The sequence below is a fragment of the Cololabis saira genome, chromosome 19 (genome assembly GCF_033807715.1).
Source record: "Cololabis saira isolate AMF1-May2022 chromosome 19, fColSai1.1, whole genome shotgun sequence".
Classification (NCBI taxonomy): domain Eukaryota; kingdom Metazoa; phylum Chordata; class Actinopteri; order Beloniformes; family Belonidae; genus Cololabis; species Cololabis saira.
Window position 1 is genome coordinate 8,322,893 of NC_084605.1, and position 144,179 is coordinate 8,467,071.

General features: G+C 42.8%; 5 protein-coding genes and 1 long non-coding RNA gene across 8 annotated transcripts in view; 2 read left to right on the forward strand and 4 right to left on the reverse strand.

The window, feature by feature from the left end:
- Positions 1 to 1,069: 1,069 nt before the first annotated feature.
- jakmip3 (Janus kinase and microtubule interacting protein 3) lies at positions 1,070 to 37,234 on the forward strand. 2 transcript variants are annotated; one of them, XM_061707589.1, is made up of 23 exons: positions 1,070 to 1,401; positions 1,640 to 1,827; positions 3,080 to 3,322; positions 3,982 to 4,221; positions 10,343 to 10,456; positions 11,238 to 11,393; positions 14,268 to 14,405; positions 14,525 to 14,560; positions 14,691 to 14,762; positions 15,950 to 16,054; positions 16,263 to 16,391; positions 16,472 to 16,555; positions 18,299 to 18,361; positions 18,574 to 18,672; positions 22,111 to 22,209; positions 22,312 to 22,371; positions 24,284 to 24,349; positions 24,740 to 24,808; positions 26,585 to 26,662; positions 31,393 to 31,626; positions 33,996 to 34,061; positions 34,164 to 34,223; positions 35,784 to 37,234. In XM_061707589.1, the coding sequence occupies exons 2-22, from the start codon at positions 1,690 to 1,692 to the stop codon at positions 34,212 to 34,214; spliced, it is 2,340 nt and encodes a 779-aa protein (XP_061563573.1). In that variant the 5' UTR covers positions 1,070 to 1,401; positions 1,640 to 1,689; the 3' UTR covers positions 34,215 to 34,223; positions 35,784 to 37,234. The 2 variants fall into 2 exon arrangements, with proteins under 2 accessions (XP_061563573.1, XP_061563575.1); XM_061707591.1 differs by having other exon boundaries at positions 22,312 to 22,365.
- Positions 37,235 to 49,199: 11,965 nt separating this feature from the next.
- Positions 49,200 to 74,977, forward strand: dpysl4 (dihydropyrimidinase like 4). 2 transcript variants are annotated; one of them, XM_061707596.1, is made up of 15 exons: positions 49,200 to 49,499; positions 57,516 to 57,604; positions 57,712 to 57,896; positions 57,982 to 58,146; positions 60,052 to 60,113; positions 61,331 to 61,411; positions 61,566 to 61,634; positions 63,070 to 63,190; positions 65,036 to 65,192; positions 65,966 to 66,107; positions 67,986 to 68,070; positions 68,150 to 68,235; positions 68,310 to 68,489; positions 71,185 to 71,350; positions 72,167 to 74,977. In XM_061707596.1, exons 1-15 carry the CDS (start codon positions 49,221 to 49,223, stop codon positions 72,256 to 72,258), a joined length of 1,959 nt encoding a protein of 652 aa, XP_061563580.1. In that variant the 5' UTR covers positions 49,200 to 49,220; the 3' UTR covers positions 72,259 to 74,977. The 2 variants fall into 2 exon arrangements, with proteins under 2 accessions (XP_061563580.1, XP_061563581.1); XM_061707597.1 differs by lacking the exon at positions 49,200 to 49,499 and adding an exon at positions 56,000 to 56,133 and having other exon boundaries at positions 72,167 to 74,976.
- A 1,777-nt stretch (positions 74,978 to 76,754) lies between these two features.
- Positions 76,755 to 93,137, reverse strand: si:ch1073-416j23.1 (rac GTPase-activating protein 1). Its single transcript, XM_061709211.1, has 17 exons — positions 93,047 to 93,137; positions 92,750 to 92,952; positions 92,217 to 92,356; positions 92,015 to 92,087; positions 91,873 to 91,926; positions 90,617 to 90,715; positions 90,279 to 90,450; positions 89,066 to 89,206; positions 86,389 to 86,549; positions 85,830 to 85,994; positions 84,982 to 85,077; positions 84,687 to 84,885; positions 80,110 to 80,215; positions 79,901 to 80,033; positions 78,533 to 78,650; positions 77,453 to 77,564; positions 76,755 to 76,878 (listed from the first exon to the last, which is right to left on the reverse strand). Exons 1-17 carry the CDS (start codon positions 93,135 to 93,137, stop codon positions 76,833 to 76,835), a joined length of 2,109 nt encoding a protein of 702 aa, XP_061565195.1. The 3' UTR covers positions 76,755 to 76,832.
- A 6,400-nt stretch (positions 93,138 to 99,537) lies between these two features.
- On the reverse strand, positions 99,538 to 108,998 carry LOC133419478 (protein phosphatase 1 regulatory subunit 3C-B-like). The gene is made up of 3 exons (XM_061708672.1): positions 108,823 to 108,998; positions 104,617 to 105,041; positions 99,538 to 102,306 (listed from the first exon to the last, which is right to left on the reverse strand). The coding sequence occupies exons 2-3, from the start codon at positions 104,987 to 104,989 to the stop codon at positions 101,741 to 101,743; spliced, it is 939 nt and encodes a 312-aa protein (XP_061564656.1). The 5' UTR covers positions 104,990 to 105,041; positions 108,823 to 108,998; the 3' UTR covers positions 99,538 to 101,740.
- A 13,642-nt stretch (positions 108,999 to 122,640) lies between these two features.
- Positions 122,641 to 135,122, reverse strand: tcerg1l (transcription elongation regulator 1 like). The gene is made up of 7 exons (XM_061708787.1): positions 135,075 to 135,122; positions 132,811 to 132,962; positions 132,642 to 132,729; positions 132,450 to 132,552; positions 125,679 to 125,768; positions 123,361 to 123,479; positions 122,641 to 123,154 (listed from the first exon to the last, which is right to left on the reverse strand). Exons 2-7 carry the CDS (start codon positions 132,932 to 132,934, stop codon positions 122,998 to 123,000), a joined length of 681 nt encoding a protein of 226 aa, XP_061564771.1. The 5' UTR covers positions 132,935 to 132,962; positions 135,075 to 135,122; the 3' UTR covers positions 122,641 to 122,997.
- Positions 135,123 to 143,249: 8,127 nt separating this feature from the next.
- LOC133419199 (uncharacterized) overlaps positions 143,250 to 144,179 on the reverse strand; it is a 4,843-nt gene continuing 3,913 nt past the window's right edge. Inside the window, exons 2-3 of the long non-coding RNA XR_009770499.1 lie at positions 143,394 to 143,459; positions 143,250 to 143,290 (exon numbers count right to left, since the gene is read on the reverse strand). This is a non-coding gene — a long non-coding RNA (uncharacterized LOC133419199). The remainder of the gene's footprint in view (positions 143,291 to 143,393; positions 143,460 to 144,179) is intronic.

Genomic DNA, 144,179 nt, shown 5'->3' on the forward strand with positions numbered 1-144,179 from the left:
AGTACCTCCATATCTCCTGGTCACTTGTTTCCAGTTCTCTGGTAGTGCTCCACGACCACCCAGTCCATTTCAACGACCCTGCACAAGTATGACGAAGTACGATGAAGTATGACGAAGTATGATGAAGTACATTAAGGCTGGTGGTGACGGAGTTAAGGTGGACGTGTATCAGTCCGTTTCAGGACCGGTTCGATCTTCATGGCTGCAGCCGACTACGGCCATGTTGGCCGGAGACTCACTCCTGCTGACATGCTGCCGTCAGGAACCCCCAGAAACCAACACCACTCTTCAGAAACGCGTGAGATAAGTCACAGAGAGCCGGACCACAGACTTGGATGGATGGATGGATGGATGGATGGATGGATGGATGGATGGATGGATGGATGGATGGATGGATGGATGGATGGATGGATGGATGGATGGATGGATGGATGGATGGATGGACGGAATGATGGATGGATGGATCGACAGAGGGATGAACAGACCGATGGAGGGAGGGATGGATGGATGGATGGATGGATGGATGGATGGAAGGATGGATGGATGAACAGACCGATGGAGGGAGGGATGGATGGATGGATGGATGGATGGATGGATGGATGGATGGATGGATGGATGGATGGATGGATGGATGGATGGATGGATGGACAGAGGGATGAACAGACCAATGGACAGATGGATGGATGGATGGATCGACAGAGGGATGAACAAACCGATGGATGGATTTCCCATCACGGGATCACAGTTTTAGGGTGAAAAAATTCCACTTCTTTAACAGGAAAGACTGAAACCAGATTCACGGAGTCCTTCAAATAAACACTCTGTTCCTTATCTGGTGTGGCCACCGCAGACGGCCACCAGAGGGAGACACAGCTCAGGCGGCGCACACGGCCACCAGAGGGAGACACAGCTCAGGCGGAGCAGACGGCCACCAGAGGGAGACACAGCTCAGGTGAAGCAGACGGCCACCAGAGGGAGACACAGCTCAGGTGGAGCAGCTCCCTCCATGCTGAAGGATGCTGGGAGGAGAGGGAGAGGAGGGGGAGGAGATGACGCCACCAGAGGATGCTGGGATGCTAGCAGCACCGACACACTCAAACACACTCTGAGAGGATTGAAGGGTTAAAGGACTCACCAGAGTTAAACTGCTGCAGACAGACAGACGGACAGCAGGGTGTCCGGGCAGGCGACGAGACGGGGGAGGGAGGGTGATGCTGGCAACATACAAACACACACACACACACACACATACTCACACACACACACACTCCGGGCTGCAGTGAAGCTATTTAGTGATAGCATATCATGGAGAGGAGGCTAATGTCCTGACACACACACTCCCACACACACACACACTCACACAGTCTCAGATATGTGGCCTCCAAAGCTTCCTGTTGGACGGTAAGTGATTTATCCATGAGTGTGTGTGTGTGTGTGTGTGTGTGTGTCCAGTCAGGCCTCAGCCGGCAGTGTGTGTGTGTGTGTGTTTGATGGTGCGATGACAGCTACTGCTGCATGTTGACGCTGTTTCCATGGAAACAGCCATGTCACCTGTCCATCATTCATGTCAGCAGTTTCCGACAGGTGAACTGTGTAGATCTGGACGTGTGTGTGTGTGTGTGTGTGTGTGTGTGTGCAGATGTAGGACGGACCCAGCTCTCTGAGGGGTGGAGCCCACAGTTGGCGGTCATGTCCAAGCGAGGACCCGGGGCAGCACGGGGCAAGGGAGAGCGACCGGATGCCATGGCGTCCCTTCAGGCAGCCAACGAGGAACTGAGAGCCAAACTCACCGACATCCAGATCGAGCTGCAGCAGGAAAAGAACAAGGTCAGGACTCCGAACCCCCAGAAACCCCCAGGAACCATCAGAAAGTTACTCTCGTTGCAGAAAAGTTAGCTCATCCACATTAATCCTGTTAATTACCCATAAGAACATAATAAAAATCCACTTATGGTGGCGCAGCAGCGGATTTAGAAGTTTTTACGCAGAGATCTTCAGCGCAGTGGAAATCCCGACATCCCGATACGGAAATGGAGCTGACAAAACATCCACAAAGGCGCTTTAAAAATGTTTATCGTATCACTTTCTCTCGTTAGACGCCAAAGTCAATAATTTGACATTTTGCCCCCCTGCAGATCTGCCCCTGCATTTAATTAATTACAAACTTATTTTGCCTTTAACTTTATTAAAACATCACCCAAAGTGACCGACTTTACGTGGAGCAAGCGAGGCACCACGCGCTTTTATTTCTATTCAATGAGAGGCTTTAGGACATACAAGCGATCGTATTTAAAAGTATGATTTTGAGGACATAATTGGGGGAGGGGGGGCAGCTGGACTCGTCTGTCCCCCCTGTAGATCCGACCCTGTGCTAGTGGATCCTTGTATCAAACAAATTCTACCTCAGATGAAAAACAATACAGAACTTTATTCACTGGAATAAGTTCCCATGATTCAACTGGATCCAGTAAAAAGTCATAACTTTATAATAAAAAAACTTAAGAAACGTAATAATTCTACAAAAAGTCTGAAAATTAAGGGAGAAAAGTTTGGAAACTTTGAAAGTTTTGAAAAAAAGTCAATTTGGCAACGACTGCAGATGGAACCCAGCATGTTTGCATTAAATCATGAATGTGTTCATTAATTTGCACTATCCTCCCCAAAATAATAATTATTATTATTTAAAACTTATTTTAGCAAGTTTACAAAAAAGTGATTTAATAAGTAAAAAGTAATGTTTTTACATTTTATAAAAACTTAATTTTATGGGTAAAAGTTTAAATCTTGTGAGAAAGTTTATAAAAAGTTGTAAGTTTAAGAGAAAAATCGTAATTTTATCAGTAAAAGTTTGAAGCTTTATGAGTAAACATCATCACTTTATATGAAAAAAGTTAATTTGTCATGAAACGTCTATAAACAGTTGTTTCTTTGAGAGAAAAAAAATCTATAAAATAAACATTTGTAATTTTACTAATTAAACTCTTCACAAACGAAAGCTGCCTCCACACCTTCAGCGCTGCCGTGGTTCCTTCGCCGTGATTCCTTCACGTGGTAGCCCCGCCTCTCTCTGCTTGTCCAGGTGAGCCGTCTGGAGAGGGAGAAGAGCCAGGAGCTGAAGGCCGAGCATCACCGCGCGACGCTCGCCGTGACGGAGCTGAGGGCCAAACTCCACGAGGAGAAGCAGAAGGATCTGGCGGTAACCAGGGAGACGTTGCTGCGGCAACACGAGATGGAGCTCATGAGGGTCATCAAGATCAAAGACGGAGAAATTCAACGCCTCAACGGGCTGGTGCTGACGCTGAGGGACGGGTCGGCCGACAAGGTGGTGCCCCCATCTGAGAATCTGTCATCCATCCATCCATCATCCACCCATGTTTTCATTTATCCATTCATCTTTCCATCCTTCCATCCATCCATGTGCTCATCTATCCATTCATTGTTCCACCCACTCACCCACCCACCCATCATCCATCAGTCATCCATCTGTCATTCATCCATCCATCCATCCATCCATCCATCCATCCATCCATCCATCCATCCATCCATCCATCCATCTGTCCATCCATCCATCCATGTGTTCATCCATCATCCATCCACCCACCCATCCATCTGTCATCAATCATTCCATCCATCCATCCATCCATCCATCCATCCATCCATCCATCCATCCATCTGTCATCAATCAATCCATCCATCCATCCATCCATCCATCCATCCATCCATCCATCCATCCATCCATCCATCCATCCATCCATCCATCCATCCATCCATCCATCCATCCATCCATCCATCCATCCCCTACCTACGCAGGCCCCAGGCGTTCCTCTATCCAGCTGATTGCAAAGCTCTTGTGACTCGTGTAGGAGGTGCTGGTGTATCAGGTTCCTGATTCCAGTTTCTAGGTCTTCCTCCGTGTCTGGCAGGTCTTCTCAGACTGTGACTCCTGTAGGATGTGCTGATGTCTCCTCTTTGGCTCTGCAGGTGAGGAGTTCCCTGTTGGCAGAGGTAGAGGAGGCCAGAAGGACCTGGGAGTCTGAGCGGGGTCGCCTCCAGCAGGAGGTCCAGGAGATGCGCGGAGCAAAGAGGAGCGCAGAGGAGGCCATGGCATCAGCCCAGCAAGCCTGTCAGGCCCGAGCAGCCGAGCTCCGATCGGCTCACCACCAGCACCAGGAGGAGCTGAACCGGACCAAGAGAGACTGTGAGAGGGAGATCCGCCGCCTGGTAGGAACCACCGCCGCACAAACGTGACCTTTAACACACGTGGCCTTTTATCTTGATGCTGATTGGCTGAAAGTTTTCTGAGGCATCTCTGCAAGAAAGTTCAGTTAAAATAAAAGATCCAATCAAATCAAAATAATCCAAAGGGTTTAAAAGTTACAATTTAAATGAATGAATGAATGAATAGCTTTATTGTCGCCGGTCTGGCGTCCCAGCACAGTGAGATGACAACCAGTACAACCCATCAGGGCACAGACAAAACAAATAACATAAGACATGAGTCAACTGGTGAGAACAGATCAGAGAAAGGATGACATTGGGGATGGGAGAGGGAGAAGGGAAAAAAAGGCATCCTCATACTGTGTGTAAATACACAGTGTGAAACTGCAAAAAAAACCACCTCTGCACAGAAAGCAACATGACAAATTTAACATCACGAGGCTTGCACATGTGTGTGTGTGGGGGGGGGGGGGGGGGGGGGGGGGGGGGGGGTGGTTCTAGGGGCGGGGGGGATCCCGGCACACTACCCCAAGTGAGCACTGTGGCGCGGCTCTCAAACCTGTTGACTGTGTTGGGGGGGGCTGATAAGAGGGGGGGGCGAGGAAGGCATTGAGTTGAGGTAGGTGTGGTTATCAGTAAGTGTATGTGTAGCGATGAGTCCGTGAACTCTGCTCAGAGCTGCTCTCAGCCAATGTCCTTGATGTTATCAGGCGGCTCGGTACAGTTCTGAAAACAGGGTCCGCAGATGTTCGTGGGAGAGGGGAGGGTTAGTGAGGGCAGAGTCATCTTGTTTACATTCCACCAGGAAGATTGTGACCAGAGCGACCGGCCAAATCCGCCCTGTCAAGGCCAGATTATAGAATCAACAATTATATTGCAAAAACAGGCAGCCTCAGTAATTTTCCGTCTGCCTTCAGTCTCTGGTTCATCAATGGCGACTCCAATCAGACGAATTTGTGATCAATTTCCGCCAAGCCGAGCTTCCAACTTCTCCAAGGTCTTATCCATCTTGCCAATGAGCTCAAAGACCGCCGCCAGCCTGCGATTCTGTTCGAGAATCGCATCCAGCTTACGGCTTTGCTCCCCCAACGTTAAAGTCTGAGCGTTGATCGCCTTGCTTGACCCTTAAGCCACGTCCGGCAGCTCTGAAAGAGCCAAAACAGCAGTCCACGGCTTACGCGTTTGTTGGTAGACCAGGAATCCCCCTCCTCCGATCAAGAGGATAATCAAGAGGATAATCAAGAGAAATCATAATCATAATCATAAATCCAATTATGAAGGCATCTTCAACATCCTCGACAGACAGAATCTTGAGGCACAAAGGCTTCCAGTATTTGTAGGAATCCATTGTGTATCCAGCAAAAAATGTCCCATCGGGGCAAGAGGGCTCCCTTACCCCCTGGCGTCTCAAAAATTTGGTCAATTGTGCTGAGAGACCAGTTAATCAATTCCATGATTGTAGAGTTTCGGAGGAGTGAAAAGAAGAGACTCTGAAGACGAGACAAACAAAAGCAGTAGCAGGGCAGATAGATAAGGGAGATGAGCAGAAAAAGCGTCCGCCTTCGTCGAGAGCTGGAAGAAGAAGCAAATGTTAAATGTAAGTAACTTAATCAAACAACACTGAAGCTTTAGTCCAAAAACGACTAAGATCCGTGGTCACGCGTTCATTACGGGCTCCATTTGTCAAATTCAGATGAATAAACTTAGCTTCCCGACTGGCAACTTGACAAACCCGCCTTTATCTTAATGAAGCCGCCGTTGGCAGGATCCAACCGCTATCATTAAACTTCCAGGTTGAAGCCGACAAAAACAACAACAAAAGCAGTGCATAGCTGCAGTTCCTTTACTGGCCACTAGGTTTTGGATCCATTGACCTCCACGTTAAAATGTCCATCTTTACAGCAGAAATAAACACTTTTACAGTCTGGTACAAAACCAGGTCTGGTCTCCATCGCTGGATTGTACCGAGGTGAATATCTTTGTACCACATCAGGTAAAAGGACATCATTAGGGGCGTGGCATATTTATCTCTGAGCTGTGAATAACAATCTAAGAGAACATAAAAGAGAATATGTTTCGCTGTGTTGATAATTTTAGTAACAGACCACGTGACTGGTTGTGGGCTGGTATGACTTTTTTGGGAGGGGAAATGTCATTTCTATACTTATAGTTTTTCTTCTTTTGAGAGCAATAAATCTAGCCTCTGTTAATGCGTCACTCTCGATCATCTTAAAGGGCTTGAAGTCCCTCATCTCTGGAGTTTTTTCAGACAGAATCTCCGTCAGAACTGCTGAAATCTAGAAACGTCCCAGAGAGAGCCAGCCGGGTTTCTCTCTCAAGTCTTCAGTCGTAGGTTCTGATCACGGAAATCAGCGCTCAGACGTCAGTGACGGGTCTGACGAATGAGTCTACGACGCGGACTGGTACGACCCCGCCGAGCTTAACAAGGAGGCGCTGTGAGAGTCAGACACTGACTCTGCAGTCCCCATCTCTGTCCATGACACATTTGTCCTCCTCTGAGTCCACAGAGGCTTCACAGATCCAGTCAGACGAGACCTGCAGTCATGTGCAAAAGTTAGTCCCCCTCTTGTAACCCTGTGTTTGTGTGTGAAAACAGTAAAAATCATCTGCTCATGGCAGCGTTAGTATCAGTGTAGTAATCCACACCTACAACCACAAACTACCACATATAACTTCTGTCACTGTGCCATCATGAAGCCAAAGAAGAGGGTCATGATTTGGGGTTGAAGCAACATTGTAGAGCAGAATGGACCAGAACACCATGGGACGGACCTATAAAGGCAGACAAGAATCCACAACTTCCAGATGCGGAAGGTGGATCTACAAGCTGTCAAATCACGGATTACTTCGTATTTTCCATAAGTCTTTTTTCCCCCCATTTTAGGTTTCATCACAAATAATGGGTTGATGAATTAAAAATGTCTCATTTGAGGTTTTATTTGCCTAAAACTAAGACCCACTATGATAGGATGATTTTCAATGATGTTTTTACTCAAAATATAACAGGGTTAAAAGAGTTGTGGGTAAACTTATAGCTGGCAAAAACACAAAAACAGCTGGAAAGAGTCTGGCCAACATCTGCAGAACTGTGGAGTCCACATTAGATCCATGACAACACGTTAACATGCACTAATCAGCCTTCATCCACAAGGAATGGGATTCTGACCCCGCCCCCTAGCCCCGCCCTTCACCTGTCTGTCTTAACCCTCCCCTAACTGCCTGTCTTAGTAACCCCGCCCCTCAGCTGTTCGTCTGATTGTCTGCATTTAAAGATACAGCAGATGATCTCTGATGACTAACCTGTCTGTCCATCTCCCGCCATCTGTCTCCCACCCATCTGTCTCCCGCCCATCTGTCTCCCACCCATCTGTCTCCCGCCCATCTGTCTCCCACCTGTCTGTCTCTCACATGCCTGTCTCCCACCTGTCTCTCTCCCGTCTGTCTCTCACCCAGGTGTGTCTCACACGTCTCTCAACCATCTGAATCTCACCCATCTGTTTCCCACCCATCTGTCTCTTACCTGTTGTCTCCTGCCTGTCTCTCAACCGTCTGTTTCCCACCCACCTGTCTCCCACCCGTCTCTTTCCCACCCATCTATCTCTCACACACCTGTCTCCCACTCATCTGTCTCTCACTCACCTGTTTCTCAATCATTTGTCTCTCATCCATCTGTCTCCCATCCATCTGTCTCCCACCCGTCTCTCTCCCATCCATCTCTCTCACACACCTGTCTCCCATCCATCTGTCTCCCATCCATCTGTCTCTCACCCATCTGTCTCTCACACACCTGTCTCCCACTCATCTGTCTCTCACACACCTGTCTCCCACTCATCTGTCTCTCACACACCTGTTTCTCACCCATCTATCTCTTACACACCTGTCTCTCACCCATCTGTCTCTCACACGTGTGTCTCCCACCCGCCTGTTTCTCAATCATCTGTCTCTCACCCATCTGTCTCTCACCCATCTGTCTCCCACCCGTCTGTTTCCCACCCAACTGTCTCCCACCCACCTGTCTCCCACCCAACTGTCTCCCACCCACCTGTCTCCCACCCACCTGTCTCCCACCCATCTGTCTCCCACCCGCCTGTTTCTCACCGGTCTATCTCTCACCCATCTGTCTCCCATCCATCTGTCTCTCACACACCTGTCTCCCACCCATCTATCTCTCACCCGTCTGTTTCTCACCCACCTGTCTCTGACCTGTCTATCTCCCATCCGCCTGTCTCTCACCCGCCTGTCTCTCACCTGTCTGTGTGCAGATGGATGAGATAAAGCTGAAGGACAGAGCTGTGAGTGTTTTGGATAAAGCCCTGGGGCTTCAGGCTGGCCACGCCCACCGCCTCCAGCTGCAGACTCAGGCTGCCGAGCAGCAAATCGCAGCCCTGAGAGATGCACAGAGGGCGGGACTAAGCTACCCAGCCACTAACCTCACCCTTAACAATGCTCCTCATATTGTAAGCCCCGCCTCTTCCCGCATGTTTACAATGCATGAGAAACAGTCTCCTCTCATTTGTTGCTGGTGTTTTCTTGTTTTTGGAGGGTTAGGAGTTATAACTGGTTCCCTTACAATCACATTTGCCGTTCCTCCAACCCAAAGCTGACTCGTCAGTCAGGACGGAGTACGGTGACTCACAGCTCGGCTTAAAGTTACTAACCCCAGTTTGTTTGGAAAAGTAGTGGCAGAAGAAGAAGAAGAACATGGAGGTTCACAAACCGGCAGATGTCTGGAACAATGTCCTCTGGACCGATGAGACCAAAGTCTTTGTTTCATGTCCAGAACCAAGTTTGGAAAAAAAACAAGCATTTCAGTCAAGCATGGTGGTGGAGGGATGATGATCTGGGCCTGTTTAGTGTTCCAGAGACAAATGTAAAATGGGAACTTTTTTCTTGTTAATTCATTCTTTACCAAAATTGTGATTTTGTCCTTGAAAAATAAAAATAAAAAATTGACTTTTACTGAAATTTTCTTTTTCATCTGCAAAAGCCAGAGACCCAATTCTAAGGTTACCAAACCAGACCCCCTCCACTCCTCGGCTGCTCCTGGAAATACTGTCCATGAAAGTAATGAACAGAACCGGTAACAAAGGAGGAGTCCGACCCACGAGGGAAACAAATCCAACTTACCACTGCCAATATGGACCAAGCTCTGATCCCGGATGTACAGGGACCGGACAGCCCGTATATGGGTCTGGTCTGGTAGTTTCCTCCGCAGGGTGTCCGGGCTCCCCCTCAGAGCACGTCCCACTGGGAGGAGACCCGGAGAAGACCCAAGACACACTGGAGCACTGTCGCTCATCTGGACCTGGGAAGGCCAAAAGTTCCCCCTGATGAGTTGGACGAAGTGGCCGAGGAAAGGGGAAGTCTGGGCTGCTTAGACCGCAACCCGACCACAACTTGACTGTGGACAAGTGGAAGAAAACGAACAGATGCACTTCAGAAAATTGCAACTTTTTTGTAAAATTACAACTTTTTTAATAGTAAAATTGTGACTTTTGTCTTGTAAATTCGACTTTCAGAAGTAAAATTGCACCTTTTTTTCTCGTAAATACACAACTTTTTGTCCTGTAAACGTACAACTTTTTCACATAAAATGTAAAGATTTTACTCACAAAACTCTTTTTGGTAAATTTGGTGAATTATTGTTTTTACTGCATTGGAACGGTAAAAAAAGCTCTATGTCTTCACTCATCAGAGGTTGTTTTTGATTATTTTGTTTGTACACAAAAAACAAAGAAGTAATTAAAGTGGAGATGTTGGGTCTTAATGTCCACGTCCATGATTGGAGGACTCGTGGTCTCGGCCTGGTCTGCAGCTGCAGGACCTGGACTCTAAAACCACTCCAGGCAGGCTGTTTTCCCTTCATACCCACTATGATTATGGGATTTTTAAGAGACGGTACTAACTTTTGCAAATGACTTAGGGTCATGTGACCAGGAAGAGTCTGGCCTTTAAAAGATGAGGAACTGAAATGTGAAATTTCAACATTAATTTAAGACATTTAAGCCAGAGCATTCTCATACCATGGTTTCTGGCTCCCGGTCTCCATGTCCTCCGGCCTCCTGAAGCTTTTTGTGGACCCGTGATCTTGTTTTGTGTGCAGTTTCAGGAGGAACGCGACGTTCGGAGGTTCCAGCTGAAGATCGCTGAGCTCAGCGCCGTTGTTCGCAAGCTTGAGGATCGAAATGCTCTGCTGTCCGAAGAACGCAATGAACTGGTAACCATGACCCTGACGCCACACCAGTTTAAACTGAAACCACAGCTGGTGGTTTGAGGGCATCGACTTAGGGCTGGGCGATATATCGAGATTTTAATATATATCGATATATTTTCAAACACGATATGGTACGAGACAATATCGTTTATATCGATTTAAAAAAAAAAAAAAACATTTTTTTTTTTTTTTTACATTTTTTTTTTTTAATGATTTTGATATAGCTTATTTTGTAACAAATAGACTTGAATGTTTTATTTGAGATTTGCACAAATGTTTTGTTATTTGCACAACTGTCAACCTCAGTGGAAAAGTCTACCTGTTACTGTCTACATTGTATTAATTGCACAGTGTATTTTAATTTAATTGTTATGCAGGAAACGGATATTTGTTTTATTTTATTCAAGAAGCATTTTTATTCTATATATGCAGGCAGTTTATTTTTATTTCATTTGTTTTATACATTTTGATATTGTGCAGACCTCTGTTAATAAATGTACCTGTGTGACATTTGGCACGAGGCTTTGTATTAAAACTGACTGTTTTTTTAAGGGTTTGCCTCAGAAAAAAATTAAGCTAACAGAGATGCTATGCTATAATGCTTTGGGGGAAACCCCAATTAAGGCACAGAAAAAATATCGAGATATATATCGAGTATCGCCATTTAGCTAGAAAATATCGAGATATGACTTTTGGTTCATATCGCCCAGCCCTACATCGACTGTTAGAGGTCCTTACATACATCTCACCATTTCACCTCACTGATGGTCTTCTCCTCCTGCAGCTGAAGCGTCTCAGAGAGGCTGAGAGCCAGTTTCTTCCTCTTCTGGATAAAAACAAACGCCTGAGCAGGAAGAACGAAGAGCTGGCTCTCACCGTGCGGCGCCTCGACAACAAGCTTCGCTTTGTTACCCAGGAGAACATGGAGATGGTAGCTATGGTAACTTAAACACCTCCTTGGCAACACCTCTGCATGCTGGTTCTCTCCGGGTCAAACCAGGGATGAGTTCACGGGTCTAATTTACAGACACAGGTTCAGTAACTGGTTGTCACCAGCAGAGGTCACCAGAGGTCAGGCGTCTCTAGGGTTGCCACCCGTCCCGTAAAATACGGAATTGTCCTTTATTTGAGAAAAAAATGTTGCGTCCCGTATTGAACTAATACGGGACACGATTTGTACCGTATTTTCATTAACTTTTACACCATATTCTAGTTGAATTATTGAAATAAATGAACCTTTACACCATATTCTAGTTGAATTATTGAATTAAATTAACTTTTACACCATATTCTAGTTGAATTATTGAAATAAATTAACTTTTACACCATATTCTAGTTGAATTATTGAAATAAATTAACTTTTACACCATATTCTAGTTGAATTATTGAAATAAGTTAACTTTTACACCATATTCTAGTTGAATTATTGAAATAAATTAACTTTTACACCATATTCTAGTTGAATTATTGAAATAAATTAACTTTTACACCATATTCTAGTTGAATTATTGAAATAAATTAACTTTTACACCATATTCTAGTTGAATTATTGAAATAAATTAACTTTTACACCATATTCTAGTTGAATTATTGAAATAAATTAACTTTTACACCATATTCTAGTTGAATTATTGAAATAAATTAACTTTTACACCATATTCTAGTTGAATTATTGAAATAAATTAACTTTTACACCATATTCTTCACCTGTAGACTATATTATACATCTGGGCTGATGTGGACATACGTAGCATAGGAGGATATTTCAGTTGCTAGTATTGTTGTCTGTCTGTACAGTCATGCAAGTTCAATGCTATTAAAGCACTTTAAACTTTAAATCAAAGCATTTAGTTTTTTCATATAAAATAAACACATTTTTATTCAGTTTAGAAGTTTTGGGGCTTTTTTTTTGGCTCCTGCGCTGCTGAAATCAGGTCATCCCTTATTTCTATTTCTGAAAGGTGGCAACCCTAGGCGTCTCACAACGTTACAGGAAGTTCTGTGACGACAGAACCTCAAAGCTGTTTCTCATAAGCCTACTATAATTTCATGCGATTGTTTTGTTTTGCTGATATAATGCACAGATGTGTCATAAATAAAGGAGCTTATGGTTAATATTTTCGTTCCTTATTTATTACATCAAACTGGCTACTATGGACTGAAATGCTTGTGCTCAATGCTTAATATAATATTCAAATAAGGAAATCTTGGTGGAAAGTGGTGCTTTGTCATTATTGGGTGTTTTATTAAAAGTAGGTCAATATCAACTTCATTAAGTTTGCACAATGCATGGTTTCAAAATGAACTTGCATTTAAAATAATATTTCTTTATCTGAATATTATATTTAACATTCACAATGACTAAATCTGGAGACAATTAATACATAATCCATATGTAAACTAGACAGATATATTCTTCTGCTCAGTCCTGAGCACAAATGTATTATATATACATAAATCTTCATCTTTGAGTGCAAAAATCATTTTGAAAACTCCCAAATTTTGTGTGCGCACGCAGTGCGGCCCTCTCCATACAGTCCTTTTGTGGATGTGGCCCCCGGCCTAATCTAGTTGAATACCCCTGACCTAGAAGAACTAGTCCATGCATTCATCTTCACGAGCTTGATTATTGTAAAAGCATCATTCAACTCCAGGTTTTTGTAGTTGATTGGGTAAAATTGTGTCGTTTTGTCCAAGTTTGTTTTGATTGGAGACATCACTGTTGCTGGACTTGATATTGATGCCCTGCTTTTGTAATCTTTGGGATTTTCTCAGTAAAGAAGTTGGTAAATTGGAGGGTTTGTTAACCGACCCCCAGTAGCAAACACGGCCCGACTGTTATTGATGTTTTTGCTGATGATTTCAGAAATGAAGGGTTCCCTTACATTCCTCAGTTGGAGATTATATGTGTGAAATTGCTCCTTTAGCTGAGCAGCCAGATATTCATGGCGTATTAGTAGTATTTGGGGGTGTTTTTCTTGCAAATTTCTTGCAAATTTCTTGCAAATTTCTTGCAGTTTTTTTTTCCATGCAAATTATCAATATTCTTTAAGTAAAAGTTTCTAAGCTCTTTCACAAAAATCCAAGTTTATAAAGTCATAAAGTGCCAAGATGCTTCTGTGCTAGCTTCATTGTCATCAACATTTATGACCTGGCTAGCTATATTTTATTAAACTTTTAAAGACCCGTTGACTTTTTATGAGAAATTTGTTTATAGTTGTTTATGTTTATAGTCACAGTTTTTTTTTTTCCTTTTATCGATGTATCCACCACGTTTTTATTTTTATTTGGCCTTAATATACCGCTAGCATCAGCTAAATTTATACCATCCAGCTTGGCAAATAAAATCTTTTTAACAATTTTGCACTTAAAAGTCACAGTTTCTGACTCTTTTCTTACAAATTTGCTACTTTATAAGGTAGTTATTATATAAGTTAGTATTTATTCATAGCAAACGTTCGTTAGCAAGTTGTGTTTTAGTTTTAAATTTGTGAGTTTTAAAGTCACAAGTCCTGATTTTTGTTCCAAAAACTGTCTGTTTCATGCCGTCAGAACTCTTTCCGCCACACCGTTTGATTCATGTTTTTTCCTCAAATGTGTGTCTGTGTGTCCTGTGTTAAGTCAGAGTTGAATTTCCAACAACATTTAAAACCCGTCGTTGGCGTTCAGCAGTAACAACTGTTCGATCCTCCCAAAGGCATCCGTTTATGCACAAACAACAACTCTCCTCGGACGATGATACTGTCACGATCATGCATTAGGATGACTGTCCGGGTGTTACCATGGTAACAGCATCATTTGTTATGGTCCGCAGAGGAGGCCGAGTTCATTAAACGACCTGGACCGCAGCCACTCCACCAGTTACCATGGTTACAGCCAAGATGAGAGGGAGATGGAGTTTCTGCGGTTACAAGTGGTGGAGCAGCAACACATCATTGATGACCTATCCAAGGTACTGATACTACTGCTACCACTGATACTAATGGTACCACTGGTACTACTGATACTACTGCAAGTACTGACAGTGGTGTACTACCTTTCATTCAAATTAATATTGTGTTTATTTTTCAGGCTCTGGAGACGGCAGGTTACGTAAAGAACGTTATTGTAAGTACAACGCGGGTATTTAACCAGTAACCCCAAACCACCACCATCATGGTCAACAGTGGGCATGAGGTGTTTCTGCTGAAAAGTTCTGACCACTGCGGTGAGTTGAGGTGTTTGTGTTTGTTCTCAGGAGAGAGACATGTTACTGAGATATAGACGTCAGGAGACGGTAAGGAGGAAGAGGACGTTCAGAGCCTGCAGGGTGAGACGACAGCTGCGTCAACGCATTCGTTCATCAAAAATCAACATGGCTCTAGTTACCACCAGTGGTAGCATCACACCTGGTACTACCACCTATGGTACTACCACCGGTGTGCTACCACATGTGGTACTACCAGTGGTACTTCCAGTGGTACAGCCACCAGTGGTACTACTACCAGTGGTACTACCAGTGATACTTCCATGGATGGTACTACCAGTGGTACTGCCACCAGTGTGCTACCACGTGTGGTACTGCCACCAGTGTACTACCATGACTGGTAGTACCACTGGTACTACCACTGGTACTACCAATGTTAGTACAAGTGGTACTACCAGTGGTACTTCCAGGGCCGCCGCAAGGGGTGTGCGAACCGTGCGACCGCACGGGGCCTCGCGCCCCAAGGGGCCTCGCGCTATGGGCCGTTTTTGAAAAAAAAAAAAAAAAAAAAGATTTTTGTTGTTGTTTTTTTTCCTTTTTTCCCTTATAAATATCAACAGTCACGTTCCATTACAGACCTAAATGTGTACTAGTCTGTGCATATCAATAAATATATGTGCAATGATGCGCATGTCTGTTCAATACAACTGCATCAGACCAAGCGCAGACACAAGGTACTCTGATCCAGACGGTGGAGTTGGAACAAACTGTCACACAATGTCGAGAGAACGAGACAGATTCAGGAAATTTCCATCAGGGGATGAAAAAAGAAAAAAACAAAAGAAAATGGAAGAGTTTAATGCCTCTCTGAAAGGCTTGTTTGATAAATTTGTTACAAAAATCACCGATCCGACAGGGTCTCAAGCAGCCGTGGGGCCCCGCGTTGAGGCAAGAGATGATGATGAGGCAGGGGAAGGTATCCAGTATTTTGCTAATTGGAGAGTTAAAATTGCACATATAGACACCCGATCCGACCCGAAAAACCCCAAAATTTCGAGGGCCCCCCCCCGGCCATTTCGCACAGGGCCTCGCAAATCTCCCAGACAGCTCAGTGGTACTACCAGTGGTACCTCCAGTGGTACTACGAGTGATACTAACAGTGGTACTGCCACCAGTGGTACTGCCACTAGTGGTACTACCAGTGGTACTACCAGTGGTACTTCCAGTGGTACTTCCAGTGGTACTGCCACCAGTGGTACCAACAGTGTTACTACCAGTGGTAGTACCAATACTCTCCTGGTTGTGTGCAGGTCATAGAGACGTTTTATGGGTACGATGAAGAGGCATCGGTGGACTCCGACGGATCGTCAGTGTCCTTTCACACGGACAGAACTCCAGACACTGAACCAGAGGAGGTAAACACTCAAAACAAAAGCACACGCATGTCATCAGAACTGCATCCTGGTCAGTTTCCTGAGTCAAAACTCAAATCTTCCTGATGTTGACAGTAAAATCAGGTTTACTGAACTCACAGCTCAGCTAAACCCAGTCAGCGGTTGAGATGTTACCACCTCCATTCAGACTCGGTCAAATCCCCTGCTTCATTGTGGCCGTTTCTCTCAGGTGTGTGTGCGTGAGGAGGTGGAGATTCGCTACCGTCAGCTGACTCAGGAGTACCAGGCGCTGCAGCGAGCGTACGCTCTGCTGGCAGAGACCAGCGGAGGAAACTATGACGCTGAGAAGGAGATCAAGGTGAGCAGCAGCAGAGAAGCTCGTGCCCCTCGCTGTGAAGAAGCGCTGACAGCTCGACGGTACTGTCTCCGCTGTTTCAGACTAGAGAGCAGCTGCTGACCGAAATCAGCCGGTGCCAGAGCAGGATCGCAGACCTGGAGTCGGCGCTGAATCAGCAAGGCTTGGTAACCATTCTACACAACAATCACCAATGTGTTTGCATAAAACTGACACATAGAAAGGTCACAGAGCAATTCTGACTGGTCCCATGTCCAGCTTCTGATTGGTTCTAGACCAGGGGTGTCAAATGTGCGGCCCGAGAGAGATTTTCATGCGGCCAGCGAGAAGTTTCCAACGCAAAAAAACGAAATGTTAATTTACTAAAAAGGAAGGCATAAATAATTGCCATGAATCGCAGCATATCCGATAATATCTACAAATCCATCGTTATTCCACAAAGAGCAGTTTTCAAATTTTTTTTTGTTTTCTAGAATGCATTTGCAAATTTTATTTCTTTGTAGATGGTCGTTTATTTTTATTAACTGACTACTATTATATATTTTCACAGGAAAAATATCACTGCTAAAAAAGATGATAGAAGATATTTATTCAGAGAATTTCAGTTTTGAATACGAGGATAGTGACAAAGTAAAACAGTTAAAAAAGTGCTGACTTTTTCGGCACACTGGAGTAAATATCCGTGCCAATTTTTAGAAATAAATACACTTAATTGTACTGGAAAAATCTCTAAATCACAAAAAAACACTTTCGGATGTAATAAGAAAGATTTTGCTTTTAATTAAATTTCCTATAAAAAAGCAAAATATATTTCTTCAGGATCTTTTCTTGAAATTTCTCGGTTTTTTTTTCAAATGATGTAAGATACTTTTAATATCCTTTTACAAAGATAAACAGAAACAAGTATGTTTTTTTTATATTTCGCTTTTTTATAGGAAATTTAATTAAAAGCAAAATTTTTCTTATTACATCCGAGAGTGTTTCTTTGTGATTTAGAGATTTTTCCAGTACAATTAAGTGTATTTATTTTTAAAAATTGGCGCGGATATTTACGCCGGTGTGCCGAAAAAGTCAGCACTTCTCTTTTAACTGTTTTACTTTGTCACTATCCTCGTATTCAAAACTGAAATTCTCAGAATAAATATCTTCTATCATCTTTTTTAGAAGTGATATTTTTCCTGTGAAAATATATAATAGTAGTCAGTTAATAAAAATAAACGACCGTCTACAAAGAAATAAAATCGGCAAATGCATTCTAGAAAACTAAAAAAATGTTGAAAACTGCTCTTTGTGGAATAACGATGGATTTGTAGAAGAAATATATTATCGGATATGCTGCGATTCATGGCAATTATTTATGCCTTCTTTTTAGTAAATGAACATTTCGTTTGTTTGCGTTGGAAATCTCTCTCGGGCCGCATGAAAATCTCTCTCGGGCCGCATGCGGCCCACGGGCCGCACATTTGACACCCCTGCACTAGAGTAAAGGCGCGTTAGTGCGGATTAAAAGGACCAATAGGAGCAGCACTGAGCTGAACTGCTCAGAGCGTGAACAGCGTGACTAGTCATGGTCCATACAGAGCTATGAAGGTTTGCAGGTTGCACTGCAGGAAAGCAGCCAATCAAAACAGCCCACCTGCCAGAAAGGGGAGGGACTTTTGTGTGACACAACCAGAGGTCTGGATCCAGACCCTGGTGGTCAGTAAAACCTGCAGTTTTCTTCACTTCCTGGCTTGAATCAAACTAACAAACCAAATATGGCTCCTTGGTGAAAACAGGTGTGAACAGGTGTAAACGAGTTAAAACGGGTTAGAATGGGTGTGAAAAGGTGAGAACAGGTACAAGTTGCAATCATGTTCAACCTGCTGACACCACTTTCTGTCTCTCTCTCCATCCATCCATGACTCCAGGATGTGAAGTGGGTGGAGGAGAAGCAGGCGTTGTACCAGCGGAACCTGGAGCTGGTGGAGAAGGTGAAGTTCCTTTGGTGACCCTGGTTTACTTCCTTTCATGTTTACAAACACGGACACACGAGCCTCCAGAAACTCCTCAGACATATTGATGAACGGTCCCAGTAATAGCCTGTAGAAGAAGAAGTGTGATGTCATCCTCAAAGTCGTTCTGAAGTCTCTTTTTCATCGTGCTAGACTGCCATCTGACCCCGGATGTTTCTGATGCTCTGTAGGTCCGACAGATGGAAGGTGAAGAGCTGCAACTCAAAATTGATATCCAGGATGTCAGAGACCAGAATGAGCTGCTGGAGTTCAGGATCTTGGAGCTGGAGGTAAAACGCTACGACATCAGCGAGCCTTATAAGACACAAGGGTCAATGACGTGATGCCTATATTTTCTAAAAAACAGACTTTTTTTCAATTCAAAAAAGGTTTAAATGGATAAAAACCAAAATACCAGATATATGAACTACTTGTCCCACATATGGACTCACTTGAATTTTACAAAAAATACTAGTTATTTGGGATTTTGTCTTCGTTTTAAGCCCCAAAATGTCATGTGGTGCAACCGTCCGACCATGTCTCTTGTTTTGAAAACTTTTTTTGAAATCACTCTAAATGTTTTCAAATCAATCTTCTGCCTTATCTGGCATGATTTCCGAAACTGTCTTGTAGTGTGTAAGATTGCAACACATTTGTATTTATATTTCCATCATAGTATACAAACAAAGTTTGACTGATGATGTCCATTTTATGAAATATCATGTGGCGCGACCATTAAAAAAACAATAATTTTTGTATAATACTGAGAACTTGTAAAAAAAAAAAAGATGTCAAGATGTTGAAATTAGTTTATTTTAATATGAATCATGGTTGCATCACATGACTTTTTTAAGGCTAGTGCTAGTTTATGTGTACACAACATTCTTAATGTTTGAACTACTGCAATAGATATTCTTTTTTTTATTATTTTAAAATTGACCTGTTGAAAAACCTCATTCGTCATTGACCCACAAACAGGTTAGACGGGTGTAAGTGTCCTCACTGGGTCCAGAAAGAAAGAACTAGACAAACCTGCTGTGGTGGGTCCAGGGTGGCTTTAGCCATCATGGCAGGAGTTGACTCCGCCCAACGTTGGTGAAAGGGCAGAAAGAACAAACGGTGCACTTTCATCAAGCTAGCTATTGTTCAAGTTAGCTTAGCTCATGCAAAGTAACATTACTGTATATTCATCCGATCAGATTCTTCCAGGTTTTAGATGTTGCAATAAAGACATCGAAGACGAGTAGCTATAGGCTACCGCTGGAGATGAGAAACAAGGACTGATAGAGTTATCACATCCAGTCAGCTGCTAGCCACACAACAGCTAGCAGACTGCAGATAACAGCTGCTAACCACTGCTAACTACAGCTAAAAGCTGCTAACTGCTGCTAATTACAGCTAAAATCTGCTAACCTCTGATAACTACAACTAAAAGCTTCTAACCGCTAACTGCAGCTAAAAGTTGCTAACTGCAGCTAACTGCGGCTAACTACAGCTAAAAGCTGCTAACTGCTGCTAACTACAGATTGCAGCTGTTAACCACTGCTAAATACAACTAAAAGGTGCTAGCCACTGCTAACTACAGCTACAAGTTGCTAGCTGCAGCTAACCACTGCTAACTACAGCTAAAAGTTGCTAACCGATGCTAGCTACAGATTACAGTTGTTAGTCATTGCTAAATATCACTAAAAGCTGCGTTTGTTTGTTTAGAGCTGAATGAGCCCACTGCTGTTCATATTATTATGCTGTTCAATTATTATTAGTATGCATCACTCAGACAAATTATTTAATTTAGCATGAATATTGTGAAGAGACAATGACCACTACAGTGTTTTCCTATATAATTAATGAATGAATGAATGAAAAAATGAATGAAAAAAATGTATTGGTCACCACCAAGCATATACACTTAGGTCACGACCAAAGGGGCAGGGCTGAAGCCTCGGCTTATGAATGCCCCCCATTCTTACATATAAATATAAATGAATACAACAAATGAATAATAGCTAACAACAACAAAAAACATATGCATATTTACATGCATACCTATCTACTTACGTACGTACATACGTACCTACACATATATCCATACATGTACATACATATATACGAGCACATTACATATCCACATTACATATGTACACTACACATGCATACACTTACATACATGCATGTATCTGCACACACATATGTTAAAAAAAAGGATTATTTAAATTATTATAAAAATGATACTCAATATACCCATCCTTTTGTTTCCTTTCTTTATGCCATCATTCCATTACCCGGGAACAAGTCTGTACTTATCCATCATCATGTCTTTATACCTTTTTTTAAAATTCAACACATTTTTGCTATATTTTAATTCTTCTGGTAATGCGTTCCATAACCTCACGCCACAAACAGAAATGCACCTACTTTTCAAAGCTGTATTCCAGATTGGTTGTTTCCAATTGAATTGGTCTCTGAGGGAATAACCCCCCTCTCTCTCTCTGAACATGGTTTGTATGTTGGGAGGAAGTAGATTTTTTCTGGCTTTAAACATAAACAAAGCTGTTTTCTGATCTACCAGGTCCATGAATTTGAGTGCTTTTGACTTGATGAATAATAAATTAGTGTGATCATAAAAACCAACATTATTCACCATTCGTATTGCTCTTTTTTGTATTGTGCAAACTGTCTGTAGTGTGGTCTTGCAAGCATTACCCCAGATTTCAACACAGTAAGTCAAGTAAGGTAGAATAAGCGTGCAGTATAGGGTATTCATTTTTTTGTTTTGTTTGTTTTGTTTAAATTCAAAGATAATTTGTTGACATCCCACCACATTTTAAGTTTGCCTAGTTCAACTGTCACCTTCTCCATTAACTTCTGCAAACAATCATCTGAACAGAAGACAGTTGTATCATCTGCAAAATTTACAAATTTCAAAATGTTTGACACTTTACAGACGTCATTTATGTACATAATAAATAATTTTGGTCCAACTATCGACCCTTGTGGCACTCCACATGTGATGTTTGCTGGCATAGACATGGCATCACCCACCTGAACATACTGGTTTCTATTTCTAATGTAGCTCTTCAGCCATTAATAAAACATTGTATTTGATATAGTGTAATTTGTTCTTTCTGAAGAACCTGAGGTCAATGGGACACTGAGAGGGAGATAACCCTCCCCAAAATATAAATAATAAAATTAATCTCACTCCAAGTAAACTTCAAAACTTGAGAGCACCAGAAACATAGGCTATCATTTATAAAACAAGAATAATTGTTCCATCTTTGGTCTCAATTCATAGCTCAAAAGGCAAGTTCACACCGAGGGATAGCCACTCATCATTGATTACTCCGCTGATTACGTATCGATTTGTGGTTTTATATCATTTAAACATATGAGGTATTTATTTCATTTTTCATTTAATTTCTTTTCATTTTTATTTATTCCATATCATGGAAATAGTTCACATATGTTCCATTCCATGATGGAAAAGGGGCAAGAAGAAGAAAGCCTTATATACCAAGCCCCTTTCTCAAAAAAAAATAAAACAATTCATATGAAGATGGTCTGTCCGTCTGTTCAACAACCACTACTTATATAATACCAAAAAAAGAAATAATGAAAAAACAAAAAAAATAAGAAAACATACACTATACATTTAGAGGATGAAGAGCAGCGTCTTTTGGGTAAAATCAGAGTAGCTTAACCCACTGTGTCTGTTTCCATGGTAACAGGAGAGGGAGCGCCGTTCGCCTGTCTTTAAATTCCAATATCTCCAAATCCCAGAGGGTCTGAGTCCTCTGCAGATCTACTGTGAAGCGGAGGGCGTCACCGTAAGTCACACCTGAACTCACCTGTCCACTTGCCACAGTACTCGTTACCGCTGTGGACTGCTAGCTCCCAAACTCACCTGTGTAACGCGTCTTTTCCATCAGGACATCCTGATCAGTGAGCTGATGAAGAAGCTGGACATCCTGGGAGATAACGCCGTAAGTGTATGTTGCATTTCTCTTGTACATGTGTGTCTCTTTCGCTGTTCCATGTAAACGCGTAAAAACTGAACTGAATGTTCACAAGTTTGAGTCTTGGTTCGATGTGAAAAGCTGGACTTGTTTTCTTGGTTTTAAAAGGCGGTTCAGTCGTCATCAGAAAGGTCCCCTCCATCCTGACTCACTGCTGGAGGATCATAAACTGCTGTTGATCAAACATTTTAAAGGGGACATATTATGGCATTTAATGTATATTTTAAACAGGCCTTGAATGTCTTAAAAACAATCTAAAGCTTGTTTTTTCTACCTAAATCAGAAATTCAGCCTCTGGGCCATGTCTATAGTTTTACAGATAATAAAGCCTTTTTCTGTGCTCCATTTTCAGGGCGGGGGGGGGCTATGATAATGAGGCTCTGCGCTGATTGGCTGCTTGAATGACGTGTAGCAGGGGAGGAGACAAAGCGTCGCTACGGGGAGAAGTGCAGCTGCTGCGTAGCAAAGCGTGTCCACGGTTCTGCGTTAAATCGATGCGTACCCTACGCCGTAGGCTCTGCGTTGGTGTAACGCGGAACCATAAATCAGCCTTTAGTCACCTCGTCTTCACACTAATTCACACAGGAAGATTGAATTTAATTCTAAACAGGTACACCACAGTTATTTACTCCAATTCCTCATCATTTCACTTCTTATGTTACAAGACAAATGAATCATGTTAACTGTAAATAAATCACAACACTGAATTTTCACAAATGGCAACTTTATTGTTAAAATATATAAATAAAATGTATGCACTATTGCTGGCTCAAGGAAGGGCCGCGCGTCTTCTGAATGTGAACAGCTCCAGGTGCTTGAAAGATCTGAAACCACAGAAGAAAAATGTATTACGGTACTGAGCCGCCTGCTCCCCCGAGCCCGGAGCCGACCCCCCGGAGCCGGAGCCGGCTCTCCCGGCTCCGGCTCCGGGGGAGAGCCGGCTCTGGCCCCCGGAGCCCCCGGGTTCGGAACTCCGGGTTCGGAGGTCCGAACCCGGAGTTCCTCGACGGTCCGGTCCGTATGCGGCACCGGGGCTCTGGAGCTAAGCTAAATACTTAGCCCATGCAAAGATCATACAAATATAAATGACATAAAAAAAAGGAACTTACCGCTGACTCGTGTGCAGTTGCCGGGTCCGTGCTGTGGGAACTGATCCTTTTATGAGGGTAAATGTCGATGCAAAACCTCATTTCTACTCTCCCTCGCTGTTCAAACAGCCACCGCTTCTAAACAATGGCGGGCGCTCCGGCCGGCTGAGCTGGTTGTGGGCCTGGTTTCAGCAGCGGAGGAGACCGAGGGCGTGGTTTGCATTTTGGTGACATAAAGAAAATGCACAAATCCAAACGGCTCACAGAAACCACATGACACTGGGGGACTCTGTAAGGTGGGAGGGAGCAGACCTTGCAGATTTTCATGGGGTATCATCTTTTCTGTGTTGGCAGGGTGAGGGGAGACCACTTTATATATGTTAAAACAAGAAAAAACTTGTTTTTCATAATAGGTCCCCTTTAAGACAAACTGCTCCAATTTGATTTGTTTATCTAAAATACAAAGTAGAATTGTCAAGTTGACATAAAGAAAATAAACCAAACCCCCAACAACTGACTCGCTGTTGGATCCAGACCCCAGTGGTCTGGATCCGGACCCTAATGGCTGGCTTCTACCTAGAGGTTGGCCTGTTGCAGTTTGGCACCCTACAGTGGCTGATGGGGTCCGGTCCCTGTTTAAGGAACAGTTCTGTTGTGAGGTCAGAAGTGCAGGTTTTCACCCAAACCCAACAAAACAAGTCCAGTCTGTTGTCTTCTCGCACCAGGACCTGGTGAAGTATTGTCTTGATGTCCCTTATGTTTTCATCGTCATGCTTTGACATGTTATACTTCTGTAGAATCTGTCCAATGAGGAGCAGGTGGTGGTGATCCACGCCAGGACGGTGCTCACTCTGGCCGAAAAGGTAAGACAAGTTCTGGTTGGACTGGTCCCAACAGCACAGGGTTGTAAAGGTTATTTGCCATATTTTACAAGATAAATGGTCATCAAGGACCAAAGTTTGGGGAACCTCTGAGGGGTTCAGCAGATCGATGGGCAGCACCAAATATTCAAAGTGTGAGGAGTCATTTTATACTTTTCCACGGACGACTCTTCAGGACAGGTTGTAGAGGTGCCTAAAAAGGCTGAACTGGAATAGGGTTTTAACGTTTTAATTTGATTAAAACTTAAACTAAAGAACAGTAACAGTAACTTGCAGCTGGTTAGTTCGGCTTTTAAAATGTAAGAGATCATTTATTTTCCCCAACTGGACAAGCAACCGACAGATTTGTCTCCTCGTGTGTCCGACGTTTAGTGGCTGGAGTCCATCGAGGTGACGAAGTCAGCCCTGCAGCAGAAGATGTTGGACATCGAAAATGAGAAGGTAAAAGCACAAACATGCCTAAAATCACCCCACATCTTTGATCACATGACCTCCCTTTACGTTAAAGGCACTTTTTAAAACCAAAGGTATGTATTTTTGTCACATTTAATAACCATTTGTTGTACAAAGAGATCCGGAGAAACGTTGATGATGTCACACTCACGTTTCTGATCAATACCTTTGATAGGAAATGACTCTACTCAACCCCGGCTTGGTAGTCGGTTACCACCCCTTAACTCAGTTATTTTAGCTTAGATTAGCTCATGCTAGGTCATGATGCTCATGTGAGTTAGCTAGTTTAGTTAGAAACATAGCTCGCTATTTGCTATTAACTACTGTAGCTATTAGCCATCTATTAGCTAAGATAGCGAGCTAATACCTAATAACCACTAGTCAAACCTAGTGCTAATTGCTAGTAGTTTAAACAAGCTGTTAACCATTAGCTTAGATTGTCCTTTATTTACCCCTCAATGGGGAAATTCGCTAAAGAACAGTTCCCTGACCGGGATTCGAACCAGGGGAGAGCACTGAATCCTAACCACTATACTATCAGGGAGATAGCTAGGAGATAGCTAGGCTAACTGGGCTAACTATGGACTGATATCCATAATGCTAACAATGGTTAACATGATTAGTGATATTTATCCTCAACATTAGTGGTGCTTAGTGGTTCCTGATCATATGAGTTCGTACAGACTCGTACAGATTTACATCGGCTCATACCAGCTAGCTCATGTCAGCTAGTACAGAGTCGTACCACCTCATACAGACATGTTCCAGCTCGTAGTGGCTCGTTCCTGCTCATACAGACTGGTAACGGCTAATACCGACTCGTACAGAGTCATGGAGGTCTCGTACCAGGTCATGGCAGCTCGTACCAACTCCTTCCAGCTCATACAGGCTTGTGCTGACTCGTACGGGCTCATATAAACTCGTACAGGCTCGTACTGACTCGTACGGGCTCATATAAACTCGTACAGGCTCGTACTGACTCGTACGGGCTCATATAAACTCGTAGAGGCCCGTACTGACTCGTACGGGCTCATATAAACTCGTAGAGGCTTGTACCGACTCCTGCTGGCTTCTATAAACTTGTAGAGGCTCGTACTGACTCGTACGGGCTCATATAGACTCGTAGAGGCTTGTACCGACTCCTGCTGGCTCATATAAACTCGTAGAGGCTCGTACTGACTCGTACGCGCTCATATAAACTTGTACAGGCTCGTACTGACTCGTACGGGCTCATATAGACTCGTAGAGGCTCGTACTGACTCGTACGGGCTCATATAAACTCGTACAGGCTCGTACCGACTCCTGCTGGCTCATATAAACTCGTAGAGGCTCGTACTGACTCGTACAGGCTCATATAGACTTGTACAGGCTCGTACTGACTCGTGCTGGCTCATATAGACTCGTAGAGGCTTGTGCCGACTCGTACAGGCTCGTACCGACACGTGCTGGCTCATATAGACTCGTAGAGGCTTGTACCGACTCGTACTGGCTCATATAAACTCGTAGAGGCTTGTACCGACCCCTCCTGGCTCATATAGACTTGTACCTGCTCAACTGAAGTCCACCCGTATTCCTGACTGTGGTCGGACATCTGATGCTTCAGGCACATTGATGTTACATGAAAATGAGACTCAGGCAATATTTCTGGGCAGAATTTTTGAATAACTTCAGGCATCCCGTCAAGTTAGCGCTGCATAGCATAGCATGCAATCTGAAAAGGTTTAAATTTAGTTCGGAGTTTGGGTCCTGTGCCTTGTTTTCCAGGATCGATTCAGTAAACAGAAAGGCTACCTGGATGAAGAGCTGGACTACAGGAAGCAGTCCATGGATCAGGCCCACAAGGTGAGTCTGAGCAGAACAGGTTCCGCCTAGGGTTGCCACCTTTCAGAAATAGAAATAAGGGACGCCCTGATTTCAGCAGCGCAGGAGCCAAAAAAAAAGCCCCAAAACTTCTAAACTGAATAAAAATGTGTTTATTTTATATGAAAAAACTAAATGCTTTGATTTAAAGTTTAAAGTGCTTTAATAGCATTGAACTTTCATGACTGTACAGATAGACAACCATACTAGCAACTGAAATATCCTCCTAGCTACGTATGTCCACATCAGCCCAGATGTAATTTAGCTACAGGTGAAGAATATGGTGTAAAAGTTAATTTATTTCAATAATTCAACTAGAATATGGTGTAAAAGTTAATTTATTTCAATAATTCAACTAGAATATAGTGTAAAAGTTAATTTATTTCAATAATTCAACTAGAATATGGTGTAAAAGTTCATTTGTTTCAATAATTCAACTAGAATATGGTGTAAAAGTTAATTTATTTCAATAATTCAACTAGAATATGGTGTAAAAGTTAATTTATTTCAATAATTCAACTAGAATATGGTGTAAAAGTTAATTTATTTCAATAATTCAACTAGAATATGGTGTAAAAGTTAATTTATTTCAATAATTGAACTAGAATATGGTGTAAAAGTTCATTTGTTTCAATAATTCAACTAGAATATGGTGTAAAAGTTAATTTATTTCAATAATTCAACTAGAATATGGTGTAAAAGTTAATTTATTTCAATAATTCAACTAGAATATGGTGTAAAAGTTAATTTATTTCAATAATTCAACTAGAATATGGTGTAAAAGTTAATTTATTTCAATAATTCAACTAGAATATGGTGTAAAAGTTAATTTATTTCAATAATTCAACTAGAATATGGTGTAAAAGTTCATTTGTTTCAATAATTCAACTAGAATATGGTGTAAAAGTTAATTTATTTCAATAATTCAACTAGAATATGGTGTAAAAGTTAATTTATTTCAATAATTCAACTAGAATATGGTGTAAAAGTTAATTTATTTCAATAATTCAACTAGAATATGGTGTAAAAGTTAATTTATTTCAATAATTCAACTAGAATATGGTGTAAAAGTTCATTTGTTTCAATAATTCAACTAGAATATGGTGTAAAAGTTAATTTATTTCAATAATTCAACTAGAATATTAGTCTAGACGGATTTCAGAAAAAAGGCCTTTTATAAGAAGTAAGGAGCATTTATGGGTACAAGCCGGGAACCGGCCTACCTTACATATTTCAAGGGTGCTGAGTCCAAAAAAACCGGTACCCGAGTGAAATTTTGAGTTTTTGACCTTCTAATTTGCATATTAAAATGGCCGCCAAATTGCCCATCTTGCACAGTTATTGGACCATTTCCTCCTATTTTTTTTTGTAAGTAGGCAATCAAGATGAGGAAATTAAGTTTCTAGATCGATAGTCAAGGGTCAAACAAGGATATAGTGGAGGCTCAGTGCCTTTTTTATGTATATATATATGCAAAATACCAACTTTTAAGGTGAAATTAAGCATTATTTGTGTCATTTTTTAAGGCCGACATAAATATTAAATAAAAGTTACTCTGAAATTTTCCCTGTTGATATGACATATGATGTACACCATATTATATGATAACAAAGAAAAAAATCCATTGCAAGTTGTCTGAGATTTCATGTTTTTTTCGTTTTTTTTTTCAAATTAAGCATTTGTTCTCTAAATTCTCTAAAAACCCATGTAAATAGGGAAAAATAATCAAAAAGAGACCACCATGAAACGTACAAAGTTGAATATTTAGATCAGTACATAGCATGGTCAGTCCCATCACTGAGGACCCTTTGCCTGAGGTGAATTAACAGCAAAGAGGATCGTAACAGTTTCACACGCTTTGGCCACCTATAACCACCTGCAGCCACCCATAGTCACATATAGTCACCTGCAGCCACCTGCAGCCACCTGCAGCCACCTGCAGCCACCTATAGCCACCTGCAGCCACCTATAGCCACCTGCAGCCACCTATAGCCACCTGCAGCCACCTATAGCCACCTGCAGCCACCTATAATCACCTGCAGCCACCTATAGCCACCTGCAGCCACCTATAATCACCTGCAGCCACCTATAGTCACCTGCAGCCACCCATAGCCACCTATAGCCACCTGCAACCACCTATAGCCGCCTGCAGCCAACTATAGCCACTTATAGCCGCCTGCAGCCATTTATAGCCACTTATAGCAACCTGCAGCCACCTATAGCCCCCTGCAACCACCTATAGCCACCTGCAGCCACCCATAGCCGCCTGCAGCCATTTATAGCCACCTATAGCCACCTGTAGCCACCTATAGCCACCTACAGCCACCTATAGCCCCCTGCAACCACCTATAGCCACCTTCATCCACCTACAGCCACCTACAGCAACCTGCAGCAACCTGCAGCCACCTATAGCCCCCTGCAACCACCTATAGCCACCTTCATCCACCTACAGCCACCTACAGCAACCTGCAGCAACCTGCAGCCACCTATAGCCCCCTGCAACCACCTATAGCCACCTTCATCCACCTACAGCCACCTACAGCAACCTGCAGCAACCTGCAGCCACCTATAGCCCCCTGCAACCACCTATAGCCACCTGCAGCCACCTACAGCAACCTGCAGCCACTTATAGCCACCTACAGCCACCTACAGCCACCTGCAGCCACCTATAGTCACCTATAGCCACCTGCAGCCACCTATAGTCACCTATAGCCACCTGCAGCCACCTATATTCACCTATAGCCACCTGCAGCCACCTATAGTCACCTATAGCCACCGGCAACCACCTATAGCCACCTTCAGCCACCTATAGCCACCTGCAGCCACCTATAGCCACCTGCAGCCACCTACAGTCACCTGCAGCCACCTATAGTCACCTATAGCCACCTGCAGCCACCTATAGTCACCTGCAGCCACCTACATCCACCTACAGCCACCTCCAGCCACCTGCAGCCACCTATAGCCACCTGCAGCCACCTATAGCCACCTACAGTCACCTGCAGCCACCTATAGTCACCTATAGCCACCTGCAGCCACCTACAGCCACCTGCAGCCACCTATAGCCACCTGCAGCCACCTATAGCCACCTACAACCACCTACAACCACCTACAGCCACCTATAGCCAAATGCCGAAAATCAGGGCTGTTATGCACTGCAATGTGTACATGTCAGAGTGATGACCAATGTCCTTGTTTAAATGTGGAGGTGTAGTCCTCAAGCATACCAAGGCAATGGGTAACCAAAGAACTTGGAAAAGGACTGCAGAAAGAAATACTAATCAAAATGAAATTCCAAAGACAAATGGCACACAAGCAAACTAGAAAGGTATAAAAACAATTTATCAAAACAAGTGACCTATGGAACATACAGAAGAAGACAGATGAAAGCAAAGCAATTCAGCTAAAAACATGAAAGAAAATATACAGAAACAAGATCTGATCTGTAGAACTGTTCAAGGGAAGTTTCATGTTTTTTTTTCCCTATTCACTTAAATTTTTTGATTTTTGAATTAAGAGCATTATGCTTTGTTTGCATAAAAAAATGAATTCTCAGACAACTTGCAATGGTGTTTTTCTTGATTATTATGTAATATGGAATACATCACACATCATATACACACTGGTAACATTTAAGAGTGATATTGACTGAATATTTATGTCGGCCTTAAAAATGACACAAATAATGCTTAATTTCACCTTAAAAGTTGGTATTTTGCATATATATATACATAAAAAGGCACTGAGCCTCCACTATATCCTTACTCTGACCCTAGACTATAGATCTAGACACTTAATTCATCATCTTTGAATGCCTACTTACAAAAAAACTTGGGGAAAATGGTCCAACGACTGAGCAAGACAGGCAGTTTGGCGGCCATTTTGATATGCAAATTAGAAGGTCAAAAACTCAAAATTTTGCTCGGGTACCGTTTTTTTTGGATTCAGCACCCTTGAAATATGTAAAGTAGGCCGGTTCCCGACTTGTACCCATAAATGCTCCTTACATTCACTTTTTGGTACATCCCGTCTAGTCTATATGGTGTAAAAGTTAATTTATTTCAATAATTCAACTAGAATATGGTGTAAAAGTTAATTTATTTCAATAATTCAACTAGAATATGGTGTAAAAGTTCATTTGTTTCAATAATTCAACTAGAATATGGTGTAAAAGTTAATTTATTTCAATAATTCAACTAGAATATGGTGTAAAAGTAAATTTATTTCAATAATTGAACTAGAATATGGTGTAAAAGTTCATTTGTTTCAATAATTCAACTAGAATATGGTGTAAAAGTTAATTTATTTCAATAATTCAACTAGAATATGGTGTAAAAGTTAATTTATTTCAATAATTCAACTAGAATATGGTGTAAAGGTTCATTTATTTCAATAATTCAACTAGAATATGGTGTAAAAGCTAATGAAAATACGGTACAAATCGTGTCCCGTATTAGTTCAATACGGGACGCAACATTTTTTTCTCAAATAAAGGACAATTCCGTATTTTACGGGACGGGTGGCGACCCTAGTTCCGCCCCATCCTCAGAGATCACGGGAAATAGTTTCTCTTCATATAACTACGCAGGTGCAGACCTCCAGACCACTAGGGGGTGCTCACATTATAAACTACAAATTCAGTAAAAGTGACATTTGGGTTGCTTTTCTGATCCAATCAATGTCTTCACTTTTTCAAATGTGCGTCTGGTTTTCAGAGGATCCTGGAGCTGGAGGCCATGCTGTTTGAAGCTCTGCAGCAGGAGGAGGACTCCAGGATGTTGGGGTTAAAGGTGGAGGGGTGCCGGCTCTCCGAGACCCTCACAGAGGAGGAAAAGGAGGAGCTAAGAAGAGCCATGGACCAATGGAAACGAACGGTGATGTATGAGCTGAGAGAAAGAGACGCCCAGATCCTTCGAGAGAGGATGGAGCTGCTGCAGCTCACACAGCAGGTGAGAGCTCCTTGTGTTCTGTGGGCTGTGAGCTTGGTGCATCTGATGTAGTTTTTCTCTGCTCGCATCATGTATGTTTTTATGTCTGAACGTGGCTGTATGATGAATGTGTGCTGAATGTTTATATCTGCTGCAAACCTAATCGCCGTTCAAGGGACAAATTAATACAGTGAAGTGAAGTGAAGTGAAGAAGGGATCGGAAATATGAACTTACGCTTTAACCAAGCCCGATAAAAACCTAAACATGAACCTGAACGAAACATGAACATGAACCTGAACTAAGCCCAATAAAAACCTAAACATGAACCTGAATCAAGCCCAATAAAAACCTAAACATGAACCTGAACCAAACCCAATAAAAACCTAAACATGAACCTGAATCAAGCCTGATAAAAACCTAAACATGAACCTGAACCTGAACTAAGCCCGATAAAAACCTAAACAATTACCTGAACCAAACCCAATAAAAACCTAAACATGAACCTGAACCTGAACTAAGCCCGATAAAAACCTAAACTCGAACCTGAACCAAGCCCAATAAAAACCTAAACATGTACCTGAACCAAACCCAATAAAAACCTAAACATGAACCTGAACCTGAACTAAGCCCGATAAAAACCTAAACTATTACCTGAACCAAACCCAATAAAAACCTAAACATGTACCTGAACCAAACCCAATAAAAACCTAAACATGAACCTGAATCAAGCCCAATAAAAACCTAAACATGAACCTGAATCAAGCCCGATAAAAACCTAAAAATGTACCTGAACAAAACATGAACCTGAATCTGAACTAAGCCCTAATAAAAACCTAAACATGAACCTGAACCAAGCCCAATAAAAACCTAAACATGAACCTGAATCAAGCCCAATAAAAACCTAAACATGAACCTGAATCAAGCCCGATAAAAACCTAAACATGAACCTGAACAAAACATGAACCTGAATCTGAACTAAGCCCTAATAAAAACCTAAACATGAACCTGAACCAAGCCCAATAAAAACCTAAACTCGAACCTGAATCAAGCCCGATAAAAACCTAAAAATGTACCTGAACCTGAACTAAGCCCGATAAAAACCTAAACATGAACCTGAACCTGAACTAAGCCCGATAAAAACCTAAACAATTACCTGAACCAAACCCAATAAAAACCTAAACATGTACCTGAACCAAACCCAATAAAAACCTAAACATGAACCTGAATCAAGCCCAATAAAAACCTAAACATGAACCTGAATCAAGCCCAATAAAAACCTAAAAATGTACCTGAACAAAACATGAACCTGAATCTGAACTAAGCCCTAATAAAAACCTAAACATGAACCTGAACCAAGCCCAATAAAAACCTAAACATGAACCTGAATCAAGCCCGATAAAAACCTAAACATGAACCTGAACCAAGCCTGATAAAAACCTAAACATGAACCTCAACGAAACTTAAACATGAACCTGAACCTGAACTAAGCCCAATAAAAACCTAAATATAAACCTGAACCAAGTCTGATAAAAACCTTAACAAAAACCTGAACAAAACTTAAACGTAAACCTGAACTAAGCCCAGTACTGGAGTTGAGCGGGGATGAGGGGGATGGCATCCCCCCCCCTGAAATAAAAACGGTCCAAATCATCCCCCCTGTAAAACTGCCATCCCCCCTTTCCATCCCTTATGTCATTCCATCAATGAATGTGGTTTTACTGCTATTTCAACATTTAGAGTCATCACCAGAAAAATAACACCAGAAAAATAACTTATTTCACAATTTTCACCTGTTTCAAGTAAATTTCACTTGAAATAAGTAGACAAATCTTCCAGTGGGACAAGGTTTATCTTCTTATTACAAGCAAAAAAAATCTTGTTCCACTAGCAGATTTTTCTACTTATTTTAAGTGAAAAGCTACTTGAAACAGGTGAAAATTGTTTTTTTTTCCAGTGATGAGTCTTGTTTTAAGTGTAATGAGATTTTTTTACTAAAATGGGACATTTTAACTAGAAATACAACAAATATTCTTGTTAAGAGTTTTTGCAGTGATCCATTTTACTTTTGTGAAGGACAGAGTCATATTGATAAGTTCAGTTTTTTGTGTTTGGATGTATTTGATGTAAGCCCAGTGGATATTTAAAGCTTACAGAAGGCTGCATTTAACTGCTGCTATGTCATTCCTGCAGTATTTCTGCAGGTGTTTTGGTCAGTGCTGTTATTTGTAATATATTATATTATTTGTAATCAGCACAAATTATCTGTCCCCATATGATAAAATCCACCATCCCCCCTGATTTTTTTTTTTACAACTCGAGTACTGACTAAGCCCAATAAAAACCTTAACAAGAACCTGAATCAAACTTGGATCATATGTGTGTTTCACAGAGGAACAAGGATTTGGAGGAATGTATAGAAGCACAGAAACGCCAGATCAAAGAGCTGGAGGAGAAGGTAAACACCAGACAGAACCAGAGGAATCTGCTTTTCTACCCCACATGAATAGCTTTAGGATAAAAATGCCCTTTTAACTAACCTGGTTCTCTTTTGTTCCAGTTTCTATTTCTGTTTCTATTCTTCTCTTTGGCCTTCATCCTCTGGTCGTAACAGATGCAGGTATGTGAAGCATCACACGTGTCTAGAGTTCCTCCAGGTGGGATTGTTGCTCACCTGTCCTTATTGCCAGGCACATTAGTGAAACGATCGTTCACTTTGTGAGACAAGCACCAAATTTTGCACAAAGTATGTTCTAGGTCTACTTTTTCAAAAAAGCCTGTTAGCCACGCAAAAAAAACAATATGGCTGCCGTTTTCCAAAATGGCTGCCACAAAAGCCGTTTTTATGTGTTTTTTGACCTCACAACGTGTCACATCGCAGTATGAGCTTGTAGATCGGCGATCATTATTTTTTATAAATGTTTTTTTTTTTAGATTTTAATCCGGTTAAAATTTAGAAACTTCATTTCTGATCAAATTGCAACAGAAAACAGATAATATTAGTCAAAATTGGCCCACCATCTTGAAAACTGGAAGCCATATTTAATTTGTATTGACATCATAGAATTTGTTTTGCCAAAACGCATGATAAAGAGATCATTAAAATATGTTCATGCAATTCAAGTTCTACACTGACAACTAGGGTTGCCACCTTTCAGAAATAGAAATACGCCCTGATTTCAGCAGCGCAGGGGCCAAAAAAAAAGCCCTAAAACTTCTAAACTGAATAAAAATGTGTTTATTTTATATGAAAAACAAAATGCTTTGATTTAAAGTTTAAAATGCTTTAATAGCATTGAACTTTCATGACTGTAGAGGCAGACAACCATATAGCAACTGAAATAGCTGCCTATGCTACGTATGTCCACATCAGCCCAGATGTATAATATACATACAGGTGAAGAATATGGTGTAAAAGTTAATTTATTTCAATAATTCAACTAGAATATGGTGTAAAAGTTAATTTATTTCAATAATTCAACTAGAATATGGTGTAAAAGTTAATTTATTTCAATAATTCAACTAGAATATGGTGTAAAAGTTAATTTATTTCAATAATTCAACTAGAATATGGTGTAAAAGTTAATTTATTTCAATAATTCAACTAGAATATGGTGTAAAAGTTAACTTATTTCAATAATTCAACTAGAATATGGTGTAAAAGTTAATTTATTTCAATAATTCAACTAGAATATGGTGTAAAAGTTAATTTATTTCAATAATTCAACTAGAATATGGTGTAAAAGTTAATTTATTTCAATAATTCAACTAGAATATGGTGTAAAAGTTAATTTATTTCAATAATTCAACTAGAATATGGTGTAAAAGTTAATTTATTTCAATAATTCAACTAGAATATGTTGTAAAAATTAATGAAAATACGGGACAAATCGCGTCCCATATTAGTTCAATACGGGACGCAACATTTTTTTCTCAAATAAAGGACAATTCCGTATTTTACGGGACGGGTGGCAACCCTACTGACAACCTTGTTTTAGCTTTCATAAGACAGCCATCTTGAAAAACGGCCGCCATCTTGGATTTTCAGGTGGCTAACGGGCTTTTCTGCATAGCCTAAGTAGGTGCTAGGCAATGTTCATGCAAAATTTGGTGCTTGTCTCACAAAGTGAACGATTCTCCTAAAAACCTGACTTAATTTCCCTCACTATTGTTGTTTCAGCGTGTGCAGGCCTCCAGAGTCCAGCAGCCGAACTCTGGGCGGGGCGACCTCCATCTGGTCCGGACCACGTCGTTGTCAGGAGGAGGACGAGGACTCCCGGGGTTTGGAACCAGGAACACCAGCTGAAGCTCAGGCTTCACTGCTGTCAGCTGCCAATCAGAGAAGAGCCCTCAGGTGACTCAGTCACCGCGGTGCCAAAGGTCAAGGACAGTATCCATGGCAACAAAGAATAACTGTCCTCAGACGAGGGAGGCTCCCAATCGCAGGAAGTTCTGGCTGAGACTTTTGACTCATTAAGACCTTTCTGGACCAAAACCGGTGCTGGACCAGCTTAAGCTAGTGGACTACACATTCAAGCTGGTGGATTTTTAACATCATTTCTCTCAATGAACTTGTTTGGTTGACTGAAGTGTTAAGTTGGTGAATTCTGTCAGTACAAGAGGTTTTATGAACAGAAGGAGCTGCTGATACTCAGAAAAACTGAAATATTCCGCACCCCACGATTGGCTGGAGAGAGCCGAGCAGTTGGACGTTGTGGTTTTTCTTCACGTTGGAGTGTGTGACCTGTCGGGTTCACCTCAGGACCAAACACCGATGGACAAAACATCTGGAGAAGAACAGGAGGTCCAATGGCAGGTTGAGGTGCTAAAAATCACAGAATGAAATGATCGAGGAAACAGTGTTTGAGATGACCGAGAACTCAGCAGAAACCAGAGATGCAGATGCAACCGCAGCAGTCCACCGACCACCGACCCAGGTTAAACAGGTTCAGTTGATCCAGAATAAACAGGATCAGATGATCCAAGTTAAACAAGATGACATGAACTAAATTATACAGGCTCAGACGATCCAGATTAAACAGGATCAGTTGATCCAGGTTAAATGGGTTCAGTTGATCCGGATTAAAGGTATTCTATGCAACAAATCCCTGATTTTGGAAAGCTAGCAAGATTTGAAAGAGGCACCTCTAAGCCCCGCCCATTCGGTCCGAATGAAACGGATTGGTCCAGGACCAGAGGCTTGGCAGGAAGGGAAAGAACCAATCAGATGCCTTCATTTTAAACCACGACCCCCCCCCCCCCTGTCCCATGCGCGCACTCGCTTCCAGCCCCCCCGTGTCCACTTCCCACGGGTCCTCCTGGGCTCACAGTGTCCCAGTGTAACCCCCCTCCCTCCCCTCTGCCATGGACCCCAGTATGTAGTTATTATGTAGTTATTTCCAGAGCAGCTCGGTCCCCGCTGTGTGGGTGAGCGGGGAGCAGAGCCGTTAGTCCGGGCTGCTGCTACAGGACTCTCTGCCCAGCAGCAGCAGCCCGCGGGGACACGTGAAGAGCCGCAGCAGCTCCGGCTCGGAAGCAGTATGGGGGTCCGTGGGGATGTAGGCGTCTCCATCCCGGCGAGAGCGGAGAGCGCCGGTGCGGCTGGCGGAGCGCTGCAGTGCCGTGCAGGCTCTGTTGCCACAGCTACGCTACGCCGTAGGGTACGCCGTAGCCTACGGCGTAGCCATGGCTCTAGAGCCTGCAGCACCAGGGTTTCCGTTGTCCGGTAATTGCCGAAATATGTCGAAGTCCGGTATTTTATAATCTCTCCGGTCAAAATGTCCGGTGAAAATACTGACTGGTGCTGCGGGACTAGAGTCCCCGGGAGTACCGCGGAGGGACACGCCGAGCCTCGGTGCCGGGAGCCGGGAGGAAGCGGAGCTGCGGCGCCGACATCCACGTGTGCGTTGATTAATGGTTCCGCGTCGCACTGACGTAGGTTATGCGCAAGCTTCTGCAATATTTATTTATTTTTTGAAGTTACGCTCGCGAGTCAATTGACGGGACTTATTTTATTTTAAATACCCTGTTTTTAAATAAAAATACTATCAAATGACTTGCATTGATATCGTACTACTGCATATGATTTATTTTTAACCTCAATAAATTCATATAGCCTATGTGACCGGAATTTCAAACATTTGTCCGGTAAATTGAAACCCTGCCGGTCACATTGTCCGTTGCCAATTTTTTCTAGCGGAAACACTGTGCAGCGCCCCGCAGCGCTCCGCCAGCCGCACCGGCGCAGTCCGCTCTCGCCGGGATGGAGACGCCGGTGGGCAGGATGCACGTTTGGGTGGGCACAGCCCCCCCCTGCCCCCCCCTAAAACTGGCCTCGCTTACAGGTGAATGAGACATGGGGTAGTTTTGTTGAAAATGTTCTGTCCAAAATGTCCTGGAAAACTGAACTCCTGCAAATGCGCGTTCCCCAAAGTTTGTGGGGGCGTGGCTTTGGACAGAGCGCTGACGGGAGGGGGAGGAGGGGGCGGGGTTTAGAGGAGGTGCCACTTTCAAAATTTCAAAATTCTTGCTAGCTCTCCCAAATCAGGGATTTGTTGCATAGAATACCTTTAAAGAGGTTGAAATGATCTAAATTAAACAGGCTCAAACGATCCAGATTAAACAAGTTCGAATGATCTAGGTTAAACAGGGTCAGTTGATCCAGGTTAAAGGACTATACCAGAGTTCAAGCAACTTCTTGTTAGGCAGCAAAATCACGTCAATTAAGTAATAGCAATCAATGTTGGCAAAGGGGCCAACCGAGCTACGTTGGAACGGTTAGCTATTTAAATCAAGACTCTTCACTTCCGTGACGGCATGCATAGACCCCCGACAGACACATCCAGGTCATTTTAACCTTGTATATGAGCTAAAAGTACACTACAATAATCTCCCTCCACTCGTCGACGTCTTCTTGTCATAAATCCAGCGATTTCGACTACCGATCACGTAAACTGCTGTCAAACACACAAGCGGACGAGAGCTGATGGACTGTATTAACCGTGTTACAATATACAGTTTTGCAGGACGAGGAAACAGATGCCTCAAAATCACTCCAGAAACTTCACATTAGTTTGTCCGGTGGGTTTTATACTGTTTAAGGTACAAACACATCCTTTTCTACACATTTTGGACACATACAAAGTTAAAATGACCTCAGTTCCTCTACACAGATCCTGTCCCCACACGTAACAAACGTTCCACTCAAACTAAAAAACTGTTCATCAGTTGATCCAGATTAAACAGGTTCAGATACTCCAGGCGAAACAGTTTCAGTTGATTCAGGTTAATAAGGTTCAGGTGATCCAGGTTAAACAGTTTCAGGTGCTCTAGATTATACAGGTTCAGTTAATCAGTAGATCCACATTAAACAAGTTCAATTGATCCAGATTAAACACGATCAGATGATCCAGATTAAACAGGATCTGTTGATCCAGATTAATATGGTACAGGTGATCCAGGTAAAACAGTTCCAGGTGCTCTCGATGAAACAGGTTCAGTTGATCCAGAATAAACAGATTCAGATGATCCAGATGAAACAGGTTAAATCAGGAGTCGGCAACCCGCGGCTCTAGAGCCGCATGCAGCTCTTTAGCGCCGCCCTAGTGGCTCCTGGAGCTTTTTCAAAAATGTTTGACCTTTTTTTCCTTTCTTTCTTCTTTTTTTTCTTTTTTTACCTCTTTATTTCTTTTTTCTTTTTTTCCTTTTTTCCTCTTTCTTTCTTCCATTTTCCTTTGCTTTTTAATCTTGACATTTCGATTTTTTTCTCAACATTTCGATTTTTTTCTCAACATTTAGACTTTTTTCTCGAAATTTTGACTTTTTTCTCGACATTTCGACTTTTTCTTTATATTTAGACTTTTTTCATGAAATTTTGACTATTTCCTGGACATTTCGACTTTTTCCTCAACATATCGACTTTTTTCTCGAAATTTTGACTTTTTTCTCGACATTTCGACTTTTTTCTCGACATTTCGACTTTTTTCTCGACATTTCGACTTTTTTTTCAAGATTGTACTTCAACTTTAATCTTGACATTTCGACTTTTTTCTCGACATTTCGACTTTTTTCTCGAAATTTCAACTTTTTTCTCGAAGTGCATAATAAAAAAAATATTATATATATTATAGCTAATATAAATAAATGCAGCATGTGTTGTCTTGATTCTAAGGCTTATATAAGACTTTTCATTTTTTGCGGCTCCAGACATATTTGTTTTTTGTGTTTTTGGTCCAATATGGCTCTTTCAACATTTTGGGTTGCCGACTCCTGGGTTAAATGAATCAGTAGATCCAGATTAAACAGGTTCACATGTTCCAGATTAGGCAGGGTCAGATTTTCCAGATTGGACTAATTCAGAGGATCCAGATTTAACAGGTTCAGATCCTCCAGATCAGACAGGTACAGTTAATCAGTAGATCTGGATTAAACAGGTTCAGTTGATCCTGGTGAACAGGATCAGATTAACCAGATTAAAGCACTTCAGATTATCCAGATTAAGCAGATCCAGATTAAATCAGGATCCAGATTAAGGAGGTTGAGGTCAGGATGGGGTGAAACGGAACTGAGATTGTGACTTCAGAGTTTCAGAAATGAGTGAAAAAAAAAGATTATCTGACATATCTGCTGTTTTACGTGATTTATTCATATCACATGAATAATTTTATGAGCCTTTTTATTCTCCTACTGGACATTATGACTGAAAACTGAAATGGCATTATGAAATGTTCAGTAATTTGAATTTTAAAACTGGTGAATCTTTTCTACTTTGGTTCAGTTTTATTTTTCTTTGCTGTGTCTCCCGTCTGTGATGATGTTTCGTTAGCGGTTCATCATAGAAACAAAGAGCACAGCTTCTGCATCATTTCTGGACTTGTTCCCGTCAACCGATCGCCCTGCTGCTCCTCGGAGTGAGACTGAAGGTCAGAATCAGCTCCAGGACTCTGTTCCTGTTTTCCCACCTGGATCCAGCTGTTGGACTTTTACTACCCCAGATGATATTTTTCTATCCTGCTGTGAGTCTGAAGTCAGTTTACGCCTGAACAGCTGGCAGGTCAATGTGATTAAACGTGTTGCACATGAAGACGAGTGTTTGTGTCGTTGCTGGTTTACCAAAGTCTCTTTCCCCCTTATTGAACTTTAACCTTCACTTTGTTCTACAACATGTTTTTTTAATTCACAGACCCGATGTAGGACAAAGGAGCAGCATCAGATATTATTGGGGTTCAATTCAACCCTGAAATAAAAGTTGGATCCAGACCCTGGTGGTTCCCAGTAGAGGAACGGAGGGTGGATCCAGACCCTATAGCTGGGAGGGAATTCATGAAAATCGTGCACTTGGTGACAAGTTTTTGATATTTGGCATGGTGTTAGGTATGGACATAAGGTTTTCAAAAACCACCGCAAACAAATTGGGATGTCCCACTAGTGGCCGGTTTGCAGAAAATTCAAAATGGTTCCCGCCGAATAGACCAAAGGTCATATCTCAGCTTCTCTTAGTCCTAGATTGTTGGCCATGATTGATGATGATGATTTGCCATAGATTGTTGTATGGCCATAATGCTCACCCAATTAGATTACTGATACTACAGCAATAGTGACCTGTCCATTAAACAGAAAATTACATTCCTTGGGGGTGAAAATAGAGGTCTAGAGCCCTATACAATATTTTGTATGTGACTTAATTCTAGAGATATCTACCTTGAAAATAACATTTGATAGACCCTCCAGAAAAACGCGGCCAAAAATCCTTGATTCCGCGGGCTAAAATCCTTGATTTTGCGGGCTAAAATAATTGATTATGCGATTAAATGTGCAGGTTTTTTATGTGCTTTTATGCGGTGAAATTGCGGAATATGCGGAAAGTTGCAAAATATGCGAAATATGCAGGAAGTTGCGGATTCGGCGCTGAGCTCTTCCCTATATAAATTCAGCGGGTCGTCTGATCTGAGGTCGTAAGAGAAAAAAAAGGAGAGCGCGGGTGGAGAGGAGAGATGCGACCGGCCCGGGGGCCGGCCGCCTCTCTCCTCTCCACCCGCGGCTCGGTGCTCGGGTGATTGCCGGGCGCACCGGCGCGACGAGGGGGACGAGACAGAGCTCCGTCACCCCCCCCACGCGTCCGCCGCCACTATCCCCCAAGTGGATGGGAACGTGCGTCCGCCTCCGCCGGCCCTCGCAGGCGCAGTGGTACGCGGTCAGCGCGGATCCTGAGTCCACCGGCAGCCGCGCCCACCGCGCAAGCGGGGGGACTCTCTTTTTCCTCTCACCCCCGCGGGTGAGAGCTGCTGTTTGGGGGGTGGCGGTTTCTGCGAGGGGTGCGGAGGTCCCCGGGCGGGTCCCGCATGTCGCGACCGGGCGTCCCGACATGTCACTCACAACACTTCCCCCTTTTTCCAAACTTTATGAGAAAATGTGCGGCGATGATGCGGTGAAATCAAGCGAGCCCCGCATAATTCGCATATTCAGCGCGGACATATGCAATATTAACCCCAGTAAAAGTGATTTTTCTGCACCAGACATTGAAATCCATGGAAGGTCTGTAAATCCACGGACAGCCGTGAAATCCGCGAAAAATTCCGCGATCACGGAATCGCGGATTCCTGGAGGGTCTAATTTGACCTTCAACATGTGAGAAATTTATCTCAGAATTAAGAAAGTAGAGAAAGTGACAATATACAACAATCTAGGTCTAAGAGCAGCTGAGATATGACCTTTTAGTCCCTAGTGGTTCCCAGTAGAGGAACTGAAGAGCAACACAAACAACAACAGATAAAGCCTGAATTATGGTTCTGTGTCAAACCAACGCAGAGCACACGTCGTCGCCGTGACGCCGTTGTGAACCCTTCGGACTTCTCCGTCACTCCATTTCGTCGCGGTGCAGTACCCCCCGCGACTGCTAGTTAGCGATCTTTTCCTGAATGGTTTATCCGACTTTTTCCGGTCACAGTGAATCAAAGAGATAAGGACAACTATTGTGCAAAAAAACAAAACAAAAAAAATCACACATACACGAAGAAAAGAGCGCTGAAAGTTCACGACTGCTTCATACCGGAAACCGGAAATGCTTCGCTTTCAAACGAACCAATCACAGCCCTCTCCGTCTGCGTGTGGTCTGCGTCGCCTCGACGCGTAGTTACAATTTTCGGGAGGTGCACGTCAGTGACGGCGTGTGGTCTGCATCGACGCAGACCACGGCGTCGTTTTGACGCAGAACCATAACTCAAGCTTAAATATAAACACTAACGACTATGTTTGTGCTTAATGGAAGCTACATGCATTGCTGCTGCCTAGAAGCCTAAATCTGTCTTTAGAGGAACACCGTTTGTTCTCCTGTTTCGTTGAAGTTTTCCTTCAAAGTAGATGTTAGTGTGACGGATTTGACAGATAAAAACACAAGTGTCACATTAGCCCATGAATTCAGATACAGATGCTTCTGCTCTTCCCGGACCGTCAGGAACGTCGTCTGGCTCTGCCGTGTCGACAAAACGCTGTCAGTCCAGACTGGTTTCTGTTCTAAAGCTTCAGTCTTCTCACTCAACTATTAACAACTGAGGATTAAAGGTTCTGCTGAAAGAGGAAACATGGAAGTAATCCAGGTTTCTGTCCGAAAAACGAGACATTACTACTAAATACACGACAGTCTCTGAATGTGGTTCATATAGAGTTTGTTATGGTGTGTGTGTGTGTGTGTGTGTGTGTGTGTGTGTGTGTGTGTGTGTGTGTGTGTGTGTGTGTGTGTGTGTGTGTGTGTGTGTGTGTGTGTGTTTGATTGAAGTAAACCTGACAGGCAGAGAGATTTAGTTCAAACTGCAGCGACTGCAGGACATCAGCAGTAATGAGCACTGACCTGTTTCTCTGAGTCCTCATCTTCCCGCATCACTGCGGTCCAGACAGCGAGGTCCATATTCCTGGGGTCTGTCAGGTTTAACAGCAGTACAAACCTGTGCCCTGCAAGTCTTGAAAAGTAATCATTCATTTGATTTATTTCATTTAATTGTAAGGGACAGTGCATATCAATCACTCACTCACTCATTCACTTTTGAAATGTAAATGTGCCGGAGTTAGTAAAAGAGCTCATGTTCATCTGTAGTCCCCTGGCAAGTCAACGTCACATTAACAAAAAAAGTTTAAAAAAAAATCAGTACATTAATGTGTATATATATATATATATGTATATATATATATATATATATATATATACATACACACTTACATACATACAATGCATGGACAATGCATAGAACAGAACATATTTACCTGAAATATAAAGGTGACAAAGACCAAAAAGAACAGCTTAGAGTCAATTTTAAGATGAGTCAAAATCAGTTTGATAAAAGGTTACGTTACTTTAAAAAGCAGTACAACAAGGGATACATTTTACAATTAGAAGAAATGCACACCACCAATCCCCAACGTTTTTGGGACCAGATTAATAAACTTGGGCCTAGAAGACGAAGTAAAATACCATTGGAGGTGTATGACAATAAGGGCCAATTAATCTCGGATATCCCACAGGTATTAAAAGAATGGGAAAAGTGTTTTACACACTTATTTTCAGGTAACCAAGAGGGGGATTATTTTGATTCAGTCTTCTTTAAGGAAATTTGTTGTTTTAAATACGAATTAGAAAATAAATCATCTCGCTCTACTTTTGAGCAGGATAATGTTTTGAATGAAGATATTCATTTAGAGGAGGTGAAGAAAGTTATCACTACTTTGAAAGATGGAAAAGCATCAGGGTTTGACGAACTGACAAATGAAATATTGAAATGTTCTATGTTCATAGATCTTCTTTATGTTTTATTTAATTTTTGTTTTGAAAATGGGATTATTCCGTCAGTATGGTACAAATCTATTGTTAGCCCAATACCGAAATCTTTAAAAGATGATCCTAGAATACCTTTAAACTATCGTGGTATCAGTTTATTGAGCACAGCATACAAACTTTATACATCTATTCTTAATATAAGGCTCATGACTTATCTGGAAGAGAATAGTTGTTTAGCAGAAGAGCAGAATGGCTTCAGAAAGGCTAGAGCCTGTGTTGATCATGTATTTTCAATCACTACTTTAGTCAGAAATAGAATAATGCAAAACAAATCATCATTTGCCTGTTATATTGATTTTCAAAAAGCTTTTGATTTTGTTAACAGAGATCTACTAGCCTATCGTCTTCTTGAGGAAGGGATAGGTGGGAAATTCTATTGGGCCATACAGTCACTGTACAAAGATCCCCAGGCTTGTGTTAGAGTTAACGAATATTGTTCAGGGTGGTTCCCTACGCCTTCTGGTGTCAAGCAGGGGGATTGTCTTTCTCCTACTTTTGCCATTTTTGCCATTTTTATTAACAATTTAGTTAAGGAAATAAAACACCTAGGACTGGGTCTTAACTATGATGGTAACAAATTAGATATTTTGCTTTATGCGGACGATATAATTTTGGTAGCTGAAAACGAAAAGGATCTGCAGAAAATGTTGGTATGCGCAGAGAAGTGGTGTAGAAAGTGGAGACTTACAGTTAATCAAAGCAAAACTCAGATTATGCATTTTAGACAGATTGGGACTAAAAGGAGTGACATACAGTTTTATTTTGGGGAACAAAAGTTAGAGTATGTAGGAAACTACAAATACTTAGGTTTTATTTTGGATGAACATCTAAATTTTGAATATGGTACATCTCTGTTAGCTGAATCTGCAAGTAGGGCACTTGGTGGTGTAATAGGAAAGACTAAAAAGCTGGGCGATTTGGGATATGCTTCCTATTCCAAATTATTTCAGGCGTGCGTCTGTCCTGTTATTGATTATATGGCAGGAGTATGGGGCTTAAAGGAAAACATGAAAGGACAAAGGGTACAGAATAGGGCAATCCGATATTTTTTAGGGGTTCATAAATTCGCGCCCATACTAGCTATAATGGGAGATATGGGATGGGAGCCATGTGAGGTACGTTGGAAAGGTGCTATGTTAGCTTTATGGAACAGAATAGTGAAGATGCCAGAGAATAGAATTGCTAAGAAAATATTAAAATGGGATGTTACAATAAAAGGTGCATGGGCAAGTGAAGTAGAGGGTATATTTATGAGGATTGGTGCATTGCATGCATTTCAGAATGGGAGCGTTGTGAATGTCTTTTGGGCTAAGGAAGCCTTGTTTAATGCTTATCAGATCAAATGGTCACAGGACATACTGTATAAACCAAAATTAAGAATATTTTGTTTGATAAAAAGTTGTTATAGTGGTGAAAAGTATGTTTGTGCCTCCCTCTCTAAAAGACAACGATCATTGTGTGCCCAAATCCGTTGTGGAATCTTGCCTCTGCACCTTGAGACAGGACGTTATCGAGGGGTCCCAGAAGAAGAGAGGATTTGTCCTTACTGTAATATTAATGATATTGAAAATGAGTTCAATTTTTTATTTTACTGTCCTTTGTATCATGAGCTGCGTCAAAAATTATTTGATATGTGTAAGAATCTGGATTTGATGTGGGTAAGTGATGCTGAGAGACTCAAATGGATTTTTGATCATAAACTATTTGCACTTGCTGACTATTTGGAGAAAGCGTGGGATAAACGAAGAAAAGTAACATATATTTAAAAATATCCATTCTGGTTTTTGATTTATTTATTTATTTTTGTTTTTCCGGTGTTCATTGTGCAGCTCCCAATTAAGTGCGTGTGATATTGTGTATTTGATGATTTTCTGTTTCTGGTGTCTTATAATCCCGTAAAGGGATGGGTCTTCGGACATGACACAAAAATAAAAATTCATTCATTCATTCATTCATTCATTCATTCATTCATTCATTCATTCATACATACATACATACATACATACATACATACATACATACATACATACATACATACATACATACATACATACATACATACATACTGTAGGCTATATTACCCACATACACGTATATCTTTATTTTAAAAACATTTTAAAGTATTTCAACTAACCTGGGATCTAATGTGTGTTTGACATTTGAGAATTGTGAAAGCGGAAAGATTTGTCCATTATTTCTAATTAGCTGCTGTTGTCTGTTACCTGGGGAGGCAAAGCTAACTGTAGCTAACTGCAGCTAACTATAGCTAGCTATATCTAACTATAGCTAACTGTGGCTAACTATAACCTACTATAGCTAACCACAGCTAACTATAGCTAACTGTAGCTAACTATAGCTAACCTCAGCTAACCATTACAACATTACTGAAATTAGCTAACCTTATCTCACTATTAGAAGTTTGCCAAGAGAAGCTATGTTTAGCTAACGTCAGTTTGCTTAAAAGGTATAATCCCTGATTTTGGAGAGCTAGCAAGATTTGAAAGTGGCATCTCCTCTAAGCCCCGCCCCCTCCTCCCCCTCCCGTCAGCGCTCCGTCCAAAGCGACGCCCCCACAAACTTTGGGGAACGGGCATTTGCAGGAGTCCAGTTTTCCAGGACATTTTGGACAGCACATTTTCAACAAAACTACCCCATGTCTCATTCACCTGTAAGCGAGGCCGGTTTTAGGGGGGGGCAGGGGTGGGCTGTGCCCACCCAAACGTGCGTCCTGACTCCTGCCCACCCAATCAAAGTTATGGGGATCCTTTATTTTTTTATAATTTTATTTTTTTAGAAATATAAAAAAATATCACAGAATATCTGTACCGTTTCTGATTGGGTGCGCATCATTTTTAGACACAACAATGAACGCATACCGCAAAAGCTATGTCTCGGCGGAGGGACCGACGTCCCAGAAAAATGAGCACAAAAGAGAAGAGTTCAGAACAGCACACACTGAAGGCTGATTTATGGTTCCGCGTTACACCAACGCAGAATGGTGCGTGTTGCCGCGTACCCTACGCCGTACCCTACGCCGTAGGCTACGCCGTACCCTACGGCGTAGCCGTGGCTCCAGAGCCTGCACGGCACCGCAGCACCGCCACCCGCTCTCCGCCCTCGCCGGGATGGAGACGCTACTGGACCCCAGTAGCGGACAACCTGCGCCGCAGAATCGCACTTTGGCTTTCTTTTTTTAGCCTTTTTAGCAGGGCGAGCCGTTACATTCGACGTGACCAGTGCGCGAATGGGACAGAGGGGGGCGTGGGCGGGACTTAAAATGAAGGCATCTGATTGGTTCTTTCCCTCCTGCCAAGCCTCTGGTCCTCAGACCAATCCGTGCCACTCCGTGCGCAAAAAACAGATTGGTCAGAGTTTTTACAGGATTAAAGCTGTCAGAGAGGTCGGATTTTTTTCTTTCCTTTTTCTGAACACATTATTCACTGGCTACTCTCAGGATGGAAGGACCATTTCACCCAGTATAACAATAAATGTTTTAGAATACGATTACATACCTTTGAGCCAATTGTAACTTCAGCCGTACAAGTTTACATGAGCTAACTCACTATGGCTAACCTTAACTGGTTTAATATTAAACATTTACTGGAGCCAGCCGACTACTTAGGAGTGATCTGGTTTTTAGGGTGACGACACAGAGACTGGAAGTTTTCATCACCATCTCTTTGTGGTACAGTTTCCAAGGACAATTAAAAACTGAAAACATTTTTATCCAGGCAGGATTATAAGTGATGTTTTATGTTGTTTATGCTGTTTCTTTATATAAACCAGTTTGATTTGTTTTTGTAGCTTTCATTGCTTCTGATCAAATTATTTTCATTGTTGTGTGCTCTATGAATAAATGTCACCAACCAACATACTCGTTTAATCTTACACATTTACCAGAGCCACTTAACTTTAGCCAACATTAACTCGCTTCAAAATACACGTTTACCAACACCAGCTAACCTAAACTTGACCAAACTTTACAAGTTTACTGGAGCTAGTTAACCTTTTCTGTTACAGATTGATTAGCCGACTGAAACGTGAGGAGATGTTCAAAAGACACGTAAACATGATTAAAAATTAGATGTCACTACTTTGTCAGAGTTAGCAGATAGGCTAATATGTGAAGCCTAAACTACTAGCGGTATGAACGGATTATGAAGATGCCCTTTACCTTTCTCAGGATATTTTACACACTACGTTTGCATTTCAATGATTATTTTCCAGCAGGACTGTGCTACATTTATTGTGGTACGTTAGTCGGTTGATTTGTTTCTCCGGTTCTCAGGTGTTTTAATCCAACTACTCCAGTCAGAACCGGACCACCAAGCACGGCGGTATCTGCGGCATCCAAGCAGAGCGTGGGAAATTCACTTCTGGTGGTTCGTACGAGTCTGGATTTAATGCAGTTTTATCGAGCTCGTTCATCTGGAGCTCAACGCGGAGACTCGATGACATCACAGAACCGATGTTACGATTAGAAGTCACATTAGCAGAAACCTCTGAATCAGGAAACCTACAACCTTCCCAGAACATCTGATGGTTTAGAGACAAGTGTTTTTAAACTTCTCGTAGTTTCATTATGTTTCTTCTCTTCTTTTTTCACTGCGTTCATTTGCTGTCAGTCTCAGTTTAGGGCCACATTTCCTCCCCCTCCATGGCCTCCTTTTCCATCTCCTCCTCCATCTCCTCCTCCTCCTGTCCCCTCATTCATCCCCCCAGGTCTTTGACCAGCCCTGGCTCTTCCTCTTCTTCTCCTCCTCGTCTCTGTTCACATCACATCTCTCCAGGATGTCTGAGAAGAGGTTCTCTCAGGACGATGACTGCTCGTCTCTCCTGTCCCGGCTCGGTTCGGACTCGCCGCGCCCTCGGATGAAGTACGGGGGGATGTTCTGCAACGTGGAGGGAGCGTTTGAGAACAAAACCCTGAACTTTGAGTCGTTCAGCCCCCAGACGCAGCGCCGCCACGCCGCCCGGACCAGAGCCGAAGGTGGAGATGGGGCAGACACGGCGAGGAGGGGAGCCACGGTGGTGTTTCCTTCCGGACGGGAAAACCACGGCAAGACAGAGGTGGAGATAATGATTTTCATCTAAATCTAAATCCAAATTAATGATTCTCAGACATTTACTGATTCTATTCAGAATCCGAGGTCAGAAGGGTTTAATCTGGACCGGTTCCAGCTGGATGGTTCCTGGACGGGAGTAAGAGGTCCTTACAGCCTTGAGGTCCCGCTGCCCAGGGCCGAAAATCCCGGGGGGGACAGGGGGGACAAGTCCCCCCCATTATTAAAGCTGTCCCCCCCTAAAATAATTTGAGACAGAATTAATAATTTTGGAACAATGCAGTAGTATTTAGTAGTGATGCAGCAAAATGAAAATTTGTGGCCGAAACCGAAATCGAAAATAATAATAAACAGTAAAATCTCATTACACTTAAAACAAGACTCATCACTGGAAAAAAACAACAATTTTCACCTGTTTCAAGTAGATTTTCACTTGAAATAAGTAGAAAAATCTGCCAGTGGGACAAGATTTATCTTCTAAGCAAAACAATCTTGTTCCACTGGCAGATTTTTCTACTTATTTTAAGTGAAAATCTACTTGAAACAGGTGAAAATTGTTGTTTTTTTCCAGTGATGAGTCTTGTTTTAAGTGTAATGAGATTTTTTTTAACTAAAAATGAGACATTTTAACTAGAAATAAGACAAATATTCTTGTTAAGATTGTGGGTTTTTGCAGTGTATTATGTCAGATGTGCTGTATTATTGCCACCTTCCACCTAATACCATTGTTTTGTATTATAGACTAGACGGGATGTACCCAAAAAGTGAATGTAAGGAGCATTTATGGGTACAAGTCGGGAACCAGCCTACTTTACATATTTCAAGGGTGCTGAATCCAAAAAAAACGGTACCCGAGCAAAATTTTGAGTTTTTGACCTTCTAATTTGCATATCAAAATGGCCAAACTGCCTGTCTTGCTCAGTCGTTGGACCATTTTCCCCAAGTTTTTTTGTAAGTAGGCATTCAAAGATGATGAATTCAGTGTCTAGATCTATAGTCTAGGGTCAGAACAAGGATATAGTAGAGGCTCAGTGCCTTTTTATGTATATATATATATATATGCAAAATACCAACTTTTAAGGTGAAATTAAGCGTTATTTGTGTCATTTTTAAGGCCGACATAAATATTCAGTCAATATCACTCTTAAATGTTCCCAGTGTGTATATGATATGTGATGTATTCCATATTACATAATAATTAAGAAAAACACCATTGCAAGTTGTCTGAGAATTCATTTTTTTATGCAAACAAAGCATAATGCTCTTAATTCAAACATCGAAAAATTTAAGTGAATAGGGAAAAAAAAACATGAAACTTCCCTTGAACAGTTCTACAGATCAGATCTTGTTTCTGTATATTTTCTTTCATGTTTCTAGCTGAATTTCTTTGCTTTCATCTGTCTTCTTCTGTAAGTTCCATAGGTCACTTGTTTTGGTAAATTGTTTGTATACCTTTCTAGTTTGCTTGTGTGCCATTTGTCTTTGGAATTTCATTTTGATTAGTATTTCATTCTGCAGTCCTTTTCCAAGTTCTTTGGTTACCCATTGCCTTGGTATGCTTGAGGACTACAACTCCACATTTAAACAAGGACATTGGTCATCACTCTGACATGTACACATTGCAGTGCATAACAGCCCCGATTTTCGGCATTTGGCTATAGGTGGCTGCAGGTGGCTATAGGTGGCAGCAGTTGGCTATAGGTGGCTGCAGTTGGCTATAGGTGGCTGCAGGTGGCTGCAGGTGGCTATAGGTGGCTGCAGGTGGCTATAGGTGGCTGCAGGTGGCTATAGGTACCAAAGCGTGTGAAACTGTTACGATCCTCTTTGCTGTTAATTCACCTCAGGCAAAGGGTCCTCAGCGATGGGACTGACCATATTATGTACTGATCTAAATATTCAACTTGGTACGTTTCATGGTGGTCTCTTTTTGAATATTTTCCCTATTACCTGGGTTTTTAGAGAATTTAGAGAACAAATGCTTAATTTGCAAAAAAAAAACAAAAAAAAAACGTGAAATCGGGGCGGTTTGAGGCCGAGTGCAACGCGGCAGGGATGAGAATCAGCACCTCCAAAACCGAGGCCATGGTTGTCCATCGGGAAAGGGTGGCATGCCTTCTCCGGGTGGGTGGAGAAGTCCTGCCTCAGGTGGAGGAGTTCAAGTATCTCGGGATCTTGTTCACGAGTGAGGGAACAATGGAGCGGGAGATTGACAGACGGATCGGTGCAGCGTCCGCAGTTATGCGGTTGATGTACCGGACCGTTGTGGTGAAGAGGGAGCTGAGTCGAAAGGCGAAGCTCTCGATTTACCGGTCAATCTACGCCCCTACCCTCACCTATGGTCATGAACTTTGGGTAGTGACCGAAAGGACAAGATCGCGGATACAAGCGGCCGAGATGAGTTTCCTCCGCAGGGTGGCTGGACGCTCCCTTAGAGATAGGGTGAGGAGTTCGGTCACCTGGGAGGAGCTCGGAGTCGAGCCGCTGCTCCTCCACATTGAGAGGAGTCAGCTGAGGTGGCTTGGGCATCTGTACCGGATGCCTCCTGGACGCCTCCCTAGGGAGGTGTTCCAGGCATGTCCCACCGGGAGGAGACCCCGGGGAAGACCCAGGACATGCTGGAGAGATTATGTGTCTCGGCTGGCCTGGGAACGCCTCGGACTCCCCTCGGAGGAGCTGGAGGAAGTGTCTGGGGTGAAGGAAGTCTGAGCATCCCTGCTGAGGCTGCTGCCCCCCCGACCCGGGAACGGATAAAGCGGGAGAAGATGAGTGAGTGAGTGAAAACGTGAAATCCCAGACAACTTGCAATGGATTTTTTTCTTTGTTATCATATAATATGGTGTACATCATATGTCATATCAACAGGGAAAATTTCAGAGTAACTTTTATTTAATATTTATGTCGGCCTTAAAAATGACACAAATAATACTTAATTTCACCTTAAAAGTTGGTATTTTGCATATATATATACATAAAAAAGGCACTGAGCCTCCACTATATCCTTGTTTGACCCTTGACTATCGATCTAGAAACTTAATTTCCTCATCTTGATTGCCTACTTACAAAAAAAAATAGGAGGAAATGGTCCAATAACTGTGCAAGATGGGCAATTTGGCGGCCATTTTAATATGCAAATTAGAAGGTCAAAAACTCAAAATTTCACTCGGGTACCGTTTTTTTTGGACTCAGCACCCTTGAAATATGTAAGGTAGGCCGGTTCCCGACTTGTACCCATAAATGCTCCTTACTTCTTATAAAAGGCATTTTTTCTGAAATCCGTCTAGACTATTACTCTAAGAAAGGTCTTCTGCCTGTTTGCGAGATAGAGATGGAAATGTCAAAATGCTGTATTAAAGGAAGGCTAAAACTTTTATTCCTTGTCCCCCCCCTGGATTTATTCTCTAAAATGTTACTGTTTATTGTCCCCCCCAACTATGAAACGGGATTTTCGCCCCTGCCGCTGCCCATTCGTCTTCATCTGTAGCCAGTTAAATATGAAAGTTTAAGTGTTTCACTGCGAAGGACTGAAATTAGCGGCCGTCCGTGTTGTGATCCAAAAAGGTTTTTCTTAGAAATGTGCACGTTTAAGGTTTTTTTTGCAAATATGAGAGAATAAAGTTGCACCTAATGTTATAAGCTAAGAATTTTGCAAGAGTTTTGCAAATTCATGACTAAAAATGAAGAATTTTATAATATTTGTTCTAAATACAAAATTTCAGTTCAGCTGTCGTTTCAGCAATGACGCTTGAAATGAGGATGTTTGGACCGATTACATCAAAATGAACATAAAAACACATTAATTAGCTTCATAGGTTAGCATAAGCTAAGCCAACTAAGCTAAAACTGCTTACGTGTTGTAGCTGAACTAAGGTGGGCGTGTTCCAGACCAACTAAGACATTTATAGGGGACCTCATCCTGCTCTTCAGACAAACATATTCAGCCGTCATCATTTTGCCCCAGAAAGACTTCCACAAAGGAAACGCTGATGCTTCCTTTTTATAGGGATTAAGGAGACGAGGAGGAACAAACCCGAGGAATGAGAGGAAGCTCTAGTCCTCTCAGTGCCCCCACCCAAACCCCACCCTCAGGACCTGTGTGAAGCTTAAAACCAATCACAAAGCACATTGATATGCACTTCCTAGGTTTCCTTTCAAAATAAAGTGCCATCAACCTACCTAAAAGCTCAGATTCAGTTTTAAACTATCTGAAAACCCTCTTTGAGTTTGAAGAGCAGCTGCAGAATATAAAGTTAAAGTGAAAATAAATGCTTAAAAAACTTGACAGTGATTTAATTAAACAAGGAGGGTACATTTACTTAAACCGACTAAGTAGACATGAAGACTTACCTCTCCATTCTTACTGGGTTCGGAGAATTTGGGAGATGTGAGGAAAAACTATAGATTGTATAAAATAATTGAACATCCCATCTGTGACATCATCCACAGGTTTCTGGAGAATGATTTTAGCTAAGCTCATAGTAGCCTATCATGCTAACTACGGTACTTTCATCTTCATCAAATCCATCCATCTATTCTTGCTACAGATGTTTTGGTAGCAACAGGGTCCAGCTGTTCAAAAGGTATAATCTGGATAAAAACTATTCTGATTTTGAAATCCCTATTTTTGTTATCCAGGATCACGTAATCAGTCTCAGTTTTATCCCAGTTGCCCAAAACAAAGTGGGATTGGATCAGTCTGGTCCAAATCCAAATTCTCAAGATGACCAAATCCTGATCATGAGTGCTCTAAATTGAATACTCTTGTCTTTGATTTTGACAGCTATTGAGTGGATTATTTAATTTATACATTACTGGCCTGTGATGCAAAGTGGTATAAAATGTCAACTGTATGGTTTGAAAACTAGGTTAAAAAATATCAATACATAAGTGTATGTTTATTATACGATGAATTTTGTTCCTGAAATCTGCCGAAACTGCTGGGATCAGAATAATCCTGTTTTTTTTTTTTTTTTTTGGATCAAAGTTATCTCGATCCTGCTAAAATGTTTTGAACAACCCAAACTGAGGGTTTGATCCAGATCAAAACCAAGATTGGACTACGTGATCTAATCTGATCTCGGAATCCGTTTTTGGTTTTGAACAACCCATTTCCAAGATTTCATCCAATCCATTATCCAAAATCCAATCATATTACCTTTGAACGACTGGGCCCAGATGAGGAATTGCTGCTCATGGTACATCAGGCCTCTGCTACCAGGTTAGCAGCTCAAGGCTACGGGCAGGTGTACTCCGGGCAGGTGTACTCCGGGCAACAGCAGACTTCCACTTGGAAGGATCCTGAAATGATTTGCCCTGAATCCATCAGCTGATCCATGTTGGAGGAGCTGCTGGTGAATACTTGCAATAGGACCTATGTCTATTTCTGCTGTAAAGTTGGAGGTGAATGGAGATGAACTCACTGTTGGCTCCAGACCCTAGTGGTCAGTAGATGAACGGAAACTTTTTCTACTAGTGTGCTTAGACCCCGAGGTCAGAATGTCTGAGTTTGGTGCTAACACATGACCAGTTGAACCTTTCTCCACTTGTGATGGGTGTAGTGTTTCCACTGTGACACAATGGACCCACACTGAGTTTGTCAACGCTTGACAATCAGGGTTCTGGAGTTCAATCCTCCAAACTGTCTGATTACCTCACGTTTACCTCTAAACGGGTTTGCATTTTCTACCCGTCAACTGATGCAAACTTCATGCTTAAAGGATGTTTACGTATGACTAATTTTGCATGGGGACATTAAGCTGTAACGTTATACCTGCACTGCTTTTAAAGTTATTTGGAGGTACGTTTTTAATCAAATCATCAATCAATGCAGACGTCTTTCAACTGATGTTTGGCTATGATTTTTTTTAAAATACAAAACAGGTAACAATACGAGTGCAAAACAAAAACACATACAGGTACAGGACAAGAGGGGACACTATAAAACCATCATCCGGGCAGCTGTACAGACACTGCAGAATTTGGTTGCTTTCCTCCTTCTTTGAGTTGGCAGGCTGAGGGGAGACCACTTTATATACAGGACTGTCTCAGAAAATTTGAATATTGTGATAAAGTCCTTTATTTTCTGTAATGCAATTAAAAAAAACAAAAATGTCATACATTCTGGATTCATTACAAATCAACTGAAATATTGCAAGCCTTTTATTATTTTAATATTGCTGATTATAGCTATAGCTATAGCTATAGCTTACCAAGAATATTCAAATTTTTTGAGATAGGATATTTGAGTTTTCTTAATCTGTAAGCCATGATCAGCCATATTAAAATAATAAAAGGCTTGCAATATTTCAGTTGATTTGTAATGAATCCAGAATGTATGACATTTTTGTTTTTGTAATTGCATTACAGAAAATCACAATATTCTAATTTTCTGAGACAGTCCTGTATGTTAAAGCAAGAAAAAACGTGTTTTTCATAATAGGTCCCCTAAGTGAAGTACATCATCGCAGCTTTTATTTTGAAGAACCGCACCGGAAGCTCTGTCTGTGTGTGTCATCGGACGCGTGACGTGAGCGGTGACGGTAACAATAGCTGGTGTTTGCGTGAATGTGAGCGGATCAATAGGCCGATAACAAGCCGATATAAGGATGTCGTTCCAGCCCAAGAAGAGCAGCGGCAGACCCGCGGTAGGTCCGAGCCGAACCGAGCATCCATCCCTGGTACTGGTGCTGGTGCTGATGCTGCAGATCCACCTGTCAATCACCGGTGCGAGCAGACATGGCTGCAGGGAAACCACCCAGAACCGAGCCGGCCCGAGCCGAGCCGGCTGTGCTCGGGCTTGTTCTGGGAGCGGTCCTTTCAAGGACGGATTTATCTCCTGACCTTTAAGATGTTCGGATGTTTTAAAGCTCGGTTTAAACAATGATCCGCAGATGAAAACATCTGGTCAGCAAGACTTGTGCAGATGAATGAACCCAATAATTAAATTCAATAGATGGATTTAGGATGATGGCAGCAAGAAGACATTTAATAAGATCAAATGGAATAAATACAGAAACTGTAAAATACAGAAACAAATTCAGACTTTTCCTTCACAAATTTACGTTTATTAGCCTACATTGGGATTTTTATGTGAATATTTATGAACTATGGAATCCTGGGTTTAATCCTGAATGATTGTAAATTAATAAATCAGAAAAGTCCAGTCTTGTTTGTAAATTAAAATTCAAACGTTTCCCTGGTAAAATGAAGGTTTAAAAAAAAGTACAAATTTCAAGTTAGGAAAGTCAACTTCTGTTTTTTTTTCTCCCTGAGTTTTTGAAAGTAAGAAACCAGATTTTTAATTTTTTATTTTTTTGGGGCATTTTACAGTTTAGCAAGTTAATGAAGTTGGAAATTATGATTTCGGCGAGCAAAGTTATTGATTCACGAAGTCGGAATTTCTTTTACACATTTTATTAGACATGTTTTGAGTTTTCTGTTGCAAATTTGTCTTTGTTTTTGTTTTTTTTTGGTAAATTTGAAGCCATCTACATCTATTCTTAGTTAGCTTTTTCAAATTTGAGAATTGTAAATGAAATTGTAATTTATAAAGTGGAAAATGTTGAGTTTCTGCTTGCAAATCTATACGTTTATGAGCACTGAGGTTTTTCATGCAAATACGTCAAATTTAAAACTTTTAGCTCACAAAGTTGCGAGTTGGTGACGGAATTTCTTGTAAATTTCTAAGTAAGAATTTTTTTCCCCGTGGAATTTTATTGGTTCACCACATGATTCGTTTTTCTCTTAAATAGAAAAATAGATTACTTCGGCAAGTTCAGCTAGCCTCAGCAAAATAGACATTAGTCAACCTGACTTATTTAGCGAGTCGCCTTGAATTTGCGTTTTCCTCGTGCAGCACAGCACCATAATATTGATCAAATCTGTCCAAATATCTTCATTTCAAGCATCGCTACTGAAACCAATCCTGCTCTGGACCTGCCTAACGCTCCCCCTCCTGGTAGCTACAGCCAGTCGTACACAGATCAGAGTCCCTTTTTAATTTTCCCAGCATCCTCTCTGTTTCCAGGGTGACCGGGTGATCATCAAGGGAGGAAAGATCGTCAACGACGACCAGTCCTTCTACGCTGACATCTACGTTGAAGACGGGATCATCAAGTAAATCCTTTATGGTCGTTGATCCAGTTCTGTTTGAGCCTCTGTGGCTCAGTTTTCACCCCTGGCCTTCAGCTGACATCATCAAACCTCCTGTCATGTCCTGACAGGCAGATCGGCGAGAACCTGATTGTCCCGCCCAATGTGAAAACCATAGACGCCTACGGTCAGCTGGTGATTCCTGGAGGAATCGACGGCAACACCAGCCTGCATGCCCCGCAGAAAGGCCAGAAACCAGCCGACGACTTCTACCAGGGAACCAGAGCGGCGCTGTCCGGAGGAACCACCACCATCAGTCAGCCAATGTCCATAATCCATCAATACTGACCCACCGGGCTGCAGGTGAGGCTCAATAATGTCGTCTCTGGTTGTTTCCGCAGTCGATCATGTGCTGGTGGAACCAGGAACTAGTTTGCTGTCAGCGTTTGATCAGTGGAGGGAGATGGGAGAGAAGATGGCGTGCTGCGACTTCTCCCTGCACATGGACATCACTCGCTGGCATGAAGGGCTGTACGAGGAGCTGGAGACGCTCGTCAAGGACGAAGGTCAAACCCACAGAATACTTATCAATACTCACCCAAATCAGAGGCTAGGTTATCAATATCATATCAATAAATAGTAGTGATGCACCGAAATGAAAATTTGTGGCCGAAACCGAAAATAATAATAAACACTTGGCCGAATACCGAACAATACCGAACATGTTTCTTCGCAGTTTTTCATTTATTTTGCCAATTTTTTCACCATTGCATAAATCAAATAAATTTGATTTAGGCATGCTTTTCAAAGAAAAAAATCTTTTACAAAATTACAAGGTAGAAAACATTTGTTGAACATAAAAAACTGAACATTTTTTAATTTCCCAGCATTTCTTAAATATTCCAGCAGACATTATACCAGCAAAGAACAATAACTTAAAATAAATAAATTAGCAAAATACATTTTTTGGCCATCTTTGAGCTTACGTTAGGCTTAACTGACTGAACATTGTAACATAGGCCTTAAAACAATAAAAATGCATTAAAGCGCTCAGGGTTTTTTATCATTTCAAATGATAAATCAAACTTGTAGCTGACAGACTTTGCAGATGTGCCCCCTCTAGATATTTGAGCAGAACATTCATTGCCAACAGCCATTCTCGTATTATTATTTGCCACTCTAAAATACTTCCACACTGCTGACATGTTTGCACCGCACCACTTCACTCCACGCTCTTCCACGTTTGATTTCCTCATCTAAACGCACCTGTAATAGATTGATTTATGGTGTTTTGGTTCCACCTGCTGGTGAATGTTAGTTAAATTCTTATGTGGTTAGTTTTTGGTTGGCCAACGATTTATGTTGGCGCAACAGTTACGGAGCGGCCAGTCTATTTATATTACAACGCCGTTATTAATTGTTCGTTTTTTTTCCCACTTATTCCACCGAACACCGAAAGTGTTTTCTTGCCATTTTCGGCCGAACAATTTCGGTTACCGAACAATCGGTGCATCACTAATAAATAGTCATTAAAAGATGGAGGTCTTGACCTCTTATCACAAAGGTCAGCCCACACTTCCTGTCCATGTATCAAAATCTGAGACTAAGGCCCAGACCACCATCCCAACGCCGGTCCACTAATAATCAATGACAAATCATCAAAGACAAAAATCCAGTCCAGTGATTACAAAAGTCTGCTGAACACAGTGGTCGCATCTACCAATAATCAATAAATAATCATCAAAGATCAGAGTTCAGGCCACCATCACCTATATCTTCCCAAGACAGAGTTCCAGGCCAGCCTGAGTTAATCAATATCACCCAACACGAGGGCAGGGTCCACTCATAATCAATGACTGATCTACAAAGATGAAGGTCAAGTTTAGCCATCACAAAGGTCAGCTGATAATCAATACTTACCCAACCCAAAGGTGCTGTCCACCAGAGGTGTCTTCAGTATTCACATTCATTACTCAGGTAGAAGTATAGATACTAGAGTTTAAAAATACTCCTGTAGAAGTTGAAGTATCAACTTCACTCTATCCGGATGGAGCAATTTAACTGGATAGTTTTTATTAAAGGCCGAAATGAAATAGAGTAACGAGGCTGTTTTTAAAATGTAAGGAGTAAAAGTAAAAAGTCGTCTGAAAAATAATTACTCCAGTGAAGTATAGATAACCAAAATTTGTACTTAAGTAAGATAACGAAGTATTTGTACTTTGTTACTTGACACCTCTGCTGTCCACTGATTATCAATACTTATCCAATACAAAGGTCCGGTCCACTGAATATCAATACTTCCACAAAGGTGTGGTCCCCTGATAATCAATACCCAGTCATGATTAATCTGCCAGGATGATGGTCTGGTCCTCCAGTTTCGTTCAATACTGATCACCATTGATGGTAGAATACAGAACTGATCATTGAACCTGAACCCGGTGCTGAGCTCCACCTGTGCTTCTGTGTTTCAGGTGTGAACTCCTTCCTCTTCTTCATGGCCTACAAAGACAAATACCAGAGCTCCGACTCTCAGGTGGGCGTCACGTCGTCGTCCATGTGTTTGTCGTTGATTAGTATTATTGATTATTCCTTTGATATTGGTTGGGGGGGGGGCTACTAAACTACACTAATTAAGTTGAATTGATAAAAAACAATTAAATGAGTTACACCTGTACTGCAAAACTGGAATGACTCAGATCCGCCATGTTTGTTACACAAACACGTATCAACGGGAATTTATCCTTCTTTCTTTCTTTCTTTCTTTCTTTCTTTCTTTCTTTCTTTCTTTCTTTCTTTCTTTCTTTCTTTCTTTCTTTCTTTCTTTCTTTCTTTCTTTCTTTCTTTCTTTCTTTCTTTCTTTCTTTCTTTCTTTCTTTCTTTCTTTCTTTCTTTCTTTCTTTCTTTCTTTCTTTCTTTCTTTCTTTCTTTCTTTCTTTCTTTCTTTCTTTCTTTCTTTCTTTCTTTCTTTCTGGCTCATTTCTTTTTGGCTCATTTCTTTCTTTCTTTTTATCATTTTTACCGTGAGATGACAAATTCTTACCGTGGAGAATTTTTTGGACGGTATATCGTGAACGGTAAAATATCGCCCATTCCTACCTGATCTGTTTTTTTTTCATCTTGATGTCTGAGGATCTAATCCTCCACGGTTAGTTCAAAGACCATCGGAAAGTTCATATTCCAGCTGTTTTTGTTTCTTTTTTGCTGAAAGGACACTTTTTTGTTCTGAGTTCAGGTTAAATGAGCTTGAGGCAGGATTGAGGCAGGATTTATGAAAAAAATCTGTATACATTTTAAGTTTTCTAGTAATAATGTCAGATGAAGCGTTCCAAACCAAAAAGAACGAGCCCTCTAGTGTATCTCTCCGTTGCCTTGAACAGGCTGTGTGCTGCAAAATGTGCTGCAATTCGGTCCCGAATTTCCCGCGCTGTCCTGCAGATGTGACGTCACATGACGCTGCATGCACGTTCTCCCCGTTCTCCCGTGCCGGCTTCACTGTTGGCTGCAGTACCCCCAACGGCCGTCGTGGCGAAGGGTGGCGCTAGAGAGTCTCATTTCTTAAAAGGATCCTCATGCTCCTTTAAGGTGGAAGTTTTACTGGGAAGGTAGCAGTTCCCGTTTTCACTGAGAACGTAAATCGTGGGTTGTTTAACAAACCCCGCCACCGACGCTCTTATCTCGCTTGGCAGTAAACCCCTGTGGTGACCTAACGTGTGTTTACCGTCTGTTTACTTCCTGTCCCGGCATTCCCAGCTCTACGAGGCCTTCACTATCCTGCGGGATCTCGGAGCCATCGCTCAGGTTCACGCTGAGAATGCTGACATCATTGATGAGGTAATACAGCCCGACCAATGAGACAGCAGCCGCAGCTTCCTTTGCTTCTGCATTCATGCATGAATTCAGAACGTGAACTGGTTTGAACTGGTTCTGGTTGGTTTTCTGTGGTTATTACGCCTTTGAAACTGTTGTAAACTGGTTTGTGTTTCAGGAGCAGAAGAAACTCCTGAGTCTTGGCATCACTGGACCTGAAGGACATGTTTTATCTCACCCCGAAGAGGTAACGGTGGCGGGAGAGTTCATCCTGCGTTTTTTGTTTTTCTTTGAACGCTCTGCGTTGTCTAAAGCCGGGCATACACTGTGCGATATTTGAAATCGTATGAGACTGCCCCATCTCACACTGCACGACTAGATCGCGGAGTTCAAAAGTTCACAGCCCACGATTTATGTTCTCACACTGTACGACCCGATGCTCTGATGCTCCGTCTGCTCACACTATACGATTATAATCCTCTCGTCGGACCTCTGTACTGGAAGTCGAGGCCGGTTTTGGGGCAGGGGTTTCTTTTAATATATATATATTAAAATATATTAAAAGAATCCCAAAATATCTGTACCGTTTCTGATTGGGTGGGCACTGCGCATCATTTTTAGACACAACAAAGAACGCATACTGCAAAAGTTGTGTCTCGGCGGAGGGACCCGGCATCCCAACAAAATGAGAAGAGAAAAAAGGTGTTCCGAACAGCAGACAGAGCACACACTAAAGGCTGATTTATGGTTCCGCGTTACACCAACGCAGAGCCTACGGCGCAGGGTACGCGGCGACCCGCATCATACGTGGAAATGCGGTCTTTTTTTTGCTATTAAAACATGATTTGTAATGTGAATTTGCAACACTTAAACTACAAATAATAGTTTTTGACATCAGAGATTGCGCATGCTCTCTGCGAAAGGATGAGGCAAATCGGGTCGTAGCTGCTTCAAATGTGCGATTCCTTCACGAGGAGAGACCAGGATTTCAAACCCGCTTGATTTTCTTGCAACCTCACGATTTGTGATCGGGAGCTCGTCGTGAGGTGTTAATCTCTCGTCGTTACCCCACGTATACTGCACGAGGCACGAGCAACGATTGGGTCAAAATCGGGCCCGATCAAAAAAAAGTCGCACGACTGACTGACTGGAAAATCGGCTCAAAACGAGCCGATAATCGCACAGTGTCTGCCCGGCTTAAGGCACTGAGGCCGACTTGTTTGCTGAAGCAGACGCACAAACACTCAGGAACGTCCTCGTCGGACAGCAGATGTTACAAATATGTTCTTTGAAGCTCTTTACCGTGTGAAGGCTCGGTCCACTGATAATCAATAGTTATCCAACACAAAGGTGCGGTCGACTGATAATCAATAGTTATCCAACCCAAAGGTTGGGTCCACTGATAATCAATACTTACCCAACCCAAAGGTGCAGTCCACTGATAATCAATAGTCCTCGTCATACGGCAGATGTTTCAAATATGTTCTTTGAAGCTCTTTACCGTCTGAATCTTCATGAAAACCTTTTTTTGGCACGGAGGCTGCAGCGGGAAGGTCACTGCCTCCCGACCCCACACAGAGTTCTCGGTTGCCACGGTTACACCTGTCATCTACATCCATTGACGGGAGCATCCCGCTGTGTTTTACCGCGGTGTGTCGGTGCGTGTGTGTGTTGTGTTCCAGGTGGAGACGGAGGCGGTGTATCGGGCCATCACCATCGCTAAACAGGCCAACTGCCCGCTCTACATCACCAAGGTGATGAGCAAATCTGCTGCTGACGTCATCGCCAAAGCCAGGAAGAAAGGTGAAGTAATCATCATCATCATCATCATCATCATCATCGTTGTCACTGCAGGTTTAGGCCCTGTCCCAATACTCCCCCTACCCCTACTTTTCATCACTACCCCTACATTTTGCGCGTTCCCGTGAGGGTAGTGGTGTCCCAATTCCTCTTTTCACCTAGTGGTAGTGGACAAAACGAGGGTAGTGGCTATGAATCTGTCCCTACGGATTGAGGGTTTTCGGATGCACCCTAGCTGACCGAGGGCTAGAAAAATTTCCCAGAATGCTTTTCGTCGTCATTTGCGGACTGAATCAAAAAAAAAACATGGCGGACATTTCTTATTTTTTAGTGAATAAAAATAAAAAAATGCGTTTTGATTACATTTCTAGCGAGAAATATATATTTTACTTTCATAATATTCAGTCAGTGAATGTACATAATCACTCGTTTGCCCGTTGTTACCATCATAGCATCTGTTAGCGCTATTAGCGTTCTTCTGCCCTTACTACACGTTTGCGTATGTAGCTATGCAGCGAACTAAACACTCTCCCATAAAGGACCCAAGGCAGGAGCTGGCTTCTCTTAGAGTGGTTACCGTCCTAGCATCTGTTAGCGCTATTAGTGTATAGCATCTCTTAGCGTGGTTAGCATCCTAGCATCTGTTAGTGCTATTAGCATAAAGCATCTTTTACCGCTATTAGGGTATAGCATCTCTTAGCGTGGTTACTGTCCTAGCATCTGTTAGCGCTATTAGCGTATAGCATCTCTTAGTGTGGTTAGCATCCTAGCATCTTTTACCGCTATTAGGGTATAGCATCTCTTAGCTGGGTTACCGTCCTAGCATCTGTTAGCGCTATTAGCGTTCTTCTGCCCTCACTACACGTTTGCGTATGTAGCTATGCAGCGAACTAAACACTCTCCCATAAAGGACCCAAGGCAGGAGCTGGGTTCTCTTAGCGTGGTTAACATCCTAGCATCTGTTACCGCTATTAGCATATAGCATGTCTGATTTTAAGGGCCTGAAATCCTGACAGCAGTAGCCGACACACTTATCCAGAACTCCAGGTTTCACCTTGACTGGCGCTTGTCTGGTGCAGCGAAGGCCGTCGCCGGCGGCTGTCTGTGCAGCACCAAAGCGGCTACAGCCACAGTGCTCAAGCTGCCTACATATAACATCCTGCAACAATGCACTTTCTGTTTTCACCCTCAACAATAAAGTCAAAATCCTCCCTCAGACCATCTTTAGCCTGCTGGTTAGGTATTTTAATTAGCTCCCCTTGAGCTAACTTCTTCCAGGGCTGACCCAACTGGATCTTTCCCTGCTCCAATAATCATTTGTGCACGCTTGTGTGTTGCCAGTATGTTTGATCAATGCTTCAATAGGAGCTTTAATCTAAAATGAAGGTAAATGTAATTTATACATTTTCATATTTGAAAGTAAAAGTTTTGCTGAGGCTAGCTGAGCTACCATGACAGTGCATTAAGGCCATTTGAAAGAAAATACAACTCTGTTACAATCGAACTACAACATGTTACTTTGGGAGGGAGAATTCCGAAATTCTTAATTCAAACGATCTGTAAAGTTATCAGAAGTGTGTAGTTTAAAGATGTTTTAGTCTAAAGATAAAAGTCAAGCTAAACTAGTTATTCACCAACTAGATGACATTCGGGTCATAGTTTTGTTAAAAGAAAAAGAATTGGGAGCTTTTGAGTTCGAAATGTAACATTTATGACAGAAAGAGATTCTGACTTTATAAACATGCAAATTGCATGCAAAAATCCCTTTGGGGTGACAAGGAGTATTTTGTTCTTCACTGTGAAGAACTTAAATGTTCTAATTTAGAAACATCTCTGGTCTTTCCACAGGTATGGTTGTGTACGGGGAACCAGTCACAGCTGGTCTTGCCATCGACGGCTCGGACTATTGGTCCAAAGACTGGGCCACGGCAGCTGCCTTGGTCATGAGCCCACCCCTCAACCCCGACCCGTCCACTCCGGCGTACCTGACCTCCCTGTTAGCATGGTAAGTTGTTAGTGTCTGTTAGTTAGAGTTTAAGGTCTGTTAATGGGGTTAGCGTCCCGCATCTGGTAGCAAGGTTGGTGTCCAGCATCTGTGAGCACGGTTAGCAACTTTTAGCATGTAGGCCTCCAGCCTTTGTCAGCAAAGAATGCGTCCAGTCTGTTAGCAGGGATAGCGTCCAGGTCATGTTAGCAGTGTTAGTGTCTTCTGTCTTTTGACGAGGATAGCATCCAGCATCTCTTCATGAGGTTAGCATCCAGCATCTGTTAGCGGGGTTAGCATCCAACATCTGTTAGCGAGGTTAGCGTCCAGCATCTTTTAGCGGGGTTAGCATCCAGCATCTTTTAGCGGGGTTAGCATCCAACATCTGTTAGCGGGGTTAGCAGCCAACATCTGTTAGCGGGGTTAGCGTCCAGCATCTGTTAGCGGGGTTAGCATCCAACATCTTTTAGCGGGGTTAGCATCCAACATCTTTTAGTGGCGTTAGCATCCAACATCTGTTAGCGGGGTTAGCGTCCAGCATCTGTTAGCAGGGTTAGCATCCAGCATCTGTTAGCGGGGTTAGCATCCAGCATCTGTTAGCGGGGTTAGCATCCAACATCTGTTAGCGGGGTTAGCGTCCAGCATCTGTTAGCGGGGTTAGCGTCCAGCATCTGTTAGCGGGGTTAGCGTCCAGCATCTGTTAGCGGGGTTAGCGTCCAGCATCTCTTGCCCCCCCTATTTGAGCCATGTGGACGTCTAACCGGTGCTCGTCTAACCGGTGCTGGTCTTTTCAGCGGAGACCTGCAGGTGACCTCCAGCGCTCAGGCCAGCTTCTCCACAGCACAGAAGGCTGTCGGCAAAGACGACTTCACTTTGATCCCGGAGGGAACCACCGGCGTGGAGGAGAGGCTGTCAGTGGTGTGGGACAGAGCTGTGGTGAGATCAGTGACCATGAAGTTTATTTTACAGAATGTTTGGAATCAAAAGAATAATAATAAGACGAAGACGAAGAAGAAGAAGAATACTGGCCACTTAGTTTCAAACTTCTTAATTCTTTCCACAACAATCATATGAAGTTTGCCATTAAATTTGATTGGCCGTAAACCCTTTAAAGCAGCACAACGTAACTTTCAGCTTTTCTGAGTTTGGCGGCATCTTTTGGACAAAAGCGGTAGTGCTTTACCAGAAAGAACACTACATTTCCCATGAGCACCAGCGCGTACTGCCGGAAAACTCCCGTCCCGTCGCGTGCATTTGTTTTGAGAGAAGACGGGACGCTTTTCTGTTTCACCAAGTGAACAGACGGAACGCAAAAAAAAAGATGTTAAACTGCTGGAAAGGAACTGGAATTTACCGGGATACCTTAAACAAGGAAGCCAGGGAGCGGTATATGGAGAAAATAATGATTATTAACGGTCTGGATCCATATGAAATCCCTACTGAAGAATGGAGCTCCTCGTCGGAGCGCCACTCTTTAGAAAGGATTTACTGCCGCAGTTCTGCACAACCCACGTCTTAGGCTACCTTGTTTAGGAGTGTTTGGCAGCTGCTTTGGTAAATGTTTGACTCGCCATGTGTTTCAATAAATTAGTATAATAGTACAACATACAGTACATGTTTTGTATTACTCTTACTTCTCTTTTCTTTTTTCTGACTGCTATTTTATGTTGAAGAGGCTCCGAGGCGTGAGCAATATTTTTGTTTTCCTCGTGAGATTATTTTTTTCCTCTGCAGCTACAAATAAGAGTTAATATTCTTTCCTCAACAAACTAGTTTTATCTGAAGAGCCTACGACGTAGGGTACGCGGCGACACGCACCGTACGTTGCGCGTCGCCACGTACCCTACGCCATAGGTCTGCGTCGATTTAACGCAGAACCATAATTCAGGCTTTACTGTGTGGAAGGTGTTTGGTCGTTACAGCCGCGATCCAAGCGAGCCGACGACTCTTTCACTCTTTTACTCTGTTATATCAGTTACTTGGCCTCCGTGGTTCTGCCTCTGAGCAGGAAACCGGTGAAAAGTTAAACCATTTCCCCACGTCTGTTGTGTGGAGCTGCTGCAGCTACAACGCAGCAACGGGTTACCAGCTTCTGCTCCAAGCCCCGCCCATTTTCGTCTCGACTGCGAATCGGGAAGGAGGGGGAAGTGACGTATGCCGTAAAGCAGTCAAAGCCGTAAAGATTTGTAGGTTTTTAGTGTGGCAGGGTTCCTACCATGCTCCTCAAAGTTACATAGTGCCAGTGAAGGCGATACAGACCCCTCAGACCATGACAGAGGTTCATTAAACCTGTTGGAAGTTGATGTACCATCACAATGACTCTGGAAATATGATATTAAGGTGGAAAAGTTACGTAGTGTCGCTTTAATGCAGAGGCACTCATGATTATGTTATCACCTAGTTTAGGGCTGTTTCTCAGTATGTGTACTTGTCTGTACTTGTTTTATTGTGTACTTGTGTAACTTCATCATCTGCAGCCAAAGTACTTTTCCAATTCTCAAGTCCACATTTCATCTAGTCTGGTCTAAAAATTCCCAGATGTGTACTTGATCCGCCCATTTTATTGAGGATGCATCAAGTGGAAACGTACTAAAACGTAGATAAAAAAAGATCTTTTGCTAGTCTGGAGAATTAAGTAGCCAATCTCATGACACTTAGCCATGGGTTAAGTCAGCTGCCAATCAAAAGACCACGCCCCAAATTATACATAAATATATTGCTTTAGTAGAGGAACTATAAGTAACCTGGATGGTGGGATGTCACTGCCTGGATAACCCTGCCTGTCTTTTCATCTGGTCTTGTGTTTGTCTGCAGTCTACGGGGAAGATGGATGAGAACGAGTTTGTCGCAGTAACGAGCACCAATGCTGCAAAACTGTTCAACATTTACCCCCGCAAAGGTATGACATCACAGAGTGTCATTTATGAACGAAGAGACTCAAGTATAATCTGTGATTATCCATATTCTGTTTTGCTCAGGACGGATTGCTGTAGGTTCTGATGCCGACATCGTTATCTGGAACCCAAAAGAGACGCGAACTGTCTCTGCGAAGACTCACAATCTGGTAACACGACGTCTGCTGATCTTATTGTCTTTTATCCAAAAAGTCATGGCTGATCATCATCGCCGTGTTTTCAGACCGTAGAAGTGAACATCCTGGAGGGTTTGGAGTTTCGAGGTGTCCCGTCGGTGGTGATGAGCGGTGGTCGGATTGTTCTGGAGGACGGAAAACTCAACGTGACCGAAGGTTCGGGACGATTTGTTCCGAGAAAGGCTTTCCCCGACACCGTCTACAAGAGGATCAAAGCTCGCAGCAAGGTAACAGAACCAGTAAAGAAACCAGTAACAAAACCGGTAACGAAGCCAGTAACGGAACCAGTGATGGAATCAGTAACTGAACAGGTAATGAAGCAAGAGAGGTAACCAGTAACAGAACCAGTAACAAAGCCAGTAACAGAACCAGTGACAGAACAAGTAAGGAAGCCAGTAACGTATTCAGTAATGAAACCAATAAAGAAGCAATAGACGGAACCAGTAACTGAACCAGTGATGGAATCAGTAACTGAACAGGTAATGAAGCAAGAGACGTAACCAGAGACGTTCAATAAACGAGACAGCCCACTACGCTTGTGTTTCCTGTATCTGTGTCACGTGGGTTTCCCCACCGCCCCTTTAGGAGACTAACAGCAGCTCCTGAGTTTATTGAGTCCTATGGGAAAAGTGAACGTGAGCACAGATTATTACCAATTCCTTCGCCCCACAGTTACCTAAGTAAATATAGGACCCATTTTTCAAAAGCCACAAACCTTCTGAACATTCTGACACCAAAATGGCAATTTTCAGACCGACAGATTAGCAGAAAATTAACTTTGTTTGAGACTTGTCTCTGTCTGAGCAACACACTCTCGCAAGATTTGGCTCTCATAGCTAATAATATAATATAATAATAATACATAGCTCTGCTCAGAGTCGTTGGTCACTGCAGAACTGCCAAAGTCGTTTTCCCATCGGATGAAATGAAGTTTAAAACTAAAATAAAACTTGCTTCTTTGCCTAATAATACTGTTATTGTTATTATTTAAGTCTTTTTGGAAGGGAAAAAAATATTAGACTGATCCGATGATCTTGTACTGGGTGGGCGACCACGCCCACTTAGGAGACAGGAAGTGGATACCATTTCATACCATTGGCAGTAACGGTAATGCGCTATCTTCTGTATAGAGTATCTATGACGTTACCAGTAACAGAACCAGTAACAAAGCCAGTAACAGAATCAGTGACGGAACCAGTAACTGAACCAGTAACAAAGCCAGTAACAGATTCAGTAATGGAACCAATAAAGAAGCAAGAGATGGAACCAGTAACTTAACCAGTAACGGAACCGGTAACGAAGCCAGTAACAGAATCAGTTCACGAAGCCGGCAACAAAACTGCTAACGAAGCCAGTGGCGGACCCATTAATAAATTCAGTAACGGAACCAGTTACAAAACCGGTAACTTAAGCTTGAGTTATGGTTCTGCGTCAAAACGGCGCCGTGCCTACGGCGTGTGGTACGCGTCGATGCGTACCACACGCCGTCACTGACGTGCACCTCCCGAAAATTGTAACTACGCGTCAAGGCGACGCAGACCACACGCAGACGGAGAGGGCTGTGATTGGTTCGGTTGGTAGCAACGCATTTCCGGTTTCTGGTTTGAAGCAGCCGTGAACTTTCAGCGCTCTTTTCTTTGTGTATGTGTGATTTCTTTTGTTTAGTTTTTTTGCACAATAGTTGTCCTTATCTCTTTGATTCACTGTGACCGGAAAAAGTCGGATAAACCATTCAGGAAGAGATCGCGAATTAGCGGTCGCGGGGGGTACACCGCAGCGAAATGGAGTGACGGAGAAGTCCGAAGGGTTCACGACGGCGTCACGGCGACGGCGTGTGCTCTGCGTTGGGTTGAACCTTAATTCAGGCTTTAGCCGGGAACGGAACCAGTAACATCACCATGATGAAAAGAACTGGAAATCCCCTCTGTGATGTCATCACAGGTTTCTGACGAATCAGTGTGGAGCCGTGATTCCGGGGCGTCAACATCAGTCTATCTAAGAATGTCCGGCTTAGACGAGGCTGTCCGCTGGTCCATCCACCATCGCTTTAGATATCGCTCCCAAAAACAACGTTTGAAACGAGGACTGGTGGTTCTCTGACCGAACTCCGACCGCAGCGTAGTGCGGGTTGGCTACCTGTTGCCTAGCAGTCCAGCTAGGCCTGGAAGATACCTGCCGCATACATATCGCGCACATGAACCCATCACAACTCCCACGGGTGTCGTTTGGCATGTCATTAAAAAAATACACTGTCATGTGAACGCCTGAGGCGCCAGCGTTGACTATTAGTGATGGTCGGGGAGCTCTGCTACAGTTTCTGCTCACTGCGCAGAGCTGAGTTGAACTAGGACAACGAATGTGACGAGTCAAACATCACAAAGGACATAGAAATAAACTGTCATCATTCCAAGTCGCCAGCATTAACACAGAAACAAACTGATCCTGACAGCGTTGACGTCAACGACATTATATCCTAAAAATAAGAATTATCATGCTGTGATTGGTCTTTATTTACAGCGTAGACATCTAAGTTAAGTAGCAGCCTTCATGTTCAGACCCTTTCAGAGCGAACCAGAACCAGACAGAGTTCTGCTGCCGTCAGCTGAAAGGAAGCAGCTAAAGTGATGACAGCTACCCAGCAACACCTCAGACTGGCAATAAAACAACTAAATCAGCCCTTATTTATGCATAGATGCATAAAGGCTTTATATAATTTTACATGGAGACCGACTTGGTTCCAGCTCTCAGAGTCGAGGAACATCTGGAAACACAAAGTTTAGCAAGCTGGACGTGGCCTCTATGTAACACCATCAAATCCACTCCTCAACCAGATCTAACCAGAGAGTTCATGGACCCCGAGAACAGATCACATGATCCCAATAATCAGCTTCAGTCTTACTTAGATCGTTGTCATCTCCCCAGATGGCCGAGGCCCGCGGTGTCCCCCGTGGAAACTACGATGGTCCGGTCCATGACGTCATCAGTATGACCAAGTCCGTCCCGCCCACTCCAACTACTCGAGGTCCCGGCTGTCCCAAGACCATGACCGGCCCTCGAAACCTCCACCAGTCAGGATTCACACTGGCAGGTACGCAGTCTTCCAAATCTATAATTTAGTGAGTTTGTTGTGATTATTGCCACAGGGGTGCAGAGGTGTCAAGTAACGAAGTACAAATACTTCGTTACCTTACTTAAGTAGAAATTTCGGTTATCTATACTTCACTGGAGTAATTATTTTTCAGATGACTTTTTACTTTTACTTCTTACATTTTCACACAATTATCTGTACTTTTTACTCCTTACATTTTAAAAACAGCCCTGTTAATCTATTTCATTTTGGCCTTTAAAAAAAAACTATCCAGTTAAATTGTGAATTTGGTTGTGGTTGTGGCACAATGAAGGATGTTCTTGTCCAGTTTTGTTCTTACATCCGTTCCCTCAGATTCCTGCAACTAAACTTGGATGTACATTCCAATAAAGGTTAGGATAAATGATAACATGCCTCTGAAGTTTGACTTTTTGCACCATTACAATACTTATAGGCAACTAGTCATCATATCTCCTGCTCTCTGAAACACATGTTAATGCTCAATAGTACACATATATGCTTCTTTAATATATTTGCATTATACTAAGATGCATTCATTTTAAATGGCTTTTGTCCTTAATGGCTTTTTTCCCCCTTACATTACTTTTACTTTTATACTTTAAGTAGTTTTGAAACCAGTACTTTTATACTTTTACTTGAGTAAAAAACTTGTTGATACTTCAACTTCTACAGGAGTATTTTTAAACTCTAGTATCTATACTTCTACCTGAGTCATGAATGTGAATACTTTTGACACCTCTGCAGGGGTGCATTCTGGGTGCGTCTCCTATGGTAAAGAGTTCTTTTTCTGTCCAGGTACTCAGATTGACGACCACATACCTCGCCGTTCTACTCAGAGGATTGTGGCGCCCCCAGGAGGAAGATCCAATATTACATCCCTGTCTTAATACAGGAAGTTGTCTCTTTTGGCTCGTTTCCCCTGAGCGGTTTGGTACGGTCTGGTACACTTCAGTACGGTTTAGAATGGTCCAGTCAATTCAGGTGAGCATTTCCACTGCAATCAGACCGCCTAGGCCTGAGTAGACCAAAAGCCTGGTGTGGCGTCATAGTATTGCGATGACATCGAAAGCAAAGCTACCATGGAGACGCTACCAACAGCAACAATGGAGGTGGTCCAGCAGCACATTTTTGTTATGCTTGGCTTTTGGTACTTCGTATGCACAATCCTTGCCTCGTTGTTTGAGAGAAGATTGCTCGCGCTGGTTTTGCACGTGCTTTTGTTGTGGGTAGTGACTTTTCTGTCCGCCAATCAACAGATTGTATCATGTGACGCCAGTAGCTCTGATTTACCGTACCGTGCCATTTTTCTATGGAACCTACAAACAACTGGAGCCCAAAAATGGTACGGTATGGTTGAATAGGACCATTTTCTAATAGAAACGCACAAAATACTGTACTGGACCGTACCAAACTGCTCAATGGAAACGGGGCTGATACGTCCGTCTGACAAAATACCGAGGAGACCTGGTTACAAACCATAAACGACCTTGTACGTCCTCCATCTGTAGGTCTTTAGCTACCATTCATATCTAAGCCAAGAACTGTCCTTAAAGCTAGCATCAACCTTTTCTACATCATTAACCATAACTGTAGTTCTAACATCACATCTGAACCCTTCAACACCCCTGACCTTCAACTAGAACCAGCTGGTCAACATATACAAACCCTCCTCCAACCGGAAAAAATCCACGTCCCTCCAGCTGTCTGGACCCTGAATGACGCGACCACGGCCCGTTTCTTCACGAGACCAGAACGAACCACCAGACCGGCTCTCTGAGCTGCTGGTGATTGTTTGCAGCTGGAACACAAACAGTCAACTGCACTGTCGCTAACATGGTGGAGGTTCCACATGATGCAACGACTGACATACCAGACTGCTAGTAAATGGTTGGTTGGCCAGCTACCTTCTAACCCTAACGTCTACTATGCAAAATCAAAACTAATTTGACCTTGTTATTCAACTTGAAGCTTAGCTGTTGATTTAAATCAAAACATTGCTCTTTAGATAGTATTACGCTAAACCGCAACTAAGTTGGCTGGATGCTAACGAACAGTAGAGCTGGCCCAATGTGAGTTGGCCTAATGTTAACCAACATGACTAGCTTTGTTTGCCACACGGTAACCAGCGTGAGTAGCCAAGTTAGCCACATGCTAACCCGGGGTGAGTAGCTAACTAAGCCACACACTAACCAACATGACTAACCAAGTTAGCCACATGCTAACCAGGGGTGAGTAGCTAACTAAGCCACACACTAACCAACATGACTAGCCAAGTTAGCCACATGCTAACCCGGGGTGAGTAGCTAACTAAACCACATGCTAAACAACATTACTAGCCAAGTTAGCCATATGCTAACCAGAGTCAGTAGCTAACTAAGCCAACACTAACCAACATGACTAGCCAAGTTAGCCACAGGCCAACCAGGGTGAGTAGCTAGCTAAGCCATATGCTAGCCAATATGACTAGCTAACTAAGCCACATGCTAAACCAATACGACTAGCTGATTATGCTAGCAACAGTGCAGTTGTCCTGTTCTTCCATGTCTTTTACATAAACTAATTGTACCCGTTTGAACCGAGTTCAGTTATATTTAATTAAATTCTATGTGATGGTGCTAACTTAAACAGTAGTAGCCGTGAAGTAGCAAAACTCAAAGCCACGCCTCCTCCAGAAAGTAAACACTCTGACCCCACCTCCTTCATGGATGTATGCACATGCTCCGTATTTACACATTCACCATAAAAGTCTCTCTTTATTCTGTACTCTTTGTTTTGAAACTTGAAGTAGAACATGAACAGTAATGAGCTGGTTGAGGGTCAAATGCCAAAAAGGTATCGGATCTGAAATGTAAACATCAATGGCTTTTAATTTGAAAGGCTGTATTTGACCCCTGGGAGGCACTGCAAGACATCAGTCCAGCAGGACATTTAAACATCCAGGACCTTGTCCTTCCAGAAGACGTGAGAGGCCGATGGAAAAGATGTCATAGCACCCCCCTCCCCCGGCCTGAAAAGAGGAAAAAAAAAAAAAAGAAGGTTTTTAACAGTGTGTTGATTTCTAAAAAAATTGTCATTTTGTACTTTTTACATTTTTGTATCCTGGTTATTAGTATCTTTGACTGCTTTTAAAAGATGGACGGAACCACCTACTCCAAAACCGAGGAAATTGTGCAGAAAAAAAAGAAATACAACATGTCTGGTCACCAGCCACTAGGAGGCGCCAAGACGTAGGACCATCATCAATACAGAGTCTGTGGAGAATAATGTAGAATAATATGACCCCCCCCAGCATGAAGTTCTGATCTGAAGGTTTCATTTCTGAAACTGACAGGCAGCATCGCCGTGGTGACGTCCATCTGTTACATGCAGTTTACTGTGTTACTGTGCATCAGTGTTCACATCAGTATCAATTAAATTAAATAATTGTCAGTGGCCATATTGGATTATAGAAGAAGAAAAAAAAAGTCAGTTTGGGCTCCAACTGGTTCTGGTCGTGTTTCTGTTCTGAAAGGTGCACTGGGTAACCCTGGCGACAGTGCATCAGTTGTTGTTCCTGTGGTGAATGTAAGTTTAAATTGTGATGAAAGTTGCATGAATAAACTAAAAGAAAAACAGGTTGATGTTTCTCCTTTGTTTAGTTTTTTACAAAACATCTGTATTCAGAGGTTCCGTTTAGAAAAGATTAAAGTTAATCTTCGAAGTTTTCAGAGCAAAAAGATGAACGACATTTTCAACAGTTTCGTTTGAGCTCAAGGGTCGGTAGCGTATCATCTGCATATCAGCGGACATTCAGGCCACGTTTACACATAGCCGGGTATTTACAAAAACAGATATTTCCCCCTCTACGTTTTGAAAAATATCCTTGTTTACACAAACCCGCATAAATATGCTGTTAAGGTGCTATGAGCATCCAAACCTGCAGGGGGCAGTGTAACGAGAAGCGTAAAGTCATGCTAGCCAATTGGAATCCTGGAAAAAAAAGTAAACAAATGACACGTGTGAAGCCTGAATAATATGGTTCCTCGTTAAACGTAGCCTACGTACGGTGCACGTCGCCGCGTACCCTACGCCGTAGGCTCTGCGTTGGTGTAACGTGGAACCATAAATCAGCCTGGACTGCGAGTTACTTCCAAGACGGAACGAGAGTCTTTCGTTTGGAGTGACAGAGAAGTGGAGTTACTTTTAAGTGTGACTTCAGAATATAAAACAGGTAAAATACAAGAAAATATTGACGGTGGCCAAACAAATTGTAAACACAGCGTCGCACAAATGATGCTGGTGACGTTTCTGTGCCATTCTTCTGAAGCCTAAATCTCCGTTTCTCTCTGTTTACAAGCAAACGTGGAAACAGAGTTTTTGAAAATGATCGTATTTGGTGACTTTGAGTTTCGTTTTCGTGTAAACGAACAGCCAAAACGCATGAAAACGCCACCGTTTTTGCTACGTGTAAACGGGGCCTCCGACTCTGCTGCCTAAAAATGAAAACACAACAGTTAAAACGATAACGGTCCAAGTTCAGAACCCCGAGGAAGACCAGGACCAACTCTGGTGAAAATGGCATTTACCCCCTGAAGCCAACAGGGGGCGCCCCAGATCCAGAATTTATGGAGGAAAAAAAACAAAAGCTGTCTTCACTTGTATCCGTCTAATTAAAAAACATGTATCCCTGCACCGGCTTGTGGTCGACAACGGTTTCTGGAATTTCAGGAAATCTGCAAAGTTGTGAAGGAAGAAGGTTGTGACGGTCAGGCCTTTATCTGCTGCCTCCCCCATACACCACCTGACTCATGGAACCTCCTCCCCAGGTGGGCGGACACACCTCATTTGTTCGCCCAAATTTGCAAGTTTACAAAATGAATTTCTGTGGACTGCAGTTTTGAGTTGATGCATTTTCCAGTTTCCTCCTGCCAATTTGCAGGTTTATAAATTCAGATTTATTTTCTTTTGAGATTTTGAGTTACCATCAGTACTTCCCTCATCACTGCCCCTTGGTGGATGTGTTGCTTAGCAACCATACAGATGATGTACAGAGATGGGAGGTGAGCAACAACACATTTGGAATTGACAGATATTGATCGTACAAAAATGGAGGATCAACTAGACTTTATTTTTACCTTCAATTATTAAAACTGAACATTTTGTGAGCAGAAACGGTCGATATAGTGCCATCAGCTTCAAACAGTGCACAAGACAATATTTTATTACAAGTTTCATACTTTAACAGCTTTTCATTTCTTACAGTTTATAGCTTTCTGCATTTAAGCTTCATCTTCAAGCATTTTTTCCTCCCGTTTGGGTTTCATACACAGTTACATTTTTAAACACACACACACACACACACACACACACCTCAGCGAAGAATCTAAGTTTTCCTCCAAATGTGTTCTGTTGGTATGAATCGGATCTGTACGAGACGAGGGCTTGTGTTTTTCCTGTACACCACAGCGTTTGGTGGAGCTGCTCAGGAGGGGGAACTGAAGAACTTCTTCACTGGGTCTGGTTGAGCTCTGAGGACAGAAGACAAGCCAACATGGCAGCAATGTTAAACAGCTGATACAGAACAATCTGGTGTTCCTCACAGATCGGTCCTAGTGTCGCGGATATTTTCATTAAAACCACAAAAAACAACTGTTTTACCTTCAAACTCATCCTTATATATGCCATAAAAAGGGTTAAACACTACTTTTAATTATTGTTGGTGTTCGGATATTTAAAATAACATTCAAATAAGCCCCGCCTCCTTCCTCAGAAGGTTTTTAGCGCATGTACAATAAATCTTAAAAACAGTTGTCTGCAAAAGTTAATTCGGTCCCTTTTAGTATCGTGCTAATCAAAGGTCTCGGTCAACCAAATACATCCTCAAATGGAAAGAACTCATTCACCAACGCAGAACCAGTTTGGAACTGGCTCCAGCACCTATTTGAGTTGTTTGAAATGGTCGTCAATGATGACGATTAGCTGCTACTCTTAAATCCTGGAAGCAGTGAGGAGGTCCGTTTTTTCACCTTCTATTTTTGCCTTGTTTTTGTTATTAACAGCACCATGAATCAGTATGTGGGAGCTGCTCGGTTCTGGTCTTACATGCTGCTGGAGGCGTTCCCCTGGTTCATGATCCGGCCTCGGATAGAACCTGGACTGGTGATTTTGTAGAAGTTGTTCAACTCTGGAGACGTCAGCGGCTTAAACAGGCGACCTGAAAGCAATCAGAGCAGAAAGACACAGGGCCGATCAAATCAAACTATTTGTATAGCGCTTTTCATGCATGTATAGAATGCAACACAAAGTGCTTTACATAAAACTTATTAATGAAGGTGCGTTACACACACCGTTCTGTTGTAATAAAAGACTTGATCTAATAGCATCAATCTTGCTTCTGAAGTGGTCTGCAAAGTCCTCGCAGAGGGGAGCTGTTGGTTTTATGGAGGACTTGTTAGAATCAGCATTAATTATGTTGGAGAACAGGATTTTAGGGTTGTTTTTGTGATCGGTTATGAGTTTTGTCAAGTGGAAAGTTCTTGCCAGTTTGACTGCATTATTGTAGGTTATTAGTTGTTCATGAAGTATCTCATAGTGAACTGTAAGTTTGGTTTTTCCTCCTTTCAGCATTCTTTTCAATTTTTTAAATTTCGTCATTTCTCCACGGGGGTGTTGGTTTGTTTCTTACAATTTTCGTTAAAAGTGGAACCACTAAATCAAGACTTGATTTGATCACAAGGTGCAGGTAAAATTTCTGCAGGAGCACTATGTAAAATCCTACCTAAATCCTACCTGCTTTTTTTTTTGCACCATTTTTCTTTCTTTCCTGTACTGCACTACTTTTTTATTTTTCATTCCAATTTATATACTGTTTATATTTTGTAATTATATATTTTTTACCCTTTCTCTGCATGTGTATGTTGAGTGTACTGCTGCTGCACAAAGGGAATTTCCCCATTGAGGGAGAAATAAAAAGGACAATCTCATCTTATCTTAAAATCTCGATAAAATTTGCAGCCACTTCAGGAGTCAGAACACATCACACGGACTGGACTTCTCTGGTCTGAGACCACAGAAGTCCAGCTGAGGGAGAAGAACCTTCCTACCAGAGACGAATGGAGCACGTGTGGAAAAAGTTGCAGTAGAAGATCTTTCCAAGCTTCAGCAGATCACGTGTGAACCCACCGTGTCCTTCCTCTGGAGTGGTCTTACTGGACGATGTCGCAGACGGGGCTTGATCCGACGGGGCCATCAGGATCCGTCTCCAGTAGTCTTCAGGTAAGGAAAACAGACGGGAGACCACCTGAGAACGAGATTCCAGATTCACCGAAGGGGGTTTGACGTGTTGACGGAGCTGCTCCTGTCCCACCGACTCTACGGTTGCAGAAAACCCTCCGAGCCTCTAGGGGGCTCTGCACCATGAGCCTGAAGACTGTTTCCAAATCCGAGTTTTCTTGCAAATGTGTTCAGTTAATTCAGAAATTCCTCTTCCTGCAGTACTTTTACAGAACAGAACTATGGAGCCAAATCAAGGCCAAAAGTTTTGCAAATAAAATTTGAACCTGAAAATTCTTTTTTATAGTTAAATTTTTTTTTTTCAGTATCAGATCTTTTTTTTTAGTTTCAAATCTTTTTTTTTTTTTAGTTTCACATCTTTTTTTTTTTCAGTTTCACATCTTTTTTTTTTTTCAGTTTCAAATTTTGTTTTCAGTTTTAGACTTTTGGCCCCGATATGGCGTGGGGGGCGTGGCATCAACTGAGAGGGGCGTGGCATCATGAGAGACAGCAGAACGGAGAAGACAGGGGACCTTCCTCAGTCATGTTGCCTTCAGGAAACGTAGGTTGCAGAAGTTATCAGTAGAAGTATGATTCAACACTGTATATACCCATATTCACGTGATTGGCAGTGGAAAAAACTAATATTAGTGACACATCTCTGTTTAAAAAGCTGTTTTAGAACGTACTTGGCACCAATCGCAGTATAAAAGCAATAAACTATGCCAGACTGTACAGTTCAACAGCCACACTTTAAAGTTTGACATTTCCCACTTCCACATACTACCAAGTACGGTCTAAAACAGCTTTTTAAACAGAAATGTGTCACTAATATCCATTTTTCCACTGCCAATCAAGTGAAAAAGGTGTATATACAGTGTTGAATCAAACTTCTACTGATAACTTCTGCAACCTACGTTTCCTGAAGGCAACATGACTGAAGAACGTCCCCCGCCTTCTCTGTTATGCTGTCACTCATGATGCCACGCCCCTCTCAGTTGATGCCACGCCCCCCACGCCAGATCGGGGCCAAAAGTCTGAAACTGAAAAAAAGATTTGAAACTGAAATAAAAAGTTCTGAAACTGAAAAAAAGATCTGATACTGAAAAAAAAAAAAATTAAACCGTAAAAAAGAATTTTCAGGTTCAAATTTTATTTTCAAATTAGCAAAACTTTTGGCCTTGATTTGGCTCCATACAGAACCCCCCAAAATACACAGAGCCCTGCTGAGCTGAACCAGAACCCAGTCTTAATTTGTCGGGTGGATGTTCTGAGGACCTTTGGCTGAGTGTTGGTGTCCCTCATGATGGTGGTTGGAGACGGCTCAGGCAATCCGTGACCCACTATGGTTGGACCGAAGACCCGGGACAGGTTGTTCCGGTCCATCTGGCACTTTGGACTCCTGATGACCCTGAACAGAGGAAACTGTTGGGTTAAAGTTGGTTGCAGGTCCATCAGCGGACTTCAGAACCTGGGAGAGCTCGTACTTGTGCAGGTGAAGCATGAGGAACGCCAGCGTGTCCCGGTTTGCCTTGGGCAGCTCGGAGATGACCTTGGACATGATGGCGGCGCCGCTGTCCACGTCCGCCAGCTCTGGAACGCAGACCGTGACGTTAGGGGCCGACCTCGGGTCCGGTCCAGGCATTGAGACGTAGAATTGTCAAATTGGTTTGATTCACGCACGAATTGCCACAGATTACTTTTGTAATACTGTATTTGACCCGGTCTTTGTACGTTTTGACCGTATAGAAATGTAATTCTTGCCATTGTAAGAATGAGATGAACCTGCTGGATCTACTGCCCTTACTTTAACCCTTTACTTTAATAGTCTAGACGGATTTCAGAAAAAAGGCCTTTTATAAGAAGTAAGGAGCATTTATGGGTACAAGTCGGGAACCGGCCTACCTTACATATTTCAAGGGTGCTGAGTCCAAAAAAAACGGTACCCGAGTGAAATTTTGAGTTTTTGGCCTTCTAATTTGCATATTAAAATGGCCGCCAAATTGCCCATCTTGCACAGTTATTGGACCATTTCCTCCTATTTTTTTTGTAAGTAGGCAATCAAGATGAGGAAATTAAGTTTCTAGATCCATAGTCAAGGGTCAAACAAGGATATAGTGGAGGCTCAGTGCCTTCTTTATGTATATATATATATATATATGCAAAATACCAACTTTTAAGGTGAAATTAAGCATTATTTGTGTCATATTTTAAGGCCGACATAAATATTAAATAAAAGTTACTCTGAAATTTTCCCTGTTGATATGACATATGATGTACACCATATTATATGATAACAAAGAAAAAAATCCATTGCAAGTTGTCTGGGATTTCATGTTTTTTTTTTTTTTTTTTTTTTTTTTTTGCAAATTAAGCATTTGTTCTCTAAATTCTCTAAAAACCCATGTAAATAGGGAAAAATAATCAAAAAGAGACCACCATGAAACGTACCAAGTTGAATATTTAGATCAGTACATAGCATGGTCAGTCCCATCACTGAGGACCCTTTGCCTGAGGTGAATTAACAGCAAAGAGGATCGTAACAGTTTCACACGCTTTGGTACCTATTGGCACCTGCAGCCACCTATAGCCACCTGCAACCACCTGCAGCCACCTATAGTCACCTGCAGCCACCTATAGCCACCTGCAGCCATCTATAGCCACCTGCAGCCATCTATAGCCACCTGCAGCCACCTATAGCCACCTGCAGCCACCTACAGCCATCTATAGCCACCTGCAGCCATCTATAGTCACCTGCAGCCACCTATAGCCACCTGCAGCCACCTATAGCCACCTGCAGCCACCTATAGCCACCTGCAGCCACCTATAGCCACCTGCAGCCACCTACAGCCACCTATAGCAACCTATAGCCACCTACAGCAACCTGCAGCCACCTACAGCCACCTGCAGCCACCTATAGCAACCTGCAGCCACCTACAGCCACCTATAGCCACCTATAGCAACCTGCAGCCACCTACAGCAACCTGCAGCCACCTATAGCCACCTACAGCAACCTATAGCCACCTACAGCCACCTATAGCAACCTACAGCCACCTGCAGCCACCTATAGCCACCTATAGCCACTTGCAGCCACCTATAGCCACCTGCAGCCACCTATAGCCACCTGCAGCCACCTATAGCCACCTGCAGCCACCTGCAGCCACCTATAGTCACCTGCAGCAACTTATAGCCACCTGCAGCCACCTGCAGCCACCTATAGCCACCTACAGCCACCTATAGCCACCTGCAGCCATCTATAGCCACCTGCAGCCACCTGCAACCACCTGCAACCACCTGCAGCCACCTGCAGCCACCTGCAGCCACCTGCAACCACCTGCAACCACCTGCAGCCACCTGCAACCACCTGCAACCACCTGCAGCCACCTGCAGCCACCTATAGCCACCTGCAGCCATCTATAGCCACCTGCAGCCATCTATAGCCACCTGCAGCCATCTATAGCCACCTGCAGCCATCTATAGCCACCTGCAGCCACCTATAGCCACCTGCAGCCACCTATAGTCACCTATAGCCACCTGCAGCCATCTATAGCCACCTGCAGCTATCTATAGCCACCTGCAGCCACCTATAGTCACCTATAGCCACCTGCAGCCATCTATAGCCACCTGCAGCCATCTATAGCCACCTGCAGCCACCTATAGTCACCTATAGCCACCTACAGCCACCTACCTGCAGCCACCTATAGCCACCTGCAGCCATCTATAGCCACCTGCAGCCATCTATAGTCACCTATAGCCACCTGCAGCCACCTATAGCCACCTGCAGCCATCTATAGTCACCTGCAGCCATCTATAGCCACCTATAGCCACCTGCAGCCACCTATAGTCACCTACAGCCACCTACAGCCACCTGCAGCCACCTGCAGCCACCTATAGTCACCTACAGCCACCTACAGCCATCTATAGCCACCTGCAGCCATCTATAGCCACTTATAGCCACCTGCAGCCACCTATAGCCACCTGCAGCCACCTATAGTCACCTACAGCCACCTACAGCCACCTGCAGCCACCTGCAGCCACCTATAGTCACCTACAGCCACCTACAGCCATCTATAGCCACCTGCAGCCATCTATAGCCACTTATAGCCACCTGCAGCCACCTATAGCCACCTGCAGCCACCTATAGTCACCTACAGCCACCTACAGCCACCTGCAGCCACCTGCAGCCATCTATAGCCACCTGCAGCCATCTATAGCCACTTATAGCCACCTGCAGCCACCTATAGCCACCTGCAGCCATCTATAGCCACCTGCAGCCATCTATAGCCACCTGCAGCCATCTATAGCCACCTGCAACCACCTATAGCCACCTGCAGCCACCTACAGCCACCTATAGCCAAATGCTGAAAATCGGGGCTGTTATGCACTGCAATGTGTACATGTCAGAGTGATGACCAATGTCCTTGTTTAAATGTGGAGTTGTAGTCCTCAAGCATACCAAGGCAATGGGTAACCAAAGAACTTGGAAAAGGACTGCAGAAAGAAATACTAATCAAAATGAAATTCCAAAGACAAATGGCACACAAGCAAACTAGAAAGGTATAAAATCAATTTACCAAAACAAGTGACCTATGGAACTTACAGAAGAAGACAGATGAAAGCAAAGCAATTCAGCTAGAAACATGAAAGAAAATATAGAGAAACAAGATCTGGTCTGTAGAACTGTTCAAGGGAAGTTTCATGTTTTTTTTTCCCTATTCACTTAAATTTTTCGATGTTTGAATTAAGAGCATTATGCTTTGTTTGCATAAAAAAATTTCAGACAACTTGCAATGGTGTTTTTCTTAATTATTATGTAATATGGAATACATCACATATCATATACACACTGGGAACATTTAAGAGTGATATTGACTGAATATTTATGTCGGCCTTAAAAATGACACAAATAATGCTTAATTTCACCTTAAAAGTTGGTATTTTGCATATATATATACATAAAAAGGCACTGAGCCTCCACTATATCCTTGCTCTGACCCTAGACTATAGATCTAGACACTTAATTCATCATCTTTGAATGCCTACTTACAAAAAAACTTGGGGAAAATGCTCCAACGACTGAGCAAGACAGGCAGTTTGGCGGCCATTTTGATATGCAAATTAGAAGGTCAAAAACTCACAATTTTGCTCGGGTACCGTTTTTTTTGGATTCAGCACCCTTGAAATATGTAAAGTAGGCCGGTTCCCGACTTGTACCCATAAATGCTCCTTACATTCACTTTTTGGTACATCCCATCTAGTCTATAACCCTTGTGCTGTGTTTGGGTCAAAATGACCTAATTCTCCTGTTCCTTCCTTCCTCCCTTCCCCCCTTCCTTCCTACTTTCCTCCCTCCCTCCCTTCATTCCCTCTTTTTTCCCTTCCTTCCTACTTTCCTCCCTTCCCTCCTTCTTCCCTCCCTTCATCCCTTCCTTCCTTCCCTCTTTTTTCCCTTCCTTCCTACTTTCCTCCTTTCCTTCCTTCCTTCCTTCCTTCCTCCCTCCCTTCCCTCCTCCCTTCCCTCTTTTTTCCCTTCCTTCCCTCTTTTTTCCCTTCCTTCCCTCTTTTTTCCCTTCCTTCCCTCTTTTTTCCCTTCCTTCCTACTTTCCTCCCTTCTTTCCTCCCTCCCTTCTTTCCTCCCTCATTTTCTCCCTTCCTTCCTTCATCCCTTCTTTCCTTCCTCCCTCCCTTCCCCCTCCCTCCCTCCCTTCCTCCCTCCCCTCCCTCTTTTTTCCCTTCCTTCCTTCCCTCCCTCTTTTTTCCCTTCCTACTTTCCTCCTTTCCTTCTTTCCTCCCTTCCTTCTTTTCTCCCTTCCCTCCTCCCTTCCTTCCTTCTTCCCTCCCTTCCTTCCCTCTTTCCTCCCTTCCTTCTTTTCTCCCTTCCTTCCTTCCTTCCTTGACCCGGAGACAGCACAAGGGTTAAAAACTTGTGCTTTTTATTATTTTACCTCTTTTCTTATCATTTAATTTCATGTTATTTGTTATGTTGATGTAAAGCACTTTGAATTAGCTTGTGTTGAATTGTGCTATACAAATAAACTTGCGTCTCCGGGCCAGACATTAGTACCTGCAGCTTCCATGAAGGTCCGGTGCAGCCTGAATGTGATCAGAGGCTCCTTCAGCTTCCTCAGGAAGTCCTTCAGGACTCCACAGACCACGTGGATGTCCTGCACTTTACTGAGCAGCAGAGCCGACTTCCCCTGGAGGAGGCCCTCCCTGAGGTCCCTGACCGGACGCTCGCCTCCGGGAACCCGGTACAGGCCTCTCTGGAGACAGACGCGTGACACGCAGGACATTCACCCAGAACCCTCAGGCTGAGCCAGATGTGGAACCAGAGACGACCCGGGTGGGTCTGAACTCACCTCCTGCAGTCCTCTCCGCTCGATCTCTGCCACACAGTCCACGACTAGCTGAGGAACTCTGGGATGGGCCAGCAGGGCCGAACCCTCCAACGAGCCCTGAAGAGGAGCAGAGCCTCGGTCAGAGGGGCATAAGGAGACCCCAGCGGCTCCCTCCCTCCGCCACAGGACTGATATTGTAGTTTGTATCTAAACTGCTTCCCCGTTCCCACTCTACAGATGCAAAACACCGTTGTAGCCACCAGGGGGCGCCGGGCCACGACATCAGCCCTGATCTTCAGAATTTGTAGAAAAAATAAAACGAGCCGTTTTCGTTCGCAGCCATATAAATTACATTTGAGTATTTATTAAGTGGATATTTCAGAATTCCCAAACCTTTCAGTTTACTGAGATTTTATATTAATTAAACTTTTCTTTTTTTCTTTTTAATTCATGCACAAATTAGCTTTGTGTGTTCTATAAATTGACATTTTCACTTGCAAAATTAAGGGGTTATAAATTCAGATTTTACTCATTTTGTCTAAAAAAAAGAAATTCAGTTTTTTTTTTTGCCAAATTGGTTTATAGAATTTTCCTCTCAAACTCAAAACAGAATTGTTTTTTGAAATCTGCCAGTTGACTAAATCAAAGTTTACCCCCCCATCCCTCCAAAGGGCTGCAGTACGTCGTCACGCCAACTCAGCTGAGGTTATGTTGTTTAACTCGGCTTATTCAGCAGACTAACTTAAATTCGAATTTTAAAGCAGGCGAGTTTTGTGGAACAGATTATTGCTTCTCCACCATCATACGGAGTCTTCACTAAAAGAACCCCCAGAATGCATCTGCGTCCCAGACAGCGAGGTCAGATTTACCATCTGAGCAGTACTCGCTCTCCTGTCGTTGGAGGTCGAGCAGCCGCTCGTGAACTTCTCTTTGCACTCCGGATGAGCGAACACGCGGCAGTTCTTGCACTTCACCGCCATCTTTCCGAAGCGCATCCTCTTCCCACACGGAATGCAGGTCTCTGGCCGGATCACCTGCGAGGACGCGGCGGCGTGTTATTCCATTAAAGAAGCTTGAGGCAGGATTTATGAAAAAAAATTCGTATACGTTTTAAGTTTTCTAGTAATGTCAGATGAAGAGTTCCAAACCAAAAAGAATGAGCCCTCTAGTGTATCTCTCCGTTGCCTTGAACAGGCTGTGTGCTGCAAAATGTGCTGCAATTGTGACCGGAATTTCCCGCGCTGTCCTGCGGATGTGACGTCACATGACACTGCATGCACGTTCTCCCCGTTCTCCCGTGCCGGCTTCACTGTTGGCTGCAGTACCCCCGACGGCCGTCATGGCTAAGGTGGCGCTAATGAGTCTCATTTCTTAAAAAGGAGCCTCATGCTCCTTTAAAGCGCTTTGATAGACGCATCCAATTCATACCGTTTTAGACAGAAACACGTGTTTGACGATTTTATGAGCTCTGTTGGCGTCCACGCTTCTGGCGTCCACGCTCCTGGCGTCCACGCTCCTGGGGTCCCGCGGCGGTTTGGCCGCGGTCTCGACTGTGGCGTCGTCAGAGGGTGACAGCACAGTGGTCTGGTCTAGGGAGCAGAGAAACATCATTACCATGGCAACAGTGTCCCTGATAAATTCGATAATGTCCTTTTTTCTGCTCATCTCCAGGATGTGGAGTCCCTCAGGGTTCGATTCCTGGACCACTACTGAACCTCTGTATGCTTCCTCAAGGTCTACATACTCACCAGGCCAGGAAAATATGTAAATACGGCATGAATGCAACTGAAATCAAGCGAGACTGTTGGACGAACACACTCAGATGATGCTGCTGAAATGGCCATACAAGATCTGACCACTGTGTCCAATTCTTCCACCGACCACTAGGGTCTGGATCCAACAACGAGTCCATCTCCATTGACCTTCATGTTAAAATCTTCAACTTTACAGCAGAAATAAACATATTTACAGTCTGGAACAAAAACATTTTGTCCATCAGTTACAACACTTTGACTGAGGGGTAACACAGCTGATGACTAGACATCATCTTTTTAGCTACTTAGTGCTAAAAGTTTAAGCTGTGAACAAAAATCAGAAGATAATCATTCACAGATGGGTTTGTTGTGCTGCCAGTTGGTCTGGAAGCGTTAGGGGGTCAAGCTACAGTAAGCAGCCATCTTCTCACATGGACAGACCAGAGGACCAGGGGGACCGAGCTGGACCGTCTACCTCAGTGCTTCTCAACCCCGGTTCTCAGGACTCACTGTCCATGTGGAAGATGTTTCCCTGCTATGAAACACCTGACTGGACCATCTTTTCATCACGTTCTACACAAGTCTGCCATAGGCCAGTAGTCTGAGCCAGGTGTGTTGGATTTGAGCAACATCTAAAAGGTTTCTGGACCCTTATCTAATCACTAGCTAAGAACATCCGCAAGCGTGCTGCCACAGCTGAAACAGGGACAGTTGCTCAGCCTCCCCCTCATGGGTCCAGGTCCGTAGGCATGATCAGCCAGGGGTGGAACTGGCAAGTACGGGTCCCAGTGGAGCTCTGCTAGTCCTCATCTCTGATGTTTCAGTAGGGACACGTGAAATGAGAACGTTTGGACGGATTTGAGCAGAATGAACGTAAAGTAACATTAAAGGCGGTCCCAGAATCGAGCCCTGAAGGACTCCAGATCACAGAGATGAAAAACAAAACTGTAGAACTCTTTTCCCCTGGCGATGAACGGGCCCTCGTGCGTGCAATTTTCACCAATAAAAAGGTCAAGGACTCAAAACTAAGTCCGATGACACCACCCATGACTCTCTATGTCAAACCATTCAAAAGTTATGGCAGACAATAGGAACTATCAAATATGGACCAATCAGATGAAGGGGGGGGCCTAATTTGCACCAATTATGGTCAAGGACTCAAAACCGAGTCCGATGACACCACCCACGACTATGTCAAACCATTCAAAAGTTATGGTAGAAAGTAGGAACTATCAAATATGGACCAATCAGATGAAGGGGGGGGCTCGCTTTTTGGCGTCTATCGTCGCCACGGTAACGCTTTTGACTGAGAAAAGTAAGGCGCATCATCGCAGGATCGAGACGCACATTTTGATGTATAACACACCTGGGTGCACGTTACGGTTCGGGCGAAGAAATGGCATAAATTGCGCCAAAATTACACGATTAATTCAAAACGGCCGACTTCCTGTTCGGTTTCGGCCATGGCGCCAAGAGACTTTTCTTTAAGGGTGCTTTCACACCTGTCCCGTTTGGAGCAGTTGTTCCGAAACAGGGAGCGTTTCCCCCTAAAGATCGGATCGTTTGGTATATATGAACACAGCAATCGCACTCGGATGCGGCACAAAACAAGCGAGCCGAGATGACCTAGGAGAGGTGGTATCGGCCCGATTCCATTCCAGACCTGGAGCGGTTAGTTTTTTTTATTTGGAGTGAGAACATAATCGACACAGCAACCGACACAACTCCATTCATGTGTATGTGCGACCGCGGCACAAGGAAAAGAGTCGGCGCAGCCTCCACCACCTTCTCTCCGAGATGTCGTCACAGCGCGGCACGGTGACATTAAAAAAAATTTCAAATCGGGCAAGGTTTGCGCAGCGCAAACGCCGCGGCAGGCACCTTCTCGCCCGCAGAGCTCCGGGCCAAAGGGACCACGACCTTCCCCCCCCCAAAGGGGGGGGTAAGAGGAGAGATCTGCGGCGTGCTCCAGCCGGTCCGGCCGGAGGATCAGCGAGGATCCACGGCGCGGACCGCGGCGCTGCGTCCCTCTCTCCCTTTTTCTCTCTTCCACACAACATCTCATCCGAGCGGGATCTTTTGGCTCCGGGCCAAGATCCCATCTCCTTTTCTCCCCCCGGCTGGGGGGAGGTGTAAGGCCCGCATCGGATCGGGCTGGCCCGTTGGACCTGCGGTCCACGGAGCCGCGGTCCCCGGGAGGCTCCGGCTCTTCACTAAACTCTTTCCTCTTTAAGTTTTACAGATCCGAACTCACGCCGCCCACGCGCTCCCGGCAATCAGACTGGGACACCGCTGCGACTGAGCGCTCCGACTGAAGCCCCATTCCCCGCTCCGACCCCCTGTCTGCTGACCGCGCAGGGATCGGTACGGGTTCCTGGACGGACGGCCGGCGTCTTGCCCGGTTGTGAGCTTTCCCGGGGGCCTGGACGGCTGCGCGTCGGCGACAGGCGAGCAGGGAAGCACGGCAAGGAGTGACCGGTCCCCGGCTGCGCCTAGGAATGCGTGAGAGCCTCCGTTGGTCCGGAAGCACGGCCCGGCACGAGGCGGCCCCGCCGCTGTCTAATCCGTTTCAGGGGAAGGGACGGGACGCGAGAGACTGACTGGGAAACCCCAGCAGGACCGCGACCCCAGTCGACAAAGCCCGCAGGCACCCGATCCGGATCCCGAGGAGACGTGAGGTCGTGAGCCCTGGTGATCAGTAGGACTAAGAGCGGTTCAGAACTGAGTGAAGTCGTGATCCCTGGTTATCAGTAAATTGGAGCGTTTCAGAGCTAAATCTGTGTTCCGAACTGAGATTACTGCATACATCATCATCATTGTTATCATTATCGTGTCTGATTATTTGGTAGTCATTGTGTCCTGCCGTAGTCACGTTTGAAACGCCCGCGTTTGCCATCCGGTCCGATTGTACGTGGCGACACCGCAGCCATCTTTGTGCAGCCACAATGTTTTAAACCGTAGATGTTCGTTGACATCATCTTTGTTATTGCTTTGATTCTTTTTTTTTTTTCATTCCATGCATTTAACTTTCATTTCATTTTTATTGATTGTTGTTTTTCTAGTTAATTAATGGTTTTATAATAATGTAGTGTGCCATCAGGATTTATTTGGGTATTTATTGAAATCTGCTTGATACCCGTATGTAAATAAATTCTGATTGATTTTTAATGGGTGGTTGTTATTTCATACAGATTTTGGTCACAAACTGATTGTTTGAGCAGAGCCAGTGCTCGAATTGCACGCCTTCAATTGTTATTCTGTAAGTGATAGTAAGATTTACTGTTCTGCAGGATAATCCTAATCATCTGAGACTGATTTTCTGCTGTTAAAAGTTATCATTTCCCTGCTTAAGGAACAGGGTGGTGCCCCGAGGATCTTTTTATCATTTTTGATCATTCAGTTTAATAAATAGTCGACTTTATTAATTATTAATAATTATCAATAAAATTATTAATAACCCTTCGATAACTGGACAGCTTAGCTAACCCGCTGTGGCACAACATCATCTACCACAAACTTTACAGGATCCTCCGTACAAATATGTGGAACCAGTGAGTTCTGTACCCATGACGGCAGGCGGAAGGCGCCAGCCTCCTCCTCCGACTGAAATGGTGCACTGCTGGGTGACGCTCTGGCCCGGAGTGGCGGGCCGTTTCTGCGTGATGCCCAGCTCCATGAGGGTCGGACCGCCGGTGCCGGGGCTCGTCACCAACGCCTTCACCACCGTCTCCACCTCCTGAGAGCAACAGACGGTTCAGTCGAGAATAAAAAAAAAAAAACGCCAACTCTCCGAGTCCAACATGAACATAAGTCGAGTTACGAAGCTCACATGTGGAATGTTTTTAAAATAAATAAATCTTAAAAACACCAACGTCAGAAATCCAGCAACGTCTCTTTTTCACCTTTTCTACAGGTTCTCTCTCCAGCAGCTCCGCAGAAACGTTCCCGCTTCTGGCTCGCTTCTCAGTCGGAGCGACGAGGGTCAGGCCCATCGAGGAGCGCTGCACACAAGTCACGACAACAGAGCGATGGGAACAAGAGCAACGGAAGAGTGCAACAGAGCGGCAGCACGACAGAGCAACAGGACTACAGAGTTAAGCTTGAGTTATGGTTCTGCGTCAAAATGACGCCGTGCCTACGGCGTGTGGTACGCGTCGACGCAGACCACACGCCGTCACTGACGCCGTCACTGACGCCGCCACTGACGCCGCCACTGACGCCGCCACTGACGCCGCCACTGACCTGCACCTCCCGAAAATTGTAACTACGCGTTGAGGCGACGCAGACCACACGCAGACGGAGAGGGCTGTGATTGGTTCGCTTGGAAGCAACGCATTTCGGTTTCCGGTTTGAAGCAGTCGTGAACTTTCAGCGCTCTTTTCTTCGTCTATGTGTGATTTTTTTTTTTATTTGTTTTTTTGCACAATAGTTGTCCTTATCTCCTTGATTCACTGTGACCGGAAAAAGTCGGATAAACCATTCAGGAAAAGATTGCGAATTAGCGGTCACGGGGGGTATTGCACCGCGGAGAAATGGAGTAACGGAGAAGTCCGAAGGGTTCACGACGGCGTCACGGTGACGGCGTGTGCTCTGCGTTGGTTTGACGCAGAACCATAATTTAGGCTTTACACGGCAGAAAGATGAGATGATAGAAGAAAGTGTGACAGGATGAAGTCAAGGACAACGGAGAATCCAAACAGAGCAACTGGCCAATGGAGAGATTTAACGGTAGAGCGACGGCCAAACAGGGACACAGCACGGTGAAAGGACGACAGAGCAACTGGAAAAGCAAACAACGTGACAGGAAGGTAGAGTGACAGGACAAAAGACAGAGAGGTAGATAGAGCAACAGGGGGACGAGATGGCAGACAGAGTGACATCACAGTGATGGGACAAATCATCAGCTGATCACTTTAACGTTTGTACTTCAGAATCATCATCCAGGACACTTGAGACTTCTTCCACCCGTCTCGGCGTTTGAGGACCGAAGACCTACCAACTCTTCAGTTGGTCACATGATCCCCGTAAAACATTTATTGAAAGCAGAAGAGTTTCATCAGCCGTTTTTCAGACAAACGGATGAAGACGAGTGAAAAGGTCAAAATGATCTTGAACAAAACGAGATTAAACCATTTCTGGACCGGAGATGGAGACTCACCCTCCGCTCTCTGACCCGAGACTTCAGAGGCTTCAGCAACGTGGCGTCCAGGTCCTGCAGCGACATGGAGAGTGTGTGTGAGTGTGTGAGTGTGTGTGTTCACAGGCACGCTGGTGTGTGTGTGGCGGCGTGACGCTCGTACCACGTTGTCGTCCGTGCGATCGTAGCTGATGTCGGAGTGAGACAGGAAGGACGACTCGTCGATGACGGACAGGCTGAGGAGAGACAGTCATGTGACTCTGATGGGATTAAAAAGGGTTTCTCTGACATATTCATCCGATGTGGTGAATATAACCCTGGTGGTCGTGATGTGTGGTGAATATTGTCTCCGGCTGGCGGCTCACCGTTTGCTGCCGCGACGCAGAGTGGCGCTCGCCGCTTTTTGCTCGAACGCGGCCAGCAGAGACTTCTGCTCGGCGTTCAGACTGGCGCTGGATTTGCTGTCGTGGACCAGGATGTCACACATGAGCTCCATCTGCCGCTTCTGGGGGAAATAACAACAACACCAACCTGTCAGAATCTGAGTATTTATCTCCGGTTATTTAAAAACATCATCTTGTGTGAACGCTTTAAAACGGCGAGGCCTGCATTGTGAAGACCTGGATACCAACCGTCCAAAAATATTAAAAATAAATAAAAACAATCTGTGAACTTGTCAGTAATTCAAAGTTTTCTTCTGCAGATTTCAAGTTTTTTTAAAAAGAAAGACATTCTCAATTTCTCCTCACAACTTTGATCTCATCCCGTCTAAATATTCATTTTTAGAGCTTAAATGCCAAAAATTCAGAAACGTTTTGTGAAGTTTTGTTAGAAATTGAAATTTTTCTTACAAATTTTCAGGTGTATAGAATGAGGAAGTTGTAAACTCGCCCCTCACCAGGTACTGGTAGTCGGCCTCCGACTTGTAGCGCTTCCTCATCTCCACGTCCAGCTGGTTGCGAGCGTGCTTCAGTTTGACCTCCAGAGCAGCTTTGGCCACGTCCGACTTCACCAGCAGCTCCTTGTACTTCTTCAGCTCCACCTCGGCGTGCAGCCAGTTCTTCCTCATCACCTCCATGTTCCTCACCAGCTCTATCAGCTCTGAAAGGCAGGAGGCGGAGTCAGGGGGTGGAGGCGGAGTCAGGGGGGCGGAGGCCTCCATCCCGGGACAAGGGGGGTCACGTGACGGCCTTACCCATGTCGGCGCTCAGGCCGCTCTCCTCCATGCTGATCCTCTGCAGACACAACGCCAGCAGTTCCTCAACGACAGAACGCAACTCCCCCATCTCAGTCATGATGTCACTTCCTGTCCGTTGAAACATGCCACCTCAGCACCACTGCAGAAAAGCACTGTCGTTCAGGTCGCAGGTGCTACGACATTTCTACAAACACGGATCATGCGGTGACCTCCCAGCCAACGCTGGACCCATAAAACCAGCCGTCTTCATTCGTAGCAACTTAAATTAGTTTGTTTTTCTCCCCAAATTTGTGAAATCTGGAAAACACAATGATTTAAAAACAAACATATATACATACACACACAGTTGTGTGAAAAAATGTTTGCCCCCTTCCTGATTTCTTATTTTCATGTTTGTCACACTTAAATGTTTCAGATCAAACTAATTTAAATATTAGACAAAGATAAAACAAGTAAACACAAAATGCAGTTTTTAAATGAAGGTTTTTATTATTAAGGGGAAAAAAAAAATTGCAAACATGCAAAAAAATAAGAAATCAGGAAGGGGGGACACTTTTTCCCCACAACTCTCTGTGTGTTTGACACACACACACACACAAGCGCACACACACAAGCACACACACGCGCGCGCACACACACACACACACACACACACACACACACACACACACACACACACACACATAAAAAAAAAAATTAGAAATTTAGTTGTTTACTTGCAATTAGTTTTTTTTTTAATTTAACGGTTTTTTCTTGATAATTCGTTAAAATATTAAGTGTGACTTCAATTGTGCATCTTCTTTTGCAGTTTTCACAACAATAGATTTTATTAAGATTCATTTTCGACTTCAACAACTCGGTTTCTGAATTTATTTGAATTGGTGCAAATTTCAGATTTTCTCTTGAAACCTGTGAGTTTATAGGAGTAGTTCAGCCCCCCTCCCTCCACACATTTATCAGAAGTCGAAATATCGGTTATTTGTAAAAAAAAAAAATAATAATAATAATAATTACTGTATAAAATGTCAAACTGTCATTTTTAAATTAAAATGTATTATTTCACAACTTTTTCCCTGAGCTGACCAAAATGTGCCACCATGTTTGCTGGCTGCAGTTTAAGTTTGATTCCCTGATTCTACATACATACATACATACATACATCACCGGGGATCGTCTTAGAGGATTTAGACCCCTCACTGGGGTTTCACCAGGGTCCTAAAGAGCTGGGACCGCCAAAAAAGCTAGAAGCAGCCCTGGTTAAACCAGTAAAACTGAAGGCTCAGTCCCAGAAACGGATCTTAAATCAGTCACCGGCACCAGCTGTTCCTGATCATCAATCAATATCATCAGTACTCGAGTTGCAAAAAAAAAATCAGGGGGGATGGTGGATTTTATCATATGGGGACAGATAATTTGTCCTGATTACAAATAATATGATATATTACAAATAATAGCACTGACCAAAACACCTGCAGAAATACTGCAGGAATGACATAGCAGCAGTTAAATGTAGCCTTCTGTAAGCTTTAAATATCCACTGGGCTTACATCAAATACATCAAAACACAACAATAAAAAACTGTTTTCTGAACTTATCAATATGACTCTGTCCTTCACAGGATAAGTAAAATGGATCACTGCAAAAACTCAAAATCTTAACAAGAATATTTGTCTTATTTCTAGTCAAAATGTCTCATTTTAGTAAAAAATAATCTCATTAGCCTACACTTAAAACAAGGAAAAAACAACAATTTTCACCTGTTTCAAGTAGATTTTCACTTAAAATAAGTAGAAAAATCTGCTAGTGGAACAATATTTTTTTGCTTGTAATGATAAGATAAATTTTGTCCCACTGGCAGATTTTCCTACATATTTCAAGTGAAAATTTACTTGAAACAGGCGAAAATTGTCAAATAAGTTGTTTTTCTGGTGTTATTTTTCTGGTGATGACTCTAAATGTTGAAATAGCAGTAAAACCACATTCATTGATGAAATGACATAAGGGATGAAAAGGGGGATGGCAGTTTTACAGGGGGGATGATTTTGACCGTTTATATTTCAGGGGGGATGCCGTCCCCCCTCATCCCCCCTCAACTCGAGTACTGAATATCATCAATACTGCGGCTGTCAGAGCGCAGCCCAACTGCGTTTGTTTCAGAGGCTGGATCGATATTCCGATCCATTGTTCATTATCAACAACAACAAGAAAACTTAAAAAAAAACTTTACCGGAGAAGCTTTGGAGGTAAAGACGCGGCTGTGGCGGACGAGCACGCGCGGCGTGGACGCGGACGCTCACCTGTTGATGATCAATAGAGGGGAGGGGCCCTTATATGGGTGATGACGTCACCGCGGGGTTCATTTGAATGAATGAATGAATGAATGAATGAATGAATGAATGAATGAATGAACAGAGGTGGAAAAAGTACAAAAATATTGTACTTAAGTAAAAGTACAAATTTTCTGCTTGAAAAATACTTAAGTAAAAGTAAAAAAGTACCTCAAATTAAATATAATAAAGTACCAAAAGTACATGGTGTAAAATGTACTTAAGTACAAAGGTAAAAAGTACAAAGTACAAAATTCAAAGTACAAAATTATTTTCAAAAGGATTGCAAAGAAATGAAGTCCCAACATTGTCATGCTGTCGAAAGTGGCTTTATTCCAAGAATTTGCTTACAACTCTTAATAATGGTGATATTATTCTGACCCCTTTAGCGTTTGTCTCCATTACCCCATTTTAATTTCTCCCTTTGCTCATCAGTACAACCCCAGCCTGTAGTATGCTGAATGAATGAATGAATGAATGAATGAATGAATGAATCTTTATTTCGGCTTTTACACACTTTTTTACAAAACAAGATGAAAAGGTAAAATATGAAAAAATAAAAATAAAATAAAACACATTCTAGAATGTTTTTGATAATATACTTTATAATTATACTGTTTTATATTTATTTACAATATTTTCTTTAAACATTTCCTTAAACTTGAAGATAAAATTGCAAATTTTTAGGTCGTTTTCACAACTATTCCATATTTATCCAGCCTTAATTGATGTACATCTCTTTTTAATATTAGTTCTTGATGTCGTCGTCTCAAACATGAGTTTCCCCCTCAGGTCGTAGAACAGGTCCTGAATGTAGTTTGGAAGCAGTTTCTGCTGAGCTTTAAAGGCAAATAGAACAGTTTTCTGCTCTGCTATATATATATATATATATATAGTATTATATTTAATAAAGAGATTATTTGTTGGTTTATAATAGTCAGATCTATTAATTATCCTTAAAGCTCTTTTCTGTAATAGGAAAATATGGGTAAGGGTTTTTTAATTTAAAATTAAAAAAAAAAAAAAGCTTTAGTAAAACTGAGACAGCGGCTTCATCCAGATCGTTGAAAACTGTTTCTTTAACTGATATTTATTATTTATTTAAAACTAAGATCGGCTGCAGCTTCTCGACTGGCCGCTAGAGGCTCCGAGAGCGAGTCCATCTCCACTAATGTCCACGTTAAAAAGTCCATCTTTAGAGAAGAAATAAACATATTTATAGTCTAGTTCAAAAAAACATTTTGGTGTCAATCGTTTGATTTCACGTCCATGACGACTCTGAGGAGGGTGAATGTTATTGTACCACGCCAGGAGAGTTTATATCAGGCAATTGTACGTTTGTGCTTGTACGTTTTGACCGTAAAGAAACGTAATTATCGTCAGTTTTGTGAAATAAGACCTGGAAACAGGCATTGTGGCATAGAATTGTCAAATTGGTTTAATTCACCATGCGAATTGTTACAGATTACTTTTGTAATACTGTATTTGACCCGGTCTTTGTACGTTTTGACCGTATAGAATCGTAATTCTTGCCATTGTAAGAATGAGATGTACCTGCTGTATTCTACTGCCCTTACTTTTTAACAACTTGTAATTTTTATTATTTTACCTCTTTTCTTATCATTTTATTTGTTATTTACTGTTTAATTGTGTCTTGCCGCTTTTAATGTTGACGTAAAGCACTTTGAATTACCTACTTGTGCTGTACAAATAAACTAAAATTCATTTATTTCTAATATGATTGATTGACGGTCGGGTCAGCCAATGGCTGGCTGTTATCCCTTCGTCATCCATAGTCATTTTTGATTTGTTCGTCGAGATGTTAAATGATTTATCCTGCCGGAAACGTTTGACGGCCGCTCTGCAGGTATTTCAAAGCTACATTTGACCAAAGATCCCCTATACAGAAGATAGTGCATTACCGTTACTGCCAATGGTATGAAATGGTATCCACTTCCTGTCTCCTAAGTGGGCGTGGTCGCCCCTCTCCCCACATCGTTTTGGAACATACAACACTAGATACAGTACAACTTTCTTCCAAAAAGACTTAAATAATAAAAATAACAGTATTATTAAGCAAAGAAGCAAGTTTTGTTTTAGTTTTAAACTTAATTTTATCCGATGGGAAAACGATGAGAGCCAAATCTCGCGAGAGTGTGTTGCTCAGACAGAGACAGGTCTCAAACAAAGTTCTTTTTCTCCTAACCTGTCGGTCTGAAAATTGCCATTTTGGTGTCAGAATGTTCAGAAGGCTTGTGGCTTTTGAAAAATGGGTCCCATATTTACTTAGGTTACTATGGGGTGAAGGAATTGGTAATAATCTGTGCTCACGTTCACTTTTCCCATAGGACTCAATAGACTCAGGACCTACTTCCTGTCTCCTAAAGGGGCGTGGCAGTCACGTGACACAGATACAGGAAACCGAACCGTAGTGGGCTGTCTCGTTTATTGAACGTCTCTGGTTTGACTGACGTGTGGTGGGCGTGTTCCTGTCGGCCTCCATAGCTCCATAGCTCCGCCTCCGCATATTTTAGTAGAATTAGGGGCGTGGCTTTATGAGTGACATCTACACTGTTTGTTTGAATAAAGACTTAGCGTGGCTTTACGTGTTGCCTCCCTACAATTTGCAAATTTAAAGTCAGAATTTCTGTTTTTTCCATGTTTTACTCCACTGAAGCCGTTGTGCTGATGCAGAAATGCACTTTGAGCCGCAGCATCATCAGCTGACGTGACGCCGGTGACGTGGAGGTTTGGACCCGCTGCGTTTCATAACTGTAATCTGGTAAAAGCAAGCAGGGAGTTTAAAGCCACCAGCTGTTCGTACATTTAAACCTTTAATCTGCAGAGGAAGTCCCCGCCCACATCCAGTTGTTCCAGATGATTTATCCTCTCAGACTCACAGTCATGTGGAAGTTCCCACACCCTTTCTGGAAGTGCTCAACATAATCTGTGTTGTGGTAATTGGCAAAAGTAACTTCAGATTAAAACGTCACTTTTATTTTGCTTTGCTTTTATTATTTTAACAAAAATTTTACCAAAAAGAATCACGTGGGCAATCCTATCAGTCACCTGGGTTAAAACAATGCAAACAAGGAAAGAAATCAGCAGCAACGGTTTTAGATTGGTAATATTTGTTGCAGAAAGGTTTTAAAAACATTTCTGAAGAAAGTCTCCCGACTCATGTCTAGGGTTGCCACCCGTCCCGTAAAATACGGAATTGTCCTTTATTTGAGAACAAAACGATTTGTACCGTATTTTCATTAACTTTTACACCATATTCTAGTTGAATTATTGAAATAAATTAACCTTTACACCATATTCTAGTTGAATTATTGAAATAAATTAACCTTTACACCATATTCTAGTTGAATTATTGAAATAAATTAACTTTTACACCATATTCTAGTTGAATTATTGAAATAAATTAACCTTTACACCATATTCTAGTTGAATTATTGAAATAAATTAACTTTTACACCATATTCTTCACCTGTAGGCTATATTACTGATATGGACATACGTAGCATAGGAGGCTATTTCAGTTGCTAGTAGGTTGGCTGTCTGTACAGTCATGCAAGTTCAATGCTATTAAAGCACTTTAAACTTTAAATCAAAGCATTTTGTTTTTTCATATAAAATAAACACATTTTTATTCAGTTTAGAAGTTTTGGGGCTTTTTTTTGGCTCCTGCGCTGCTGAAATCAGGGCGTCCCTTATTTCTATTTCTGAAAGGTGGCAACCCTACTCATGTCATATCCACTATCAGGCATGGTGGTGGGGGGGTCATGGTCTGGGTTGCGTTACCTGCAGGACCAGGACATGTTGCAGTCAGTGAGAAAACCATGAACTCACTGACGTAATAGAACAAAAACAGGACCAGAGGAATAAACTTTAATAAACTTTTATTTTGAAAGGATTCAAACAAAAGGAACAGTTTGCATGATTACATCACTTCCTGTTTCAGCAGAAGGCTACATGATGACATCTTTATTTGTGACATCATTAACTTCACTTTTATTTTCAGTGTCTTTGCTAATGCTAGCAGCCAGTGAGCTCGCTAGCTAGCTAATATGATTCTGTGACTTCAGCGTGAGCTAGCGAGCCGCGGCGGCGCTGTGTCCGGACTGTCAGGTTCAAAAGGAGCCAGCTCCACCCCCCCCCCCCCCCCCCCCCCCACCCAGGAAGTGGGAGAGCACGAACATCTCAGCTTGTACAAGTCAACAACCAAAACAAATACCACTTTTTAGTGCCGGAGCCGCTGGTCGACAGAAACTTCCATGGATGCTTCGAAAAGTTTACGTTTCCCTTCAAACTTCCTCACACACACAAACACACACACACAGACAGACAAACACACAAGATAAGAGCACTGAGTTTTGTTATCTTACTAAAGGATTTCTACTGGTTTGGCTACAGGAGCTAACAGGAAGTGCAGGTTAAACTCCTCCTCAGCCGTTACCGTGACAACGACCCCTCGCCATCGTCGAGTGTGTCGTTTCTCTCCGCCCCCACGCCACAGTCACGTTGACCAAACAAGGCAGCACCCGTCTCGGAGGCTGAAATCTGCCCGGTAACAGGTGACCATGAGGTCCAGACCAGCAGAAAAACCCGGTCAGAGACACGTCGTCCTCACGAGAAACCGCTGACCCGACCCCACGTGATGGTGTGAAGACATTCAAATCCTTAGACGTACAGCTACTGACCTCAGACCTTCTCCGACTGATTCAGGAGCGGATCCAACATGTGTTTTGGAGCGATCGAGCAGAACAATGTGCAGGTGTGTAGCGAAGCTTTTGACCCGACTGTGACTTTGAACTCGTTACCGTGGTGAACAAGAACAAAACTCAAAACACCCGAAATATCAGAGTGATGCTTTTTGATTACTACAGTTAAACAAACTCTACGTAGGGATCCCCTGGGTACGGCCAACCCCAACCTGATAGGGAATTACGACGTGTGTGGGAACCAAACAGGTCCGTGTACTTCGCGGCCATCCGTTTTTTGTTTTGAAATGACAAAATAAAAATAGAGAAATAATCCAAAATAATCCGTTTCCCATCTTTTGTTTTGATAATAAAAAACGGAAAACGGATCGTTATCCATTATCTGTTATCCGATTTCATTGATGTGTTTGAAAATCAAAATTGGGAATTAAAACAGCGAATGGAAAACTCTTTTCTCTATTTCCTATTACTATTCGCTGTTTTAATTCCCAATTTCGATTTTCAAACACATCAATGAAATCGGATAACGGATAATGGATAACGATCCGTTTTCCGTTTTTTTATTATCAAAACAAAAGATGGGAAACGGATTATTTTGCATTATTTCTCTATTTTTATTTTGTCATTTCAAAACAGGGTTCGCCCAAACAGAAGCCACCGTGTAGAAACCGCTTCTGATCAGCAGGAAGATCTTTAAAAACACCAAATCCCACAACTTTAAAAACGCTGACGAGCGCCGGTTTACAGTGATCGTAAAAGAGGAGGAAACACTCCGTCATGATAACCCATCGGGGGAACCGTGCAGTCCACGAGGACTCATGGTGGCCGGAGGATCTCCCAACTCGTGTGCATGAGTCAGAACCAGCTCCAGGTTCAGGTCTGGATGTAAACGCTTGTGAGAACTGTCTTGAACCGTCATGGTGGGTTTCAGGTACCTGACGGTGCCGTGCCACTGCTTCCGGACCTTAAAAAGTCGGGGTGTTGGCCGTGCCGTGCCCTGAACCCAAACACCCCCTTGTAACCAGTCACCCCCGACGTGTGAAGACGAGTCTTTGTAATCCCTTTTGAGAACATCCCAGTAACGAATCAGTAGACGATGAAGTCCTGAGGTTTGGATTTACGAGAAAAAGCTCTCGGGCGTTGAACCTTGAATCTTTGGGAAGTTTCCAGAAAAATCCCTGAAGGAGACTTCTGAAGTCTTTTGAAATGGAATCGTGTGAATCTTTTTAAAAAAAAGCCTTTGGATTATTATTCAAAGCCCTTATGTCTCCTGGTTCTGTTTCTGAGGTGTCCAGGTCTAAGCTTCTCCTTACGCATTGCCACAATCCCTGTGCACGGTCTTCCCTGAGGATTCCATCCAGGAGAGCCGATCTGGACCAGAATCTGGATCCACTATAAGGATTCCGTTCTGGAGCTGCATATTCAAGACGGTCTGGGACGATCAGCTCCAGGTATCGTCTCAAAGCCGGGCCAGATCCGTGGTTTTACATCCCCCCCCCACCCCCATCTTCAGCAGGTTCATTTCAGAAGTTAAAGTGACGGGGTGAAAGCGGTGGACAGGTGCTGTGGGGCGCTCACGTGAAGCCCGTGGAGAGTAAAATCAGACTAGGTGCAGATTTAAAACGAGTGCTGTGCTGGTTTCACCAGTAGGGGGCGCTGGTCTCCACGTGGCCCCAGCTTTGCCACTCGGGGAAGATCCCCGAGGACATCCTGGGACTTCCAAACGGGTCAAAGTCCATCTTGCCACCACCGCGGCCCCTCTGGATCTCCAAACCCGAGGCCGTCTCGGGGATCCGGCTCGGATCTACCGACACCAGCTGGTAGTTTTCGCCGAGGTTGTTGTCCCAGAAGGTCTGGTGCCGCGTCTGGTACCGGACGCAGAACTCCACTCTGTCAGAGGTGCCCGGGTCCTCCGGCACAGACACGGAGAAGGAGAAGGTGTCGGTGTCGGGGCAGCCGTAGACGTTGTTCAGGTATACGCACCCGACGTCCTGGAAGGACCTCCACGAGTCGAAGGTGATCCGGACCCAGACAGACTTCTCGAAGCAGATGTTCCGCACCTGGACGGTCCCGGAGAGGAGACGCTCCTGCACCGAACAGGTCTCCAGAGAAACCTGTTGAGCCTTCAGCCGGTTCCTGAGGTCCAGGTAGTCTTCGGCTGGTGGGGTGAAGTCCAGAACCAGACTTGAACCAGAATCAGTAGAGTCTGAAAGGAGAAGAGAAGGAAGAACGGAGGTCAAATCTGAGAGACGCTACAAGCAGTACTGGAGTTGAGGGGGGATGGCATCCCCCCTCATCCCCCCCTGAAATAAAAACAGTCAAAATCATCCCCCTGTAAAACTGCCATCCCCCCTTTCCATCCCTTATGTCATTTCATCAATGAATGTGGTTTTACTGCTATTTCAACATTTAGAGTCATCACCAGAAAAATAACTTATTTGACAATTTTCACCTGTTTCAAGTAAATAAGTAGAAAAATCTGCCAGTGGGACAAGATTTATAATTATTACAAGCAAAAACATTTTGTTCCACTGGCAGATTTTTCTACTTATTTCAAGTGAAAATCTACTTGAAACAGGTGAAAATTGTTGTTTTTTCCAGTGATGAGTCTTGTTTTAAGTGTCATGAGATTTTTTTTACTAAAATGAGACATTTTAACTAGAAATAAGACAAATATTCTTGTTAAGATTTTGAGTTTTTGCAGTGATCCATTTTACTTATCCTGTGAAGGACAGAGTCATATTGATAAGTTCAGAAAACTGTTTTTTATTGTTGTGTTTTGATGTATTTGATGTAAGCCCAGTGGATATTTAAAGCTTACAGAAGGCTGCATTTAACTGCTGCTATGTCATTCCTGCAGTATTTCTGCAGGTGTTTTGGTCACTGCTATTATTTGTAATATATTATATTATTTGTAATCAGCACAAATGATCTGTCCCCATATGATAAAATCCACCATCCCCCCTGATTTCTTTTTACAACTCGAGTACTGGCTACGAGAGCCTACAAATCGGAACATCATCGCCATCAATAGTCGTCACCAGGCGCTGGAGGCAGCAGCCAATAAGGAAGCACCAACATAAGCAACGCCTCCCCCAACTGGCCACGGTTACATGATGTTTTTTTAATTCAGAATTAATTATTCAGAATTAAATAATTCAGAATTAAACTATTTTCCTTCGAGTTAACATGGAAATAGTAATTCCGAATTGAGGTTTACATGGAAAACACGTTTGATCGGCTTTATCCAATTCCTCTTAAGGTCTGGGGGTTGGGAAGGTTCTGATTGGATAGGGGGCGGACCGGAAGTTACGTCTACCATCTGTTCTTTTAATTATTTCCAGGTCCTCCAAGCTATTTATTAAATAAATGGTCTCTGCTCTTGACCACCGTTTACTGCGTGCTGCCATCTTGAAACTTTGTTTGGAAAACAAGCCCAGCGCGGAATATAAGCGTCATGGAGACAGACGGGCGAAGGAACGAGCAGCGCAGAAAGACCGGAATTAATTTAAAGAAGAATGAGTGTATAGATGATCGTAGGGCTGTACGATTAATCGATTTTAAATCTAAATCGGATTTATTAATCAAGACAATGTTAAAAAAAGGAAAATCGGAAAATCGATTTTTTACTTTGTTTGGTCAAGAAGATTGTTAATGTTGTCACTTTACTAAACTCAAGGAGGATTTACAGTATCTTTCAATTGCACTTCATTCCCAATAGGGAAATTTGTTTATTTTTCTTTCAAAATAAAGATAAAATATTTGAAACAATTTATTCCATTGTCTTTTGTAGTTTTACCAAAAAAATCTAAATCAAAATCGAAAATCGGGTTTTCAGGAAAAAAAAAAAAAAAAAAAAAAAAAAAAAAAAAAAAAAAAAAAAAAAAAATCGGGATTTTATTTTTGTCCAAAATCGCCCAGCCCTAGATGATCGCGGAATTATTCTATTCGGATTTAAAATCGGAATAAACCAGCCACTTACTTCGGAAATTAAGTTTAATTCGGAATGGCCATTTTCATTCGGAATAAGGTGTTTACATGGTAATTTTTACTCATTTTAAAATCGGATTTAATTTTAATTCTGAATTAAAGAGGAATTAAACTTTGCATGTAAATGCACTGAATGAGTCGAAACCTTTAGTTCAATTCGGAATCAGACGAAGCCGTTTTTCTCGTTTTCTAGATTCAAAGAGTCAATAATCACATTGAACCACAGGTGGCGATCAAGCACCAGTATTTAAAGTAAAGCAGATGTTCGGTTCCTCTACCGACCACTAGGGTCCAGATCCAGACCTGTAGTTCCTCTACCGACCACTAGGGTCCAGATCCAGACCTGTAGTTCCTCTACCGACCACTAGGGTCCAGATCCAGACCTGCAGTTCCTCTACCGACCACTAGGGTCCAGATCCAGACCTGCAGTTCCTCTACCGACCACTAGGGTCCAGATCCAGACCTGCAGGTCCTCTACCGACCACCAGGGTCTGGATCCAGCTCCTCCAGCACACAGACAGCTCACCTCGGACGTCTGCGAGCTGCAGTCCCGCAGCAGCGCCCTCCATCTCCCGCAGGTGGAGCTGCAGCTCGGTGAGCAGGTCGTCCTCGGCCTCGTTGAAGACGTGCACGGTGGTGAGCGCCAAACCCCACGAGTCCGCGAACACCACGCTCTTCCTCTCCCTCTTCATCCTCAGCACCATCTGGCTTTTGCCGCGGCTCTCCTCAGCCGCCGCTTCCGTCGATGCCTTGGTTGCCACGGAGACGACGGAGAGGCAGGGCCGCTGCGGCCGGCAGAATTGCGGCAGGGCGCCCGGCGCCGTCGGACGGCCGTCGCTGCGGTTGCCGACGAAGGAGCGGAGAGGGGGGGAGCTGGCGAGGCAGATCCTGACGGCCATGTCCACGGGCGTGACGGGAGACGGACCACCGGGGTTCGAGCTGGGAAGGACCCTGAGGAGAGACGGAAGACGTCAAATTACTGCAAACTAGGGACGTCCCGATCAGGTGTTTATGGCCCAGATCCGATTCATTTGATTTTGATTATCTGCCGATACAGAGTCCCGATTCCAATACTTTGGTAAGACATTTAAAATAATGGATGAATGCAAAATAAACAGATCCAGGTTGTCCCCCTTTTTTATTTTATTCAACTTATTTCATCATTTTGTACTTAAACAGTGAAGTTTTCTTCTGAGGCAGCTTGAACTAGGGGTGGGCAAAAATATCGATATGGCAATATATCGCGATACTTTTCCAGCTGATTCAATATCGATATTCAAAATTTGAATATCGATTTTTTCCCATTATATCACCCAGTGCTCCTACCTAAGTGACAGTCCTGGGCATTGCCACTCTCTACCAACCCTGGGAGGGCCCTGCACTGAGCTCAGGTTTTATTTCACGTTTTATTTCATTTTATAATTTATTTTTTATATAACACAATTGCCTGTCCTTAAAAAATGAAAAATAATGGACAGAGGTTTATTTATTTATGGATTTATATCTATACTGACTGATCACTGTGCCTGTCCTTGGTTTTAGTACCATCTTTCTTGTGTTTATTATCATTTGCCACATAATTAAAGCAACCTCATACTAAATTTAATGTTAATTTCATATGATGTAAATAATATGAAAAACATATACAAATATGTTGTAACTTTAGCTTGTATAGTTATAATAAAACATTGAATTGTCACTATAATCTGATGAACGTGCAACTGGGATTTTAAGATCCATCACTATCATCTGATGTACATATATACAACTTGGATTTTAAGATGTGTAATGCATTTTTAAATTTTTCGGTGAACTATGTAGAATATAATAATCGGGATATCGCATAATCGGGATATCGCAATGTGTATCGTATCGTGGCTCAAGTATCGTGATGCATATCGTATCGTGAGGTCCTTCCCAATACCCACCCCTAGCTTGAACAATCAAGTAATAATAGTTCAACTATTAACGAATACACATTTTAGTTAAATAAAAACAGCAGCTCAACTTAAAACAACCAGCAGGCATGTAAAAAAATAAGCAAATAAAAGTGCAACAGTGTCATAAAGTAAGGCAGTAATGTGGTTAATAGTCTCTTACTTCTTACTGTCCTTTTCTGGCTTAAAGAATAAAACGTTCGTGGTTTAAGTGACCTACAGTCACCATTGTAACTGAAATTTATTTATTTACCTCCGCTGTAACGCTGCTTTGTGCATGTGCAGATCACCAGAAACGACTTTATTGAACTCACTTTACCTGACACAGCCCACACTCCACACCCCCACTTTACCCATAGCTTCCTTCTTATCAGCAGCGTTGTTGTGCAACATTACGTGGACCTGTTGCTTGTTGATACCAGTTGTTTAGTTTTTTGTCCATCATCTGTTTGATGCACTGATCAAAATAATGAGAATAAAATGCATATCCGATCCCTGATCGGAACGCAACGTCCGATTCCGATCAAGTCTGAAACAACGTGATCGTGCCAGATTTCCGATCACATGATCGGATCATCCCTACTGTTAACACCTGTGTGGTTGAGACCAGAACCGACCGAGACCAGGTCTGGGTCTGTGAACACCCTAGTCTAGCATTCACAGCACTGCAGGACAAAAGTAAGTGAACCCTGAGGCCTAACAGCTGCTTCAACCTAAGCTAGCGTCTCTGTATCAGAGTAGGGCTGGGCGATATATCGAGATTTTAATATATATCAGAGAAGAGAAGAGACAGAGAAGTGGAGTTAGACCCCGTCCACACGTAGCCGGGTATCTGCTAAACCGAAGATATTAAGATATTAACGCGGCAGCTCCGTGGCGGCCGGGACACGGGGGGACTCGGGCTCGTTAACTGCGGCTTACAGAGAAGGAGACGCGCCTCCCGGGGAAGCTGCAGCTCCCCCGGGAGGCGCAGATGATCTACAGGTTAGAATGCTTATGAATGTGGTCGAAAAAGCAGATCTTCGGTTATGTGTGGAAGGGTTTTTTAAAAAACGATGTAATGTGGATACAAATTATTTTATAAACGGAGGGGGGGAAATATTCGGTTTTAAAAATACCCAGCTACGTGTGGACGGGTCTTACTTTTTAAGTGTGACTTTAGAATATAAAATACAAGAAAATATTGACGGTGGCCAAACAAATTGTAAACACAGGTCGCACAAATGATGCTGCATGGTGACGTTTCTGTGACGTTCTGAGCCTAAATCTCCGTTTTCCTCTGTTTAGACGCAAATGTGAAAACTGAGTTTTTGAAAATCTCCACTTTGGCCGGCATTTTCAGAAATGATCGTTTTTGGTGACTTTGACCTCCGTTTTCGTGTAAACGAACGGCCAAAACGCATGAAAACGCCTCCGTTTTTGCTCCGTGTAAACGGTGCCTCAGACTCCAGCCCCTTTTACATTGGCGGGTAACTCCACGCTTACCTGTGAATAACCCGCTTCCCTCCGAGGGTCAGGTCTGATGTAAACAGAACTAACGTAGGGCGGCGGGTTGTGGGAGAGGTTTGTAGATCACATAACCCGAGTACAGTTTTATTTATTATTATTATATCAAATAAGGAAGTAGCTGACAAGAGTAACAGTAGCAGGACGTCACAGGTAGGTGGAAGGTGAGTAACTGGGGCGACGAGGAGATCTGTGAGTTACTCGGAGCCGAGGACGCCATAAACCGGAATCATAAAGGATGATGGTCCTTTGTTTGAAGAAGTGGCCACAAAAATGTCAAACCGAGTCTTTGCAAAAAGCAAAACCCGGCCAAAACATGCTCATCCTGATGTTCAGCCATCCTCGTTTTGAAAACTACACCTGTATTTATCCTGCTGATGTGGGGATGAGACGTGATTCTGCACGCCTCGCCTTCAGGCCCGAGGTGACAAATAACACACCTTGCCTTTATATTTAAACACACATTCCCCATCCAGCGATAATAGTAGGATACGATCTAGAAACACCTGATTATTTTTTGTAAAAAAAAAAAAAAAAAGGGTAGAAAAAAAGTTTTTCATTCATTTGTTTATTTAGTCACAATTTCTGGGTTTTTGTTGTATATTTGCACTTTATGAAACCTCCAAATATTCTCTCAAAAAACTGCTATTTTATAAAGTCAGAAAATTTCAATAAGTTTAATAAGTAAGAGGTTTCTTTCGTATACATTTGAGGGTTTGTAATGTCAAAATGTAGATTTTTAAACATTAAATCTTATTCCTGATGAAGTCACAATGACATGACGCCAGCTAGTTCAGATTCACAAATCTAAACCTGTTTTTAATGTACATTTACTTTTTCCCCCCAGTTCTGAGCTTTCTTTCTCTTGCAAATTCATGAATTGACAACATTTAGGTTCCTTTGTATATCAAATTATTGCCTTTGATGTCACAACTTTTGAGTTTCCTATTGAAAATTTAGTCATAATTTTACTTATTTAGTCAAAAATGCCTCTTATTTCAGTTTATTGTTTGTGAACTCTCACAAAAATGTTTATAAAGCCCCAGTTTCTTACACATTTTCCCCCACAACAATTATAAAAGTGTTTCAGGTCAGAAACTTTGAGTTTATCTTGAATAAATAAATTTATTTTATTATTTTTTTAATCAAATGGTCCAAATACGACCCTGTGCTGACTCCAGGACATTTGGATCCACTTACCTGGTTAATGATCCTTTAATTTGCACATTTATTGCCAAATAAGGCCATGCAGCCACTGTTGCGCACTTTCTATCTTCCTTGTTTCTCACCTCGCACGGTCCACGCAGGACGATGTCGCTGCAAGACACGTCACGCCCCGACGAAGCGGCCGCAGGAGGGGCAGTTTCCAGGTTCTCGCTTCACTTTTATCCCCTTTTTCTTCGGCTTTTGGGCCATTTTACGACCCCAGACCTGCATCTCGGCGTCCGCACGCAGCGCAGCGCAGCGGCCCCACCCCCGGGAGGAGAGCAGCCAATCAGCGGCCAGACACGTCGCGCACATAGACGTGCTGCTGCGATACGTCAACGTCGCCGCCATATTGGATGTGGCAAGACTGCGCTGTAAACTAATACAAGTAAATTGACTTATTTTCATAAAGCGCCTTTCTACAAAGAAATTTAAGTTTTACGTCTCATTTATTCATTCACACACGCACTAATATACTTGGGAAACAGTTAGGCACCAAATATAATATATTTAATTTTCTCAGATGGCAAAAATAAGAACTTTATTGATCACACATAGGAGTAATTCATGTTATATCAGCTATAGAGAACAAGGTAGTGCCGAAAAACAATATATATCCCCCCTCACAAAAAGAAGAAAAATAGAGAAACATATTTTCTCATCAACAAAACATATTTTAAAATTAAAAAAAAGTAACAAAATAACATATTTGAACCATTTCTCAGACAATAAAATAACATTTGAACCATTTTTCAGACAATAAAATGACATTTGAACAATTTTTCAGACAATAAAATAACATTTGAACCATTTTTCAGACAACAAATAACATTCTTATTTTTGTGAGGGGGGATATATATAATATATATCCCCCCTCACTAAATAAGAATGGAGGTAGTGCCTAAAAACAATATATTATATTGTTTTTCGGCACTCCCTTGTTCTCTAATATAACATGAATTACTCCTATGTGGGATCAATAAAGTTCTTATTTTTGCAATCTGAGAAAATTAAATTATATTTTATTATATTTGGTGCCTTACTGTTTCCCAAGTATATTAGTGCGTGTGTGAATGAATAAATGAGACGTAAAACGTAAATTTCTTTGTAGAAAGGCGCTTTATGAAAATAAGTCAATTTACTTGTATTAGTTTACAGCGCAGTCTTGCCACATCCAATATGGCGGCGTCGTTGACGTACGGCTCAGCGCTCGATGGGGCGTCTACGTTCAAGAGTACCTGGCTGCAGGCAAGATGGCCGACAAGGGCGCGGCCATTTTTTCCAGCCATACCGGAATTCCAGACCGGAAGTTGGTCTTCTTCGTGTATATTATTCGTCGCGCTGATCCAGACAGGAAGTCTTTTTTTTTTTTAACTTTATTGAAAATATATTCATATACAAACAACAAGGCATCATATCTTTTTTCCAACATGTATCAGGGAAAAGGTGCATAAAGAGTACAGAGGAAAAGAAATTAAATTTAAAAAGAAAAAGGAAAATAACTCAAAGGGCTAGGGCTTATCCAATAAATTATATTCTTCAATTGTGTTCAAAAGTTGTATTGCAGGAAGTTGGTCTTCTTCGTGTATATTATTCGTCGCGCTGATCCAGACAGGAAGTTGGTCTTTTTTTCACAATTCTTTATTTCAAATTGTCAACAATATTTATATTTTCCTATTTATCCGTTTTCTATTAATTCTATCTTATTTTCTGGAATCCACTTAAACACAACATTACACTATCATGCTGGCAACAGTAAGAACTTGACTTGGAGTTCTTTTTTGAAATCAACTTTTTATTCTCAGAATATCAAATAGAAAAACAAACATGCATAGAAAAAAAGACACAAAACAAGGTAAACGCATGAACAATGAGCAGGAACAAATTACACTGAACATAATGGAAAAAATATCAAGATCAAAGATCAAAAGATTTAAAAAAAAAAAAAAGACTTAAAAAAGGCTCCCACTGGCCAGCATGATCTCAGCCTTCAGTCTGGTCATGCCCTCTCCTTCAAGGATTTTGATCAATATCTGAAAAACAGTTAAATGATCTAATCATACTCTAACGTGTGCACTGTTTTGGTTTCATGTTTTCCAAAGGAATAAAATATTGACCACCTAATAATTTCCTTCCATTTCCCAAGGAAGCTCTATTGACCATCTTACCTCTGGGAGCATTACATCGAAAACAAAATCCAGTAGTCTTATCTCCCCTCCCTTTATTTTTGCTCCTATTCCAGTGACCTCCTCAATCACCCTCAGTAACGCAAAGATCTATTGAAAATAAAAGTACAAATCAATAAATTCATCTTTTATATGTTATATATCTGTGAACACACGTATACATGACTGATGGCATTTTCATTTATTTATTTATTTCATTTATTAACACCAGTGGGGCGAGTGTGTTTTTCTGTTAAAACTAAAAAAAGGAATTATTTAATAAGATCTCTTTTTCAGACTGACATCACCTCTACTCCATATGTTCTTCCATACTGGTCTAATATTGTTCCTGGACTGAACTGGATCCATATATGGAACCTTCCATACAAATATTTAATTACAAATAAAGTTAGAGAAGTGTCTTACAAACTAATTCATAGATATTACCCAGCCAAACATTATTTGTTAAAATTTAAGAAAGATTTGTGTGTTGATTGTTCCCTGTGTGAATCTGAACCTGAAACTGTAATTCACTTATTTTGGTTGTGTAACTCTACTGCCATCTTCTGGAGAGAAGTAACCCGTTACATCACCTTGAAGATTGACTCAGATTTTTCTTTAGATTGGAACAATGTACTTTTTGGTGTCCACGATGTCAAAAGTAAGAAACAGAAATAACTGTATGTCATAAACTTGTTAATAATATTAGGGAAGTATCACATACACAAAGGGAAATTTACTCACTCGAAACCATGCTTTATTGCATTCCAAAGGGAAACTGAACAGTACTTACAAAGTATTTGTGACTCGAATAACAAGAAAGCTATGAAAACTTGTGATTTGTGCACCTTATTTTCTGTATTTATTTAGCAGCCTACCCCCTGGCTGATGTTTGATATTTCATTGATAAGACTTGCGTTTGTATTGTTTGATTGTTTGTTCTGTTAATAAAAAAAAAAAAAAAAAAAAAAAAAAAAGATAGCACACCAAGTTACACGAGGAAAGACAAACCTCCGGATCAGCGCGGCGAATAATATACACGAAGAAGACCAACTTCCGGTCTGGAATTCCGGTATGGCTGGAAAAAATGGCCGCGCCCTTGTCGGCCATCTTGCCTGCAGCCAGGTCCCTCTCTCTACGTTTATATGTCTATGGCCCATGGATCTATGGCCGCGCAGCTCCTCGTCCAATCAGAGACCGAGGACAAGGTCCGCTGATGACGTAGCTTCACGGGGCCTGAGCCAGGAACCAGGAGAGCAATGGGTTTTTTTATTTATTAAACACAATTTATAAACAAAAACACACATTTATACAAACTGCTTGTGGGAGAAATACAATACAATATAAGAAAATAGAACATATTTTTGGGAGGTATCATGAACAAGAGACATACACAAAAACAATAAGGTAAACATAAATAAAATTAATAACAAAAACAGTAAGAAATATCAGAAATAAAAGATACTTTGATATATCAGTTAATAATTTTTTTGCAGTTATTTGACTTAATTTTTTATAGAGACAAAAAAAGTTTGAAATCATTTAAAAAAAACATTGGAAAGAGGGCTTTTTTTCTCCACTTACAACAATGTATATGATATTTAGCCCGTAAAAGAATGACATTAACCAAGAGAGACACTGATTTGTCAATTGTATCTATGTAAAAAATAATATTTGAGATGTCTAATTTCTATTTCTCGAAAGCCGAGAGCAGTAGGGCCCTGAAGATGACTCGCAGGCGTAAACATTTATAAATATAAGTTATTATTTATTTATTTAATTTATTACCAACATGAAAAATACACACATAATAAGCACCTCCCAAATATACACACAACAAAGGGAGGGCATTACAAGATAACAGGTGAGATTTCAAAGTGTGTACATAAAATACATACAGAGTGCATATTATTTACATTTAAGCTGGTATTGGTTGCCAAATATAATAAAAATACATTTTCACTGAAATTTTATTGAATGTTAATAAAAAAATTAAAATAAATAAAAAATAGGTAAAATGGAAATTCAGATAGAACATCTGTTCTCTCTGAATATAAGTTATTCTAAATGTTTGGAAGCTCCTGTTTGTGACAATATTGTGTTGTTGAGGAGTAGGAACCCTAAAATGTAAAAAAAAAACTGAACAAATCTTCTGTGACGTCAACACTTTTCTGAAGCCTGCTGGTTAAGAGTTAGAGGCAACTTATACTTGCAGTTGGTGACGCCGTTGTCGTGACGCCGTTGTCGTGACACCGTCGTGAACCCTTCGGACTTCTCCGTCACTCCATTTCTCCGCGGTGCAATACCCCCCCAGAGTACTAGTTGATACTTTGTTTAGCTTCCGGCTTTTCTGGTCACAGTGAGTCAAAGAGATCAGGACAACTATTGTGAAAAAAAACAAAACAACCCAAAAAAAAAAAAAATCACACACACACGAAGAAAAGAGCGCTGAAAGTTCACGACTGCTTCACGAAACGGAACCGGAAATGCGTTGCTACCAAGCAAACCAATCACAGCCCTCTCGGTCTGTGTTGGGTCTGCGTCGCCTCGACGCGTAGTTACATTTTTTGGGAGTTGCACGTCAGGCTACGCCGTAGGTTACGGAGAGACTCCCGCGTAGCCGCGTACCCTACGGCGTAGGCTCTGTCTCCGTTGATTTAACGCATAACCATAATTCAACCTTTACCTGGAAATAACAAATGCTGCAGTTCCTCTACTGACCACTAGAGTTTGGATCCAGACCTGAGTTCATCTCTGTTTGCAAAATGTTCAACTTTTTCTTCAAAGTCTGGAACAAAAACCAGTTTTGTTTTCCACAGTTAAATTTCACATCCATGACAACTACAAAAGTCGATTTTTGTACATTTCTTGATTCCTTATTACTCATGAGAAAAAAATTAGTAAACATTTTTAGTTTTTAGGTTTTTCTATACTAGTCCTGATTTAAGCTCTACTAGTCCTAGTTTCAGTTCTACTTGTCTTGGTTTCAGCTTTACTGGTCCTCATATGAGATGAGTGACTGACTTAACGTATGCAGATGCAAACATGTTGAACAAATTCACACATAAAGACAAAAACAAAAAATGAATAAACAATAAAATTGCTAACATCTAAACAAACATTAACTTGTACAACCAAAGTATGGCGCAAAGTATGCTGGGAACCCAGCCCAGAAAGTCGCTACTCTCATATAAAGTAGCATCGTATGTGGGCATCATAAACTGTACAGAACAATGAAAGAAGCGTGAGGTCATGTGGCCCCTTGGTTTCTGAAGAGCGGTTTTGAAGCCAGTTTTTCTTCGTACAGGGGCCGCCATGTTGCTTTGGAAGCCGACGCAAACACGTCCATCGCATGTCAATCAAACTTTATCCCAGCGGGATAAATCGTTTAACACATCGACTCGACGGTGAAATAGAAAATGACCGTCACGCTTAGCCGGCGCTGGTTAATACAGACGGGTGGTTGCTACGCTAAGCGTGGTGGCGTGATGATTACTGATGAGGAAGTGATAATGGCCAGCCATTGGTTGAGACAACTGTCAATCAATCATATTTGACAGTTCTAAAGTTGGACTTAATTGAATAAGATTTTATGGCACTAGTGGCCTAGTGGAAAAGGCTGGGATTTGAACCTGCGCTGCCTGCATGAGAAAGGTAGCCTCAACCCACTGATCTATCCAGGGCCCAAAGGGGGACATTTTAACATGGAAGTCAGTGGAGAAGGTAGATGGTTAGCGCTTGGTGAGTATAAGCTAAGGCCCTATCCCAATCCCCCTACTACCCCTACTTTTCAGCCCAACCCCTAAATTTTGCGCGTTCCTGTGAGGGTAGTGGTGTCCCAATTCCTAGTATTGGCTTAAACGAGAGGTAGTGGCTATGAATCTGTCCCTATGGATCGAGGGTTTTCAGATGCTGACTAAGTGAACTAGGGCCAGAAAAATTTCCCAGAATGCTTTTCGTTGTCATTTGCGGACTGAATCAAAAAAAAAAAACATGGCGGACATTTCTTATTTTTAGTGAATAAAATCATTATTTTGAGTTAGTTTCTGCGTAAAAATGCATTTTGATTACATTTCTAGCGAGAAATATATATTTTACTTTCATAATATTCACTCAGTGAATGTACATAATCACTCGTTTGCCCGTTGTTGCAAAGTTTTTTTCAAACCTCGCCAGAATAAAAGCTGATCTATGGTTCCGCGTTACACCAACGCAGAGCCTACGTAGGTTACGCAGCGACGCGCGCCGTACGCCGCACCCTACGCCGTAGGCTCTGCGTCGATTTAACGCGGAACCATAAATAGCTCCGGAGCCGGCAGGCAGTTTTGATCCCGAAATTTTCGGAGCAAATTTCTTAACAGGCGTAGCTACAACTGTTAGATTTCATCTATTAAACCAACATTTATCTTCCTAAATGATTTATTTCAGCCAGTGGTAATTCTCCACAGAGCTGCAGGTTTTTCCCCCGGACGACGGCGCAGGTTAACCCGGCGATCACGTCTGTACGTGAGCTGCTGCTGCTGCTGCTGCTCCCCGGGCCGGCGGCTCTTCTCCGAAAACAGCGGATAAAATTTCTAAACAGGCGTTATTTGGATAAACTGAGCCCAGGTTGGGGATCTTAACGGTTACTTTTACGCCTGAAAAAATATTAAAACTTAATAAAGTGGCATATTAACAGCGCTACAGCTGAAATTAAAACAGCTTTTGGCTCTCGGCTTCCTGTTATGGTGTGACGTATGTGCAAACGTAACTACGCAGTCGCTTGTGTACCCAAACGTAAACCACGCAGTGACGTAGCACGCAAAATTTAAGGGTGGTGGTGAAAGTAGGGGTAGGGGGTGTATTGGGACAGGGCCCTGGGAAGATTTGTCCCAATACACCCTAAAAGTGCCCTAAAATCTGTGGCTTCTTTTTTAGGGGTAGTGGTAGAAAGTAGGGGGTGTATTGGGATTGGCCCTAAATCACCTAAATTAAAATGGGTCACTGTAATTGGCATAAGGGGGGCGATAGCCGACATTCAGATCCCTTAATTCCACCCATTTTCCACTTAGCACTGTGGAGTGTGAGGAAGGAAAGGTTCTTCAATAAACCTGTATGTGATGTCTCAGTGGGATTTTCCAGTCCTTATTAAACACTACTGGCAACACTCAAACTTATTTTTTCAGCTTTTTGTTGCTAAAAAATGATCAAATGTGTCACTGTCCTCTTTTTTGTGTGTCTATCGTGAATAAAAAACGTGTTTATGAGCTTTGTAACTTTGTGTCCGTTCATGACAGAGCAGTGACCCTGTCAGGGTTCAGTCAGTGGGTGAAAATCTCTCTTTTCCATCAGTCCAGTCTCCGTTAACATGACCGGAGCTGCAGTAACAGTCAACCGCCAGCAAGCGTCAGCGTGGATCCGTCAACATCCTGCTCACTGCTGCATGTTCAGCTGGTTGCTCTGGCGGTCCTGGTTCCGGTGTCGTTCCAAAAAGTGATTGCCTGCCAGAATCTGATATCTCCCCTGAAAATGGGTCTTTTTACCTGCCAAAAATTGATTGTAGGCCAAATACAGTTAATGAAAGGTTGTTTCTACCTAAATAAAGATTTTATCTCATTTTTGAGCTTGTTAATATAAACACTAGAGCTCACAGGATTGCTTTTAACTCTTTTAAAGGACCATTACAACACAAAATAGGCATTTTCACCTGCGAAAAATTGATTGAGGGCCAAATACATTTAATGAAAAGTTTTTTCTGCCTAAATCTGACTTGATCTCATTCTTGAGCTTCATAATCTGAAAATCTGACGTTTTAGCGCTATTGTTCAACGGGCTACTGTGCGCACTCCTGCGGCCAGAAATCCCAAGAAATCAGATTCTGGCAGGCAATCACTTTTTGGCACAACCCCGGCTCCAGGAGTTTCTGTTTCAGAAGTTTCAAAAGTGACATCCGACACTAACATGGACGGAGTGAAAGTACGGCAGCGTTAGTTACTGTCACATGTTCAGAGCTCAGTTACCACAAGCCCCGACCAACCGCTGGCTCATTCAGGGTTAACCTGGGTTTTCAAGCCACTTCTCAGAAGATGACATGGTTGTGGCTCAGTGCCGTTCATCTACACACACACACACACACACACACACACACACACACACACTAATTCACACCCACACTTGTCCACAACAAACAGCCTGACAGGTAATTTGTTGTGGAAACGTCTGAGAAGAGCATTTTGCTGTCAAGATGATTTGACGGTTTCAATTTGAGGGGAAAGAAAGGAGGAGGAGAGGAATTATGGGAAAACTGAGGACCGTAAACGGCCTGCAGAGATGTAGTTCTTCAGTGTTGTTGAGGCGGGCTGAAACCACCTCTCCCCACGCTTTCAAGCCGCTCATAGTGAGACAACTGCCACGATTGTGCTGGTGTGAAACAGAAGGTCTAGTCTCACCAGACATGTCCAGTTTAGGCACCTGCAGCGGTGGTTTAGCGGTCAGCACCGTCACGGCAGAACAGTTCCATGTTCGAATCCCGGATGGGTTCTGTGGAGTTGGGCTGGTCTCCTCGTGCCTGTGGGGTTTTCTCCAGAACAGTCCAAAACCATGATTGAAACTGAGCCCAGACCTGACCTGCGGTTCCTCTACTGACCACTAGGTTCTGGATCCAAACCTACAGTTCCTCTAATGACCACTAGAGTCCGGATCCAGACCTACAGTTCCTCTACTGACCAACATACGGTGGCCGAGACCCGCTATTGCTGAAAATTAAAGAAACGCTGCAATTAAAAAGAAACGCTGCTGCAAATAAAATAAACGCTTTGCAAATATAATAAACGCTTTGCAAATAAAAACAAACGCCGCTGCAAATAAAATAAACGTTGCAAATATAAAGAAACGCCGCTGCAAATAAAAAAAAGAAACGCTGCAAATAAAAAAGCCACAACGGAAGTGAATTACCGGGGACTATTTTTGCCGATGCACCGATGCTTTTTACGTGAGAAGAGAAGAAGAAGAAGACTAAGAGGACCTAAGTGAAAAGGAAGAAATAAGAAGAGCGGGGAATAAGAACAACGAACGAGAAAATAAGTGAAAAGGTTAGTTTTCAACGTCGCTACGTGTCATTTTTAATGTGCAACACCGGTGCATCGGCAAAAATAGTCCCCGGTAATTCACTTCCGTTGTGGCTTTTTTATTTGCGTGGTTTTTTTTATTTTATTTGCAGCAGGGTTTATTTTATTTGAAGCGTTTCTTTTATTTGCAGTGGTGTTTCTTTTTGTTTGCAGCGTTTATTTTATTTGATAAGCGTTTATTTTATTTGCAGGGGCGTTTGTTTCTGTTTGCAGCGTTACTTATTTTCAGCAATGGCGGGTCTTGGCCACCGTACCAACAGGTTCTTTTATTTTTTTTATTTAACCTTTATTTACCCAGGCAAGCAATTTAAGAACAAATTCTTATTTGCAAATGTAGCCTGAACAAAGAGCATAAGCACTTTGAGGCGAGAGCGGAAGGAGAGTGCTAGAAATAAAAAAATTATAGAATTGCATAATAATGCAATAAATATGTACAATAAATATAAATACAAAAACATTGAAAAACATTAAGACATTGGGAAGTCGGCCTGATCAACAGGTGCAAGAGTCAACTGTAATTTGTTGCAGATTTTGTTTGAAGATGGAGTGTGATATGAGGGCAGAAAGCTTTAGAGTGTTTTAGAGGTTCTGGATCGAGACCTGCAGTTCTTGTACCAACCACTGGGGTCTGGATCCAAACCTGGAGACCGTGACTGCGTTTACATGCAGTCAATAACCCTTTTAAAACCCGAATATTGGCAATAACCCGAATTTACACGGCCATGTAAACACCAATAATCCCTTTGAATAACCCGAATTTGCTCATATTCCGGTTTTTAAAAACCCGAATATGACGCCTCCTTTTAAAACCCGAATATTGGGTCATGTAAACGCCTAACGGGATATCCCCATCAAACGGAACATGAATTTGTTTTCTGTGCATGCTCTGTTCACAAGGAATCTTGGTCTTTTGAGTCCAGGAAGTTCTTATAAACACGGAGAAACGCAAGACCAGGCCACACTTTTGGAGTTAGGAGACTAATCACTTCATAAATGTAATGAAGGATATGAACATTTCTGCATTTGTAGGCGTTAGAAAGTACGGGGATAGCCAGATTTACAAGAAGGTGAGCGAAAAGTTGCGCAAAGCAGCATTTGTTTTGAATTTGGATACAGGAAGAAGAAGCAGAAATGACGCTAATTGCGTCATCACGTTCTCCGCGCATCGCTGGTTTGATCGATATATCCCGAATGATTAATTACCATGTAAACAGGGATAACCCTGTTAGCTCACGCATGTAAAGGGAATATTACGAATGTTTCAGTAACCGGAATATTAGCAATAACCTGAATTTTGACTGCATGTAAACGTAGTCTGTAAGGGAAACAATGCTAGTGGCTCCACCACCTGGACTCACTGAGATTCAGGTCTTAGCTCTCTGGAGCAGACAGTAAAGACAGCAGGTGGGTGCATGTTTGACACTTTAATCTGTAAAACAAGTCATGAACAACAGAAAAAAAATGTGGAAGGAAGGAAGGAAGGAAGGAAGGAAGGAAGGAAGGAAGGAAGGAAGGAAGGAAGGAAGGAAGGAAGGAAGGAAGGAAGGAAGGAAGGAAGGAAGGAAGGAAGGAAGGAAGGAAGGAAGGAAGGAAGACAGACTTTCACACGACAGCTGAGGAGAAATCAGGACACATCTGCTTAGTTGGTTGGACCAATCAGTTAATCCCTTGGTCAATGTCCAGAAGTAACACTCGGGACGGGTCTGTGGGAGGGTCTGTGTGGACGGGTCTGTGAGGACAGGTCTGTGTGGACGGGTCTGTGTGGACGGGTCTGTGTAGACGGGTCTGTGTGGACGGGTCTGTGGACAGGTTTGTGTGGACGGGTCTGTGGACGAGTCTGTGTGGACGGGTCTGTGTGGACAGGTCTGTGTGGACGGGCTGATGAACAACACCAATATTCAGTCCTCGGACACAGACTTTAGTTTTTCAAATGAAGTAAAATCTAATTCATTTAAAATATAAAAACATATAAAGTAAAACAATTTACACAATATATATACAATAATAAATAATATTCAGGCTACTGTGAATATTTACATGATTAAAGACATACTTAATACAGATAAATAGAAAAATATCAAATATTAAAAGTTTATAACATTAATATATAATAAATAAAATAAACAACAACAAAATGAGCTCATGACTAATAATATTTGTATTAATATTATTCAAATAACCTTTTAAATATATTTAAATTAAATATTATTAAATAAAAATGTTCTGACTCTCTCTGACTCTAAATGACCATGTTCTCTGTCTCCATTGTCGACGCGGCGGCTCGAAGTAGTGGACGCAAGGTCTCCGGTGCCTGTCGTGGCGGCAATCCTAGAACCCGGTGGTGGACACCGGAAGTACAGGATGCCGTCAGACTGAAGAAGGAGTCCTACCGGGCTATGTTGGGACTCCTGACGCAGTAGATAGGTACCGGCAGGCCAAGCGAGCCGCGGCTCGGGCAGTCCTGGAGGCAAAAACCCGGGTCTGGGAGGAGTTCGGGGAGGGCATGGAGGAAGACTTTCGGTCGGCCTCGAGGAAATTCTGGAGGACCGTTTGGCGCCTCAGAAGGGGGAAGCAGTACTCTGCCGGCACCATTTATGGTGTGGGTGGGGAGCTGTTGACCTCGACTGGGGACATCGTCGGACGGTGGAAGGAATACTTCGAGGAGCTCCTCAACCCGACTGACATGCCTTCCACTGAGGAAGCAGAGGGTTGGGGCTCGGGGACGTGCTTATCCATCACCCAAGCCGAGGTCAGTGAGGTGGTTCATAAGCTCCTCAGTGGCAGGGCACCGGGGGTGGATGAGATTCGCCCGGAGTACCTCAAGTCTCTGGATGTCGTAGGGCTGTCTTGGTTGACACGCCTCTGCGACATTGCATGGAGGAAGGGGACAGTACCGCTGGGGTGGCAAACCGGGGTGGTGGTCCCTCTTTTTAAAAAGGGGGACCGGAGAGTGTGTTCCAACTATAGGGGGATCACACTTCTCAGCCTCCCGGGGAAAGTCTACGCCAGGGTACTGGAGAGGAGATTACGACCAGCTCTACACCCTCCGCAGGGTGCTCGAGGGTTCATGGGAATTTGCCCAACCAGTCTACATGTGCTTTGTGGATCTGGAGAAGGCATTTGACCGTGTCCCTCGTGTCATTCTGTGGGGGGTCAGTGAGTATGGAGTCTGGGGTCCTCTATTAAGGGCTGTCCGGTCTCTATATGATCGGAGCAGGAGTCTGGTTCACATTGCCGGCAGTAGATCAGACTTGTTCCCGGTGCATGTTGGACTCCGGCAGGGCTGCCCTTTGTCACCGGTCCTGTTCATAATCTTTATGGACAGGATTTCTAGGCGCAGCCAGGGGCCGGAGGGGATCCGGTTTTGGAACCTCAGGATTTCATCTCTGCTTTTCGCAGATGATGTTGTCCTGTTGGCTTCATCGGACCGGGACCTCCAGCATGTGCTGGGGCGGTTTGCGGCCGAGTGCGACGCGGGAGGGATGAGAATCAGCACCTCCAAGACCGAGGCCATGGTTCTCGACCGGAAAAGGGTGGCATGCCTTCTCCGGGTGGAGAAGTCCTGCCTCAGGTGGAGGAATTCAAGTATCTCGGGGTCTTGTTCACGAGTGAGGGAACGATGGAGCGGGAGATTGACAGACGGATCGGTGCAGCGTCCGCAGTTATGCGGTCGATGTACCGGACCGCCGTGGTGAAGAAGGAGCTGAGTCGAAAGGCGAAGCTCTCGATTTACCGGTCAGTCTACTCTCCCACCCTCACCTATGGTCATGAACTTTGGGTAGTGACCGAAAGGACAAAATCGCGGATACAAGCGGCCGAGATGAGTTTCCTCCGCAGGGCGGCTGGACGCTCCCTTAGAGATAGGGTGAGGAGTTCGGTCACCCAGGAGGAGCTTGGAGTCGAGCCGTTGCTCCTTCACATTGAGAGGAGTCAGCTGAGGTGGCTTGGGCATCTGTACAGGATGCCTCCTGGACGCCTCCCTAGGGAGGTGTTCCAGGCATGTCCCTCCTCCCTAGGGAGGTGTTCCAGGCATGTCCCTCCTCCCTAGGGAGGTGTTCCAGGCATGTCCCTCCGGGAGGAGACCCCGGGGAAGACCCAGGACACGCTGGAGAGACTATGTCTCTCGGCTGGCCTGGGAACGCCTCGGACTCCCCCCGGAGGAGCTGGAGGAAGTGTCTGGGGTGAAGGAAGTCTGGGTATCCCTGTTGAGGTTGCTGCCCACCGCGACCCGGGAACGGATAAGCGGCGGACGATGGATGGATGGATAAATAAAAATTTATTCATAAATATATAAACAATAAAAAAGATACATAAATAATGAAATAAATATAGATCTTTATATTAATTGAAGAATTAAATATACAAAAATAAGATACAAATGAATAAAAATAAAATGAAAAAACAAACAAAGAAATATAGATATTTGTATTATTTAGAATTTTTAAATATATGAATACATATAAATAAAAAAATCGAAAATATATCAAATATAAAAAAACTTAAAACGGTTATTAACGAAATAAATTATTATTTTTTAATGACATTTGTGACGTGCAGACGGATAAACTCAGACATTTTTAAGCATCACATGTTAAACAAACACGTTTGAAATGATCTGCAAAGACAGGAACTGTACAGGGGGACTGGGGTCTGGGGGACTTGAGGCTGAGGAACCTGGGTCTGGGGAAGACTTGGGTCTGGGGAAGACTTGGGTCTGGGGAAGACTTGGGTCTGGGGAAGACTTGGGTCTGGGGAAGACTTGGGTCTGGGGAAGACTTGGGTCTGAGGGACTTGGGTCTGGGGGATTTGAGGCTGAGGAACCTGGGTCTGGGGCACAAGTCTGGGAGACTTGGGTTCATAGGTCCAGGTCTGATGCTTCTGGTCCTTGTCCAGCTTCTCCCACAGAACCAGGAGTTTCGGTCCTGGAAGGTTTGTTAGACGAAGTTCTAGTTGGTTTTAGCTGCTTCTAGCGTCACTTAGTGGTTCTTCACCTCATCTTCCTCAGTCTGGCTCGGTTCTCCTTGTCCCTTTTCTTCAAGGCTGTGATGTAGTTGTTGAAGAGAACTTCCTGCTCTTTCTTACTGTTGAGCGTGTTGAAGCGCTGGTCGCCATGGTGACGACTACAGAACTCCTTAAAAGTTGATCTGCAGGACAAAATACAGAAATATGGAGATAAGACGAGATCTCTGACAAGTGACTGCTGAATTAACGGCAGATCAAGGCCAGGACAGATGAGGTCAGCTGAGCTCAGGTGAGGTCAGGTGAGGACAGGTAAGACCGGTGAGGTTAGGCCAGGTGAGGTCAGGTGAGGCCAGGTGAGGCCAGGTGAGGAATGATGGAGGTGGTTCACCTGCTGGTGACGTTGGCCTCCTCCAGCAGCTGCCTGAACTCCTCTCGGGCTTTATGCAGTTTACTCTTCTTCTCCTTGTACTCATCCTTCACTCTGCTCTTCACAAACTGATCGAACACCTGAGAACACACACGTCAATGATGATGCCAATTAGGGCTGAACGATTAATTGCATTTGCGATAATATCGCAATGTGATAAAACAAGATTTTCTAACCGCAAAGGCTGCGATTTGACCAGTCACGTGATCTGGTCACGTTGCCGGCAGCGGAAAAAAGTCAACAGTGCCGCGTGTCCGCCTGTAACCTAAATCTACCATGGCCTCAGTGTTAGGGCTCGGCCAGGCGGGGGCTTTATAAATATATGGGCTTTATAAATGTATTAAATATATGAGCGCGGAGTCGGCGGTGCGCAGCGCCGAGCACGAGCCGGGCGCGCTCCGGCGGACAGTGGAGTCGCGCTGTGAAGCCTGATTTATGGTTCTGCGTTAAATCGACGCAGAGCCTACGCCGTAGGGCATGCGGCGAAGCGCCCCCCGTTGCGGCGTAGTCTCTGCGTTGGTGTAACGCGGAACCATAAATCAGCCTTAAACCACACGTGCAGCCCAACAGCTCATCAGGAGGAGAAGTTAAAGAGCGGCTGCGAGTTGTTCATTGCTGGTTCGTTTTGTTAACTCTGTGAGCTTTGTTGGTTTGTTTGTTGGTTTGCTGGTGTTTTTTTTTCTCTCTGTGATTTTTGAGTTATTTATGAAGAAGTTCTGAGTTCCCTGTCAGGAAGGTTTTTTGTCCCCTGTGGGAGTTTTTCTGTGTTTTTCTATTAAACTACTCCTTCGTTTTAACCCGGTTTGGTGTCGTGCGATTGGGTTCAGAGAGAACGACCCATAACACTCGTGTGTACAGACGTGTGTAGACGTGTTAAAGAGGTAAAGCCACAGTTTGTTTTCTTTATTGTTGTAATCTGTGCTTCAAATAAATCTGGCATTGTTAATTATAAAACAGACTGATTTATTGCTTGTGTAGTTGAAAAATACATGAGAACAGGACCTTGAAAAAAATAATCCCATATTAAATCGCAATTGCAATATTGAGGAAAAAAATCGCAATTAGATTATTTTCAAAAATCGTTCAGCCCTAATGCCAATGTCCGTCGCTGCTCATCAGGGGTCAGACAAAAGATACCTAATCATTTAAAAACAACACCTTCCTGAAACCAGTCCGTTTTTTTTAGTACCAAAAGTTAGAAATAGTATAATAGCACTCAAAAACCAGTCTAAAACCATTTTTTCATCAGCTTTGGTCGAAAAACCAGTCCATGAACTAGTCTAAAAACTCAAAAACTAAGTGAATCCTTGAAGTTCAGAGCCGGTAGCCAGAACCTTGCGAAGCGCTGGGATAAGAAAAAAAAACAAATTAGTTTTCTGTTCCATGATCTTAACCGAAGCAAGCCCAAACCATGATGATCCCTCCACCGTGCTTCACCACTGGGACGATAATGATGTTTTGATTCTGTGAGATTTTAATATTCTTCCTGAACGCTCAGATTGCTTCAGGACTTGTTTGTTACTTGTTTTGTATTGGTTATAGATTTTTTTTGCACTAGTTTTTAGTTCTGGGCTGGATTTGGACAGTTTTTTAGAGAGGTTTTCAATGTGTACTGGGTTGATTACTGGACTGTGGTATTGTAGGTAGATTCAGCTGCACTCCAGACAAGATTTGCCTGAATGATCTGGTTCCAGACTACTTTGGATTAAGCTTTAGACTGGGTTTTGTATGAAATGGTTTGCACTGATTTTCAGAAAGGCTTTAGATTGGTTTAGGTTGGTGTTGAGACTTCAGAATCGCTTTAAATTAGTGTCAGATTGGTTTCTGGCTTCATATAGTCTGTTTTTTGAAGCTCTCGACTGGTTTTCGGAAGTATCTTGAATAGCTTGTGGGCTGTTTGAAACAGGTTATAGACTAGATTTAGGTTGGATTCAGGATGTTTTAGACATTTTACAAATGGTTTTGAACAGGTTTGAACTGCTTTTGACTGCACACTACCTTTGGACAGGTTTTAGAACCGGTCATGGACTTTTTTCAGATTGGGGTTTGGACTGGTTGCAGACATATCTTGGGGTGGTTCTAGAGTCCTGTCCAGAGTGTACCCCTGCTTTTTGCCCCAAAGAAAGCTGAAACAGACTGTAGCATACCTCTGTGGAGCTCTAAACCACACTTTCAGATTAGATTTTAAGACGTATTAATGCAGAAAATTAGTTAATGTGAAGGGGTTCACATACTTTATCCTGCGTCTGTACATCAGAGAAATGAGAACAGTCTCAGACCTGTTTCCTTTGGTTTGCAGTAAGCAGCAGGTATCGAGGGTCAAACACCATCTTGTGAAGCTCCTTCTCCCAGGTAGAGAATGCAGACACCTGAAACCATACGAGAACGCCTTCATGATGAATGAACACTCCATTACGTATCTGTTAAACAAAGATATAAAACATCTCTGGACTTGGAGGCATCTGGGATGAACCATCACCATTGAAATGTGAATTTTACTAACTGAGTAGTACCACAAGGCTCTGTATTAGGACCTCTGCTTCTTTAATTCTACATATTCCTCTTAGCATCATCCAGGATTAATTAATACAGATGTCATTTTATATGCGGATGACGCTATGATTTATGTTCCCAATCGATATTCCAGATCTGTCTTTTGGAAGACCTTCGTGCCAGGCGCTCCAGAACAGAGAGGAAAATGATTATCCAGACTGTTATTAGAAACCAGTCCAGAAAAGCTCATTTCCACTTCTGTGATGACAGCATTAATGCAGCAAACTACAACATCATCTGTCTTCAAGGCCACATCTGTTGAATTTTTAACATGATGTAAGAAAACATTCTGATACACATTAAAGAGACATGACTGAGGAAGAAGAGTGTAAGATACTGGACTGGTCTGAGGCTGTAATGACCTGTCCCCAACAGAGAATGTTGGATGACTTTCAACCCCAAAACCACAATCCTGTACTATTGCTGTTATGGTTTTTGTGTTCATGTCACGGTTTTCCAGTTTTGGTATAGAGGTTCATAGGTTGATATATAAGTTATGTCTTGACTTCCCTTCCCATCGTTTGCACAAGTGTCTCGTCAAGCCTTCTGTGTACGTATATCTTGTCTTTCCCTTGAGTCCTTGCTGGTCCGTACTGTGTCCACCCTCCACGTGTCATGTTAGGTTTTTGTATTGTTTCTAGTTTAGTTTCTCATGTTTTTTTTGTAAATCCTGCTCAACAGTGTTTTTGGTTTGTTTAAGTTAAATAAATAACCTTTTTGGAACTCATGCCTCCTGCGTCTCTCCTGCATCTGGGTCCTACTCCGCCTTCAATGTGACTATTGCAAACTTTCACATGTGTTTTAGAGGGAGAGTGGGACAAAACAACACCTGAAACAATTCATCGCATGGTATCCTCAATGCCACAATGCCCAGTACTCGAGTTGTAAAAAAAAAATCAGGAGGGATGGTGGATTTTATCATATGGGGACAGATAAATTGTGCTGATTACAAATAATATATTACAAATAAAAGCACTGACCAAATGTCAGTAAGTGGCTGTAAGCTTTAAATATCCACTGGGCTTCCATTAAATACATCAAAACACAACAATAAAAAACAGTTTTCTGAACTTATCAATATGCCTCTGTCCTTCACAGGATAAGTAAAATGGATCACTGCAAAAACTCAAAATCTTAACAATATTTGTCTTATTTCTAGTTAAAATGTCTAATTTTAGTAAACAAAAATCTCATTACACTTAAAACAAGACTCATCACTGGAAAAAACAACAATTTTCACCTGTTTCAAGTAGTTTTTCACTTGAAATAAGTAGAAAAATCTGCCAGTGGAACAAGATTTTTTTTGCTTGTAATAAGAAGATAAATCTTGTCCCACTGGCAGATTTTTCTACTTATTTCAAGCGAAAATTTACTTGAAACAGGTGAAAATTGTGAAAGAAGTTATTTTTCTGGTGTTATTTTTCTGGTGATGACTAAATGTTGAAATAGCAGTAAAACCACATTCATTGATGAAATGACATAAGGGATGGAAAGGGGGGATGGCAGTTTTACAGGGGGGGTGATTTTTACCGTTTTTATTTCAGGGGGGATGCCATCCCCCCTCATCCCCCCTCAACCCGAGTACTGAATATGACTTTTAAGAATTAAAAACGTTACTGTCCCAACCTCCCTGGAACATGTTAAAGGTCTGAAATGAATTAAAAAAAATTGATACATTTTCACAAACTAAATGAGCTTGACAATGTTCCATGTCCCTAGGTCACTTTCAGCAGTAGTGTTCTTATTAACCTATCAGTAAGCCCACCCCTCACAGACAGATGAGCCAATGGCTGTTGAGTATCAGTTCCACGGGGACCAGAACCCAGACATCTGTAGCTTTCAGCTCCACAAACAACTGAATCCGTCTAGATTACTTGTAATCCTGATTCCAGGTATCAGAGGGATGAAACATGGAGTTCATTTTATCCCATTTCCTAAACCCAAACTAAACTGAGTTGAATATCTGCTTTGGATTAAAATTCCAACTTTACATCCAAAGGTTCAACAAGATTTCCACATTTGTTCTAAGATAAATCAAAGCTACAATATTTTGAGTTCTGCTAACATTATCTAAACTTATTTAAGCCTTGCAAATCAAGACGGCTCGGGTCAAAATGACCCAAGCCAGAGCGAAGGCCCTCAGTTCCCTTAGTTACGATCATTATGTAGAAATCCACGTTGTCTCTCATAAGTTAGCTAATGCTTCAACAGCTGTGTCTGACACCGCCTTCTAGTGACTCTGCAATCCGTCCTTTGTCACTATTTGTGTAGCAGTGCTTGAAAATGTAGTGAAAATTGTTTATCCCTGTATAGAAAACTAAATGTATCCCAGAGTGAATCCATAAGAGTCTAGACACAGATATCTATCTAGAAAGTTTCGATAGGGCACACGTAGACTAGATGAAGACTAGAAAGATTGACTGCGTTTACATGCACTCAATAACCAGGGCTGCACATAACTATTTTGGTCTGGTGCTCAGAGGAGCCCCTGGATATGTGACTTGGGGCTCCAAAAACGCGGTGACCCGTCTCGCCGGATCAATAAAAGAGGGATGCAGGAATAAGTTATAGGCAAAACGATATTTATTCACTTATAAAGATGAATTAACAAATTATGGTGCGTGTTAGTCTGTAGAGTCAGTATAAGTAAGTTACAGTTTTTATCGGCCAGATTGGGATGCTCATGGCATATTTTGCACCTAGGGTTGCCAACTTTCAGAAATAGAAATAAAGGACGCCCCGATTTCAGCAGCGCAGGAGCCAAAAAAAAGCCCCAAAACGTCTAAACTGCATAAAAATGTGTTTATTTTATATGAAAAAACGTGTTCTTTAATAGCATTGAACTTGCATGACTGTACAGACAGCCAACCATATAGCAGCTGAAATATCCTCCTATGCTCTGTATGTCCACATCAGCCAAGGTGTAGAATATAGCCTACAGGTGAAGAATATGGTGTAAAAGTTAACTTATTTCAATAATTCAACTAGAATATGGTGTAAAAGTTAACTTATTTCAATAATTCAACTAGAATATGGTGTAAAAGTTAATTTATTTCAATAATTCAACTAGAATATGGTGTAAAGGTTAACTTATTTCAATAATTCAACTAAAATATGGTGTAAAAGTTAATCTATTTCAATAATTCAACTTAAAAGGTGAAACTAATATATTACCTAGTCTTATCACATGCAAAGCAAGATATGTTTAACCTTTATTTGTTATTATTTTGATGATGGAATTGTTTATTGATTTCATAAAATATTCTCTAATTTATTTTTTATTTGGGGTTTTCATAAACTTTGAGCCATAATCAGAGCAGCGTCTTGCTGGCGCAGGAAACTGCTGCACGCAGTGACGGACACTGGCTGATTTATGGTTCCGCGTTGCACCAACGCAGAGCTTACGGGGTAGGATAAGCGGGAACGCGAACGTACGGTGCGCGTCGCCGCGTAACATCATGCAGCCACTTCTCGGCGAACACATGTTTTCTGTTCGATTCGGGTAGTGGTTCAGTTTGGCGTCTCTTTGTAGTTGGTGGCGGTGGAACGCCAAAATAGTTACTTAATGGCGCTTGCTTCTTGGACATTTTGACGAGACGTGACGGGGTTTTTTCAGTAAAGCTGATCCTTACCTCTCTTCCTGCCCAACCCACCGCCGCCACGAGCATGGAGGGGGAGCAAGGACGCGCTGTGATTGGCCATTACCAACTTTGAGTGGCAGTTCTGGGGAAAAGCTCTCCCAATAGATTTTTTAATATTAGTATTCTGGTCTGGCCACAACCAATAATATGAGCCCCAGCTGTTGGTACGCAAAAGCGCTTCGCAGCACAAGATTGACAGCGCACTGTGGATTTTTACGGCGCATGCGCTCTGGCGGCCCACTTATGTGCAGCCCTGTCAATAACCCTTTTAAAACCTGAATATTGGCAATAACCCGAATTTGCACGGCCATGTAAACACCAATAACCCCTTTGAATAACCCGAATTTGCTCATATTCGGGTTTTTAAAAACCCGAATATGACCCCTGGGTTACTCCTTTTAACCCTTTATAGGGCGAGTAACCATATACGGTAATTTCCGTGGACATGAAAAACTACTTTCCCCAAACTTCTCAGTGAGGTCTTGAAGTCATGTGAGTTAATCCTGCCAATCAGCACAGATCATGCTTTGTCACAGACAGTGTCATCATGGCATCTGACCAATCAGCAGTGCCCTGGAGAAGCGGGAACTTCATTGATTTTCAAGAAGGGGAAATTTCCCATTTTTGCTCCTACCTTCTTCCACACAAAAGTTCAGAAAGCTGAAACTAACCATGCTAAGTTGATGACACTCACACTGTATGTGTTTCAATGATGGTGCTTACTGATGAGATAAGTGTTTTTTGTGCAGAATTAGTGAAATCAGTGAAATAGTTAGCATGAATAATGGTGATCCCATATATGATCATACGCCCCTGTGTGGTAAAACTAGTGCAAGTGACTGAGGAACCTTTTATAGACATATGCCAGATACTCTAGTAAGCCATACTTTGTGTGTTTTTTTTTTACAAATACACCCCCTTATGGTCAAACTAGTTCAAGTGACAGTGTTCTTTTGTAGACGTATGCCCGCTGCATCTAGTAAGTCATACTTCGGGTGTTTTCGTTTTACAAATAGCCGTGCCTCGTGTCCAAGACAAATTTCTCCTAAGGGAGACAATAAAGATCCATCTTATCTCATTATAACGTAAGGCAATATTGGATGTTGCATTGGATGTTGCCACAGATTTGTATAGCATCATATCAGTACCACCATTAATTCTAATGCTATTCTTCACTTCTTGTTCTGTGGCATGGTCAATGGCATGGTCAACCTGGTGGAGAGAGAGGGTCAGGAGGTGATTGGACTGATTGGACGAAATAAAAGAGAAGCCCTATAAGTCAAGTTATACCATTTATGGAGAAAAGTTCTAATATCTCTATGAAGAGAGTATCATAAATATTATGTTGTATGTGTTTTTTGTATTTTTATACATATCCAATTTATGGGTACAATTTCACCCACAATGGGCAAGTAACCATACATGGTAACTTCAGTGTTAGATACAATGTTACTCGCGATGGGCAAGGAACCATATATGGTAACTTCTTTGACCTTGATTTGCATCAAGAATAAAAAAAAAACGAAAAAAAGAAAAATGGAAAAATACTCTGGTAGTAGCCCCCAATAACACTTTAGGGTTGAAATTGTACATTTCCAAGTATTTCAATGAGTGCCCTATAAAGGGTTAAAACCTGAATATTCGATCATGTAAACGCCTAACGGAATATCCCCATCAAACGGGACATGAATTTGTTTTCTGCACATGCTCTGTTCACAAGGAATCCTGGTCTTTTGAGTCCAGGAAGTTCTTATAAACACGACGAAACGCAAGACCACGCCACACTTTTGGAGTGAGGAGGAGACTAATCACTTCATAAATGTAATGAAGGATATGAACATTTTGGCATTTGTAGACGCTAGAAAGTACGGGATTAGCGAGATTTACAAGAAGGTGAGCAAAAAGTTGCGTGAAGCAGCATTTGTTTTGAATTTGGATACAGGAAGAAGAAGCGGAAATGACGCTAATTGCGTCATCACATTCTCCGTGCGTCGTTGGTTTGATCCAGATATCCCAAATGATTAATCACCATGTATACAGGGATAACCCTGTTTGCTCACGCATGTAAACGGAATATTCCAAATGTTTCAGTAACCGGAATATTAGCAATAACCCGAATTTTGACTGCATGTAAACGTAATCACTGTCTACAGAGACTAAATAGAGCATGGATAGAAATTAGATATGGGACGGGGGACTTCCTGGTTCTGGGGCGAGGGTCTGGACTTGTATGGCTGTGAGGGTATATATGTGTATATGCATGCTTTAACGCGTATAGAAATATCTGCGAGTAAGAATGCTTGTAATGAATAAGATTGTACAAGCGGAATATAAATTCCATAAATAATGTGTACTTTTATGTATAGATGAATACAGGGACTCAGGGTGAATAGTGTTTATGTACAGTAACATATAACTGCACATGGCAGTAATCACTCAGGTGCCTGAATGGTGTTGATCCTGGATGTTGTCATCTGTAACCGTGACGACAGTAAGATGAAGCTTCGATAAACCCTCACCTCCAATTTAACCAACTTTTACCAACTGGATCTATTTTAAATTTCCAAATTTCCTTCAATGACATATTTAAGTCAGTTTGAATGTTACTCGATGAAGGTTCGTCCATTTGTTTACAAAATTAGACTAAAACATCTTTGGACAAGATGCAGAGAGTCACCAATGTAAAACTGTAAACAACACTGAAAGATTGCATTAGCAACAGTTACTAAGGGGGGCGGGGCTAACTGGTAGCTAAATTGTGCTGTCATGACTTTCACATTTAACAAGCTCAGTGAGGTCTTAGTATTGTGGTGTATTTTCTTTGTCTGATGAATGTGCGGGGGTTGGCAGTGTTACCCCTCTTTCCAGCATCATTTCTCTGAAGTGAGCGACACGAAGATCCAGTGGGAGGAGCTTAACCTCTCTTGGATGAGGGACAAGTGACATTGAGTCCTCTGTTCTGGAGGGAGGGACAGAAAATCACTCCCATTGGTCTCTGATGATGATAAACGTCCAACTCAGAAGAAGAAAAACCTCCTGAAAAGTCACCTGTTTCTCTTGGAGCTGCGTTTATGGTCATCCTCTTCCTCGTGGTCATCACCACGGAGACCAGGTGACTGACAGATGACATCGCTGCCTGTCAGAAACGAAAACGGTTCAGGAGTTAAACAGATGGAGAGATGGACAGGTGCAGAGATGGACAGGTGCAGAGACGGACCAGTTGGGGGCATCTTCTTCCTTTTGTGGGGTGGGTTTTGGACGATGTTGCTGATGTCATGACCAATAAGCTCTCCTGGTCTTTCCCAAACAGAGAGGTGGATCGTGGGATTGAAGAAGAACATGCGGTCGTCTCCGGTCCACACCACACACCTGAAACGAACACAAACCAAACTGTTAAATGATCTAGAGGTAGTGTGGTTGGTGTCCGCTGGGCAGTCCTGGATAGCAGCCTTCAACCGATGGGAACCACACCTCGCAAAAAGATCTCTGAAGGCCTACAATCAACAGCAGTTGATCTGCACCTAAACTCTGAAACCAGTTGGAACCCGATCCGGATCAGTGCTAAATCGATCCACAATGATTCCAAAACCAGTTTACATTCAGCCTAAAACATGAGTCCCCATGCTCCAACAAGGTCCACCCTTGGTAGTGGTCCAGAACTTAGCCGCCTGGAGACGCTGTGGAATGAGCTCCAGACATCCTACACAGGAAGAACACATAAAATAACAAAAATCAGGGGCCAACCAGTGGTCAAGGGGCCCGGTAATGGGATCTGGTTGACCTCAGTTGCTATGGTGGCAAATAAGTAATATAAAGTATAGGGCTGTTCAATTAATCGATTTTAAATCGTAATCACGATTATGTAATTAGAACGATGTTAAAACGTGAAACTCGTAAAATCGATTTTTCACTTTTTTTTACCTTGTCTGCACACATATTAATGATTGATAACATATTAATGATTGATGGAAATACCTCTCAATACCTGCGACAAGTGCCCCATCGGAGAGGCTCTTTAGTGTAGGAGGGGGCGTAACATGCCACTGGGCATCCCTCAAGCCAGATGCCGTAGACCGGCTTGTGTTTGCAAAAAACTTGCAAATGTGAATAGCAAATGTAATGACTGACATTACACACCTCTACCTCATTCATGGGTTGCATTATTATTTAGCATGCAAAGACCCAGTTTAGTTTAATTAGAAAATGTCTTGTTTTATTTAATTGGAAATATAACTTACTGTATGTTTGCAAGTGCTGATTTGCTGATTTTTTTTTCAGAGATAAAACTTTATATTTTATTATATTTTTTAAAACTTTTTTTCAACTTATTTTACAGAGTTTTGCACTTTATTCATTCATTTTTGGTTTAATAAGAGCAAAGTTTGCACTTAAAGCCCAATGGGGCAAATGTTCACTAAAAAAACAGCATATTTGAAATCATTTCTTTGCCTTTTGTCAATTCACAAAATAATCGTAATCGAAAATTGGATTTTGAGAGAAAAAAATCGAGATTTTATTTTTGGGCAAAATCGAACAGCCCTAATATAGTAGTATATCAGTAAATAATACGTAATAAATCAGACAATCCTGACACAAAAGGATCAGAGGAGATAGGCTTTGAGGACTGCAGTTCTTGTTATCTGTATAAACCCAGAGACGTGACTCATTCAGCACGAAACTCACTCGCTTCAGCCATCACCAAAAACCTTCACCGGTGGTACCAACGGTCTGAAAAGAGAAGCCCACATCTACATAGATGAGATGATGGACAGCTGAGTCTGAAAGAGCCTCCAGGGTTCAAGATTCCAACAGACGACAACAAGGAAATGAGACGAGGAGAAGAAAGCAGCATAAAAAGGAAACGGCAGACAAATATTTAAATATCTGCATATCACATCAGGACCAAACACCAACGATCCAGCTCCTGGATCCAGACCTGCAGGTCCTCTACTGACCACTAGTGTCTGGATCCAACAGTGAGTTCGTCCTCACTGACCTCCAGGCTGAGCGATTCCAGGTCCCAGTGGAGCTCTTCAGCGTTGCCAGCACTTGCTTCAGATGTCGGTTCAGAGATGATGTTTGGACAGATTGTGTCAGAATGAATGTAAAGTACGAATTACCATCACAGGTTAGCATTTCGCTCTTGGCTCCACCTCCATGACTGCGATTGGTCGTCTGGTATTGACCCTGCTGACTGACTCCAGACTAGAGTCACACATAAAAATACCATCTGTACTTCCAGCCGGTTAAACTGTGACTGTAATTACAGTCAAGGATGTTAAAACATGAACACAGAGCATGTGTCTGTGTTTGTTGTCATGGTGACAGCACTGAGAGAGACTGTTTAACCCTGATTTCTGAGCAGAGTCATTTCGAAAACCTCTGCTCTGCCTACAATGATGAATTTTTAATGTTTTCAGACAAAGAAATCAATAAAAAGAACATTTTCTGGGTGTGTGAGCGAGCGAGAGCAGCAGTTACCATGGTGATCCTGGAACAGGTGTACAGGCGACAGGACGCTGGTCTTTCCTTCCCTCGACATCTTTCTTGTCCTCCTTTGTCCTGTCTACAGATACACCAACACACTGCAGCGCACACACACACACACACACACACACACACACACACACACACACACACACACACACACACACACACACACACACACACACACACACACACACACACACACACACACACACACACACACAAAGAGTACATCTAGATTATAGTTGTAAAACATGTGACTGAGCAACCACTGACCCCCGATAACGATAGCTAATGATAGCAATAGCTAAGGATAGTCAGGGGCAGCTAATGGTTGCTCATCATGATTATATGTAACTATCATCTACTTTTAGTTATCACCAACAATCTGTAACTATCTTTTGCTACCTTTCAACTGATATTCTTCACCTAAAAAACCTTCTGGGAGGACCGTGAAGCATCTTCAAGAACCAGGAAGCAGAAGCCCATTTGCCTTCTGTTCAAGACTTTGGTAATTATCATAACCAGCATGCAGCTAATGATAGATAACAGCAGATAAAAAGAGGCAATGGCAGTTTAAGATTTAGTTTAAGATAGCTAATTTTAGCTTTTGTTAGCTGATAGAAACTAGTAGCTAATGACAACTAAAAGTAGCTAATGATACTGTAGCTAAAAGTACCTAATGGTACGATGATTATAAGAAGGTAATGGTCGCTAATGCCACCTAACAGTAGCTAGTGGTAGCTAATAAAGCTCAAATAAGCTGGTAATATAATATATAATGTGTAATATAATATATAATGTGTATAATATGTAATATAGGTAAAATCAGCTAATGGCAGCTAATGGAAGCTACCATAAGCTAATGGTAGCTAACCCAGGTAGCAAAATATGAGTGAATCAATGTTGAAATATGGTCAGGCAGAAACACTGAATCCATGTTGAAGTCGTGTTTAAGCCTTGTCGGCAACAAAATACGTTGAATCAACATCGATTAGACGTTGCTTTTAGAATTAGATGATTGTTTGAGGGTTGATCAACCATCAATCGTTGACCTTAACCAAAAGTCAACCTTTTTGACCATAATTCAACATTGAATTAACGTCTTGCTGTCTGTGAATATAGCTAACAGGAACTAATGGCAGCTAATGGTAGCTAATGAAAGCTACCAGAAGCTAATGGTAGCTCGTAACAGCCATCTTCAGATAAGGTCTTCTTCTTGACCCTCATTTTTAACCTCAACACCATTTTTTTAAATCTGAGCTGGACGTCTGGTGGATGTCAAGATTCACCTCTCTGTTGGTAGACGTCCTCTCGTTCCTCAGCAGTAAAGCTCCTCCATAAGAGACCTGACCAACGTCTCGCCTCTCTGACAAACAGAATGAGAAAACCTTGAAACAACTAAAACACTGAGTTGGTTTTCAAACTGTGATTAAAACAGTTAATTTGGTGGTAGTTTCTTGTTGCGGTTCTAGTTCAGATAGCCTCAGATGTTAGCCAGCTATGTTCATTTTGCCAGCTCAATTTGAATTTGAACATCAGATACTAAAATCAACAGTGTTGTGCAAGTTCATACTTCTCATGAACTAGTTCAAAGTTCAGTTCACATAGTTTAAAAATGAACAGTTCACGTTCATAGTTCACCATTTTCATTTTGAACTAGTTCAAATTTAGTTCATTTCAATATTTTTAGTAGAGAAGTACGAATGAAATGCCACCCTATCCTAAAACTGTTCACTGAATACCAGTGGTCTTCAACCCTGGTCCTCAGGACCCCTGTCCTGCATGTTATAGATGTTTCCCTGCTTCAGCACGATGATAAAATTGACTGTCATTAACAGACTTGTGCAGACCTGGATGACAAGCTGATGACGACTGTGGCAGGGTGGAGCAGCTGCAGCCACTCAGGTTGATTGGGGCACAGGTGGCCCCAATCAACCTCTCCACCCTGCCTGCCTTGATAAGGCATGGCTGCACAGCAGAAAGAGGTTCTCGTCTCCCTGTGAAGGTGCTGCTGGATGTGTGGCTGTGTAATCGAGAATAAAAGGAGTTCCTGCACTGAAACCTGTGTCCTCTGTCCTGTCGGTCAGCCCCCGTAGCAATCGCCGTGCTACACTGGCACCCAACGTGGGGCCCGACGGGATGGAGAAGGGAGGCACGGAGCGGGCCCTGGGCACGCTCGCCCATGCCATGGCGGACCTGGCCGCCCTGCTCTGTGACCAGGGCGAGCAGCAGCTGGCGAGGCTGGAAGCGCTCGTGGCCGCGGAGCGACCCACCCCTGCGCCACGCCGGAGGTTCGCTGCAGCAGCGCGGGAGGGGCTGGCGGCGCCGCAGCTGAGAGGCCGGGAGGCAGAAGCTGCGGGCCGCCAAGTGACGGCTCCTGAGATGGCGGGACCCCCGGAGCGGCCCACCCCGGCACCACGCCTGAGGTTCGCCGCGGCAGCGCTGGCGGGGAGGAGGGGGTCCTGGACGCACCGTCTGGCCTAAGGCCACCATCGGCCCGATCCCGAGAGCGGCTTTCTCGGTGGTCGGCCCGTCACCGAGGACGGCCCCCCGACCGTTCCCGCTGGTCGGCCCGTCGCCAAGGACGGCCCCCCGACCATTCCCGCTGGTCGGCCTGGCGCGGAGGGCGACCCCCCGGACCATTCCCGCTGGCTGGCCGGACCCCGAGGGCGGCCTCCCGACGGGTCCCGGCAGCCGTCCGGGCCAGGAAGGCCCAGGGGCGCAGTCGCGGTTCCGGGCTTCCTCTCCCGCTCCGAAGGGGCGGGGGGGGAGTAGGCTCGGCCAGATGGACCCCGGCGCGAGTTTGGCGTTGGGGGTGTGTGGCAGGGTGGAGGAGCTGCAGCCACTCAGGCTGACGGGACACAGGTGTGGCCCGTCAACCTCTCCACCCTCCACCTAAGGGAGAGACAGAGAAGCTGCAGGGTCGGGTGAGAAGCTGCTGCTGATGCTGTGAAGGTGCTTGTGCATGTGTGGCGGTGAAAATAAAGGGTTCTGCACTAAACTCCGTGTCCTCTCTATCCTGTCGGTCGGGCCCCGTAGCACTCGCCGTGCTACAACGACCATTAATTACAATCAGGTGTGATGATGCAAGGAAACATCTAAAACATGCAGGACAGGGGTCCCGAGGACCAGGGTTGAAGACCCCCACTGTATATAACAGGGACGGACTGGGACTAAAAAACGGCCCTGGAGTTTGACTAGGCCCAGCCCAAAGCAATCGGCGCGCGGAAACTCAACAAAAACAACAACAATAAGCCTGGCATGAGTGTCACAATACTTAATTGTGGCTCATGATACTATACAATCCAAATTATAGCCATAGCACTGATGTTGACTAGATGTGTTAAGAGCATAGTATTCTAGTTTAACTTGAATACTCTCGCATAGAAATGAAGGTCTCACTGCAGTCCCTCTGGTTGAACCAATACAAAACAGGTATCTATAAATACACAACACTGTATGAGTTATGATAAATCACAATGTAAAGAGGCTGTAAATATACAGTTTAACTTCAATACTCACATAGAAATGAAGGTTGAATACTAACCTATAAAAACAAACCAGCAATGTCATTTTTCTCAATCTTTGGGGATAAAGAGTTTCTTCAAAGGTCACTTTTTTCTGCAACTCTGTCATTGTCAAGGGACATGAGGATGTCTTTCTCTGTGGTCATAAGCATGAATGCTTCCAGGTGTTCTTGTGACTGTGTGCTCCCCCCTCACAAAAGAAAAACAGATAAACATATTTTCTCATCAACAAAACATGTTATTTAATTGTCTGAAAGATGGTTCAAATGTTATTTCATTGTCTGAAAAATGGTTCAAATGTTATTTTGTTACTTGGAAAATTTTAAATATGTTTTGTTGATGAGAAAATATGTTTCTCTATTTTTCTTATTTTTGTGAGGGGGGATATATATTGTTTTTCGGCACTACCTTGTTCTCTATAGCTGATACAACATGAATTACTCCTATGTGGGATCAACAAAGTTCTTATTTTTGCCATCTGAGAAAATTAAATATATTATATTTGGTGCCTAACTGATTCCCAAGTGTATTAGTGCGTGTGTGAATGAATAAATGAGACGTAAAACTAGGGCTGAACGATTTTTGAAAATAATCTAATTGCGATTTTTTTTCCTCAATATTGCGATTGCGATTTAATATGCTATTATTTTTTCAAGGCCCTGTTCTCATGTATTTTTCATCTACACAAGCCACAAATCAGTCTGTTTTATAATAAACAATGTCAGATTTATTTAAAGCACAGATTACAACAATAAAGAAAACAAATCTGTGGCTTTACCTCTTTAACACGTCTACACACGTCTGTACACACAAGAGTTATGGGTCGTTCTCTCTGAACCCAATCATACGACACACGAGGCGTAGTTTAATAGAAAAACATAGAAAAACTCCCACAGGGAACTCAGAACTTCTTCACAAATAGGCACAACTGGCAGCCCCCTTCGTTTACTTCTCCTCCTGATAAACTGACGGGCTGCAGGTGTGGTTTAAGGCTGGTTTATGGTTCCGCGTTAAATCGACGCAGAGCCTACGCCGTAGGGTACGCGGTACGCGCACCGTACGGCGCGCGTGGCCGCGTAACCTACACCGTAGTTCTGCGTCGGTCCAACACGGAACCATAAATCAATAAATCATAAATCATAAATCAAGCTTCACAGCGCGACTCACTGCCGCCGGCGCGCGCCCGGCTCATGCTCGTCGCCACGCCGACTCCGCGCTCATATATTTAATAAATTCATAAAGCCCATATATTTATAAAGCCCCGCCTGGCCGAGCCCTAACACTGAGGCCATGGTAGATAGGTACACGCGGACACGCCTGCCGTCCTGGACTACCGGCCGTTCTGTGATTCTCCAGATCACACAGATGGCCAGTCCGCCCCTGGTATATAATCATGTATTGTCCTAGTGGCTTTTCAACTTTACTCAGAGGCTGTAAATCTCAATGTAGTCCATTATCAGTTTGTCTACCTGTTGCTGGGAAATCAACCCCCTGAAGGTGCAGCAGTGGGACTGGGGTCGTTTGGGGCTGTTGGGTCTTCGTGGTCTTTCCTGATGACTTTTTTTGATTGTCAAGGACTTGCAGATATTTTCTCACACTGGACAGATGCTTTAACTCCACATGACGTTTCAAATTTGAAGTTGACGAGGCAGACGCTCGGACTTGTTTTCTCAGCGCAGGTGGACATGATTTGCACAGAAAGGTTAGATTTTTACCGTCGGACTCTTTGGGAGACGATGTGTAAAATTCTTGCAGATAATGATAAGCGGAGGCATAATCTGTCCGCAACGTCTCTCTCTCCACTGATCATGTAAAGACTGCACCAGGCTCGGGCCACCGTTGCCATGGAGTTGGTGCCCGTTGTTATGCTAGTGTCCTGGCCCTGCCCCTTCTCAACCTTTTCTCGACCCTGCACCCCAACCTGGGACTTGATGATTGGGCCGGAGCTTCGGGAGCTGCATGCTGGCCTGCGGTCCCCACCCCTGGTCATCCCGTTGCTGCTTCCACCTGCCTGCTGTGCTGTTGCCGTCCCTGACCCCCAGTCTGGCCCTTGGCAGGAGGGTCCCTCCTTATGAGCCTGGTCCTGATCAAGGTTTCTTTCCTTTTTAAAGAGGAGTTTTTCCTTGCCACTGTTTGGCTTAAGATTTTTTTCCCACTAAGGGAGTTTTTACCTGCCATTGTTTATGTAATAATTGCTCGGGGGTCATGTTCTGGGTATGGGTCTCTGGAAAGCGTCTAGAGACAACTTTTGTTGTATTAGACGCTATATAAATAAAATTGAATTGAATTAGTGTGTGCGCTGCATTGTGGGTAATGTAGTGTGAAGTTGTCGTCTCGTCGAGTATTTTAAATGTGCGCGCTGCCCGCTGGTGAAATGAGAAGGAGGATTATTCCGTAATAATTGGACCTAAACAGTGAAGCTGAAACTCACATAATCTGAAATTCAAATTCCAGTTCTTGATCTGCAGAATCAACAAGTTCTCGTTCAAGTTCTTTATATGCATGTGGGCAGGTGGAACATTTCCATTGGCCAGGTGTTTGAGGCAGGGCATAAATACCTGTGACACCGAGCGGGGTCGAGAAAACAAACACTGTGGCGTTGGGTGCAGCAGCGTTGTGTCACTGTTGTCGGCCGTGCAGTTTCACTGACGGGGTAGTTGCTGGTATGCATGAGCCGGTGTTGAGCAGGTACTTCTTTTTAATGTGAAGGTTTCTGTTTTGTTTTATTGTTAAGCTGTTTTCCTTGTTTCAGTGTGGTATTTTTGACACCGATTCAGAGTTGATGCTTTGATATGTTTTGGTTAAACAGTAAGAAGCCAGACCGATACAGGCTCAAATTAATGCCATAAGTATTTTGTATCTGTAAATAAACTTTGTACTTGTAGAAATATTTTGTGCATGTGCAAAAAATATTTGTACTTGCAAAAAATATTTGTACTTGTACAAATATATTGTGCGTGTGAAAAAAATATTTGCACTTGCAAAAAATATTTGTACTTGTACAAATATATTGTGCGTGTGAAAAAAATATTTGCACTTGCAAAAAATATTTGTACTTGTAGATACAAAGCTACAAACTTTTTTACAAAAGCTACAAACTTTTTTTTCAAAAGCTACAAACTTTTTTTACAACTACGAGTTTTGGCAGTGTTTTGACGTGCCAAAACTAAGAGCCAATCAGCGATCTTTGGCACGGGTTTCAAAGCGTTTCTGGAGAGCCAATCAGCACATTGCATCGCCTACTGACGTCCCCGCCATATTGGATGTGGCAAGACTGCGCTGCAAAGTAATACAAGTAAATGGACTTATTTTCATAAAGCACCTTTCTACAAATAAATTTACGTTTTACGTCTCATTTATTCATTCACACACGCACTAATATACTTGGGAAACAGTTAGGCACCAAATATAATATATTTAATTTTCTCAGATGGCGTACTGAGGTGAGTGTGCACCAGGCCAGTGGTGTATTTATGTAAATGCAAATGTATATGCGTCCCTGGCAAACAGTATATATTTAAGTGGGTCTTTGTCTGCAGGAGCAAGTAGGCTGCTCCAGTCCACTGTGTCTATTCAGGCCAAGCTTGAGCACCTTGTGATAATCACTGTGATGTTTGTATACTGAACCTAGTGAGTCTGGGAACCTCAAAGCACTATTGCACTTTAGAGATCTGGTCATTATTGGTATCTAAATATCTAGTTTGTCTCCTTTCTTTTGTTGTGTAGCAAAATGTTTTCTTTTTTTGTATTCCATGAAATCCTTTCTCTGTCATTACTTTGATTTTGTAATAAAATCATTATTTTTATATTTAACTCTGCTGACTGACTGCTTCTCACTGTTGGTGATCTTGTCACAAGGTTACATGCAAATATGTTGCGTTCAGTTCAACGTTCTCACAGAAATGAACATGTTCAATGAACGTGTTCAATGAACGTGTTCAATGAACGCGTTCATGCACAACACTGAAAATCAAGGAGTAAAGCACATTAATTCAATAATTAAACAAGAGTGAAGAGCTTTCATCAGACTGTATTGTCTATTTGGTTTGTGTGAGCTTTGGTCCTGGATGAATCAAAATCATTTAATTGCTAATTTTAATATTAAATTTTTCTACATTAACGCTCTGTAACACACCTGTTATCTGCACTGCCACCTCTTTTCAAAATATATCTTGGTGTTTTGATAATATTCTTCATCTGGTATCCCTACTGTATTCTCATGTAGAATAGCTGGACTCTCCACTAGAAATAGGGAGAGGAGTTCCACCATTTAAGAGACACGGAGAAAGGAGCTGCTCCTCCACATTGAGAGGAGCCATTAGAGGTGGTTTGGGCATCTGGTTTGGATGCCTCCTGAACATCTCCCCACGGAGATGTATCAGGCATGTCAAACCGGGAGGAGGTCTGTGGCAGACCCAAGACATGCTGGAGTTTATGTCTCTTAGCGTACTTGGGAACACCTTGGCATTCCCCAGGAGGAGCTAGAGGAGACGGCCCCGAGGGAAGTCTGGGCCGTCTGCGTAGGCTGCTGTACCCGCAACACAAACTCGGATAAGCGGAAGTGGATGAATGGACGCATGATGGATGGGTGGGTGGGTGGAAGGAAGGAAGGATGACAGAAAGATAATAGTGGATCTTACTGCGTCTGTAGTCGGTCACCAAAGTTAATCTGGAAGAAAACTGTGTAGAAAAAACAAAGTGTTGAACTTTTATTATGAAAAAGGAGGAATTAGGGATTAGATGAAACTGGCAGATGGAGAGGGTGACGGACAAATGGACTCACCTGGAGAGGAGAAACCATCCACCTTTCAATGCAGAGTTTTGAGGGATACAAAGGTCCAAATGGACACTATTTAAAGAGAAAGAAGGACACATTTACTTGGGTCACCATATAATTGTAGTGGAGGGGTTTGCATACCCAAATTATCCTGGCATGCTTTGATTTTTGGGAATAAATGTCCTTGATACTGTTTCTAAAGTAAGTGGATCAGACTGGGGTTTATGCAGTAATGAACACACAGCAGCTGAAAGGACCATGGAAGAGGTTGGCTCCCGGGGAGCAGTAAGGGTTAAGGGTCTTGCTCAGAGGACCATTTTGTTCACCTTGGTTGTAATTAAGGAACTTGAACCTGGGTCATCCAGACCCACATCTGTAACCATGAGGCTGTCCACTAGGAATGGGTGATATTTTACCGTTCACGATAAACCGTCAATACAATTCCCCACGGTAAGAATTTGCCATCTCACGGTAAAAACGATAAATTGAGGAAATGAGAAAGAAAGAAAGAAAGAAAGAAAGAAAACGACTATCGTTATTGGGATAAATGCCAGAAAGAAAGAAAGAAAGAAACAAAGAAACAAAGAAACAAAGAAACGACTATCGTTATTGGGATAAATGCCAGAAAGAAAGAAAGAAAGAAAGAAAGAAAGAAAGAAAGAAAGAAAGAAAGAAAGAAAGAAAGAAAGAAAGAAAGAAAGAAAGAAAGAAAGAAAGAAAGAAAGAGAACGACTATCGTTATTGGGATAAATGCCAGAAAGAAAGAAACAAAGAAACAAAGAAACAAAGAAA

Excerpts from the sequence above, each read along its gene's own strand:
- si:ch1073-416j23.1 (XM_061709211.1), bottom strand. The coding sequence starts at position 93,137 with ATGGGGGAGTTGCGTTCTGTCGTTGAGGAACTGCTGGCGTTGTGTCTG. Across the intron at positions 92,953-93,046 it reads CGGCCTGAGCGCCGACATGG|AGCTGATAGAGCTGGTGAGG; the intron begins GTAAGGCCGTCA and ends CCTGCCTTTCAG. Across the intron at positions 85,078-85,829 it reads GAGCGAGTACTGCTCAGATG|GGCTCGTTGGAGGGTTCGGC; the intron begins GTAAATCTGACC and ends GCTCCTCTTCAG.
- LOC133419478 (XM_061708672.1), bottom strand. The coding sequence starts at position 104,989 with ATGGCCGTCAGGATCTGCCTCGCCAGCTCCCCCCCTCTCCGCTCCTTC. Across the intron at positions 102,307-104,616 it reads GCAGCTCGCAGACGTCCGAG|ACTCTACTGATTCTGGTTCA; the intron begins GTGAGCTGTCTG and ends TTCTCCTTTCAG.
- jakmip3 (XM_061707589.1), top strand. The coding sequence starts at position 1,690 with ATGTCCAAGCGAGGACCCGGGGCAGCACGGGGCAAGGGAGAGCGACCG. Across the intron at positions 1,828-3,079 it reads TGCAGCAGGAAAAGAACAAG|GTGAGCCGTCTGGAGAGGGA; the intron begins GTCAGGACTCCG and ends CTGCTTGTCCAG. Across the intron at positions 16,556-18,298 it reads CGCTGAATCAGCAAGGCTTG|GATGTGAAGTGGGTGGAGGA; the intron begins GTAACCATTCTA and ends CCATGACTCCAG.
- tcerg1l (XM_061708787.1), bottom strand. The coding sequence starts at position 132,934 with ATGTTCTTCTTCAATCCCACGATCCACCTCTCTGTTTGGGAAAGACCA. Across the intron at positions 132,730-132,810 it reads GAAGAAGATGCCCCCAACTG|GCAGCGATGTCATCTGTCAG; the intron begins GTCCGTCTCTGC and ends CGTTTCTGACAG. Across the intron at positions 125,769-132,449 it reads AAATGATGCTGGAAAGAGGG|GTGTCTGCATTCTCTACCTG; the intron begins GTAACACTGCCA and ends GTATGGTTTCAG.
- dpysl4 (XM_061707596.1), top strand. The coding sequence starts at position 49,221 with ATGTCTGAGAAGAGGTTCTCTCAGGACGATGACTGCTCGTCTCTCCTG. Across the intron at positions 68,490-71,184 it reads GGATCAAAGCTCGCAGCAAG|ATGGCCGAGGCCCGCGGTGT; the intron begins GTAACAGAACCA and ends TCATCTCCCCAG. Across the intron at positions 71,351-72,166 it reads GTCAGGATTCACACTGGCAG|GTACTCAGATTGACGACCAC; the intron begins GTACGCAGTCTT and ends TTTTCTGTCCAG.